The 144,179-nt window shown below is 36.6% G+C and overlaps 2 protein-coding genes across 2 annotated transcripts; one reads left to right on the top strand and one right to left on the bottom strand.

Moving 5' to 3' along the window:
- Positions 1-40,267: 40,267 nt before the first annotated feature.
- On the bottom strand, positions 40,268-93,907 carry ADGRA3 (adhesion G protein-coupled receptor A3). The gene is made up of 19 exons (XM_015624911.2): positions 93,648-93,907; positions 79,115-79,186; positions 72,197-72,268; positions 70,779-70,850; positions 69,830-69,901; positions 68,264-68,424; positions 67,164-67,377; positions 66,093-66,257; positions 59,145-59,346; positions 55,846-55,995; positions 53,278-53,439; positions 52,798-53,001; positions 51,503-51,716; positions 51,147-51,355; positions 46,563-46,687; positions 45,904-46,027; positions 44,197-44,342; positions 42,020-42,115; positions 40,268-41,832 (listed from the first exon to the last, which is right to left on the bottom strand). The coding sequence occupies exons 1-19, from the start codon at positions 93,905-93,907 to the stop codon at positions 40,590-40,592; spliced, it is 3,963 nt and encodes a 1,320-aa protein (XP_015480397.1). The 3' UTR covers positions 40,268-40,589.
- Positions 93,908-118,492: 24,585 nt separating this feature from the next.
- LOC107202747 (cytosolic beta-glucosidase-like) lies at positions 118,493-125,861 on the top strand. The gene is made up of 3 exons (XM_015623669.1): positions 118,493-118,513; positions 121,335-121,407; positions 125,539-125,861. The coding sequence occupies exons 1-3, from the start codon at positions 118,493-118,495 to the stop codon at positions 125,859-125,861; spliced, it is 417 nt and encodes a 138-aa protein (XP_015479155.1).
- The last annotated feature ends 18,318 nt before the right edge of the window (positions 125,862-144,179 follow it).

The raw sequence follows: 144,179 nt of genomic DNA, 5'->3' as shown, positions 1-144,179 counted from the left end.
AGAAAGGTGATTATGGAATTAAAAGGTAGACTTTTTTTTCCTTTTCCCCTTTCTTTTCAAATTGATGTAGCTTCTTAGAGTTTGAAATTGGTAGAAACTTTTACAACTATTTTTAGTGATCCCTGTATAACAGTCCATAGGAGGCTCCTGTGTTATCCAGTGGTATCTTGAAGGAAGAAAGTAGTTTTCTTCCAATGGTTTTGGCTCAGTTTTCCTCGTTGCTAAAAAGGAGTCAGTTTGTGCAAATCTGTCCTGGGGGTAATATTCAGAAATATAATTAGTACATGATGCAAACAGCAGTAAATTGGATATATGGCCCTAAATGTTTGGCTATGAAAGCATGCTGATTGAAGCTAGAGCATATCCTGGAGTAAAAAATAATAAGAAATGGTAGAATTGGTTTTTATGATGAGAGTGCTGCTTCTTATGTTATAGATATTAATGTGATCCTCCTTCTTTTCTACATTTATAATTAGATAATAAAATCATCATTGCTATTTATATTCAGGATGTTTGGACTCATAACCAGGATTGAAATATCTGGTTTGATTTCTGCATCTCTAAAGTTTAACAATGAGTTAGAAACTGTATGTGATTATAGCTGCTTCTGTCATTTCTGTGCACAAAGTTGGAATTATTCTGATGATAACCTGAATGCATCTGATACATCTTTGACAAAGCATTCTCAATGAGTTCACCAGGATGTTTTTACGGGACAGATAATGACAAGCCTTTACTCTATTTTTAAAAAGGGCTTGATGAATGAGGTCTGTTCTTTGATGGATCATTAGATAGATCATTTGATAGATCATGAGGTTTCCCATTTTACAAACAGGACAACCCAAGCTAAGAAGCAGTATATTTACAAAATAACATAGACCTTACATTGCTCTTTTTTAAATGTTTTTGTCATAAAGCCAAGGTTTCCAGTTCCAGGTTCTTTCAAGCTTTTTATTTTGATTTGCCTTCAGAGTTTCCACTGATGATAGGATAGACCTGATTTGGAAGTTGTGACCCTGTGTTTGACAATTTGTCAGTTTGTCAACTTGGGACTAGTGAAAAGCAGAGCAACTAGATTCACAAATATGTGGAAAGAAATAATTATGAAATTGGTTTCTAAAATACCAAGAAAATATATTAGGGTACATAAGTATGCAGGTATAATTGTCATTTTTATACAAAATGTTTTATTTCCAAACAACTAGAAACTGCAGATGAAGCTCAGAGATCTACTGAAAGTCTACATGATTAACACCAGCAATGAACAAATGAGATTGATAAGATGTTTCTGCTAGAACCTATTGATTCAGCAGTCTTTTTGAAGCAGTCTAAATTTACAAAAAAAAAAAAACAACAAAAAACCAAAAAAACCCCAAAACAAAACAAAACAAAACAAAACAAAACAAAACAAAAAGGAATTTTTTGGCTGAGATTTTGCTGATGTATTTGATAACATCTCAGAAAGAAACCTGGAAGACAAAGGAATTCCTTTACACCCAGTTTGACAGCCTGCTATCTTTGGAAAAGCCAAGAATGAGAGGGGGTTTTTTTTTAAATGTACAGCAAACTAGTATGTGAAGCACATAGTAAAGAAGTAGGAAGCTTATATTTCCATCCTCTGCATGAGGAGATTGAAGCCCCTGTCTAAAGTTTCCTGGAGAAATACCCAGGCTTTCAAACCATAGGGGGTTTTTCTGTGCTCTTTACTGAGATTGTGCCAAAGGCAGGAAAGCAAAAGATTCATTAAGCACAGATGAGAACTTTCTTGTACCATTAAGCTGCAGCATTTTTCACCTTGAAGAATAGATCCTCCTGTTCTGGTTTCTGAATGAAAAGCAGTTTGTGTAATTTAAAGCAAGAACCTCTAACCACTAAACTGCTAAATGAAAGGCATTTGAGATTAGATGGCAGTTCTGGGTTTTTTGAGGACTTCAGGGTTGAATTGAGACAAAGTAGAAAATCTTCCTTCTTGTGTCTTCTAGCAGGTGATAGATACCAGCAGATCATCAGCAAATACCTTTGAGGGTTTGCCATAACACAAATCAGTAAATGACTACTGATTCTGAGATTGTCCTTATATTTTCTCATGCCACATGAATTTATTAGTCTACTAAAAGAGATCTATAGAGCTAGATTCTTAGCAGGTATATATTAATTTAAATCTGAGTTACTGATTGTCTTATTTCATACTTTTATAATGAAAACTGCAGTGATTTTCCCACTTATTAGCAACTTTAATGGATGTACCTAATTAAATTGCAGTGTGATTAATAGATATTTGAATATAGACATAAGATACTTATAAATATTGTCTGTTTTCTGCTCTATTAAAATATGGCAAGTTTTTGGCATCACTTCATTTCAATTTTAATGACAAAGGCTTTGGTCATTAAAGTACTCTGCTGAAAATGATGAAAGATGGAGGCTTGAGGCTTCATACTGAATTAAATTAGGAGAGTTTCAGTGTCTTGTTCAGTGTCCAGATTTCACTCCAAGATCAACTGTTCTACAATAAAATGACTTATACACTTCTACTTTTTGCAAATGTCCGAAGTTTCTCTTGGTCTTGTCTTTCAGTCTCAGAAAGTAAAACATCTTTCATTAATTCCTGAAAACCTCTTTATTAGCTTTATAAATAAATAACTCATACTTTAAAACAAAGAATTTATTAATGCTTTAAAAGAAAAAAAACAAAACAGCACAAAATAGACATAGTCCCTCAAGAAGAGACAAATCCTGACTGCTGAAAACCCAGCTTTAGCAGCAACTGGTTTTTGGATGTCTGACAGAGTGCAAGTTTTAAGCTAGATACCTAGAGATAGAAAAAGATTAAATTAGATATGCCCCCTTCCAGCAGCTGTGGGATTTAGAGTGCCACTATACTTTGGTTGATTTAGATCCTAAAATTGCTGTCTTTCGGAGATTTTCTTCTCAGAATAGTGTCTAATCCCCACTTTACCCTAATCCCTCCTACAGCTCCTTTGTATCCTCTAAGGAATTTCCATGTGCTTAGGTCCATGATTTTTAGTAAGATCTTTCCAAAGCACAAGGGGAGTTTTGAATGCAAACCAAATTTACAATGTTTGTGTTCAGCTGCATGGAAATTCACCTAAGACAGCCAGCAGGAAAAACTGGAATGGAAGATTCCGGTAGCTTTCATTATTTTCATTAATCTTACTGAAGAAATATATGTCAATATGGTTTCTTTACCTCTTAATGTTTTTGACAACTGTGAAATACTCTGCAAGGGACTAAATGATGCTCAAGTTGCTACAAATCAACCACACACCACTGAATAATTCAATTCAGCTGCATGGTCATATGCATCTACCGAGGTTCTTACTCCTGTACAATGGTTTTCTCATACCCAAGGTTAACAGCTTTGCACTAAGAGGCACCCAAAATGCAGAATAAATGAACATCTCAGTTGGGACTGTGGGGTTTTGTAGTGTGTAAACTGTTTCTTGTTTGAGCTTTCAAAGAAATTTTCCTTCTTGGTTTATATCACTAATGCTGAATGGGTCAGCTGCCTGTTGAGCAGATAAAATTTTGACAGACAGATAAAGTTAGGAGTTTGTCATGGTGAAAATTGATTGCAAATTTTAGCTTGATAAAGTAAATGTCTCAGACAGAAAAAATGAGTATCTGTTACCTTTTCTATTCTGTTGTGTAACGAAAGCCCCAGTTCCCACAAACATAAATCATTGTCTGAGTCAACAGGATTCCCAGGAGAAGAGCTGACAAACAGTTCACTCACTCTGCCATGTGGCAGATTCCCTGCACATATGCATTGTCTGATACATGTGACAAAAGCAGACATTTCTGGTCCTTCTTGTTGTAGCTCAGGGCAGAAGAGGCCTTTGAATGGTCCCATCCCTAAACTCTCCAGTTTTCTCTGCTAAGGAACCCTCTGTACTGGTTGTCTCTGTTTCAAGTGGTGATTTGCTGCTGAGCTGCAGGCAGCACAGTACGTCCCCCTTGCTCCACCTCTTCCCATGGGATGGTTGGAAAAATGCTCTTCCAGTCATCACAGTTCTGCTATTATCTGTTGGCAAGAGCACACACCCAGGAACTCACTTGGCAACCCAGGAAAGCTCCCTCTTACCTCCATGTGTGGATGCAGTGAAATGCCTGCTGACATCCTGAGGTGTGATCACCTGGAGTGATTTACAGACAAGTATGCTCTGGGAGGAACATTTTAGCCTCCTATCCAGATATATCCTGACTTCCCCTTTAGCAATTAAACACAGATAAACCTATTATTCTTCACGTAATTTCCAAGCACTAAGGGAAGTATGTGATCTTTACTCTTGCTAGATTTTATTAGAGTAGGTGCTCCTGCAAAACATGCCATTTGCTTTTTTTTAATTAAATAATTAAACTAGCAGGGAAAAAAATACTTAATGTGGTAGCTACTGCAGAAACTGTTCTATCACCCTGCTACTCAGATTTCACATTTTAAAAATCTTGACGCGTCTGTAAATCAATGAGCTATTTTTGTTTGTTTACCTGATCGTAAGCTGGTGAAACTGAATATATTTATAAATGCTGATATCTCCTGTATTAGGAACAGCAAATTCAGTACAAAGCACACCTGAGCCCTCTGAATTTTGTCAGATATTTATGCCATTTAATTATCTAAGTTTTCAGATTATTTCACCTTAGTTTCAGTTTTTTAATGAAAAACAGTCATTTCTCCTGCTCTTTTGATTTAGTATTGTACTGAATTTCAGACTCATTTATTTGTAAGATAAGGTCCCTTTTCTGTTACATCTCCTCTCAACTCTTCAGAGAATGTTTTTCCAAAGGTTATGCCAATTCTGCTGTCTATATAACTGAAGAATTTAACAACTGATGAACCTGAACTAAGACATCAAGTTGTTGATTCTGTATGTTTTGTCCATGGAGATGCAGTGCATATTTTCATCAAAACTATGCAGAATTAAACATAGGTTTGTGCAACAATCACTTCATCTTATGTTATTCTTTTCTTTAGATATAAGTGTAAGGAAAGTTAAAAGAAAAGTTATTCCTGGGAAATCAGCACAATTCATATATTCTATCTTTATTTTCAAGAAATAAATGGGTGGTTTTGGACAATTCTACATGAGTAGCCTACTGTTCATTCCAGTGAAGATTTAAATCTGGGAGAATGACAAACTGAACAGCTTCCCCTTGGCACAGCCAAACTATTTGAGTTATTCAGTGGAGCAGGAAGGTGCTGATTTGCTTCAGTTGCTGGTGGAAGATCACTTGGATACAAAGCAGGGTGTGTAGCTGGTGCAGAGACTCCCTGTCAGTTTGGAGTGAAATCCCTGTCTCAGTACAGGTTAAAGACATTTTGGAAGAAGAGCCTGACAGCTCCTTTTAAAGATCTGGTTTCTAGGATTAGCTTTTTTGTTTTGTTGGAGGCACACGTACCTGTACTATCCTCAAACACTGACACGCACACACTGAAGCATATGAACATATGTTCATGTGGCAGAACTTCCTAAAGACAATGTTGAACTGCAGCACATCTGACTGCAATGATTTGTATGAGGGAAACTTCATCTCTTGATCTGGGTTAACTCCCTGCCCAAAGCATTAGTTTTATTATTTCTTTAACAGCCTGGGCTAGCTCCGAGCCCTGTGTCCCACAAGCTTTGAGGCTTTCTTTATTTCACCTTAGTTTCTTTCCATAAAAAGGGGAATGTGCCAGCATCCAGCTACAGCATGTTGTAAGCAATTCTCAATTCCTCCTTCTGCAAGGTTCTTGCAGCTGACAGCTTCTCTACATCCTGCTTTGAACTCTATTCCAGCCAGCCCACGCTGCACCCAGCATGACATAAGATATTGCAGCAGTCCTCTTGCTTCTCTACTGTAAAAATTCTTCACCTTCTCTGTTTCTGAGAGTTTGCCCTTGCTCTGACTCCTGCCTTCTCACAGTACAATGTCACAGCCTGCCAATAATGGTGTGCCAGGAAAGGGGAGCACATCTGCTTTCACATCCTTGCTAGGTCAGCACAAAGAGAATTGATTTAATAACGTTTATTTTTGGAGATTCTACCTTTCCTGATCCAATATAATCAAATCAACTAGTGAAATAGTCCCTAAACTGGCTATTTTTCCTTTGATGCTTGAAACCATAACACAGCTTAGTTCTCAGTTCTTCCTGATATGGATTAAAAACATTAACTAAACTAACTAAAAGCATCTAAGGCACTTTGGAATTGAATTAATATTATCTCTAACTGGTTAAAAAAGTCCAGCTGGATTTTGAAGCTGGTACGACTTAACAAGTCTATAGTCAGGAGCAAGACTCAATATTTGAGTCTTGGGTGAAACAGATTTCACCCAAGCAGTCTTTTATTTCCATCAACAGAGTTAGACCAAGTCCTAATACTCTAGAAAATGCTACCCTTTGTACACTAATAAAGTCTTGATTTTTTTTTATATGGAATTTATATCAGCTGAATAAGAGGCAGCTGGGGTTTATATGGTAATACGAGTTAGAATTCATTGCCACAGGTAAGCAAATGAACACAATAAATTATAAAGCCAAATAAAATTGTCAAGATGCATTTTTGAAAACTCAGTGATTTTTCAAAAAAGTTTTCTGTACCTGCTACAGTGATTAGATGTGACCAGTACACAAAAAAACAACTGGCAGATAACAAAGGTATTAACTGTGAGTGCCTGGGCAGCTACACAAATTAGCAATAAATTTGTGTTCACTGAATAGGAAAGAAATACAGACTGGTCTGAGGGGAGGACGAAGTCTTGCTGCACATTCCAAAGCTGCAGGTTAGGGACATTGTTCCAAAAGTTAGAGGAGGAAGCTTGCTGGAGCACTAGTAAAGACAAACCATGGAAAACCACTGGCAAAGTTCATGTTTGAGCTTTATATTTTAGCTAGTTTTTATTTTGATTATTTATTAGTTTGAGTGATCACATTGAGTTGGAAGACACAGTGCCACTGTTAATTTATTTCTCCTGCACCTCTGCTCTTACAGCTTCTCAGCAAGTCTGGTATCCTTGAGTTTTGAGTCATGTTCACCTGCAAAGGCTCTAAGATGAGGTAAGCAGGGAGTGATCATGAAACTGGTGTTCAGGCACAAGAAAACATCAATTCAAAGGAAGCATCCTCTGTTGCCTGTATTCTGCCTGCATTGCAGGATGGGGTTGTGTTACTGAAATGTGTGGCCCAGCTTTGCATGCAGCAGTGTCACGGGACTTAACTTGAAATGAAACCATTTCATAGCACACAAGTTAATCTGATAGAGTACAAAGATTTTTGCCACTACATTAGTTTTGTAATTTAATGACTACTGCAACTCCATTCACCTGATACCCTGTACCTTGACTGCTGATAGCAGTGAGATCAGCGCCGTCTCTCAGAATACAGCTCCAGGATAGTGAAGACTCATGTAAAATTTCTTAGGAACTGTTTTCCACTGAGCTCTCACAGAGGGGCTGTGTAAGGCAGGGACTAACGAGGGTTTTGACACAGTCCTTCTTGCAGACATTCCTAATTACCTACCAAAAATCTTTAATTCCACTGACTGAAGCAGTTAATGATTTCTGAATATGTGATACTCGATCACGTGGCCTTGCTGCATCTCTTCCCATTGACTGTGTGACCAATCCCTCACCAAACAATTTTCAGAGGCAGAAACAATTTGGCAGTGGAACTACTTCCATGGAGCAATGTTGCTTTGGGCATATTTTTGAGGATGAATTTTGAAGTGCATCCATTCCTTTGGATGAAAGATTTCTGCCAGTGAGGTACAAGATGGCATTAAGGTGGCCTCCAAGAAAGCAAGAATATAGATAGTTGAAATGGGTAGGATATATTGTGTATGGAAGAGCAAGTTGTATAACAAAGTGACCTAGGCCTAAGGTGTTTATTCTAGGGCCCACAGACAAGTGATTGTTTACTTCATGTGCATTTCCCTGTTGTTTTATACACATATGTTATATACATATAGAATCATTAAAATAGCCCTTCATGACTAATAAAGGGAAAAGGATCATAGGAAAATTCATATAACACAGACCACAATTTTTCTAGTTATTTCTAGGAACTTAAATATATTCCCTAAATTCAGATCTTCATTGATGGAGTCTCTTTTTCTAGTCAGTAGAAAACACCTGAGAAAGATTTGGTCCATAGAAGGGTCAAATGATCTTCTGGAGAAACTTGATCCACTTTTCACTGAAAATGTCTTATTCTGTCAATTATAAGGAGTCCAGAGCAACTATGCTCTTGGAAACTTCAATTAAATACTTAAAATTTGTCAGAGTAAAATGGCCCCAGGAAAATGGTTCCAAAAACTTCAAATGCACCAGGCTGTGTTGTAATTCAGTTAACAGACTTTCAAATTAGTCAGGAAATGTGATCAAAGCGTCACATTAAGGCACTATTAAGAGAAATACACTTTGATCATGACTAATGAGGTGAAAAAGCAGAAAAAAAAAAAAGTAAAAGTTTCTGTGGAATAAAAAGATAATTAAATGTAAGAAGAATCTGCCTCCATACTGTCTTATTGACAGGGCAGAGGTTAATATCAGTGCATATTTATGCAGACATTATTATCTAATTCTCTAATCAGTTCTTTTCATGAGAGCTGAGGCTACTTGTGCTGAGAGTAAAAAGGATTAAACATAAAAATATTAGGTTATAAATGGCTGGGTCTAATGTATTTTTTCCATACCATTTCAGGACTCAAGTATGAATTCTAAATTCCAGTACGTGGAAAAATTAGTGAGGCTGTGCTGATGTATGGAAAGACTAGAGCTAACCAAATATTGACTAGATTTATTAAGCTTTGTATATCTCTCTGTTTGAGATCAAGTGAAAGATCCATTTATTGACAGAAAACCAGATAAACATGAGTTAGTTGTTCTTCTCTACTAAAATAAAGGATATTTTTAATTTTGGGATTTATCATTCCTTTGCCAGATTGATAAGGAATCTGAGATTGGTGTGGTTTGTACTGCAGAAAAGTATAGCCATGCTACTGCACATGATGGAGGCCTCTATGCTCCATGCTCTGCTGATCTAGCACAATAAATATGTGTGATAATAAAGTTAGATTTAAAATTAATTTAAAAACTGTGAATTTAACATCATTTATCTTAAGCTTTTATTGATCTAAAAAAGGCTGCACTATCAAAAAAGGAAAAATAAAATTTCTTATGAATAATGGGAATCAATACTTCTGATTTATTGTCACAGCTGTTGTAGTATGAAAAAATAATAAATGTAACACAAACAGTAATCAGGAGCTTAGATGAAATTTCAACCAAGCTGCAGCAGCTGGTGGGGATACACATTTTTGTTAACAATGCAGCAAGCTTTATACCCTGTTTCCCTGCCAATAGCTACATCTAGCAGCAAAAAGGTTGTATAAATAATATATTATCAAATAGCATATAATTATGTTGCATAAATGTGCTGTGCTATCTTGAGTAGGTGTGGTATAATACACCTAAGTATATGGGATAAAGTATGAATATATTATTATCCTATGAGTAAATTATATAGTTATATAGTACATACATTATTACACGAGAATAATAAAATTTTATTATAACATGCACTATAAAAGCCAGATTCACTAAGGTTTATGTCACTTTTTAGTAATATGCATATGGTAATCTAAAATACTTTGTGGAGTCTATAACCTGAATATGATACACTGATCATTTCTTTATTGAATTAGTACATTTATATTTTTAAAATCCAAAGATCTGAGTAAGAACTATGCCTTTTATATTGTACCCACTTAAGCTAGGGAAATTATTCATTTTGTTACATAGTTAGAAATCAATTTATACCACCTATGAATATCATCCATGGCATTATGCTTTTCTGTCTTTTCTCATTGATGAATGATGTGCCTTATATTGAAATAAAAGATAACAAAACCAAATGTGATTGTAAGCGTGGTAAATGGAGATGCTTTTAAAGTATGGAGTAGAATTACCCTGTAGAACATATTGCCAAAATGGAAGAGCTGATAGCTAGATAGTCCTGTAGGTAACTAGGGAATCAATAGTGCCCCTCCCAGTACTAAGAATTAGGAGAGGCACATCACATCTTCTGCTTTCCTCCTCTCCTGCACCTCAGAAAGAAAGGGTGATAAAACCAGTCTGGTGGTGCTTTCTGGCTTTTGTTAACAAAAAGGTTCTTCAGACTGGAGGCATTATCCTTATATTTGTATTTACTCTCTTTGAAGGGTCTCTGTGTGAACAGTTGCTCTCACTTTCAACTAGATATTGGAATCTTTCTGAAATCTCAGACTAAAAAAATCTATCTTCTTAATTGCAACTATATTATAGGAGTTATATTAGCTTCTCATCACTGCTCAGTGTTCTCTCTGGTTACCCTTTGGTAGTACACTGTTCTCATCCTTTTACATGGGCTCCAGCAGCTAAAATGTACACCTTTAATCTTGAAACTGTCTCTGTTTTAAGCTGCTTTAATTATCAAATGGAAAAGAAAGATTATTTACTGAAACACTGGGCTTTTTGGTAAGGCAGTAAATAAAACATTGAAATTACTGAATTAATTGACTAAAGCAGGAGCTGGTTCCTATGCCAAGTTATCAATGAATTCCTCACTTCTGATTAAAATGTATTGTGGAACAGATTTTTTTTAAAAAGCAAACAAGTAAAAAAACAATTGATATTTGTTTATAATGCTGATAAACATGTCTAATAACTGTTTGTAGCATTTCCATGAGCAATTTTGTTTTTCAGTATTTCTAAATTAACAAATTTCTCTTTGGCTACATAGTTTATGATTGACAGATGGTAGCTCTGCAATGTATTTTGGAACAAATGCATCTGACAGACTGTAGGTGGGTAGTATATTGAGCTGGCCAATCTCAGCATTCTGTCCACATGTAAATAGCACAGTTTATAAGGTCATTATTTTGTTTCTGTCCTGTCATTGAAAATACAATTAAATACTCTGAGTACAGAAATTTCTTTGAAAAATAAAGACTTCAGATAAACTGTGTCCACTTGCCTGACCAAGCGTGGAGCTAACAGAAACATGTTGATTTAGATAAATGAGGATGTGACCACTACTGCATGTATCAGGAGTCACATAAAGATATAAAGAAACTCTACTACATTTGTAAAGATTGAGCATTTTGTCTTCCCCATACAGAATGAATGGGATGTTCCCTTGGTTTTATCAATCAGCTTCAGAAAAATGGTATCCTGTGGCTAGACTCTGCAAGATGCTCTCATAACATGAATAAATAACCTGGATTTTTATTACAAGAGCACCAACAGGCTATCAGAAAGTAAAAAATGTTCTGTAGAGCATTTAAAGAAGAAAATGTTATCTCAAGTTCTACTTCTGATCAGGAGCCAAAATCAAGACATTCTTTCACATACCCCAACAGAAGGTTTCATTGTACTCAAAGATGAGTAAAGTTTTAGAAAAAACAGGGACAGATTTTAAAGTGATTCTAATTTTTACTAATTTGATTTCTTAGATACATACAAAAAAATGTGCATATTTGCTGATAGTTCTCATCCTAATGAAACTACAATCTATCTGTCCGTAACAGGGCTGTCTGCCTCATAAGATCCAAACGCTCCATCAGTCCTTTCAGCTGCCCCATCTAAGCAATGCATGTTGTAAGAGGAAGAGGGCAAGTTCTGTAAGAACCTGGGTGAAATAAGGGCTGCCAGAACATGATCTGGAGATAGAGCTGAGCCAGTTGGTGTTGAATGCAATGATCAGATGAGTTCTAAGCTACTGAAGATGGTTTTGGTCTTGACTTCTTCCAAAAGCCTTGGCTTTCCTGATATGCTGAGAGGTCAGGAAAAGGTGCAGTTATGAATAGAATCTTTGTGAGGATAAGAAGGAGAAGTGCTGTTTGAAAGCTGGAAATAGGAAATGGCTGTCAAAAGGAATGTGGTCACCAAGATACAATGGAAAAAAATGTGGCAAGTGGATAAAGAGAATGTCCAGGCAGGAACTGTGCTGAATGCAGAAGACATAAAGCCGGTTGTAAGATCTGTGAGTTCCATGCTGGGAAAGTGCTAAAAGCTGCTGGCAGAAGCGCAAAATGCAAGAGAAACAAACATTTTCTAACACTCAGAGCGAACTGGGAAACAAAACTAGGAAGGGGTCTGAATAGTTCTGAATCAGTAGGTGGAGAAAATGAAGCAAGCATAGAAGAGAAGGATAGCAAATTTTCCCCTTCATTTAAGTTAATTTTGAAAGCAGACTGTTGTGCAGGGTAACAGAAAACTTTGCTGAACAGCAAAGGAGGAAATACAGAAAAATTTAAGTCAGGAATTGGCAAGGAAAATGCCCCCCTGAATTTCTAGAGACACCTTCAATGGGTCATTTAACTACAAAAAGAACATGGGAAATGTGCTTTGTAATTAAGAGGCATGAGGTAGCATTGCCTGCCGTAGATGAAAACTGATGGGAGATTTTAAAGGTGTGACCTGGAATCAGTTTTACTGTTGCAGGTGGGAGAATGGATTGTAAAAGAATAGACACAGCCTGCAGGAAATCTCACCCCTGATAAGCTGCAGCTGTGTAAGACAGGTGACCAGCACTGAAGGAAAAGGAAGCATGGAATGTTGATGTGCATTGACCAATTACAAAAGGGTAAAAGGGGCACACATGTGTTATGCATGTGAGAAGGGTGTAAAAGCTTGTACTGGGGAGTAATGAAATGGTGATGCTTGAAACCACTCTTGTCTTGTGTGTCCTCTGTCAGGTGGGTACATTAATAGATGACTCTTATTAAATTCTGTCCCTGGTAAGCTCTTGTGTGAGATGAACTCTGGGAGACAGAGGCCAAATAAAGGAGCAGCTGAGGGGCTGAGAACCATCTGGCAGGGAAGGAAGAAAGAAATGTGTTGTATTGCAGAAGTTGGCCTGTATCTGAAAAAGACTTTAAGAGCTATGTGTACAATAGCTAGCTAGAGTCTCTGTGGGTTGTGAAGTCTCGAGCAACCTATTTGTGCTACATCAATAATGATCCTCAGAGATGAAACCAGGCAGTAAATGGCTTGTGGGTAATTGGAGGATAATGAAAATCTCTAGACATTTTGCATATAGTCTGTCTGGAACTCATCATATACCATGCTGTTCTGAGGTATACTACTGCCATATGGTATTCTGAAAGATGTGGCTGCCATCCACAATGACACAATTGAAAAATGTTCCCATTTGATGTTGTTTGCAGTGAACCATGTCCCAGCATGCATCTCTACAACTGGAGCACAATCTAACAGCAATAAGCAATGGCTACAATGATGATGATTAATATCAGTGTTTAAACTTTTTTTATTCCAGATAAAAGCTTATGATTCACTTCTCCTCTTCTACAGTTAGATAAAGGCTATAATACAATTTACTGAGTTTGTCAAGTTCACTATGTACATAAAGAAATTGATATGGTTCTTCCTTCTTTCAGCCAAATACAAAATATTGAGGAAATATGGCTGAAAACAGTTACATTAATGGCAAAAATATGTTTCACAATTGCTTAGTTTTTCTGATTTTAAAGATTTAGCTTTTTCTAAAAAGCACTGAAACTTTAGTGGATTAAATAATCTGTGACAGATATCTCTTGAATTTTGATTTAACTACCTGCAATGACCCCAGCATGCATTTGAAAGAGTCCTTGTGATGTAGCTGCAAAATACCAAGGTTGATCCTTTCCTTTGGAGATGTATTGAATAGACACTTATGCCTAGAGAACAAGGAGGGCACAGCTTGTTTTTGTATTGATCTTAACACTGAAATTACCATGGCAGTTCTCCAGGGCAGGTAGATAGGTGTGACTTGCTATGTTTACAGATATCTGAGCTTAGTTCTTGAGATGTCTCTGTAAAGAGTATCATGGATGTATCCATCTCAGTGAATTGGTATTATGCAAATATTAAGTAACTTCAGTCATATTTTTTTGTCTCTAAATATCATGATCTTAGGAAGAGAAAAATATTTATTGGGGCACTGAATAAGAAAGCTTTTATTTGAACAGTACTTGTCTGAAAATTGATAAAGCTATGAAAGGGAGAAAAAAATATTTGTGTATCGCTGTCACATACGTAGACAATGAAGGGGAATGAAACCACAAGTTAGAGATGATATCTGCAAAAGGATGGCTGAGTAGAAATCAGAAGGATGAGATTGGGACTAATTGCAAGCTCAATGATTAAGCTTTTTAAGCACAAATGGGGCAGGGACACACTTTCAGAAAAGCAAACTACAATGTTATAACTGTACATGGGGGAATGAGACTGTTCTTGTCAGGACACTGATATATTTTAATTTCTTTTTTTCCCTTAAAGCGAAGTCATAATGTTTTTAGATAGTTAGGCAAAGAAAGACTGATAGTTTCATATTTGTTTTAGCAATGTGTTTCTGATGTGTTTGTGAAGAGCTTAATAGACAACAATAGGGGAACTGAATTGTTTGTGAGATTTTATTAATAATATGCTTCATGTTGAGAAGGAGAGAGACAATACAAAGGTTTGGAAGCATGTGGGAAGTCATAAAGGTTCACTTTTTTGTTAAAGAAAAAAGATATTAAAATCTGTATCTAAAATGAATGGCTTTTCAGAGCCAAATCTTTGGGAGAGATCTAGTGGTAGTTACACAGACATTAAATAGCTGACATTTCCCTCAAGTGCAGACGATGACCACTGGTATTTTGGGAGTGGTAATTACCCTGAGTCCTGCTGGATGAAAGTGCTGTGGAATAACCTCTTCTAATGAGTTGAAGTCATCCATTTTACTTGATTAGTTCTTTTATCTAATTTTATGTCTTGTTTAGAAGTGTGCCCCTTCCCTGGTGTACCTCACTATATCCAATATCTATCTAATATTTAATTTGTACTACTGTACCTTGGTGTCATCTATGCTGTCATCAGTGAGTGAATAAATAGCTGGAATTTGGAGTAAGGTCAGTTATTTATTCTGATCAAATGAGTTGTGTGAGCTCCATGCTCATTGTAGCTCTTTGAATCCCAGACCACATGTAAGCTCTTCTGTGACTGCCAATCTGCAGACTCAGCCTGGGATATGGCAATTATGCCATGATTTTCTTTCCCTTCTCTGTTTCTTTATCAGCTGGCACAGAGTCTGCAAGGCAAGCTGATCTTATGATCCATGCTTGTGGATAACTAGAAAAATATCTCTGAAATGTGTTTCAAGAAATTGCTCAGTATGAGAGAACTTGCCCTCAACTTACCCTTCTTTGACCATAATGGCTTAAAAAAATGGTTGTTTAAAATGGTTGAGAAAAATGGTTGTTTAAAATGTCAAATTAAAAAAAATCACTCCACATAAAGAAAAGGGTTTTTTTGTGTACAAAAGTGCTACTTCAGACAGTTCTGTTCAAAATCAATTTGAATACTAAGGAATTCAAGGAAGATTATATAGAACAGAAGGACTTGACACTTTAAATTTAGTACTCAGTAGACAACTTCTAAAGTAAATCAACTTGACAGGCTTCTTAAAGAAAATAACTAATGCTTGCATATGATTGAGGCACATATTAGAATATTTTCTTTTAGAAAACAGAGTATTTCTACTAGAAAACAAACAGTTGAGAGATAACAGCTGGTATGGGAATTGGTAACATTCTCATCTCAAGTTACAGATGCTGGCTAATGACTCCTTGTGTAATGTGTGAGTAAGTATACCTAAAGGGTCATAAACCTCAGGAAATTCCCCAAATATTCAATAATGAAAGGGGAAATAATGTCTGTTTTTCCACAAAAGCTCTTTTGCTGTCCTCAAGGTTAGGAAAAGTTCTATTGTGGGCTAAACTACTTGGGTATTGATTGTATTCCTGCTTCTGATCCTGCCGGTTGACTGAAGCTCACCACAGTCTCTCAAAAAGACTTTGAGGTCAGGTCACTTAAATCTTTATATATGAATTTAACTGTTGGATTCAATAAACAAATATTAAGGATAAGGTTATAATGATCATCAGAACAATCAATGATGCAAATAATTATGTAGTAGTGCAACTACACTACTTGTCTATCTAAGTACAAGGAAAGGTTGCTTGTTACTCACCTGTTGTAATTGAATTAATATGACCCATGTGGTGTTTTTATTGTTATAGAATGTATCCAGATGTGAAAACCTCTACTTTTCTTTACACCCTTTGGGAAGTATTGGAATAAGTATTGAAAAGGACTTAATGCTCTTGACAGTTACATTAACAATCAGTTATTCACTGAAATGGACTGTGGAAAGATTTCATTAATTCTATGCTGTTTTGAACCAGCCCTGAGACTTTTTTTTTGGCAGACTTCTCAAAATGGGAGTCAAGCAAGGAATTTGATCTACTGGTACCAACATACTAACATGAGTGTCTGAAGGAAATGCCTCCAGCATCACACAACTAAACATTTAGTTTTGATGATCATCTTCTGCTCTTGTGGCAGCTCAGCTACCTAGTCCCTCAGGTGACAGAGAAGACACCCTGTATCTAAACTGGCATGCTTAGGAAGTGCTCAAGTGCTTTCTGTGCTTTATTTCTCTTTGATCGTGGATATCCTTTCCTTAGACATCTTACTCAGATTGTGAATTGAGCAAGAAATCTTAGTACCAAACTTGACACTGATGCATGACCCTGGACACTGCAAAAGGCTGATTACTTGTGAGAATTATCCCAAGTGCCTTGTACAGTAATCAAACAGGAATACTGTGCTAATACTGTAAATGGAGCAAAGGCCTCCTGAGTCTTGAGTCTAACTGCAAGAATTTTTCTGTTGATAGAGGGAACATTCTGCACTTGAACATATAACTGATGGCTTTATGATGTTTTTCACTTAATCAAAACCAATCTGTCTTTGGAGTTTTTTAATAATAAAGGTCAAAAGCTTTTCATATGCTTTCTGTCATTATTTTAGTCTCTAACAGAATTTGTTACTGGGTATGTGTCTCTTACAGAATTAAATATGCACCACAAATTATATTTGACAGTTCTTTGTATATTTCTGAATAAAACAGCAAATTTGAGATATGATACAGGAGTAGTACAGGGCAGACCTAAACAAAAAGGCTGCTAGAAGAAGACAAGTTAGACAGAGAGAAAGGGAAGACAGACAAATGCCCTGAAAATATAACTTATTTACTCCATTATTTAAATGTTTTCATGTAATTACAGGATCTACTGTACATGTGTTTTTAGACATCATCAGCCAAAGCGGATGGCAGGTACTGAAAATATTGCAAATTAGACATGAGGCCCTGTTCTCTCTCTTTGTGATGACAATGTGTTGACAGAAGTCTAAATTACAGTCTCTGTTTCAAGGTTGCTAAATTTGAACATCATACTGGTTTATAAATCTGAAATTGCAGTGACCCAAAGTATCAGTACCTGTCTTCTTACTCTGTTTCAATTACTTTTTCTTGCATATTTAGGACTGGAAACAAACCAAAAAAATTACCTTCATTATCCATCATATGTAGCTGATTTGGTATTTGTGAAAATATGGTAACCTGCTTTTTGGAAAATATAATGAACATGGTATGTAACAGATCACATAACCTGAAAGGTTATTTTTCATTACTTTGTGCATCAATGTGTTTGTTTTTTAAGACAGAAAATCACAGTACAAATTTTCATATGGGGATAAAAATTTTGCAGCAGGTTTGAAGGACAGTAAATCAGTGGTTTGCATGTTAGAGCACAGACTCTATAACATATTAGGAATGATCAAGACCCATACCTCTTAGTTGTGTCCTTCCATGATAGGGTTGGGGGTTTGGCTATCTTAATTCAGTGGGAGATGTTTCCCTTCTCTCTGGGTCTCGAGAGACTTTCATCAAGAACAAGTAATTTTCAGAAAAGCTTGATTATCTTTGGGAACATTGAGGAATGCTATCCCATCCCACCCACTCTGGTTCTGCTCACTGCTGCAGATTTCCTTGCATGTACTCACAGATACATTGACAGCAGTCTGCTCACAGGAGGAGAGGATAGCTACACCCCCAATTTCAGTCAATTCACCAAGGAATGAAAAACACAGAGATCACTCCAAAGAGAGAGCAGGTGTTTACCAATAGCATGGGAAAAGCTGGATAACAAGAGCCAGGACTACTTGGGGTACTGGAGCTGCAGAATGGAATTTGGGTGCAAAAACACAGGTTGGGAGAGGTACCTGCATGCCTTGGAAATGTGTCCAGTGTTAGTGGCAGTGTCTCTGCTAAGAGTCTTTTCATTGGAGAGCAGCATGTCCTTCCAGGTATATCAGGGAATAACCAAACAGACGGCAAATCAAAGACCTCTGTGAAGGGGCAGATAGAACTCTGGAGGGAACATGAGCATCACAGAGAACAAGAGGTGTGGGAATGAACTTGGAGAAACCAGGCAAGCAAGCTTTCTTTTTGTTAATGGAGCTCCAGATTTTGGAGCACAGTGGAATAGCTGATTTGGTATAATCAAATGATTTATGTGCTTGGAGATGTTTTGGCAGATCTGGTTGCTTCCTGAGAACTCTTTAATTCTCTTTGTAAGAGCTGTGTGCTCTGGGTTGTGTTTACTAACATTGTTTTTGTATCTTTGACAGTCTTTATGTACCATGTTACTGTCGATGTCTCATTGAGCAAGAGGAGGGACAGGGAGGCTGGAAAGGTTTGCTGGGGTGTTATGTGCCTTAGATCAAGCAGAACAGAACTTGCTCCTTTGGCAAGCAGTTCTTCCGCAGAAGTGCAGATAAATACCATATGGGGGCTTACTTTTTTGGCTCACATTTTTTGTTTTGAAATGTGTTGCAACATTTTATGAGATGGACATGGTGCCATCCAGAATTTCTGTCAACCTTGCCTCATTTGTTTGACTGGATATGTGTCAGCTATAGATTTACCCAGGAAATTTTGTGAGTTTAACAGCCATTTCTCAGCTTTAGTACATAAACTGGAGAACACAGTGTTGTTTCTTGCTCTTGATGTAATCACTGTTCTGCAGAGTGATAGATATGTACATACAGAAAATTGATACATGATCTATTGTCTAAATATGAAAACATCCCTTAGGGCTGGGGACACTGGTATTAATTTAGGAAACTCTGAGCTTTCTGGTCCTTCATTACTGCAGTTATCTGAACCATTCTGTGGTGACTTGTTACAGAATATTTGATCAGCTTCATGGTATTCTTCCTATATATTATCACAAATATTCAAATTTTGGCTACCTCTGACTATCCAAATCCTAAATTAAAACATAGAAAATGGATAAAGGCACCTGAGTTGAGCCATTGTGTTGCTGATGTACAGTGTTTTCCAGACAAACTTAATGTGCAATAGGGATGACTTTTGAGGTAATGGAACTCACATGGGAGTAAACTACTGAAATAAAAAATCCTTATCAGCCTTCTTAAAGCTATAATAACTGGCTTTTCTCTTGAATATTACTCCTGACCTTCCCAACCTTCCCTTCAGTTCTACACTGAACATACTAAGGGAATTCTGTGGCTAGACTCATTGACATTTCCTTAAAAAATTAGCAAAATAGATAAATAATTTTTTAAAATAATAAATAAATATTTTTATATTTATATAGATATATAAAATGCCCAGCCAAGAGCACTCACCTACTGCTTGCTGTATATTTTACAGTCCATCCTGATCCCTTAATCAGTGTTTGCTTGTTTGCAGATCTGGTGACCCTCTTCACTTGTTCATAAATGAATTGCATTGTTTTCTGGGTGTAGAGGAGAGAAAAAGTGAGAGATTTTGGAGAAAATGGGGAAGAGAGGTAATTAACAAAAACTCTATTTTGTTTCTAATTTTTTTTCTGTTTACTTAAGCTTTGTGGGTATTTTTTGGACTTTAGTGCTGCTTTTTTTTCTCCCCCCCTGCTAAAGAATTTGGTAACTAAAAAAAAAGAAACAAACCAGCTTGAGAAAGGCCCACTGATGAGGACTTATTTTGGTCGCTACAGCAACAGCAGATCTCTCTGCACAGAAAATTCTTCTCAAAATCCAAAGAGCTTGCAATGAGAACAAAACAACACATAATTGGTGCAGAGGTGGCCAGGAAAGATCACCTCTAAAAAAAAAAATAAAGCTCTAAAAGAGCACCTTTGAATTTCAAGAAGAAATTCAAAACATTTGTGGCAATTTTGAGGGATGGAGCCTGGAATGTAAGCGTGTCTGTGGCTTGGCTCATCTGTGGTTTTGACAGAAACTTGCCTGCAAGGTTTTAGGATGTATTTGTTTGGTCCTCAGCTTTGCTACTTGTGCCTTACGGGGCTGGAGCTGGGTACTCCAGCAAGAATCAGCTTAAGGCAGAATGTGTTTGTCTCTTTCCCTTTCTCCCACCTTGTAAAATTTAGTCTTTCGAGCTCAGAATAGGACACCTTGATGTAACATCACTTGTGTTCAGAGGTCACATGTTCCTGAGCTGGAGCTCCTCCAGTGCTTTGCTCCTGCCTTCATCACGGGAAGCCACATCAGATGCTTCCTGTGACTTCCTCCAGCACAGCTACTGATACTGCAGACAGTTTAACAAATGTCCACTGCTGTCCATTGATGCATAAATTTGGGTGGTGTTGCACTCTTATAACATGCCATCACTTTCATCTTGTGAACCTTTCTTTTCAAAAGATTGACATCTTTTGCCTTTGTTTTGTTGAATATCTGTATTAACTAGGTAGTGTAAATAGTATTTGGAATCCATAGAAATGATATGTTTAATCAGATTACAGTATAAAAATATGTTGACTCTCCTTAGAGATTTTTTTTTAAATTACAGCACATGGTCTGTTAATCAAGCTCCTTGTTGCTGAGAAAGGAATCACTGTCCCTTCAGGAATGGATTTCTGTGCCCATTTAATGCAGGAAATGACCGTGTGCACTAATCTTACTCTATTGGTAGAGAATATGTGACTTAATGCTTTTACTTTCTAAAACTCAAATTTTCCTAAAGAAATTAACTGTGTTATTCAGTCTGGTACAAGGGATGCAACTAAATGTGCAAATGAAATCAATGGATGTTCAAAGCTCTACAAGACACCAGCCTTGATGAAACTATTTCATACCCAGCTCATTACATATAATTTAGAGCATGTCTCGAAGTACAGTAACAGAGAGTGACATCTAATACCCCTTGGAAAAAAGAGTTTGAAAGAGTTTCCCAATCTAGACACAACAGAGTGTTCAGTTTTCCTTGTGATATTCCACAAAATGTATTAAACAGCAAAGACACGTTTTTTGGCCAGGTTAGGACTGCCAGAGAGTGTCACACACCCTAAAGCTGTCATCACTTAAATACACCAGATGAAACATCTGTAGGATGTGCCTGCTTATATGCTATTTCCTTTTACCCATTCCTCAAAATCCCATCAATCCTATTCATCTTGTCAGTTTTGTATGCTAATTGTGTTGTATATTCAGATGGAAAAATGATATTCAAGAATAATTGGTAAAAAGCTGATTTTAATCTTTGAATGAAACAGCCAATAGAATTTAAGTTGTAACAGAAGAAACAATTACTGAATAAGGGTTTCCTAATATTCCTCTCATTATATCACATTAATAACAATGATGATTATCAGATTAATAGCTGGTTCTTTTTGTAGAAAAAATATAACAGCAGCAGGAAATTGGTTCTTTGAAATAAACATGGAGTTCTGCCTGACAGCAAAAAAAGATGTGTTTCTCTTCAGTACAGATGACTTTAAGAATTATATCTGTGCTCCACCCGTCCCACATTAGTATTAACACCTAGCTATAAGCACCACACACATAAATACTTGATACATTTCAGCCCATAAGAATACACCATAAATTTTTTAAAGCATATCTTAAGTCATGTTGTATGTATTTGGAGCTGGGATAATAATAGTCAGCCAGCAGGAAAGAAAGATTTAATAAGTTTTGGAATTAAAACTGAAGAATATAGTATAGATTCAGCATTCAGTTCAAGAAAACATTAACATTTTATAGGTCTTTGGTCTTGTTTTCCATTTTCTCAATTTAGGCTCCAGGCAGTTCAGAATGTTTGATTTATACCAATTACATGTGATTGCCTTGTGTACTCTGTAATGCTTGGAACAATAAGGGGATGTAAACATCTCTGTTTCTGAAGCAATAATAGGTTTCATTTCAGATATGTTCATTATACAGCACATATTTTGAAAGATAGATAAATCTGTTTACATTTTTGTTTACATCCAACTTACAAGGTAGGACATTGCTTGCCTCTTAGCACTCGTTGTCAATTCTCAGCAAGGGAAAAAATCAAAGGAAAATAAAGCTCTGACAGGTTTTTTCTCTTTTAAAATATCAGAGACATAACACAGTCAATAAAATACTTCATTTGTCTGGGAGTGAATGCGTTCATCTAACAAAAATCCCACATTAATAATATTGTAGGAATGGGCTACACACCAGGCTAATGCTGCTTCAATGACTTCTTCGATTCAGTCTGTTCCTCTATTAACTAATAATGAGGTCCATATTATTTAGACAAAATCTACCTTTTTTTTCAGTCTTCTTATTTTAAATGAAGGATTTGTATTTTGCTTTTTTAACACCAAATCCCCTCTTGCCTGGGTGTCCTGGAACTGATTTTTTTCTGCTCTGTGAAAAAGCAGAGGGTTTTGAGCTGACTTAGGGAGATCAGACTGTTCTTGTTGGTATCTCTGCTAGTCTTGTTCCCAAATGCGGTCTTGGTGCCTCCCCAGCTCAATTATATTCCTTAAACTATTTCCCTTTCTTCACACTCCCTGCCCATGCACACACTTCCCTTGCTTTTTGTAAAAGAAATAAAAAAAAATGCCTCAGCTCTGTGCTTCCCTCCCCTTGCAGCTGAAGGCTGGTGCCTGCCATGGCAGGGACACACACCCAGCCTGGCCCCAGCCTGCCCTGTGCAGCAAGGCTTCCTGAGGCACCTGCTGCAGTGCTTGAGCTTCAAATCTGGCCTTTGTGGTTGCCCAGAAGAAGTGAAAAGCACCTTAAAGTAACATCCAAAACAATGGATGAAACATGAATACAGCAATGTCTGAAGTTTCTTCCTTTCTCAAACTCTAGGTGCTCAATACAGCTTTCCTGTGAGAGATCCCTGTCCTTAGAAATAATTGCTCCTGGAAATAAGTGATACTTGCTTATCTCAAAACCTTTCTGGGTTATGGAGGCAGGGAAAGGACAGCAAGTCTTTCGTTATTTCTGAATGAAGTTTCTCAAGTGCTTCACCTGGTAGGGAGACACAGTTTAATTTTCCTGGAACTAGACTCTTGTCCTTCTCCTTGAGCAGTGCTGGAAGTGCCAGGCTTTGAGTGTGAGCCATTATCTGCCTCTGTTAGATCACTGTGGATTCCCACCCTGGCAGTGTGTCAGAATGTGCAAGATGAAGCAGAGATGCTGCTCTCACTGCTCAGAGCATGCTCATGCAGCAGGGAGCACCAGGAACCACGTTTCACCTGAGCTGTACAGAGGTTCTGGAAGCAGAGCTCACAGCAGAGCCACGCAGGTCTCCTCCTCTGCCCAGAATTGCACTTAAAAATGCTTTTAATCATATTGCACTCTCTTGTATATCTGCTTCTCTGCTTTCTTGGTTGATCTTGGGTTCCTTTTTCTTCAGCCACAGCGAGGGATGGTTCCCTCTCTGAATGCAGAAGCTTTCTCCTGCCAAGGGGTGTTGATTTGAACTCCTCAGCCTGGGGGTAGGGACTGAACACAGCTTTCCTGGTTCTTTACACTCTGCTGTAACAAAGGACATTGCTGCTTCTGTCCAAAATACAGCAGCCAGAAGTGTTTTCTGTGTGTAGAGTGTCTTCTCTGTAAATGTTATGCATGCTCTGACAGCACACAGTATTTGACACCCCACCACAAAACCAGCGACTAGCTTGTATGAATATGGACTGTACAACAGCAAGGAATTCCAGAAGCTTTTAAATACTGCAACATTGCCATTGAAGCAGTAGCTGGAAAGAAGAGGATCAGAAAAGCAGAAGGAGTGAGACCATGTACATGCCAAGCCCTTCAGATTTTTACAAGGGTACACCGTGGACTGAGGAGGGGGGCAAGGGCTGGTGAACTTAAGAGAACAGATCAGCCATATGGCAACCTCTTGACTTCCTAATAGCTTGAGGACTTGCTTTTGCACAAGTCTTATCAATAAATAAAATCCCCTTTTATCATGCATAACTCCAGGCTATTTGATTTCAAAATACATATTTTAACATTAATTTTCTTTTCAGTACCAGAGGTATAAGGCCTTTGGGACATACCCCCTTGTATATGACTACAGAGATTGTTCTTTGAAGGAACAAAGATGTTCTGTACAGAGATAACATTAGGAATTATTAATAGTGACTCATATTATCTCAGAGTCACAAAGAAAATGAAATTGATTGAGTGAATAAATAATCAGCATAAGGGTTTATAAGAGCAGGCACTAGGACACTGCCTTTGTTCATTTTATTTCAGATAGTTACTTAGCAAAAAGTGCATTGAGACTCTAGCTTGTTTTTCAGAGATTAAGTTAAAATACTTTTATGCAATTCATCAAGAGGAATTTTCAAAGGTCAGATGGCCAGCTGGGAAAAAAGTAGATCTTTTCTCTGAGTAGAAAAATAGTCCTGTCTAGTAATCCATTAGTGATTTAAATTCTTCTTTTTGTGCCCCACAGCACTTAGGCTGATTTTATTCAGCCTGTGTTTCTAAATGTCTGTAAATATGAAAACAAATGGTATAGTTTTTTACAAGGGAAACTTAGTGTTATAACCATTCACATTTACCAAAGTGCATGGTTCATGATATTCCCTTTTCCTCTCATTTCTCGCTGTTCCACAAGCCTACTCAACTACTTAATTTAAATAATCACTAGTTTCATATTAATAATGCACAATTTCCCAAACACTGAATTGTCCTTGTTGAAAATATTAGAAACATGTGAATATCAAAATTTGAAGTCCTTAAAAGTCAAGTGCCCCAAGTGTTGCCTCAGGTGTTGGTGACTGTCACCAGCTTCCTCACAATGCAGACTGCAAGTGCCTGCAGCTCCTTCTCTCCTTGGTATCAGCTTCTGGTTTGTTTGAATTTTTTGTAACCAATTTCCACTGGCCATTCTCTGTACTGACTGCACTGCAGGGACTGGCAGTGGCAGGAAGGAAGTCTTCATACTTCCTGCAGGATTCATGTGGGGTGAGATCAGTAGTGCTCTGTTGCTGGTCCTCAACAATTAATTGTGGCTAGTGAGGCTGGTCTGGTCCTCTCTGGTTCCTCTGAACACAGAAGTTAATCCCATCGTAAGTCAGGCTGTTTGCTAAATAGATGGCGTTAGCTTTCAATTTCTACATTTCCTGATTATCAGGCAATTCTTAAAGGCTACTGAATGACATATGCTAAAGATGACTTCTTCACACATACCAAGAATTTATTGTGTAGGAGTCTTGTGAAAGTAATGAGCAGAACAAGTACTCATTCCAGATCCTTTTCTGTATTTTTGACATTATAGTTTCTACTTTTCTTTTCTGAAAATAACATCTGGAGACTGCAGATTTAACTGTTACTTAGTGGTTCATCATCATGACAAGTGTCTAAATTAAACAAAATTGACTTAAGGAGAAGCACTGAAGTGAGTTGCATGACAGAACTTAGCTTAGAAGCCTGACTGTCTAGTGCTTAAATTGTGAGAGATTTCAGTACTGAAAAATCTCTTGTGTCTAGAAGTGTACCTTGAATGTTTAAACTTGGAGGACTGCACACTGAAATCAGGTCTAGGAAAAGACAGGAAAAATGCACTGAATATGGGAACAGGATATTTTACTTTACTGTATCTGTGAGAATGAAGTCGAAATCATTGCAGGGAGTAAGTTAACACCTCTGAGGCAAACCAGGAAAATGCCTGTGACCTGGTTTAGAGGCTCAGTGGAAGGGCAAGAGCAGTCACTGGGTTCTGCGACTGCTCTCTGCAGTTTCAAGTCTGACAGCCCAGTGGCACATCTGCTTCAGTGGGCCTCAGCCCAGCTGCTCTGACTAAAGTGACAATTTGTGACTCCTTTCCCTTCCTCCATTTCTTACATAACCTTAGATGTGATCATCTTTTCTTCCTTGTGGTTTCATATTCATTTAAATTAGATAAAGGTGGGTGGTTCATATCCCACTGGACTACGCAGAAACACTTTCTGGCACAGTTGGTAAACTGGGACTTTTTAAGGATATTTGTGGGAGGCCAAGTTTTTGGGTTTTGTTTAACTTTGTGTGGAACAGAATTTTTTCTCTCAGTTGATGTGACTTGATGTGTCTGCAGTGTCTTCAACACTACTGCCCACAATCAGCCTCAGAGGTCTCAATGGATGTTTGCCAGCTCATAAAAAACAAGTGTAGGATACTACAGAGGTTTTGCTGTAATCTTGGAAAAAAAAAAGAAAAAAATGGTTTTCTCAACAGCAAAGCTTACATTTTATAAAAAACTTCTACTTCAGAGGCTTTGTGTCTCATTGGACAATACCAGTTCAACAACAATATGGAAACTCTGAACAGTTTTTCAGGTTGTTGGGATATGTCTAGGTTTATCTGGAAGGATAGTCCATCCTCAGTATCTACATTGTTATTTCATTTCATTTGTACTCACACAATGCAAAAATCTCCTGAGACATTCATCCCTTTTTAAATAGAGTAAGTCAGAGTGTTCCATAAAAATTGATACAGGTTAAGGTAGATACTTACCTTAAAGTAATGTGTCCCAAATGAATCTTTTTACCTTCTTCTTTTCTAAAAAATAAGGGAAGTTTATAATATAGAAAATTGTTAGAGGAGTTTAATAGACAGAGAGTATGAAGACTGAATTTCTTTCTCTCTCTCAAGTAAAAAATTGCTTTGGATGCTAGCATTCAATTTTCCTGATATGAAAGACTACAGAATATCCACGGGTCATCTCCTTCAAACATCTTCCCCACCTCCAGAAAGGGAGAGTGGTTTCCCTGATGCTACCTGCTAATTGCAGGCAGCATGCTTAGTTAGATGCATTATGGCCCTTCTGCAGGCTTGTCAGGCACCTTTAGCAGGAAAGGTAGTAAGACAGAGACATTTTACCATATCCACAACTGAGATTCTGTGGTTCCACTTGTTGCAAACACTTCTTGTGCCTGCTGGGACTTGGCAACCTCTCTGAACCTACTACACTTGATCCTTTGTCACTCATTTTGAAGTGCTGCATTAATTTCAGATAGCTTAGTAAATCATTAAGTTTTTAAAATCTTTAAAAAAGATCTTTAAGTTAGTTTCAAAGCATATTAACTCACTCTTTAGTAAGAGCCAGCCTTGAAAAGTGCCTGCCAGAGTGGAAAAGTGTGGCATTGAATGGGGCATTGCTGCAGGGCAGAGCACTGGCAATCCTGGTGAAACAGTGCTGAGTTGGCATTGCTTGGGCTTGCTGAGAGTCAGGACTAGCCAACTCAAGCCCAGCATCATGCTGATGTAGTCCTGCTGTGTTGTTGTCCCAGACAGCATCTCTGAACAGTACTGCCCAGAACATACTATGTGTGTACACCTTTGTAGCTAAAACTATCTCAGAAGTCTGACCACTATATCCTATATACCTCATTTTGTGGTGTGGATGTGCCCCATAAGAGTAACTCCCAGTGCTGTCCTTCAAACTACTATCCTTAAAGCAGCTGTCTTCTGAGGCAAATTCTAGTGGACAGAACCCATTTGATCTACATTTTCTTCTTCATAGGTTATCATTTACAGTTTGCCTGTTGCATAAAAATATACTTTTTTTTTTGGACATTGAAAAAACTCTATAAAACTGTTTGGTATTGCTGTTTTTATTACCCTGTCCAGTTTTATGAGAACATTGCTATGTCATGTGTTTACATTTATTTTCCAGATTTCTTCATGTTCCAGTAATTAAAAGATTATATATCCAGCTGGCTTTATAAAAAAAAAAACCAATTTCTTTTTAGCAAAGTAGTTAAAATACTGTGCAAGTATGACAGACTAAAAAATATTTTGTTTAAATTATTAGTGAGTGTTCATTCTGTGCATTTAGTCCCATGATTCATCATTACCCTCACAGTGTTTTGAAAGGGTCATGAAGACAAATTTCAGCAATTCAAGCCACATACCAAACACTGTCTTCATATTTTAAGTCATATCTAATTCACAATCTTTCTAAGAACAGTTTTGGCTAACATTCCAGAGACTGGATTTGCAACTGGCGTATCTGGTTCTATGTCAGTCTGCTGAGCCTCCTCAGGAAACCAATAATCCATGGTCATGTGACTTACAGATAACAAAGAGGGTGTAACTTGGTCAGCTTGCCTGTGATGAGTTCTGAGAACTCCTTTTTCAAACAAAATGAGAATGATATTAATTTTCTTGGAGAATAGCCTCATCATTCACCTGGGTGAAAAAAAATAATAATAATAATAATAATAATAACAATAATAATAATAATAATAATAACAATAATAATAATAATAATAATAATAATAATAATAATAATAATAATAATAATAATAATAATATTTATTTTTTATATTTTTGTGAGGTAAAAACTCATATATTCATCTATAAAGAAAACCATCTGCACCCTGACTTCCGCAACACAAAATAAACCTGTAGCAGTTCTAATGAATGAATTCACCACACAGTTTCTTTCAAAACAATTTTTGTAATGATAGTAAATCCTAGAATTGCCATTGTTGTTCTTAGGAAAATTAAAACGAGAACCCGACCCATTAAGTAACCAACAAATTTTAGGAAGATTTTAACTGTTGCTGATTTACTTTAATTCATGTATTCTCTGACCTATTATTTCAGTTCAGCTTGCTCTTTTCTTGGGGTAATTCAATTTTAGACACTAGAGCATGATCGTATTTTTGTCTTCATGGGCATGGGCTGGATTTAGAGAAAATTCAGTTTTGTCAAAGCACATTGTTCCTCTTCTCATTGCTTGGCTTTTTTTATAGGCAAGTAATAGGGTTTACATTTTGGTAATTTCTTATGGGTGAGAGGTATAAAAATATTTTAATTAAACAACAAATCGAATTTTGGATGGCAGCCCTTCTCTCATCAAGATTGATACGAGACTTTAGTGTTTTCAAGGATTAGTGCTGACTTGAGAGAGGGAAGTTCTCTTGATACCACGTTACAGAGAGAGGAACACAAGCTCAGGCAGTGATTCTGGGGAGAGCAGAGCTGCCCTTGCCACAGGTTACCCAGACATTATGCAAAGATTCACTGACTGTGGTTTTTGCAGTAAGGCTACTGGGACAAAACAAAACAACTGTGATCTAGGAAATATTTGCATATTGGCTGCATATTCCTCTAGCTCAGCTGCCTGCAATATATCACATGTGAAAGGATTTTATGCTGCAATATAGAAAAAGTACGCTTTGCAACATAGCATTCAGAGCCATCTTCTGGGGAAAAAATGGACATCTGCCAATGTAATAAATTTTATTTTAGAAACAAAGAAAAAAAACCAGCAGCAGCAAATAATACTTTAATGATTTAAAAAAAAAATCAAAATACAAGAATGCAAGATGGGATTTTACAGTGTGCATTTTAGTTCAGAAGCAAAGATCTCCATGATCATAGTGGAAGTAATTTATTAGCTCATAAATCATCTGGGATCTTCTGAAAATATCCATAGGAAATTTTACATTCTTTAATTAACTACCAGGGGATATTTGAAAGAGGGTGAAGCTGATACATTTTGTACACACACCCACACACATACTTGCATGCACACAACCCCTCTTTTAACTTGCAACAAATCCTAAAAAATTAGCAAAAAATATAGAATGAGTAGAATTACCCAGAGAATTTGGATTCAGTTCTAAAATCAACAAACACAGGCTTTTGCTAGTCTGGACCTGAATTTCTGTTCTTTATTCTTAGCCCAAATAAGCCTAAATTCTGTTTGGTTAACAACAAAACCAGCAACATTTCCTTGATATAGATGCCTGGTTTATTTTTTGTTCTTAGCTCTGTGCTTCACTGCTTATTTTTTATCTTAAATTTCAGTGGCTTTCAGGAACACCTGCATATGTTTTCATCACTACTGTCAGACCTGGAGAACCACTGGAGCCTATCACATGTACATCTTGGTCATAACTTACCTGAGAAGGGTATGGCAAACATAAATGTAATTTTGGCTTTAATGGGCAATTGTTGCAAAACTGTTATTAGATATTATTCATGCGATGAATACTTGAAATGTCTGGTTTCATGCTTTAGGTGACTTAACATCAGTTGACAGTGTATTTCATTTATCTTGAAAGAAATTTATGTGGTTAAAATTGCAGTAATTGTCTGACTGCATAGGCTTCAAGATGGCATTACCTGGCTCAGCTGGTGCCTTCACCAGCAAATAATCCCATGAAATTGGCAGGACAACTCAAGACACAGGATACTCTGAAACACAAAATTTACTCTTCTAGCTCGTGCAAAATATGTGTACATAGATTAAATTCCATTGTTTCCTGGGATAGTCTAAGGGAAGTTATGATTTCCTGGTGTTTCTTGATACCTTTATGATCATTTCACCATTTTAGACAGAGTTTTATAGAATGCTACACTTAGGTAAAAATGACCAGGAAAAGCCCAGAAGAACAAATTTGTTACGGCATGGATTTTATAACAACGGTTTTGTTATGGTTGCATCTCTTCTGAGATTGAAAGGTATTTCAGTACTGTGCTCCTTCAGGGATGCAGGGTTTCACTGAGACAGGCATATTCCTGTCCCTAGCTTTGAAATTATTTCAGAATCACTGTCATTATGTTACAGTTAATAACATAAAAGAACGTCTTTCATCTCCAGAAGCAATTTACAGCTTACAATAAACTGGCACATAAACTCTTCAGAAAGATCACTTTGGGCATTAACTTCTGCTGCACCTTAGAAATCTACTTAATCATGAGTCAAAATGTTTTCCTGAGCGGACATTAGAGCCTGCAGTTCTTTGATTAAACTTATCACATGTTAGAGTGAATGTTAGAATAGCTCCTTAACACAGGTGCAGCCTACCAAAAATACAGGTTATGCACACTGTGATTTTGAGGGAAAGCTTTGATTTTTGTTAATCTGATAATACAAGAATAGCATATGAGGGGTTATTCTGCTTTTTGCTGGTATTAACATTGGAACCAAAGTTAAGCTTTAATACCAAGGCCAGCTGTTACCTCTCTCCTTACAGCTTTAACTGCAGTGTTTTCATAGATTTTAGGGAATGCTGGCTTTTATTGATTATGGATTGCTTTAATTTATTTATTCTCTGTCTCAATTCTTGAGAGAAGATGCACATGCAAGATACAGATGTCGCTTACCATCAATCAAGTTCCTTAATGCAATTATTATCTTGAGTAGGGCTGGACAGCAAGGCTGTTTTCTGTGTCTGGGATTCATAAGTAGACCTTTTGAGTATTTGGGGTTTATTGTTCACTTGCTTCATAGGAGATCAGTGAAGGCATCAAAGTAATTGAATAGATTACGTAAAACATAATACAATTATTGATTTGGGAATATGTGTATGTTGTTGTTCTAAGAGGATTTCTGTAAGAACCCAAAAGCTAAGATTTTGGGAGTTTGGGTAGGGGTCACTGAGGTTTTTTTGAACTTTGTCTTCCATTGCATCGGGTTCAGAATAGGTTTTCAGAGGGTGGTACTGCAGAGCTAATAACAATATAAGGACCAGAAAACAATTACTTTGAAGTCACAACATTAAAAGTAAAAATAACAAAAGGATTCATTTATAAATGCAGTATTACTCGCCAGTTTTCTCCCTTTTCTGTTTCTAATCACAGCTGCACTACACTCCTTTTTTGCTCTGCCACCTCTTTTATTGAAGTAGGCTTTAATTTCTAGAGATGATCTTGAGTGCGCTCACATTTGGGAACTTCTTCCATTTTAATGTGACTGCAGGCAACTTTGAAAGGCTGTTCCCAGTTGAAATCTATGGCAACACTCTCTCCACGACTGAAACTATCTGACAGGCTTGCACAGCCTCCTTACCAGTCTGTTATTACTCACATTGTTACTTCATATCACTTATTTATTATTATATCCTGTCCATGTTTGTGATGAGTTTCCAATAATTTATTTTGCCTATGACTGACACAAGTGCCATGTCACTAGCAACATAACAATATATTTATAACTTTCTCTTAATACATTTCCTCCTCTATTCTTTCTTCTCAAATCCCCCTGGGATCTCTCTGGCCCTTGCAGTTATTTCTGCAGCTGTGGCCTTTAAGAGGCATAGGAGGACTGTGGCAGAAGCAGCAGTGGGCAGTGGAGTCTGGTCCTATTAACCACAGAGCCCTGTCATAAATGTGAAATCTTTCTATAAAGCACATTTTCCTTCACACGTTCTTCTTCCATTCCCACTTCATCTATCCTTTTATGTTTCTTTGCTTCCTGCTCTTTTTTGCATTAGTAAGTGGAGCACAGTTCTAGGAAGTTTTTCTCTCTCCGCTATCAAATAAACTTGGTTGTAACACTGCTGAAAAGCATAAGCATTATTTAAGCCTGAACAAAGGAAATGTCACACAACCTGTAACTTGAAGCACACTAACTTTAATTTTGTCCTTGAAAGGAAGAACAGAATCTTTGCATTATTAAAGACTGGATCTTTCAATTTTAACTTTTTTTTAATAGCAAGTTTCCTTAAAACAAAGGCTGTACATAGAGAACTAAACATTTCCCAGTCCTCTAGCTTCAAATCTTTACTCTTTGAAAGGACAAAGCCAGTGGAGCTTATTCTTCTGGAGGAAAATAGGGGAGGTGAGACAGATGGAATACTGTACTCTTCCCCTCACTGAATGGAAAGGAGCATGAATTTTCTTCCTGCTGAACTTTTAGTGTGCTATTCTGGGTGAGCAATACCTTACGGTTAGTGGGCAAGTCTGACTGCCAAGGCTGGATTTGATCATGGCCAGCGTGAGGCACTGGCTCACCGAGGCTCCACATGTGTGAAACAAGGAGCTGGGGCCTCATTATCACAAGGCACATGGTGCCAGCAGCTCCCCTTTAAAATGCCAGCCTCACAGCACCCTGACTTCATCTGTACAGGACATGCAGTGGAAATGGCAGTGCACAGGAAGCAAGATGGGAGCATTAAAGAGCATTCTCTACAGCTTTGTAGTTCTGGACATCTATTCTGTAATAAATTGAAAAACTCACCTTTATGCAAAAATACACTACAACAGTAACTTCAATCTTTTCAGCAGTTTGAAATGAAGAACCAATTTCCTTAAGGAGGTTTGTACCTTTATTTTTATTTATTAATTTTTTTAATAGAGCAATATAAACAGCCTATTTTAAGTTATGTTGTCAAGTAGGCACATATTTAGAATTTCTGTCATGTGCTTTCAGAAATAAAAAATAAATAAAAGGGTTGGGCTTTTTATTTTCTCTAGGTGTTCTGTGAATTAAGATTGATGATTTAGTATTCACTCAAGAAGACAAGGCCAAGGTGATACTTGTTAAAAAGCAGAAACACCTAAGAAAATTAACAGGAATAATATAGGAGGTCTTAGAATCACCTTCACATTTCTAGTCCAGACTCACAATGATACCATGCTACCATAGAGCCCATCATCTTTACACAGGTGAGCAGTTGTCTCACAGGAGAAATACTGTGGCCTTGCAGAAATTTATCATATATGCTTCAATTTCTATAGTACTGAATAATCTTATTGAAGCTTTATAAAATGCTTCCCAGTTACATAAAGGCACCTTGCAGCAGAAGCCAGGATTCCAAGTGGAAAGGTGTGCAGGGCACTTGGGCTGGCCTTCTTGGGTTTTGCTCATTAGCACACACATCTTTAAGAAAAAGATGCATATTGGGAAATCAGAAAATTTCCTGTTAGGAAGGATACACGACATACGTATTTGACAAACTGAGCTACCAACTTGCTGAGTTAACAGCTGTTACCTGTTAACTTCATGGGGTTGGGGAAGAAAATGAGCAAATTTAAATGGCACATAAGCTGTTCAACAACAGGGAAGAAGTAATTTTACCCTACTCCTAGGATGGTGGCAATTATGCTGTTCTAAAACACGGTGTTTTGGGAACACAGATCACCCCTTGGATGGCTTTGGCCATCAAGTGCTGTGGTATTTCTGGCACATAACCTTATTCCAAGTAATTTTTTTATGACACTCCTGGGTCTGTCTGCATGTTTGCAGACAAAAGCTTCAAAAAGAGGCTGGTAGGGGCTGAATTAGAACCATCAGATGTTAGCAATTAAACTCCAGCATTATCACCATGTCTAGACACTAGGCACTCCTAGGGCACCTCAGAGCAGCTTCATCTCTTGATCTTTACCACAGTGAAGACATTTTTACCTATTAAGCAGTATTAAGATTTTGCTCTTGTTCCCCAAGCTTTCCTTTATACATGAGGATACTTAGGAGTTCTTAACAAGACTTTAACTGGCTTTTGTTCCTGTTCTTGAGTTCAAAAGCACTGAATATAAGGTGGTAAACGTAACAGGTGAGAGAAATTGAGTTGAGCTGGTATCTTTAATGAACTAAACTCGCCAGGCAGCTAACTTACATAAAAGAAAGATGAGAAAAATCTCTAAGTATGAACCAGTTTTAACAAAAAGATGGCTGTTGAAGATGACAGGAAAGCTGAGCCATGGACTGAACAGCTGACACTACTCTATAATGCTAATACAGAGTATTTTAGTAATACACTCTAACATAGAGTATATAATGCTAATATATATATATATATAGCATTATATATAATGAGATATATATATAATATATATAATGATAATGCTGTTATCATTGTGCAGCTGCCTCCATTTTACATGGAAAGATGCAATTCTTGGAAACCAGTAAGATACAACTGTTCTAAGTGAGGCTTTTTCTCCAAGCTCTTTTGTGTTGTTCAGACAGTTCAGCTATGGGATAAACAGATGACATTACAGGATAGGACACTGTAAGTCGTCATCAGGGATGTGTCCATTTACTGATAATGGTTCCCACATCCAGGTTATCTTTCAGCTGAGAAGTAGTGATTTTTAATGAACTAAACTGGCCAGGCAGCTAACTTACATAAAAAAAAGATGAGAAAAATCTCTGTGTATAAATCAGTTTTATCAAAAATATGGCTGTTCAGAAGATGCCAACTGCGTATGTCACTCCAAAATGGCAGGGTTTTAGGCAATCTTTTGGATTGTTCATTATCCATATGTGGAAGGAGCAAAGTACTGGTGATTGCAATCAAATCTTGAGACTGTACTGGCCTGAGAAGGTATTTTTACATCTGCAACTGTATATAATAAAGGTGTCCTTTCAACTATCATCTTCTACTTCTTATCAAAATCTTCCCCTCAAACACTATGTGCCTTATAGTTCTCAAGCCATGATTAAATTCAAGTACAGTTTTACTTGAAATTTGCAGTACAGCTTCAGCCCTAAGAGCTTAAGATTAAACTGTGGCCTGATCCAGTTAAGTGCTATGTGTCAACAGAATTGACAAGTTCATGTATCACAGCTCCTGTAAGAGCCTGTCAAAGCTGTGTGTCTGGCACCTTTAGAGATAAGCCTCTTAATGATTAGATTCACACTACATCCAAGTATTTATTTTAAATATCTTGCTCAGCAGCTCCAGATATTAACAAGGATGCCTCCTTCCCTAAGAAGGACAGTGTCCTTTCTGCATGTTTCTATTTCACCAGTTGCATCCAATACAAACACCCTCAGCTAACAGATGAAACAGAATCCCTGCACCCTGCAGATTTTTGCTGTTTAGATTTGGATTCTGCCTTACAGGAACAATTTACTCATTTGTGAACTAAAGGGAAATTGCTGCAAACAATTCAGAAAGCTGTTCCAGTGTCACAATGTAGAAGGCTGTTGGGGAGGGCAGAACACAGAATCTGTGTTAACTTGTAGCTGGCAACAGATTTTGGGAAAAAGGCTGCAGGAGAAATATTTGATGCCGAAACAGAATGGCCATAGACAGCAAATAGAACTTTAGGTGGATAAAGTGAAAATGTCAGGTATGTATTATAAAAAAGGGTTCATCCTATCAAAAATTACATAGTGATTCATACAAAAGACTCTAGGCTTTCCAAGTGAGCTGAAGCCCTCCTTCTCCAGGTGAAAGCTGAAATTTACTCTTAGAAGATAAAACATTTATATCAAAGAAAAAAACACAATATTATGTCTTTATAGTCATTTTACCAACAGTATGTTTCTGAAACAATCTCTAAAATCAAGTTCTAAAAATTAATCTATGCTAACATTTAGCAATTTCTTTAATTCACACAAATACTGGATGTGAGGCTATTCAATGATGATCCACTCAAAGAGGTATAACCAACTCTTACTATATGCAGCAATTAAGTATCAAATGCAAAATATAAAGAATCTTCATCTAATAGAAACAAAAAAATTCTCATTTTTATCCCACTAATATCTTTAGTCTTGCCTCACCTATTTCATTACAAAGCTTAAAGAATGTAAGATTTATAGGTATTATTCTACTGAGTAAATGCTGACTTCAGAGAAAATGCCATGTTCAGCTAAGCACTTAATTTGTATACTCAAATTGTTTACTTTGGGATTATAGGTGATTAAAGGTTGTTTGGCTTTTTTAAGATAAAGTCACATCAGACACGAAATCAGCTGGCTGTGAGTCATGCTTTGAGAATGTCAGCAAGACCATTTCTGCACTGACCTTTTAATTTCTGTCTTTCAGCCCTCTAGAGCCATCCTCCAGAATTCCGTATTTTGTCTACAGTGCATGGGAGAGGCACAACCTCAGCCAGCAGAGCAGCTGCTGTGAGCTCTGAGGGCTTTTCAGAAGTGGCCAGGTGAGTGGAGCAGGCAGATGGCTGCTTTCCTCACCTCTAGCCAAGGACTGCCAATTCCTACCTGCTTACAATGGAGGCAAGTTTCAGCTGTGATGTTGATGGGCTTGACATACAATCTTACTAATTTACCGGTTTTCAAAACTCTTCTATAGAAAATAAATTGTACATCTGCATTCATAGATACCACCACATAACTTCCTCCTACATCTCCCCAAATGTCCATATTCAGCAAGTCTGGGAAGCAAAGGTATATAAACCTCACTTAAACTAAAACCAAACTCCTACAACAGGTTCCCCTTTTTTGAAAGCAAGTATTAAAAATTCAGTGTGTTCATTTAAATTAGATGTTTTTTTCATGTTTTATATGTTAATCTTGAATTCCAAGGAGAACAGTACTTCTCACAGATATGTATGCTATTAATCTTTGTAAGACCTGGATACTGTGATCAAATAAAACCAATGCAAACTGATCCTTCACTTTGCTCAGGGATGTGAAAAGGCAGCAACACAAGACAACAGCTTCAGCAAGCAGCCCAGTGCTAACACAGAAGTGGTCAAAACATAATTAAGTAAAAATGAAAGAACTTAATAAATAAGTCATTGCTTCTTCCAACATCTGAAATATTTCTTAACCTACACAAAGCTTAAATTATTAGCATTTAAGGTGTTCTGATAATGGGTAAGATCCAATTAACAAAAGATGCATCTGCCCAAATTAAGGTGCAAATGAGACCATATGCAAAGTCAATAGCATGCATTTAGCAATGATCATGAGGAAGAAAGGTAGAAGATTCTGTGTAGACTTCATAGCTCCTTCCAGTATCTGAAGGGGCTTACAGGGAAGTCAGAGAAGGATTCTTTATCAGGAACTGTAGTGACAAGACAAGGAATAAGGGGCACAAACTGGAAGAGGGGAAATTCAGGTTATATATTAGGAAGAAATTATTTTATCTGAGGGTGGTGAGATACTGAAACAGATTACCCAGGGAAGTTGTGGATGCTGACATCCCTGGCAGTGTTCAAGGCCAGGCTGGACATGTTGGTGAGTAACCTGGTCTTAGTGGGAGGTGTCCCTGCTCATGGCAGGGGCACTTGAAACTAGATTATATTTAAGGACTCTTCCAACCCTTAACATTCTATAACAAAACCACCAGAACTTTTCTAGCCATAAACCAGGGTGTGTTTATACCCTTTTCCTCTATACCCTTGACACTTGTTTTTAAAAGTCTGCTTCTACTACTAGTATGACTGCACAAATATACTCACTTTTATCATGGATACAACCAGCCCTAACTATTGCTGTTTCTAGTCTCTCCATTTTTTTTTTGTAGATAACACAAACTGCCCCCACTTTTTGTTATCTACTTTCCTTTATATATCTGATTCATGATTGTTGCTACTCTCTCATTGATCCACAGAAGGCCAAAATAAGCTTTTTGTGGTTTTGCTTTAGGGGTTTTCTTGGAGTGATTTAAGTAGTTTTTCATGAAGTTTAATTACAATTCTGAAAATAAGCTTGCTTTACGCTATTAGGAAGGAAAATATGAAAAAGCCTGAAGACTTTCTGTTTCTAACTTTCTTAATAAGATACTTTATTGAATATCACCCCTTTTACAGAGTCTAATAACCTGCCTTCCACGGTTCAGTTACAGAAATTCTTTCAATTTAAGATTCTTCATGAAAAATGCAGCAGATGAGAGTATCATTGTGTTTGTCAAGACTGTATCAGAACACAATGTCTTTATTTATCATCTGAGCCAAAGCACTTGTTGGCCAAAAAGCAAATGTAGCTATATATATAGCAGTGAGTGAACTAAGCATGTTTATTAGAGTTTATTAAAGCAATGATTTAAGAAATATTTTACATTAAGGACCCTGTCTGTACTAAGGCTAGTCAGAGTTTATTAGGTGCTACAAGAAAAGCTTATTTTTTATCACATCAAAACAGGGAAAGCAATCAAGCTATGCAGAAGTATTACACATAGAATTAATTTTAAAGGTGGGTTTCAAGATATACTAAACTGATGTTTGGATCCAAGCAAACCTTAGAAAAGGGGGCAAGTGCTAAAAGCAATGGGCAAGCAGGCTCTAAAGGATAACTGATCCTACCCCAAGTCCCTATCATACCTTGTTCAGATAATAAATAATCTATGGACTGTTTTGACATTTTTCCATATTCTACTCAGACTACATTTTTCCAGCACTATAATTTTAAAGATAAAAAGTAGGCTTAAATTATTTGCATGAGTACATACATTTGTTACTATAAAAAAAGAACAGTATCAACACCTGATTAAATATGAGTAACTCAGTTGGAGTTACAGACTATGTATGAATTGCTCCTAGCTGTGTAATATACAAATTTGTCTCAAGAGATGATTGTTTCTCCTGACACATGCCCTTACTGTCTGCAGTTCACTTTTCATGACTTGCAGCATTTGGAATGCAATAGGATCAAGTTGCTGGTTTTGACTTCTAGATCCAAAACTGCATTTTGGCCACCAAAAGAAACCCTCCTGCACTGAATAAAAACTCACAAAGAGCCATTACAAAGCAGTCAGTTGTCTAAGATGTGCAGCTATGTTATCAAATAGATTTAAAACAGGTATTTGATATATACTTGTATATTTAGTTTAAATTGTTTTCTTTGGTAATACCCATAAGCTCCTTTTTTCTGAGTGTCTATCCATATAGCTCTTAGGCTAGATACGAGCTAAAAGCTACCTCTCCTGAAACCAGGAAAATAGAATAGCAATCAAAACTGAGTCATACACTTGTCAAAATGTTCCTGAAAGAATTCTTAAATGGTAACAACCCACAAGAAGTAAAAATAGAACCCAAACTGTAACAACACTGTCCTATTGCAGAGGTTTGTAAAATCCATCCAAGATTAGTTCACACTATCAAACAGACTACTAGATGCTGCAGTAAATCTGGCAATCAGTAATTAAACATATCTGAACAAGTTTATAAGTTATTTAACACAATATTTGAGTATGGGAAATGTTAGATCTGTATTGTAACGCAAATACGTTTAACTAAAAGACCCAGAAGTGGAAAGTCTGAAGTGGGTAACCAACTAACCAAGCATATACAATCCAATTCCATTTGTTGCTTAAAGGCTGAGTTATGGTATCATAACTAGATTATACAGAAGCACTTTTTCCTATTTAATGCACACAACTTTAGCAAAATTGGTATAAGCACTGGAAACAGGTCCAACCTTGAGGTTGTACTTCTGTTTGCATCAGAGTGGTTGCATCACTCTGCAACTACAACTTCAAATTGGTCACAGAAGCAGGATGATACAAAATATGATCTTGTTTACACTGAGGTGTCAACAATTTAAGTGTAGAAATCTATAACTTCAGTATCTTCTTTAGTAATGGAAGCTCCTAAGTTCCAGATAATGAAACAGAAAAATCAATACAACATTCAGCGCAGTATTATTTTAAAAACCCAACAAATAAGTACAACTTTGAGCTGCTGGGGAAAATACTATTTATTATACATTTAAATACAAATTTGAAATGTGTTGTGGACACATCTGCAGGGTTACAGATAAAAAAATGTACAAAGTTGTGTTCTGCATCTCTCAAGACTGACACTTCAAAAAAAATTTCACAAAATACCAAGCAATCTTTGTAAGAACAGCAAAGGTAATAATGCATAGAATTTTTTGCTTGGCATATTATCTTTGTTCCCTCCCTGCATAAAGTACCTACAGTTTGTAAACAGTCTTGAAGTGTTAATAGCTTTAAGGAATGTGTAATCACAGTTTATATGGATTCATCCCACAAAGAATGCTACACAGTAGTTTCGTGTTTCCATAGCCCAGTTCTAATATTACCAGTACTGTCTGCAGTGAGCAAAGGTCCATCCTGTCCACTGCTTTTAATCGGTCCATTCTGGATGGCTAAATTTAAGCCATAAGATTTTTGTTGGTTTTCAAGTTCGGTCGCTATTGGCTTCCTTAGAATATCTTTTTTGTTGTTGGTAGCTATTGTTTTCTCTATATTTCTGCTAGTTTTTGGAAGTGTACTGCAAGCATCACTGCTGTCTTGCTGGGACTGGTTATACTGACGTTCTCTGTATGCCAGATAGGCTCTTCGGCTCCTCGAGTGCCCCTCGCTGTTGCTCTGGCGAGTTTTGGGTAAGCCATTTTGCACACTTCCTTCCACGCTCGTGGGAACGTCATAAGCATATTCCCTGAGCACAGCAAGCCTGCTGGCACGATGGCCCTTGCTCCTGTTCTTATGGTGCCGGCTTGGGTGTCCGTTTGTCCGAAACTGCACCTCTAACGGAGCTACGTGCATTTTGATATCATTATCTACTGAATGTTCTGTCAGGCTGTTATCAAGTTGAGGACCTGTGTTCAATGGCAGAGGAGTAGGGTGGCACTGAGCTGCTGCAGCTTGTAAGTTAGTTAGTTTACAACCTTGAGATGAATTTTTTAGGCTTGAGGCACTTTTATTTGTGCATGAGGATTCTGCACTACTGTTGGTGCATTTTGGGGCCTCTCCGTTGGTTCCACTGGAAGTGGAGGGTGGCACGTTTACCTGCACTGAATACGTACTCCTTCCTGGGCAGCAAGTTGTTATCCAAGCGTGCCTGACATCTTCCCTGTTAACACAGTGGTGCACCATGAGAAAGGCACTGAGGCTTAAACATGTTGCCCCAAAAAAACAGCTGAAGATCAGGTCCATAGGATAATACAGGGAGATGGACAGAGCTCCAAAGATCCACAGCGTAACATACAAAACCAAAGTAAGGCCCACTCCCAGAAGCTGTGCTGGAAAACTGTGCTCGTTCTCCAAAGCAGACGTGGACACCAGGGACACTGACAGTGAATCCTGATGGGCCAGCTCCCCGTGTTCGTTGGTGGCCAGACGCTGCTGCTCCTCCATGGGCTCCTTCAGCTCATATCTGCGTTCCGGGTGACGCTTTAGTTGTATGAATATGCTAAGAAAATACATGCAGTTTATGAAAATTATAAAACTAGCAGGTCCATAAAATGCTCCTAAGCTAGGTTCCCAAGCCATCCAGCAACTGCAAAAGAAACAAACCGAAGAATAAATTAACATCTCGCACAAGTCATTTATGCTTTTTCAATTCACTGAAATGATCTTGTCTGTGCTGCATTTCCTGGAAGAACCAGAATTAATTGCAACAAGTATTCAGAGAAAAGCAAGCCTAAGAAATCCTATGACAGAGCTCTCACTTATAGGGAACTTACTAAGGTGCATTAGGTCTGCTGCCATAATTTCGGATGTTTGCTGCAGCTGTTATTCCACAAACGATGATAGGGATCCCTCCACCAATAAGGTAGAACCTAAAAAATAAAACCAATTTATCAGCAGCAGCTTAAGTGCAATGGATTTTTTTCAGTCACCATGAGGGAAATCATTGCTTTCCAGGATTCGGCAAACACAAATTCTTTATGAAACTAAACAGGGTGAATCAGGTTTGGGCTTTAGCAGTATCAATTATTTTCTAAGTCTTCTTGTAAGTTGCCTCTCTCTCAAAGCTGCTCACTTGAACCTCCCACTCACAGACAATGAACAAAAGGATACAGTGTTAGAAGGAAGAAGCAAAAGCTCTCAGTCAGAAGTTGTAAACTGCTGGAAAAGAATAAGGGATTAGAATGAAAACACTAAGTGGTATGTCCCACATTCCAGAGATCAACTTGCCTAATATTACATACAGTGTTACTTGAAAATTTTTTGGGTGCAGGGGTTCAGCAGATGGCATGTTAGTTTATTTTGTCATTTTTAATAGACTGTTATTTTATAGTATATAATTCCTGCTTCCCTGTGGTGGTATTAATGAAAACAGTACACTTTCAAGAAGAAAAAGGGCCTACATTGTTGGAGCATCTCACTTTTCATTCCGATTTCTATGAATTCACATTGAATTCATTAGTGGCAGATAAATAATTATGATAATAATTCAAATTAACAGCACTCAGTCCTGCAGCTTATATGAATCCAGTCCAAATTCAGATCAGAACACAAAAGTGAAAACTCTTACTGTGACATGCAGGTGAGCTTTTGTTTTTTCTTAACAGGCAACATCTATTATGGTGGTCCTGGACTTTTCCACTACATTTCTGATTCTACAATTCACCAGAAATTACTCTTGTCTCACTTGAGACCCATAATTTGAAACAAATTATGACTTTCTTGGAAATCAAGATACACTGAATTTATTATTTAGTTGCTGAATTCTACAAAGATCATATTCTGACATTAGTTTATTCTGTATCTTGATGCAGCAATCAGGAGCTGGCCAGACAAAACAAATCTTTGTACAGTTACTACATTATGGGTAGTTTTATTTTGAATCTAAGTTTAAAAGACAACTGAAAAAAAAAAAATCCTTCTATGGCCTTTCCATACAAAAACATCACACATCTATCTAACTGAGGAAATTCCTGAGCCATAGGAAGATGGACACTGAGAAAGTCTGAAAAATATAAAGCATGTTTGCTTCATTCTTGTCTTGGATACTTGTCTCCAGAACTACTGCCACTGTCAGAGATGAGGTGTTCAGACCTGAAATGTCATGCTCATGTCTTCAGAACTGAATCTGTGAGGCTGGTACTTCTACTGCACTGTTTTCCAAAGCAGAAACTTCAGAATTAATAACAAAGGATAAAAAAATGCTTGTATATAGAACTGAAATTGTTACTTGAAGATAATCGGAAAAGCATTTCTGTTTTTATGTAGTGTCTGTACTTTCAAAATCAAGCGCTTTAAATATTTGCCTGAATCTAATCAAAGTTAATCAACTTCTGCCACCTTGTGGAGAATTTCAGCGTAGCAGTTTCTAATTAATTCCCAGAAGCTGAGGAGGCAACATGAACAAGGTACGTCAGTATTTTCTAGTAAGAACATTTCACATGTGTGAATTTAATAGACAATTAGTTTGTCTCATTTACAGAATTTCAGAAATGAAACTTCTAGGAGGAACACCTCACAAAGAACACTATTTTCATCAGATAATGAATGACACCCCTATTTTTCAAGTAATTTGTAAACAATCTTTGTAAAATACATTTAACTTTATTTATTTAAATTGCAGTGTTTGTTAATTGTGTTAGTAGTTCTTCAAATTCTTTCTTCTGACAATTTAATGGGTTGTGTTGCTATCTAAAGTCCTAATCAAACCTTCAGTGGTGATGTTGAAACACTACCAATTTTTTAATTTACAAATCAGCAACCCAGAATTACATCTGTAAAACACTAAGACCAACAGTCTTTCAGCTCATTGTCCTTAACATAACACGGAGGAACAGCAAAATCTGAAAGGAACTTCACAGATCTGGAGAGAACACAAGGGTAGGGACTTGTTACATTTTCTTGTCAGAATATAAACCTGGGCAATAAGAACCCACAGAAAGAAACAACTCACCTCAACATTGGCCTGGGTGGAGGCGGTGGCTCATCAGGATCTTGACACCTTTTTGCTTTTTTGGTAACCTGCTTGTAAATATTACGAGATGTCACTCCCAGCCACAGTACTGTTGCAAGAGTGGAATAATGGAGAATTATCCCAACCTTTAAACAAAAACAGACAAAAAAGGAATTAACTCCCAAATATTTCCCTTCTACTGAGTTAATACAGTAATCATAAACTCGCAACTCATCACAAAGCTGAAATTTTCAAAAGCTCAATTCAAGAGAAAAAAACCCTCTTATTTTATATGACCACTCTAAGTGTCAAGTCATAATAGTTTAAAACAAACAAAAAAATATGTAATGCAAACCCATGCATGGAAAACTTAGTAACAGGAAAAATTTCAGAAGTGTACATATCAATCATACACTTTAGGAAACTGTATTTTATTTAAGACTTAATTTAAAATGTCCTGTGTTACAGACAATATTCAAATTGAAACAAGAAAGGGAACAGCAAACTCTTGATACTGTGACAAGTGTGGGGCAGATGGCAATATAAAGACAGCCAACACTCATCAGCAATTTTACCCTAATGCAAAGATAAAGAAACTGTATCAGATGTTTAACATGCCCAGACATCAATGCAAAGTCTGCATCACACTGGAATCCCCTTACCTGTACTGCCTTACTCACAAGCCAACACTGCCATGGCAGCACATGCATGCAGAAGTGGCAACACTTTAGTTCCTATCAAGCTGACTACAAGTGGGATTTTTGCCAGTTTCAGTGACCAGTAAAAACACTCGACTCTCAAACAGCCTATCTGTATCACAAGGCTTCTTCTAGAGGATTTCTGCCTCCAGGAAGGTAAGAAAAAAGGTCTTGTGTATGTGTGTGCACATGTAGGAGAAAGATCAGGGATGTATTTTATTGCAACACTTTGACACGTCAGCCTAATAACTCCAGTAAATTCAAACTAAAAGCATTATGGAATATTATGGTGAGGAACTTGAAAATTTTTTTAATCACTGGATCTAAAAAAAAATTTACAAAATTTCACTGACATTTTTTGAAAGCAGTAACTGTTGTTATACTGAAACACTGCAACTGAATTGAGGTGGTCAAATCCTAGAAGGGCAAATCATTAAAAGGAAGGAGTCTCAATAAAGCATGAGGGGTTGAAACACTTCTCTCCCGTCCCCTTTGTTTATAATGAGCAAATGGATATAGGTATTTTAATACCTGTGAAAATCAGATTTCTCATGGCCTGTGAAGGCCACAAAGAGGCCTATAAAATTATTTCATAGTAATAAATTTTTCTGTGATAGAACTTCAGAAAAAAAAACTTGCACATTTTACAAGGGCATGTAGTGATAGGAGAAATGACATTAAAATGAAAGACTGTTGATTTATATTAGATGTAAGAAAGTTACTTTTTTACAATGAGGGTGGCAAAACAGAGGAACAGAGAGGTAGTAGATCTCTGGAAATATTGTAGGTCAATATTTGGAAATACTGGATGGGGCTCTGAGCAATCTGATCTAGTTGAAGATGTCTGTCTTTATTGCAGGGGTGCTGGACTAGACGACTTAAAAGCAAAACTTTTTTTTCTAAATTTTGTATTTTGATGAATGCCTATGCAGCATTAGAGTTCTGTACGAAGCAAGGGGGGGCATACTCATATATAAGACTACAGAACCAGTAACTCAGTTTTACTTACTGCTTGGCAAATACTGGCATTCCTGGTCTGCGTTATGCCTCCAATAAACACCACACACGTCAGGAAAATATGAAAGCTCAAGTTGACTAACATATGCCAGCTTTTAACACTGATCCTGATCACACTGTTAAAAGAAACAAATCAGAAAATTTAAAACATATCTACATTACTGTTTTCAGAAACTAGCAAGATAAGCTTGTGATAAGTGACATATAATTCCTGTTAATGATGGTTTGACTACCACACACTTTGTAATCAAATACGATCTCTAGACTTTATCACAAGAATTTAAAACACCTGCCCATTACCAACTTGATACATCTATTTGGGGCCTGATTTAAAAATTTTAGGATTCAAGCTTTCACATCAACAGAAATGTAAAAGACTCAACAGTTTGTTAAGTTCTACCATTTTTCTAGAGTGGCCTCTTCCTTCATCATGAAGCAAAATGAAGAATTAAAGGAGAGACACAGTTATGAGAGCTAAATATCACACCCAAGAAAGATGAAATAGCTACTTGTGTAACTTAGTTTGCATCAACAAATTTTATAGGGACAGAACACTGAAAGCATATTATTATATCATGCTCTAATAAAATAGAAAAGGTAGTCCTAAACATGATCAAACTCATTTTCTTAGTCTGTAATTTTGACTCCTACCTGTGATGGTATATGTAACTGACCATGATCATCAACAGGCACATCAGCAAAACCATGGCAGTGGCATAAATTACTGGATGCAGAAGATCAGCTGGCTGTGTATATAATTCAGCTCCAGTCAAGTCCTGATACCAAAACCAAAAATAACATTAATCCACTGTATCTATTTTTTGAGAGTGAGGGAATGACAAAGGGAACACAAGAAATAATAAACACCTAGATGAAACGCCTTCCTTCTCTTCCCACCTTTCCCGAAAAAACTCGCCAACTATTTATTTGTTGTTTTTGGGTTTCTTCTGCAATTATCTGCTCTTCTGGCTGACCTCTATAAATGCAGTCACAATTCTTATAGAACAGTTCAACTTCATATATTCTTGAAGATACAGAGAGGTCAGAAGCCTATAGAAACACACCATTTTCTTCATCTTAAAATATCTGTATATACAGATGTGGAATAACTGTGTGTTTCAGTTGTGATTATCTTCTTTAACAGCCCAAAGAACATCACAGAACATGCCCTCAGCAAGTCTAGATGACATTACAGACTGGGGGGACTTATTAATGGATTGGAGGACAATCAGAGGGATACGGTGAGACAGAGAAATGGGTTGATAAAATATCATGAAATTTAGGGAAGGAAAATGTTAAAGGATCTGCATCTGGAATGCAATAACCCTATGTACATAGAGTCTGGGTACTGGACTGATGACAAAACAACCTGAGTTAGTGGTAGACAAAAGCCAACCACAAGTCAGCAATGTCACCTGCAGCCCAGGCCACGCTTTGGTATGTGAGCACTGATACAAGTGGGTGAGCTGACCCTTCCCTGCTGCTGAGCACTGAAGATCACCCTGCAGAACTTGAAATTTGAGGCTCTCCAGCATAAGAAGGACACTGACACACTGGGTGGAGCAAGTCTAACAGATCACCAGGATGATTAACAGGATGAAGCATACAGTGTCTGAGGCTGAAGAAGATGTCTTTTATCTTTAAGAAGAAAAGGAAAAGAGGAGAATCTCATTATTATATTAGACTACCTACTAGGATGGTATAAAGAAGACCAAGTAAAACTCTCTCAAACTCTTCTTGGGCCTAAACCATCCACTAATGAACGGAAACCGGAATTATCAGCAACACAGAAAATTCTGATTAGATACAGGAGAAGAATTCTGAAGTGGTCACATACTGCCCAGAGAGACTGTGTCCCTGGAGATACTCAAAGCTTGAATGAATATGCCTGAAGCAGTAAGATTTGACTTTAAAGGCAGTCAAACTTTAAGCAGGTTAACTGGACCAAATGGAGCTAGATGTTCCTACCAGACTGTTATTCTATGATTACTATTTGACCAGAATAGATAGTTGATAACTCTAAGAAAATTCAACAGCTCTATAGCATCAATTAAATTTTCTCAGTCCACTCCAGAATGGATTTTCATTTACTCAAAAGAAGAAATAATTCTGTTTGGAAGCATTTACAATTTACTAGAGTTCTAGGAGTGGGGAGGAGACACAGACATGACATGACAACTCAAAAGAAACTGTAGTCCCCAGCACAAAATACATTAAATTTACTTAACTGTGATTAGTGAAAATAATATATTAAAAATATTTTTTTTGAATGGAGAGGATACAGAAAAGTCTCTCCCCTATAATTCTCAGTGAGTCACTCTTAAACATCTGGAGTTGGCAAAGTTCAAAAGTGTCCTGAGAAAAAGGAGAAAAAACTTAGCATTAAGAAAGAACAGTAAAAGACTGGGAGGAAGTTTCAGTCTGTTTTGAGAAAAAGCAGTGATATTTTTAAGCTTAAAATCAGTAATCTGATTTCATGGACAGGAAAAGAGTTTTTGAATTGAGGCTTACAATTAAATTAGTGTCAACAGTCTCTTCACCATACCTTCAATTGTTCTTTCATCAGCATATAAATTTGTTATTCCTAACTAACTCAACAACCTCATTTCATACTAATATAATCAGATTGTCAGTTTGATTCTTATCTATTTGGTTTTCTTTGGCACCTGTAAAAGGATCATAAGAATTTATGCCTCAGGCAGCCAGTGTCATCTGATTTCAACACTACCCATGGCCTGGTTGTTATGCAGCTGGGGATCCCTGAGAACTCACTGCTGCTACAAGCATGAGCAAATGTTTTGTCACACCTGGCCCATGAACACCAGCAACAGAAACAATAGGACAATTCTGGTTGCTGCTTCCAGACTGGTGTCAGGTAACAATATCTCATTTGTGTATCCGTGTGAATTTCAAAGAAGGAGAGCTACACAAACACAGGATTCACAATAGTCTTCTAAAACATCTATACATGTTACTACAACTCAGTATATATGCCTTGCCTAGATAGCCAGGGCCTTGACCCAATAACCAATGGAACAAATCAATGGGCTTCTTTATCCATTGCACTGACATTTTTCATCAGACCTAATAAAAAGATTAAGAGGAACTAATAATGTTATTTCTGAGCTAAACTGATCCTAAATATGAAGTAAAAAAAAAAAAGAATGACAGTACAGTAACAGTAAAGATGGTATTAAGAATACTGGGGAGTTTATAGTTAATTAGCAGAACTCTTGTTTCTTCTCAACCACTATTGCTGGGCTCTTTTCCCTCTGTTCAGCCTGTAATAATGAGTTTTCAGCTCAGCCTTCTTCTTATCTCTTCTATTATTAAACATTGGTGAAGATAATCTCCAAATAAATAGGAAGTTTTACAACTGCATCTGCCTAAATCACTAGATCACAAAACCAGGCACTCAGTGATGTGTTTCCTTATCAAAGGACTTTGCATTATGTTCTGAAATGTATGAAGAGGGTCAGTACACTACAATTTCCTTTCTTCTACACATATAGGTACTAAATAAAATAGAGTAAAATAGCTCTGGTTAAATCATTCACCATCCAGGCAGGATGATGATCCACCATGTTCAGGTCCCTCCTGCCACTGCAGTTTCATGTATTTGATGTTAATGACTGCTGGATTAAAGAGCAAGCTTCTAAAACAGAGCCAAAAAGAACTTCCTCTGAGCCTGAGACCAGAACCTGGACTTTCACAACATGATGGGAGTCCAGAAATGAAATAGGCTATTCAGTTTTTTTCTGGTTAATATATGGATAGGCATTATGAAAACCTAATTTAGCAGCACTTAGACATCCAGAGTTTCTGCAATGTATAATCTGTGTGCAAAGAATATTTGTCAGATGACGTTACTCTGTGCCCCTCCACCTAGCCCCTCCTCTCCAGTCTCTACAGCCTAACATTTTGGAAAGTGACTAAATATTTAAGGAATACCAGTTTTGAGGAAGCATACAACAAGAGCTACTGACAGAAAAGGAAGAAAACTGCCCCTTTTTCCAACTTGATTTCTGATTGTCAACAGTTCTCTCTATAATTCACAAGAGGCTATTCATACAATCTTACTATGCATTAATTCAGAAATAGTCTTTACAGAAGCAGATTGAACATGCTTTTCATTTTTCTTCCTCCAGGTGACAGAAATGTGACCAATTTAAAGCATAATCTCTCTTTACATACATATTATACATACAGATGAAGTTTAATTCTGTTTTAAAAAATGTTTTAAATTTTAGGAAAGGATTATATATTTTAAAAATATCAAAGAAAGAAACACTACTTGTAAAAGTTTACTTGATTGCAAAAGTTTACAGTAATTTAAAACAGTACCTTGAAAGGTAAAGTGAAAAGTTGCTTTCTTTGAGCTTTCTTAAAAAGCTTGACATGTAAATCAATTTTATGTGAAGTTTAGCTTAGTAATTACTATTTCATTCTCTCAGAGGAAGATTTTTGAAAATCTGAGTTGGTAAAGAAAAATATCAAGTTCCAATCCACTAATCATCATAAAGAAGTCCTCTTTCTTCCATGTAGGATTACTTAAAAATATATATTTAATTTCACACAGAACACATTAACTGCCACAAAACCCATACCAAATTTACATTTAACAGTATTTCCTAAATCTTGTAATATTTCACTCATCTTACTGCCAGCCCACCCTATTTATGTATCACATTTTATAATTTCGCATCTGTAGGGATTACTGACAAGCAGGGTAGCAGTTACCATCTACAAAAAGGGAAGCTTCCCTGGCCAGAATCTGAAATTAAAAGAGTTCTGAGAATAGACAAATTCAGTTTCCCAATTGAGGAGCACTAAAAAAAGTGTCTCTTCTATCACCATATTTCAGAACTGGTTAACCATTTTATTGATATCAATATGCTTAGACTAGACTTTAGATACTATTTTTCAGCAGTATTTAAAAAAAAATTTTTCGTAGTTACTAACTGTTTTGATATTTTCATATTTTTTCCTAGTTTATCTAGTTGTATATTAATTATTACCTAACTAATTATACTTTGATAGATTTCCACTTAAACCTCATCTTACCTCAACATTTACATCAACAAAAGAAAAAACTAAAGATATATTTATTAGTCTAGTTTTCTGTAAAATGGAGTGTGGGAGTGCTTGTTTTCCTTAATACAAGAAAAAAAACCAGAATTGTATCTTGAAACATTTTCAAGTTCCAGAAAGAAACTGAATTTGTAAGTGTCATACCATTAAAACAGCATAGTTGCTGAGGGAATAGCACTGAATGGTTGTAATATTTTCATCAGACAGAAGGATGCGACATCCATCAGATTTCCATCCCCCTTGTCCATTCAGGAGATCGAAGTCCCACTGAGCTGCAACAGCATCTGCTCCATGTGCAATCCGCCGCAGTGTCACATTGATAGGAACGTGGTGACTGGCTATGTTTAATCCATCTGTTACAAAGGAAATGCATTTGCACAGAAATTTCTCATCATGTAACACATTAGATGCTAAAACTTTCTACTGGATACACACTGATCAAAACAAGGGAGTCAAAACTGTTTACTAAAGACCATAAAAAAGTAATAATAAAAACAAACCTATCTTGGTAAGAATAACAGGAGTTACAACTGTACGACGTTTCCCATCGTCAGCCAGATTTGTTGAATTTCCTGTTGCTGGGAAAAGCTTTCCATTGCGAAATGCAATAAGCTGAAGCTTGTAGACAGATTCATCTGCTGGTCTGATTTCTCTTTTTTGTTTCTGGGTAAAAAGGGAAGCTGGCAACTGGATAGAGGCCTCTACAATTGTGTTCTAGAAACAAACAGATTTTTAAAGTTGCAAAGAGAAAATTATGCTCTTTACATAGATTAAATTAACAACTCCTCCATGTGTACAGGGTCAGAGATTAATGCATTTAGCAGACTATGTATTGCGAGCAACCTATTTGGCAGTGTTTCCAAGTAATCCAAGACAGAATAGCTTAATCTTAAGAAAATTTTCTAAAAGAAAAAAAAAAATGTGATTCTGCATTTACCTTACTTGTTACAGAGACTGAAGTTAAAGTTGGTATCAGTAAAGTATTACAAGAGTTTTTCCAGATTAGACTATTAGCAACTAGAAGCAGCAACCAACACAAGCAGAGAAAAATGCTGCAATTATGCAGTAGTACCATTCAGAACAAAATGCTGTGTGCAAACAGGGAGGTTTTACTTGTATATAAATAATACTTGAATGAGAAGCATGCATATAATTTCATGGAATTACAGAAGTATAAATTGTAATATACATCCTGTAGTAACATTTAAGCAAATTAAGTGCTGAAAACAAACTGGTAAATTGGGTAATATAACTGAAAAAATACTTTTATGGAATATGAGGAAGTGTTTCCATTGTGTACAGACCCGCATATGGATGTAATATATATATATGTGTGTGTGTGTGTATGCACAAGCACACACAAAATTAACCTCTCAGGTCCATCTTCTATTTGATGCTTAATTACAGTATTACTCTGAGCAGAGTATTTCACATTTTTAAGGAGACTGCTAATGTCTGGTTTAATACATAATGAAGGTGAAAATGCAGAAAAATAAAGATCTTACAAACTAGGAAGTGTCTCAATTTCCATACTTATGAAAAGGTCTGAAAGGATCTTTCAACTTAAAAAGTTACAATGAAGAAAACCATACCTACTTATTAGAAGTTGTGTCCATTAAAAGAACTACTTTATAATCAAGCTTTATTATCCTTTGTAACTTTAATTCCTCTCACAGTCATTTTGGATTACACAAAAATGCTACTTTAACTTTAGAAATTAATAACAATAAATTTGCTTGCCAAATTATTCATATATATTATTAGAAAGTTAGTAGGGAAATAAAGAGCATCCAACCTTTAAAGCCAGGCTTGACAGTGTATTTGAAACGTTGCACTTAAAGCTTAATTGTTTATCTAGATTTCCATCTGGGTCTCTTCTCCCATAATCACTGAGTCCTGTACGGTCTGATGTAGCCACTTTCTGAAACACTGTGCAAGTCATCCCAGTGAAACCAGCAGCCTTTATTACATAGGCCTCAAGAGCAATATTTGGAGAATACTGTGACAACAAAAATCAAACATGAAATCATTTTACACACCACAGACAGGATAATAAATAACCTTAAAGGGATTCTCTGCCTTCAGAGAACAACACATCCAGAAAACCATCTCTGTTTATCTGGCAGGTATAAATCTTTACAGAGTATTGCTCTACTCCCTTCAGAAATAGTAGGCATTTCAGATAATGCCAGCATCTATTAAGAAAAATAAAAAACTATTCAAATTAAAGAGTGAGCAAAATCTCTTCTACATAAATAAATAAATTCATACTTACAGTAGAATAAACTTGAGCTCCATTTGCAAGCCGATACATAGCAATTTTCTGTAGACACTGTACAATTCTGGTGCAAGCCTTGGCTTCCCTTTGTGCCATCCACAGAACACGTTCATCAGCCAACATAATATTACTTGCTATGTCCACCATGACATCGCCAAGCTAACACGGGAGAGAAGTAAGACTCTTTTATAGGTATGAAAGCATTCAGCAGGTAGGGTCATTATGAGAAAATATAAAGTGAGTTGGCAGAGCAAAAAGCACAAGGAAAATGGTTGCTCCTATTTTAATCACCTCTTCATGTTGAGATACTGAAATACTTGGACATTTACCCCCACTGAAGAAAACTGTCATGCCAATAGAATGTGCCTGTTTATTTTATTAGGAAAAAACCCATAATAAATATTTTATTAAAAGGAAAGTGTGCAATACTCCACTTTCTACTGTACTAACTACTTAATTATTTACAACCAACATGAAAACTCAAAGTATAAATCAATTATAATACAGTTTGCATATATGATAGAAGATAATAGGAAAAGACTTAAACAGGCAAAAAACCCCACAACCTTTCTGTTTTGCTTCCTTTTAGAAAGTCAAACTTTTTTTTATTGCTTTCTTGTCTACTTCAAATTTGCACAACCTTTTTTAGGTCATGGGTTTACAGGAGAGAGACTGCAAATATCCATAGGTATCAGCACTGCTTTCTAACCATCAATTACACTGTTTTAAGTTCACAGTCTTTATCCTGCCTTCAGTATGAAAAACAAATACAAACTATAAAGGCAGCTTAATTATTTAAACCAGTCTACCAAAAATAATGAGCACCTACATTGACAACATTGGCCTACACTGAATTTTCACAACATTTAAGGAACAGTGACAAATACTGGACCAAAAGCATAGGCAAGTATAATTTTTAGTTGAATTGACGAAAATGCAATTCACAGTACCTAAATTTAGGGATTGGAATTTTCTGCTTGAAGAGAGAAAGGGTAGGGTGAAGAAGGTATCTCCTTTATTTACTATACGAGCTTCAAAATTTTTTTCAGAATATTACTAATAAGGACAAAACATTTGCTCTTTTTTTTTTAAATCTTAAAATATAAAGGCAAGAATTTGAATATAAAAGTATCTATTCTTTTGATAACTGGCTCTCTTAGGAACAGAAGTTACAATCAGTAAAAATTCTTAACTAACACAAAGCCTTAAGTATCATTTGCAGGCTGTAGTCTTTTCATTAAATCTTCAACAACCAAGTTAAATTAATTGAAAGTGCTTATCATGACTTATTACTACTTGAGAAATGGCAACAAATTTCACAAATCAACAAATGGTTATTTTAGAATATACCAGCAGTGTTAATATCCTTAACTAGCAGAATTCAAGTTGCTTCATACTTTTAAAATGTATTACACATTATTCCTTCTCCTACTTTTTGAGGTATGAACAAGCTTTTCCAGCTGTATTCTAATTTACGACAATCTGCTAAGAACTTTCTGAGCATTTGTCTTGTTGCTTCTGATATGAAAGAGCTATGAAATGAACCTGTTTATTATTTATTGTACTAATCTTTCAGAATAGCCACTTTTGCACCAACTAGGGAATGAGTAAAAAGATTGTGTGAATGAATATGAGTAACAGCATCAAGAGTAAGTTTGCAGAGTAATAACCTGATAAGAAATCAAGGCTTATTAATAGATACTAAAATTTTTACATGAAATTATACTCATGTTCCTCAAATATACCAGCAAATCACAGGCTAGCTTCAAAACAAATCTACTGAGGAAAAATCTCATTGTCTAAGATGAAAATCCTCCAAGGAATTCTGCAAAAGATGTAGAACCAGCATTTATGGTTTTCTGAGGGTGGACAGGGAAAATTTGGCTTTTTGGTTTTTTGCACGAGTTTAAATTTGAGGCAGTGTGGTCTTCAACTTCCCAACATGCACTGTACAGTGAGATCAATATAACCTCTGTTCAGCAGTGAAACAGAGAGTTTCTACCCACTGGTGGGACTATTCAACTACTTGCATTTTTCTCCCCAGCAATGAGCATTCTCTAAGATTTTGTTTTAATGTCTTATGTTATATCCTGCAAGGCAGTGGAGTACTGAAAACCTTAGAGATATGGCTCAATATTGAATAAAGACAGTCTATCGTGGTGGAAGGGGAGAAGATAAGTCTTGTTTTATTCATTATTGAGAGGATCTCTGAGGCTTTCATTATTTGTGGTTTTAGGTAAGAACGTACCAATGAAAACCTGTGTGACCCACTCCATATTAAATAAAAACAGACTTACTGTACCTATCTCCCTGCTCCAGTGCTGACCAGAGGTGTTACTCACATTACAGGTCCAGTGAATGCTGGATCATCTCAGCGCGAATGCAAAGTCTGTGACCATGGGTCAGCAACTTCAGGGACCTACTAAACAAACAGAAACATGGAATAGAATCTGATAATCCACTAACTCAGTGCCTGCATCTAATGTTGGGAAGATTTCACTGCTCAGAATACTTAAGGACAAACACTTTGATTATCTTTAAAGTGACGGCAAATTATCCAGTTACCTCTTTATATTTCTCAGCAAATCTTCCAAATTTTTCTATCATTTCAGCCACAAAAATAACATCCATTTTATCAGAAAAATTTGCTGCTTCAACTGTGTAAGCCAAGAGCTGTCTTGCTGTTGCCACTGCATTAGTGAGGTTGAGCGGCATCTACATAGAGAACAAACATGAGCATTTGAAAAAGAACAAGACAGAGAGAACACTTCACCAATTAATTGCACTGATCCAAAGACAAGAGCAAATCCCATAGGGATCACAGTGTTTTGAGTAGCTAAGCACCACCACCACCTTATCTGTAAGCAAAAACATTTCCTACAAGCCAGAGAGCTACCATTTGTACTGGCAGCCAGCAACTTGGTTTTGTGCTGTTGTGCTAGAAGGGAGAGAGGTATTGCACCAAAAAAATAGGAACATTCCTCTCCCCCCCCCCCCCCCCCCAAAACAGTACTGTCAATTGCTTTTCATTTTCATCAAAGCCAAGGCATGGCAACACAAAGCTCTTTAAATATAGCATTTTACAGCAAGAGAAGCCAAAACCAATTCAAACACACCACTGCCACAGCATTCACTCTCAATTCTGTAATTACAGGAAACATTTGGAATGGCATACACACACAAAAAACCAAGACAGATCTCACTATGACAAAGATCACGATTTCACTCCTGAAACAAACCCCATGCTGGAAAATTCATCACAAATAATACACAACATCAATATGCCTGAGCCAGCAGGGACCAAAAATGGGAAATTTTACATAGTACAGTGGAAAGCTGTGCTAATGTTATCAGCTCGTGTTCAGATGCTGCTTATCCATGATAATCCAAACTAGAGAGGTTCTCTCTCTCTCTCTGGTTTTTGGTGTGGATATATCTAGCCTACTGAATTCGAAAAGTGCTACATAAGCACAACCATATATTTGTCCTTGCCAGTCTTAGCACTTGTTCCTAAATTTCAATGCAACTAATGGAATTTTTTGTCAATATGCTAAAAGTCATGCATTTAAAGTGCAAATAAAAGTTCAAAGTCATAACACATACTGAACAAAGTCAACTTTCAAATTCAGACACTCTATAATTTCTTTGAACTTTTTCTTTAATCATTAATTTATTTTCACCTAAAACTCTACCTGTTCAGTACACAAACAGTGTATCCAAGAACAGTGGAATATAAATGCTCCTGTAGAATGTTAAAAAGGTTTCATTTTATTTTACATGTGAACCTTTACTTGATGTAAAATGTTTGGCAAAGTTCTGATGTTTGAAACAGCTCAACTACTACTTTTGTTCAAAGGCTATAAACATGCTTGTAATATTACATTTAATATTAGTCTCAGAGACAAGAAACTTCTGTGCAGAATACTGCTAAAAATTCCAGACCTACTACACATAAAAAGAAGGCAACTTTCATAAGTAAAACAATTCCCACACCAAAAATGTTCCCCTTCTCCCTTAAAAAAAATTCAGCATGGAATACCTGTGTACATTTATTTTTGGGTAGATAATAGAAGTTATCTACCTCACACATGAAGACTATTCTTTTGTTTTTGTGAAGATACCAGTCTGATGCTTACATTTTAAACTTCCTAACACAAAGTTGGCAACATATTTCCACAACCTGAAAAATGTTGGCTAACCAAAAGCAGTTATAAGAAGCTTAATTCATCTAGGCTCTTGAGCAGCTGGGCTACAGTACATACACAGGAATGACATTTAGTTGTCACAGGCCTTGCAGAAAAATGTGAATTCCCAGGTGTGAAAAAAAGCAAACCAGGAGCATCAGAGCTGTGTTTAAACTAATACTCAACCTTTCTGTGTCCCAGAAAAGGAAGAAGTCATCCCCAGCATGATTTTTCTCCTGTTAACCAGTCATTAAGAAAGAACACTCTTCATTTGAGCTCTGAGACCTGTTTCATGTGACCAAGCCATGGAATGCACCCCTAGTGCTAGGAATATAAAGCAGTAAAGCAGAATAGTTATGTCACCCTCTAAGTTTATCTTGGGCCAAAACAGGCATTCCCTTCCTTTCCTTCTCACCCCTGCCATCTTTGGTGGCCAGAGCTCAGGGATCCTCAGGGACCAGAGCAGGAGAACCAAAGTTATGTCAGCATTAGGAAGCCCCTGAACACAGGGAGCAAGTCAGCCCAGCTTACATAACAGCCAGTACAAATCTTTTGCCTTAAACTGGAATTAGTCCAATCAACTGAACATCAAGATTTCACTGTGTGTATAAATCTATGATATCCCAAGGGGAAAATACCAGTTTAGATCTGATTGTCCCAGTTGGGGGCTGAGGTGCTTTCAGACAGGTACTGTGAATTTTTCCCTAAAAGAAAGTGACATGAACTGGAACACTCTAAACCCACACAACAAGTAGAAATCCTACACTGGGCTCAGACAAGCACCACATGGCCCCATGTTAAATGTAAGTGGTGCTACCAACATCATCAACTCCAGTGACCAAGAATTATTAAAAAACAAACGAAAAACCAACCACCAAACAAACTCCAAAACACCACACCGTAACAATCTCATATTTCCATGGTTTCATCTGTTGCATCCATACTACTGATCTGACTGCACAAGTTGGAAAACAAGCTTAAACCAGGAGTTCAAAGCTTTATGGAGTAATTTCCAGCACAGCACCTATACAGACAAGGTTGGGTACATCCCTTCACAACAGCATTTGTGGAAGTGTGTACTAACTAGTCATAAACCTCAAAAGGAACTTCGAGCTGAAAAATTTTGCTTCATACCTACAATTTAAATTCTAGAATACTCTCTTGGATCCTGGTAAGTGCTACTAGATAAAGAAGCCTAGTTAATACTATTTTCACTAGTTAACTCTTATCAATCACACCAAATCTATCAAAAGTTTACAGCAATAAAGGCAGACCAGAGTTTGACTATTCTCTACTACTATAACAAAAAGAGCTGGTCACCATTATAGATTAAACCTACCTTGATTCTTTATAGCATGTGGGCAGAACAGGGCACTCAATTGACAAAAATAATCATGACAAGCCATTCTCTTATGCTTTAGATAAGTACAAAGAATAAAATTTTCCTTGTACTTTCAATCTATGGGCACTCAAAACAGATACTAAACCAAGCTTTTAACCTAAACCTGCAAGTTTCAGTATTGTACTCAGAGGCATGCGTCCATCACAACCTATCTAGACCATCATTATTTCCCACTTGAAGAAGATGAAGGGTTTTCTGAGTTTTTAGATTTTCATAATTTGAATAGATTAGATTTTCATCTAATTTGAATTCTGGTTTTACAGAAATACACAAATTACCTGATTGAACATATAAAGAACTCGAGTCACATCATTTGCATACTGGCACCTGGAGTAGTCCTCGTCTGCCCAGTACCCTCCCCTGTCACATCTGCGCCAGGCTCTTCTCTCATCTTGTGAGTTGCCAGGATATATCCCACTGCCAGCAGAATAACGTGTACACAGCAGGTATGCTGTGATGCCTGCCAATGTTCTGGGCCACCTGGGGAGTCAAAAGGAAAAGAAACCCCTCACATTTAGACAAATTTACATGACAAGTAAATAAAAGGATTAAGCACTACAACATGAAATAAAGAGACACTCAAAACTAAGCATCTCTAAACTACTTAAAAGGCCACCTTGGCTCATCTTCAGTATTTTCAAGCTGTTCATATTTGTGTCTATTAACAAAATGAGTTCTAACGCTAGCATGCTTTTTTTGAATTCCTTCATGAGGTTTCAGGTGGAGGGAAGAAGGTGCTTAGAAAACAACTAAAAATAGAGCACAATTTTTTGATAAAAAATCTTGGCTGCTTCATGAAAAATTCCTGGTTAACACTATAAAAACAACTTGATATTCGCTTTCTACTTGTCCTCTACACATGCATAAATACAACTTTCAAACTGCATTCATACTTCCTACCAAACTGCAGATATGAACACAAGACTACATCTGCAGTATTCAAGGAACAGTAGTAGCAGTAGTACAACCACTCTGACTGGTTTTGTAAACAAAATACCAAACAGAAATTAATGGGAAAAAATTTGTTCATAATGCCAAGAAAGGAGGAAATAATTCCTTTCACTCACGGTATGTGAAACTATGCTCTTAAGAAAACTCCTTACGTTCTCTCCACTTTGTCCTCTAATTTTACCGCATATTTTATCTGTACAAACAAACTTAGATAACAACAAAAAACCCACAGAAAATAAACTGCAATACATGTGTAAAGCACTGATCATTCATTAGAGCAGAAGTGACCCAAAGAAAAAAATAAGAATAGAAGGAAACCATGCCTGAATTAAGATGCAATGCTGAGCAGACAGAAGAGACAAAGACAAGGAATGGCACCCAGTCAGCCTGCTCCTGCTTCTGGCTCTCTACCCTGTTATATGCATAAGCTTGTATGCATAAGCACTGTTTTATCATTCAGACACTAATTCTTAAATTTTAGAAATAAAAAACATACATACCTAAATTGCAGAATGCTCAGTATCAAAAATTTTACAATCCAGCATGTAAGGTTTAACTAAAACTGAGAGAAAATGAGCTTCACTGGATCATCCCAGGCTTTCTGTAGCCTCATTATGTCAAGCTTCTTTAGAAGTCTTAATAGGTAACAGTTTTTCTAAATTTTCAGTATTTCAAAGAGCCTTGTACAGAGCAGTTGAGCCCAAAAACTGGAACTGGTCAAACAAAACATTTTGGTGGATTACACTGTGATTGAAAGTTTGCTTTTATAACTGGACTGCATTTTGTTAAATGGATATTTAGTCACTACTAAATTAAGAAATGTTAAGAATATATCGATATTTCGAAAAAAAATTTCTCTGTTTGCAGGAGGATGAAATAAACACCTTGAAGATGTTCCATTTCCAGGAAATTAAATTTTTAAGTAATATTGCCAACACAAAGAAACAGAAGAAGTTGACACCATTTTCCCTCCTTACTCATCAGTTAAGTAACTCCTCTTACTGAAGATGCTAAAATTTATCACATTTCTTCCTGAGAGAAGATAATTAACTCTAGGGATGGACTAAGGCAAAAGTCTACAATTCTCAATTGTATTAAGTGATAAAAGGTACCTTTCAGGGTATAATGAAAATCTTCTTTATCTTAAATTCCCATTTATTCTTAATTAGTTCCAACAGAACAATTGTAACATGTTCAGTAATGGAAGACAGACACTTAGTTCAGGCCATTTTGACCATTACTTAAGTTTGGGGGGTAAGGACTAACAAAAAGATAACTGCTGGTGGCATACCAGTATTGAGACAACCATAAAAGAATTCTAAGTCAGTACGAGAACTAATGGAAAAGACTAGATGATAAATACAACAAACTAAACTAGGAAACAAGGACTTAACTACCTTTTGTAACAGCTTTGACATTACAAATCTGTTCTCCAGATCTGTAATGACACAATTTCATTAAGAAATGGAGACTTACTATTATGACGATCACTAGAGTATTTGATTACTAGAAGAGACAGAAAATTATTTGGGTATCCAAATAAAATAATAATAAATATATATCCATATAAATAAATATCCAAAGCTTCATTCAGCCCAGCAATTACTCATTCACATACTCAGAGCCTCAGCAGCCACTTCAAGTAATTAAGAGAAGTGTCACCATCAACCAATACCAGAAGGGAAAACTTATACCAGATTTGGTGACAATGGAGGTAGTTAAAAGAAAGAGGAAAAAAATTTAAAATAATTAGCACAGATTTTAAATGCCTGAAATCATATTGAGGTATTTTAGAGTATATAAATTAATTAAAATAACAGGCACAGATCCTGCAATGGTAGCAAGGATTTTAACATCTTTTTAAATGTAGAGAAGAAGGCAAAAGAAAGGACAAAAATCTTCCTCAGAAAGAATTACAACAGTATTGTGAATGGCCACAATTCCAGTAGTAACCTTAATACAATGTTACATGTACCTCAGCAAACTAACAAAACATCAGAGTGGATCATGTCTGACCAACTCTGATCATGAAGAAAGCAAGACATGCATCTGCTGGGAAGGGAGGGAGGGACAGCAGGATACAATATATGTACACTTATCCAGCTCTCTGAAATGTCAGTAAGGACAAATTGAAATAAACTGATTCAACACAGACTGGAAAAACAATTACAAAGATGAAATACTTCTGTGCTCCCAATTCTTATGTATTTATAATAAGCCTTCAGAGAACAAAGCCAAAAAGAAAACAGGCAGATGAGGACAACTAATACATCAGTTGGCACAGCTGTTAGAAGACATGCAGGCCCACAAATACCTTGCATAATACACTCAAACCTCCACATCTAGAATGCAGTCAGGTTGCCAGAAACACTGCCACTGGAGTACCAAAACATAACTTCCAAAACCCTTTATCAATACTGTAATTTTTATATTAAGTTTCCACATCAAAGATGCCACTTCAAAAGGGGCATTTGTCTCTGTCGTTACAGTTTTCTAAAAGTTGTATTTTTCCAAAGCATTTTCAGTAAAAGTGTGGTCAGCTCGGTTTTCACTGAATGTATCACCTTACAGACTGACTGTCACATGGCCTAGGAATAATTTAAATTCTGTGGTCCTGACAGAGGTTTTATGATACAACCTCCAAGACAAATATTTTTACTGAAATACGGCACATGCTGTTCTTTTTCTCACTATTCACATCTAGTGCTAAAGAAGTAGAAAAAGAGAAAACAGAGTTTTTTCCTGGTTTCTCAGCCTAGGACTCAAATGTAAAACAAGTTTTTCAGGACAGCTTTAATTACTATGCTTCTAAACAAGTGTTACTTCTAAGCTATATATATGTTTATCTTCTAGAACTTCTGTAGCCATCCAACAGAGAAAAGTGAGAGTTGCAATGTGTAACATTACTTCAAAGACTACCAGATTATCACAAGGTTATTTGCCTTTTCTCCCTCTTCTTATTTTCACTTTCCCTACTTTTATTACCCTGTCTTTCATTATTGTCCTTTCATTCTCCCCGAGTTTACTTCGCATTCATCTCCCTACAGAGCATTTTATCACCTTTTGCCATGATCTTCTCAAAAGAATACAAGCAATGCCAGGTAGTCTTCTAATCTGTGCTACCTTTAGAACAAATTTAAATTATGTACAGAAGCGTTTTACTGTTAAAACTAATGTATTATTTGTATAATGATTTAAAAAGATTTCTACAAAACTGCACATAAAAGGTGGGCAATTTAAAACTCGAACAGCTTTGTGCCATAATCTCACAGCACAAAAAAAAACAAATGCACAGCGCCACGAAGAGAAACGCTTTCAAGCAATAGCATCCCTTATCCACTTTCCTCTCCCACACACAAAACCCCTTTTGTAGGTACAAGTTTCTTTGCAGCCCAGTGGTGAATGAGATAGGGGAACTGATTTTAGCTTTCACTACATTTCCCTTATTCCCTAGTTTTGCTAAATGAACGTTAACCTGCACCACTCTCAGTCATGAACTGTTTCCTCCCAATACCTGCATTACATGAGCTAAAGAGGCATTTTCCAGTTAGCATGAAGCCAGAGAGGACATCCTTCCAGCAGAGCTCAAAAGGTGATTAATGGCATGAAATTCTTACCATGCAAACAAAGGTTATGTAAGTTTGACTGTATTCTTAATTTCTTGTGAGTCTAAGCTTGAATATCTTTCACAGTTTACCCAACTGTTAGCAGAAGTGCAAATTTGGGCTGTATTAACACTCTTATTTCATTACTCTGTATAATTAGGTGCTCAAAATTTATCACATATACATGGAGTGTAGACAGCTGTGGGGGAAAAGATGGTTCATTTACGTTTAAGCACTTTAATTTCATTTCAGGGGAAAAGAAAAAGGCAAACCATGAGATAATAAAACAATCCTTTCTTTCAGACATTAATTCTGTTTTGAAAGCACTCATTTCTTTAAACAAACAGTAACTTTCAGTTACAATGAGTTTTTATATCATAATTTAATTATCTTACAGATAGTCCAGTCTCTTTTTATTACATCTTAGTACTTCTCTGAATTTAGCATGATAATTACAGCTTTAAAATATATTACACCCAATGAGTAACACTTTTCAAAAGTAACACTTAAAAAAGGCAATTCTTATATTTAAAAAAGAATTCTATCAACTACCAGCATAAAATTATGCTAAATACAACAGGTAAAGAATTTTCTGAAGTGGGAGTATTTTAACATGTAAACTGTATTTCCAATTTAATCATTGATTGTAAAATTCTCAGGGATATTATCTGCGTAATACTTAGAATATTTAAATTAAAGAAAATAAATTCCATGATGAAGTTTTTACCTAACCTTTACAAACTATGCTGAACTAATACTGAGCCAAAGACACTGAAGACAAACACCCTCCTTTGTTACTCTTTGCTATCCCATCTCTGCAGGGATAAAAATCTAGATGCCAGTTTTGAAACACCATCCAACCTAAAATGACTAACCAGTTCCAACTAAAAAAACTATAAAATCAAATTCACCTAGGATCATTTACAGCCATCTGTTCAGAACCATTTTCTCACTAGTCAAAGCCTTATTTCCATATGCTCTCAAAGGTGAAAAATTATTCTTTATTATTACTCTACCCTAGCTACAAGTGGAAGTCTGTTATAGTAAACCCAGACACAGTGAACTTTTTGATAAGCTGAACATTTCCTGAACTCTTATTTCTTTCTACTGAATTCCAGAGGGGGTAAATCCTATTACACTGAACAGTCACTGAACAGCACAGGTTAATTTAATGGAAAACACTTTGAAATAAGCCTTTACCATCTGTTTTCACCTCTAATGGCAAATCAAAGAAGAACAATTCACACTTGTATCATAAAAAAAATGCATAAGTGATTTAAATAGATGTGTTCTTTGATGAATACAACCTGCATCTGTTTGACTTTCTTCGCCTTTTATCTAAAGCAGGAAGTTCTCCTTTTCTAATGTAATGCTTATCCCTGCAGTTGAAACCACCACAGTGTAAAAAGAGGACATGCACGAAGTTACTTAAATAATTCCTTCCAATGTGGAAGTGAAGTTCTTCAGTAATTCTAAATTGCCTCTGTGCAGCTACTGATCTTAACACTAATTCCCTTACTAATAGTTCCTCATACTCACCCTTCTCAAATTGTCCAAGTGATGAACATAAAGGAGATCAGCTCGGAAATAATGCTCTCAGCCAAGACTTTAAGTGAATTTTTGCTACAACTTGGAGTCTTCTGCAATTGAAAGCTTGTTTTTCCCTTCCCCCAAAAACTATGTCCCTGTAGCGTGGTTGAACTTACTTTTAATTTCTTAATAGAAAAGATACATGGTCTTAGATTAGCTATATACAAAGAAGATAACTTTAAAAACTCTAATGCACACAGACAGGGAAAGGAAGTTTCTAACTGTAAACAAAAGACCAAGCAGTAGATCAGTACAGCCAAGCAGCATAAGAAAAGTGAAATGAGTGGATAAAAGCAGTTTATACAACATTAAGAAACCCTATGCACCATAGTGAGCACAATGCTATTGCAGACACTAATTCTCAGTAGGAACTACTGCAGGGAGGTAAAACACAGAGTAGTCATAAAGGGAATTACCTTACATATAGAGAATCTATACAGAAGCTATCTGTTACAGCTGGCACCTCCAGGAGTAACGTGTTGTTAGTGACCAGCAGCAGAAAGATCAGAAAAGGGAAAACAGGTGAAGAGGTAAGAACAAAAGATAAAATACTCTGTAACACTCAACACAATGGAATATCAGAGCTACCACTACAGTCCCAACAATCATCAAAAGAAAACAGCACCATTCTTATCGTTTACTCTAATACTCACAGGGGGGGAAAAGATCCAAATTATGTTGCATATTTCTTATATAGTGATTTTGTCATATAGGAGCAGAAGGTTTTCAAAAAGAGAACGATAAACTGGCAGAAATCCTGGTCAGTATGTTGTCTAACTTTACCTCACATGTAATCTACAGAAGTTTAACTACTCCAATAATTTTACTGATGTATTTCAAATATCATAGGTTAATTTCAGTATCTTTCAAGGATGTATTACCAGGCTCAAAGTTTAACATTTCACAGTTTAATTTCATGCACTTCTGTCAACACATAGTAATTTAGAACAGTTAAAAATCTATTACACACCATTTACAAGCAAACATCCACATAGGTGCCTCTAAAGCATAAAATCTTAGTTAGAAGCAAAATTAAATGGACTTTTTTTTACTCTGAAAAAAAAAACTGAGGTAACTAACCTGAAATCCCCTTTATTGTTCACAACCCTCTCTGGAGGGCAGTATTGTGCAGAACTTTCTAACACCACAATGTCTACTGTCCTTGTGTTATTCCCACGTCTGGTTTGTACATGGCAACCCCAGTTTCCTGTGGAACCAGCCTGAATGTTTGAGATTGTCAGTGCACTGGAAAAATAAAATAAACAAATAAAAGCAAACAGTCTTGCAATAACATTTATATAAGATTTTACCAAAAGATGAAGTACAGAAAGACAATAGAAGAAACATCAAATTACATATAACCGTGAGTGATCTTATAAAACCAGACATATTTACATCTCAATATACTGCAATTAACAGAGAAGTAGTTACTATACTTCAGATTCTCAATTTTGCCAAGGTAGAAAACAAAAAGAACAGCCATAGGAAAAAATCCCTAGACTTCAGAAAGAAGAGATGAGAAGTCCAAATTCCCCAAGTGTTATCACTGCTATTCAAGGCAAAATTTTTAGTTGTTTAGAAAGGCCAAACTAAAATAAATTCCCAAATGTGTAATTTGTTATAAATATTGAAGCTCTAATTTACTAATACAATTACAGGATATATAACCACTCTGTAGATGCTGAATAAGTCAACAATCTGCTGCAGACAGAATAAATTACACTTACAGATCTCTGCTGGAGAACAATATTAACAACTGTGGTGTGCTCAAATGGAAGAGTAAAGAATCCATGAGCAATTCAGTGAAATGCTTTGTTTTCAACATTTTCATCACTTTAACATTCCATGAAAACAAATTTATCCTACCACAAACATTTTAAATGAATGCACTGAGTGAAACTTACAAAAATTAAAACTCAACTGCAACTTCCTCTAGCTAATCCTATTTTAAGCGCATAGGTTTGACCTACCAAATCTCTAGACCTCCTTCCTCCAAGTTTATCATTAATAGATGTGTGAAGATTATTTCCCTACTAGGTATGTTTCTGTGTACATGTTTACTCTATAAGGATATGAGAGGTTATGGAAATAGACACTAAATCAGAGCAGAAAGTAAGAAGCAGGAAATACATTTTTGCACTCTGGATTCACCTTGCAATTAGTGAGCAGTTATGAATCATGTTTTTTTCAACAAAAATACCCTGGGACTCATCAGTTTCCACTATCTTCCCATCCTGATACCACAAGACTTGCATGTCTTGATCAATATATGAAGCCATACATTGGAAGGGTAGACTGTCTCCTTCAAAAACCACCTGACGATGAGATGGAGTCATATAGAAAGATGGTAATTCAAGCGGCGGCTCTAGAATTCAAGACATAAAACCACAATTAATAGCAAGAATCTCTTATATACCTAATTTGCAAAAGAGGAGAATAAGACGCTAAATGAGTATCTGTTATTTATACATCAATATAAAGCTGCACCTGGCAAGATGCATATAAAAACCACATTTAATGCATTGGATATTGAAAAATACAAATAATCATCATATTCTTTTCCAAAGTGTGTTTTCCTTTAATGCAATATATTTAAATACTCTTTTGCTAGCCCGCATCTAGAAAAAGTGGAAAATAAAAATTTGAAGAAAAAATGTAATTATGCATTTTACTTCCTCCCAATTTTTCACTCAAAATCACAGTAACATGTGAGTTTTTATTTTTACAGTTGGAATAACTCTAATATAAAAAAAGAAGTTAAGCAAGTTAGTCATGGTTTTGTCACAAAAAAAAGGCTAAACAAGAATAGAGTCACCACGCAGGAAAGTAACTCACAAAATGAAGATCTTTTAGCTTCAGAAATTTGGGGGTAAAGTAATTCACATATCTGAAGTCAGATAGCTAAACCTAGGAATGACATTATCAGTTTCTGATTCTTCCTGTAGCATTTACATAAAGATCTCTTAAAAATAGAGATAAGCAGGAAAAAGGAGTTTATCAAGAGAGTTACTCATTCTTTGTTTCTACAAACTAATATCCACCATCATCAATTTATTTATTAGTTATTTCCAAAAGGAAGAAATAATGAATCACAACTATAGATCAGTCTTTGAAAAGGAGTCACTATTATCACACCACCTAAGTGCTGAATTTTAGGGAAATGAAATAAAGCAAAAAAAAATATGCTTGCTAATATTAACAGAACATAAGAATGCATTAGAAAACAAGTATCAGTTGTCTAGAGTGCTTACCACAGGTGAGAAGCTCCTGTTTAACACCAGTCACCATCTGTGACTGAAGTGACTTGGGATAGGCACATTTAGTCTCACGTACAGTTATATTTCTTTCCTTTAACCACTGATGCATCCACAGTATGTTGCAATCACAAAGAAGATAATCAGTCTGAAATTCTCTGCAACAAAACACAGGCATTTACAGTGACAAACTGCAATATTACAAGGTCTGAAAGCTTGACAATAGCAGTTGTGCAATGCCTCTCATTGTCACAGACACAAAGGCAACAAGTGAAGTCTAGACTACAGGGGAGTTACTTACTTCTACCTACTGGAAGCTACTCTAATCCTCTGTAAATTGTAGTCTGAGAACAAAAAGACATACTCCCTGAGAAAAGGAATCCTCTCCATAAATATGAGGAATATCTAATACCAGTACATGAAAAAAATTCTAGTAACTTCTTTCATGGAGAGCATTCATGCTACTTCAGGTGAGCAATAACAAAGACTTGCTTGATTATGCACCATCATAACCTAAGAAGATACTTCATTGCTTCACTGTAGCCATCAAATGCTTTAGTAGTAAAATCAACAGAAATAACAGTCCAACTATTTCTCTTTTCAGCACTATTCACACAACTTTATTGTTTTACATGAGAATCATAAGGCTTTTAATTGACTCACAGTCTTCTCTATATCATTCAGTATTTTCTAGTAAAAAGGCATACCAAATCCCCCATAGATGTTTATTGAAGTCAGTTAAATTAAGGGATTAATTAATTATCTGTTCAGAAATTAATATTTTATCTGTTTAGAAACAGGTAGAAATGTAGCAAAACATATGGGTATGTCTACACTGGTTTTTACCTCTAGTTAAAATGTTTTCTTTTTTTTTTTTTTTTACAGATGTCTAGAGGATAACACATCAAAGGGAAAACACTACAAATACTAAGTCAACATTCCTATGAATCCCCATTTGGTGTTTGTTCACATGAATTCCTCCAAATCACCATTATTTTAATGGCAACCGTTATATCCAGATTCTTTTGTCACACCTGTGGTGTTGGACAGCCACCTTTATGCAGTCAATTAAAATATCAGGAATAACACCTTATGAACAATTAAAGGGATAGAGAAGGGAAAGAAACATCCTCCTTTATAAATAAATATAAACAAGAAATTAACTCAGTGTCAAACCCAGAAACCACAGCTTTTGATAAAGTCCCAGTACCGTGAGCCAACTGTCATGACTACCAGGGAAAAGCATAAGCTAATCATCAGCACTCATTTCAATTTACTTTCTTTCTTACCCAAGATTACAACTCATGAAACCAAGAGAGAGCAAAATAACATGAGGTTGAGATTTACCCACTGTTATGTGTAACATAACTATATCATTCACAAAGGACTAAGATTTTGCTTAAAAGTATTTGCTCCCTTTGCTATAAAGATGTAAAATGCTATTTATTTACTATAAATTAATAAATGATACATATAGAATAAAACTTTTGTAAGCCCAGAGGAGAAAATAGCTTTGGTATTTTTTTTCTGAATAATGTAGGACTAGATTCAGCAAGTACTCACAGAGACTTTAGTGAGCCAAGATGATCAAATGTTCCCTGTGTAAGTGTAGAAAACAGGTTTCCAGAAAGATTCCTGAGAAATAAAAGTATCATGATTTGAACTCGTCCTCAGATAAGTGACATGTGAAATAGAAAAAAAACCTCTCTCCAATATAACTCTATGTTTAAAAGTTACAAGATACTATTATGACACTGTCATAGTTCACAGGACTGTAAGAATAACATTCAGGTCGCAAGAGCCTAGCAAAAATCTCCAAATGAATTGTTCTCTAATACTCCTGATTTAGGTAAAGAATTTTAAGATTGGGAAAAAAACGGTAAATGGAAAAAAAAAGGCAACAACTGACAGATGTTGAGCATAGATTTCAAGAAGTGTAAAATCAATTTTGTTGTTCACAGTGATGTCTTCCCATTAACATGCTCTAAGAAGCACGTTCAATCTATCAGAATTTTTTTTTAAATACTATCCATACCATTTTCTATATATCAGCGAAAGCACTGTGTGTAAACTAAAAACCAGGGCAAAGAAATATTTCATAATCTTACATGTTATCCTCTTCAAGTAAATGAAGGACTTCAAAACATGCAAGACAGCCAACAAAACAGACTGACAACAATGCCACTGTAGAAGGCATGGATACTGAAAGAGCCTGTAAGGCTGAATAATTTTTTAAAAGAAAATACTTTGTACCGTCTCCTAGTCTCCCTCCCAGCTATGCATTTTAAGAAACTGAAAAACTATTGCAAGGCCAACAGATCACTGAATAGTGTGGTTTGGGTTGGCCCCAACAATTGTTTTTAACCTTGCTACTGAGTAACAAACCACAACCATAGGCACCAGCTGTCTTTCAAGAGCACACTTATATAAACTACTCCTCTTGCAACAAAGAATGTCAACTTACACAAGGCTAAAACTTAAAGAGTATTTATACAGGACAAATTATACTTACAATCTAATAAGGTTAACAAGTCCTCTAAATATATCTGCATTCAGGCAGCCTAGTCGGTTATTAGTTAAGTCTCTATAAATAGAAAAAAAGGAGGAATTGGAACAAACTGGTTCATTTCCAAATGACATACAGTCTGCTAACAGAAGCGTTTGAACAAAAAATCATGAGTAACAGATTGCACCACATTTATATTTGGTCTTTTTCAGGAAAGCCCACAAGGTACTGCTATATTGGTGTATACACATGCACACAGTCTCCTTAATCCATCTCTCGAGTAATTATGGTTTATCCATATGCAATTCAACAAGTCTAGACTTAGCAGTAAATTCCCTTAAACAGGCTTGGCTAACATAGCAACTAACTAGTAAATAACTAGTAAATTTTCATATTTGTGCAGTATTTATATACGTGTGTGTATAAATATATACACACACACACACGTAGAGTACATCACTTAATTTTTTAACATGTCACAGACCTATACTAGTGCATTTATAATATGTAAGACTACTTCTATAATTATACTTCAATAAATACTTAAAAATACTTAAAAATATTTTTCAGTATAGGTCTTGAATCAAATTGCCAAAAATTCTTAAAGTAATAAAAATTAAGCTTGCAAGTAATAATGATCCAGAATTGGTCCTTCAGTATTATTTTTAAGGTTTTCAGAAGTTCAATTACCAACATACTTTCCTTTTAAGTCAGCCAGAACATCTGATCAGTTACAAATGAACATATATATTCTAAAGGTTTAAGAAACTAACAGGGTGGGGGAGGTAGTAGCACAATCACTAAGACTTAAAAACTGTAACAATAATACAAAAACTTGAAGAGTGTTTTAAAAAAATAAAAAAAGAAAAAGAAAAGCAATAATACTGAGGAATTTTTTTTTCCCCAAGTTTCATCTGTACAGAACTTATACAGCCAAGGCATAAATCCCCCAAAAATATGTTAATGGGAATGCTGGCAAAACCTTCAATAAAGCAGCATTAACAGTGCTGTAGTTTCCGTGTAGTATTAATAGCAAGGGACTCTATGTTCCACTGTGACCTTTGGAAAATAAAAATCAGGAGTTTAACATTCAACAAAACATGACTTGATGGAATCAAAGCTGTGAAGACATGTCTGCCCAGCAATGTTTCAAGCCACTCAAATACAAATAGAAAGGAATAATATAAGCGACTGTCAGAACAAGGGAGGCTGCCAAGCCACAAGCAGCGGATGTTCTTCAGTCATAAGACTGAAAGCAGACTGTTTTATACATGTCTGTGTGTGTGTGTATATTTAGACAGCATATATATATTCAACTTTTATTATATAATAACTTTGCTGTCTGAACTTCCAGAAGCAAAGTTCTCCCTGAGAAGTTTTTTTGTTTGTTTTGTTTAAACTGACTAGCTAGATATATTACTTACAGTCTTTTCAAAGACGAAAGCCCCAGAAAAGCTCCTGGATCTATGGTACTAATAAGATTGTTTTTAAGATCCCTGTGGAGAAAAATTAAGACACAGCATTTACCATAAATTACGCTTTAAAACAGAGATATTCATAAAGATACATGTAACTTGTCTCAATTGGCTTGAGAACCTCAAATAAAACCCCACCCAAACCCAAGCCCCCACCAAAACAACCCAAAACAAAATACCAAACAAAAAAGTCAACACCACATTTTTACTTCCTGTAACACAGCATCTTTCAAAATTGAAAAAAATCTGTATTTTAACTACAAGGAGGAACAGAAACAGCTCGTGTATTCCATTACACATTCTATCACTTCATATCACATGAAATGGTATAAAGTCAACAATGCTCTGCCACAGTGTGAATAGGTTACAGGGTGAGACAGCTGCTTATTACACAGTATGATACTGTCTAGCACATGTTGTCTTCTGTAGCCTATCCAATTTTCAATACTTCAGTAGTGCTCAACATCTACCAAAAAAAGCAAAATACGATCTTAAAAATACACAGAAGACCCAACACTTAAAATTTCCACTTATGTTGCTGGCACAAAAGCAAAGCCCTAGCTAAAAATCCCAAATACAGCTGGTGAAAAAATTTCAGAGCAAACTTTTAAATCTTAAGTTTGTAGAGACTGTAAGGAGAAATGTAAAGTAAGCATTAAACTGCTTTAATTGTACAAATGATATAGGAGTTTTAACTCCGAACTTGAGATATTCTGCAGATACAGCTTAATTTCAAAGGTCACAGAAAGCAGCTGACAGAACCTATACAGTTTTGAACAAATTTTAGCACTGCACAAATGCTGAAATTACTTCCACCTCCTTTGTCACCCTAGATTTTTACTTTACTACTATCTGAAACTTCACAGGCAATTCTTACTACATGTAAAGTTTCTCACTCATTGGTAATATCCAAACATTCTACATTTGAAAAGAAAAATAGTACTTTCATTCAAAAGCAGTGTTTGAATTTGCAAGAGTAGAAAAAAGATCTCCCACATCGACCACAACATGAATAATTCTGCTTGAAAGAGAACTGTACAGGAGGATTACATCTACCATCACAGAGATATACATGAGTAAAAATATAATTCATCCCAGGATTTCACAACAGTATATCCTGCAGACAGATTAACAAATCATGGTACAACAGACATTGTCATGGCACACGAATCACGCTTGAATGCTCTACCTAAACATTTTAAATACTTGAAATAGGTTAAATTCACCCTGCAGTAATTTTCATATACAAACTTCTCTTATCTCAACTTTATTTTCTTCCCTTGAAGAAAGGCAGGAACTGAAGGCAGGAACTGCCAAGTACTTCCAGTGCAGTAGCATCAGGAGCCTGAAGAACTGGCTCTTCCAGCAGGCATATAAACACCCTGGTATACCAGACCATGACAAATCTGAGGCTAATTAAAGGTATTCATCACTCATTTACCATCACTCTTTCAAAGAGGGAAGAAAAATTATACTTACTATTCGTATTTCAGATTTTGATTTTAAATCATGTAACTCCCACTTAAAAACTCACTGTTGAAACCACTGAGGGATAAAAACCTTGACAACATGCCTTGGAAATCCACTCGTCTAGACTAGCAGGGATCTTTAATTTCACTCTATAAATTCAAAGAGTATTCCCCGATACAGCTGTTTCATAAATCCACTGCAAATGGATTCATATCAATGAATGTCCAAAGTGTTAAGACTTTTCTCAACCTGCAACTTCAACAGCTGAGGAGTCTCGGTTTGGTTGGGGTTTTTAGCCTTCCCAGTGGCAGTTCTTGGGTAGGCACTAGCTGTATATTAATCTACCAAAAAGTATTTCCAGAGGAAAACTGAAAAACAAAAGAGATACCAAAAGATCTCAAAATAAACAGTGTTGACACGTTTAGCAGCTCTTCAGAAACAGTGAAAGATGTTAATACAACATAGGCTGGTACAACTACCAAGATTGCAGCATGTAGCACAGTCTTTAAAGGAAGAAATTACAGTGGTAGTTAAATTAACAGACTTGTATTTCTTACATAAAAAGGAGGTGGTGGAGACAATCTCACCAGAAAGTTACATTTGGCTTTGAAGTTTTTGTTGTTTTTAACACCTATGAATACACAGGTGTTATACATTTATATATATTTATATAAACTATATTCTAGTTTCAGCAACAGGAAATTAATCTTTACAGATGTTGCTTCTTCTCTGGCAAAGCTCAACCACAAAGATATCTATAAATACCTATTTGTCCAAATGGAAGAAAATCTCTCCATAATAAATGCAAAAAATATTTGAGTTAGGGGAACATCTTTTATATTGTAGTAACTTTATCTTCCACCTATCAAGAATCCTTCTAAAAAAAAAAACAAGGAAAACAAACAAGGAAAACAAACAAAAAACCTACTCCTCCCCAAAAAAACCAACCAAAAAAAAAACCCAGAAAAAGAAGCAAAAACCCCACCCCACAACAAAACCAATCACAAGCCAGGCAGTAGAGCAATCTTACACTGAGAATCTATTAGAAGATACTTAATTTTCTCCTAAATCTAAATAACACTGTAAATACAGGTACCACATATTCATCAGTCCACTAACAGATGTTAGAGTAGTGGAAAAACTTGGGTTTCGATGGATGTGTTGAGGTCAGTCATGTACTCCAAATTCTGGTTCAAATTACAACTAAATCAGATCAACTGCCCCACTGTTGCATCCAATAAGGGACTGAAAACCTCACAGGATGCAGATTTCATCATCACACAACTCTGTTTAACCATTCTCATGACAGAATATACTGTCAAATTGGAATAGCCCTTCATCAAAGCCATAAGTAAGTGGACAAATAGCAACTCACCAACAAAATTTTTTGTGCCATCTTGCTAAGATGTGAAAACTATCTTTATGAAAGATGACTTATATTTAAATATAGTTTGCTATGTAAAAATAGAAAACAAATCCTTTAATTTTATTACACTTAGTAATGAAACACTTCAGTAGACAGTTATCTATGATTTAAAAGTGCATGTATATGTAAAAATTTACTGCTTTCTGTCTCAGCACAATGATGACTGTCTTCATTATTAATAAAGCATCCTGCAGGTACAAATAAACTATGCCTATATATACATACTAGCATGTATACATTATTATATTTTCATAACTACCACTGGATAAATTATCTTTTCTTCCTTAACACTATTTGAAAATAAATGTCAGGTGGGAAACATACTAGCTACCATGGACTCTTCCTATATGAAATACTTTTTCAAGAGGGAAATGAAGGAAGAGCTCAAGGTAAGAAATTAAAGAAATAAGTTATGTATTACACACATTACAAATTCAGCCTATCCTTTCATTGGCTCTCTGGGGTGTAGATTTTATGTGGGAAAATCAAACAAATACTTCTTACATTTCCCAGTATCACCCAATGGTCAGGTTGGAAGGGACTACAGTGGGTCATCTGATCCAACCTCCCTGCCATATGCACAGAGCACATGGCAAAGGATTCCATGCAGATGGTTCTTGCTTATCTCCAGTGTGGGAGACACTTGGGCAACCTGTTCCATCTGCGGGCACCTGCACAGTAAAGAAGTTATTCCTCATGTTCAGGTGGAATTTCTGTGCATCAATTTCTGCCTGTTGTCTTCTTGTCCTGTTGTTTGGAACATCTGAGCAGAGCCTGGCTCCATCCTCCTGGCACCCTCCCTGCAGATACTGACAGACATTGGTGAGCTCCCCTTTCATTTGTGTCTTCTTGAGGCTCAGCTCCCTCAGCCTGTCCTTGTAACAGAGATGCTCCAGTCCCTTCATCATCTTTGTCACCCTCCACTGCACCTGCTCCAGGAGCTCCATGTCTCTTTACTGAGGAGCCCAGAACTGGACACAGCACTCCAGATGCCCCTCACCAGGGCTGAGTAGAGGGGCAGGACCACCTCCCTTGACCTGCTGTCAGTGCTCTCCCTAATGCAGCCCAGGGTACCATTGGCCCTCTTGGCCACAAGGGCACTGGGGGCTCATGGACACTTGGTGTCCACCAGGACTCCCAGGTCCTTCTCCACAGAGCTGCTCCGCAGCCTGTGGAGTTACTCTTCCCCTGGTGCAGGATCCTTTGCACTTGCCTTTCTTGAATTTCAAATGAATATGAATACATAATGTAGACTAAAATACTTAGCATCTTTTTGTACAGACATTTTTATTACCACTTAACACAGTTAAAAATCTTTGACCTGATTACTCTTATTTGCATACTTTATTTCCGTGCAAGAGTAGATGTAGACATAGCATAGTCATTTTCTACTCTAATTAACCTACATTTCACTTTCCAGTAAAATTAAACTTTTATTTTGGTAAATTTATCACCCTCTTTACAAAATAATTCATTAGCAAAATCACATTATCATAAATTAACATATATGTAAATATTATTACTTATTAAAATGATGACTTATTATGGCTATCTTGGGCCACCATTTTTAATGCACTTCCTTATTGTACTGTATGCCCCAAAACTATACCCCTTTCAATAGTAACAGAAAAGAATTATCATATGTAGATGAGATGAAGTGATAACATGTTTGAGTAAAATGATAACCTGAAGTACAACAAGTTGCTAGCTGAAGATGCAATGTCCCCAAATTTACCCAAAAAATTAATAAAATGACAGAAACCATTTAAAAATATTTACATTTTCATTAAAATTTTCAAGAATTAAACAGGAGAAAAAAATTTTAGTTTGTCAACAGATGAATTATAAAGCTGTCAGTATTGATTAAAAGTCAATCAATTATTATGCGGATACATGTTCCTGACATATTCCTCTGATTTATTGTTCTAAAGGCTTTAATTTAAATATATCAACACATACATAATCTCTACCTGAAAACCACTAAGATGAAATGGCAAATGTTTTTCTTGTCAAGTGTAACATCACAAGGAATGAACAAACAAACATGAAATGCATACACGATCTTTCCTATAGTAAGCAGTAGTGACAATCATACTGTCTGAATTAACTATTTAAATACTAAGAATTTATTTCTGTTATCTCCATTTAATCTCTTAAATGTGGGGAAATGAACTTATCTACAAAGCAAAAAACACTCATAAGGAAACAAGGGGAAGCATGAGTAGTAAGACAAAAAAAATTTAAAAATGTCAGAAAAATGCAATTTTCAAGGCATGAGATATCATAATGAACATCAGGAAAATAATTTGAATCTACTTAACATAATGTGAATGTTTAAAATAGTTACTGTGACTTTCAACTGTTTTTCCTTTTACTACTGATTAAATATTTAAGTCTGAAAAACTATTTTCATTACAATAGTAGTTTCTGTCCACAGTCATAAAACATTTGAAGAGGAAAAATTTACTTTTACTATGGTTAAGTATCTATGGCTTTCAAACAAATCTTGCATGTACAAAAGGGGAAAAAAAAAAAAAAATATCATTAAGAATTAGTGTAGCATACTAGGTATCCCTCCATTTCTAATGAAGACACCTGGCCATTATTAATCTTTTGTTGATGCACTAACTCCTGCAACAGTGCACAATGGAGAGTGTTCTCATTCTGATGAGACTACCATACCCTCTAAAATACTGCTACCCCAGCTCATTTAAAATGCTCAAAACATGATGCCAGCCTTGCTGCTTTCTTTCCCTTTTCATGAAAGAATATATTAAAACAACCTATAAAACCCTCACAAATGACAGTAGTTAAATGGAAGAAAGATGCATTCTTATGATTTTAAAGAAACTTAGGATTTGGATTCATGAAGAAAACTTAAATCATTATCTCAAACTAACTAAAGTTTCAAGTATTTCCTGTCTGAAAATTGTAATGAGTTCCAACAAATAACAACCATCAGCAGATGCCTTTATTACCTAAGCAAATGCCATCACTGCTGATAACCTTGCTTCTTTGGCACAGCAACTTACTTCTACAATAAAGCTCACTGCCAGTGAAAAGATGCTTTCTTCTGGTATGTGGGAGAGGGAATGGTAGAAGTGTTTGAATTTATTTAGGTCAGGTGACTGGGATTGGAGCCTTTGAGTTTTAGAGGGAGAATAAAATACTTTTAATCCCCTGAAGCCAGAAGTCGTTTGGAACTCTTCCTAGATGCTGTGAGATGATTATGAAACTGGCTGCTTTCCCAGTCAAATGGCCTAGAAAAATCCTTATCTCTAAAGTTTATGCTTCCTCCCAGGTAGAGCAACCTGCCAATCCTGACCTTCTACCAGATGGAAAAAAAGCTGACTGTAAGAGAAGCTACAATGCTGCTTCTTATCTCACAGGCAATGCATCATCTGTAAGGGAAAGCGAAAATGGGAAGCAAAAGTTATCCAAGAAGTTACTCCCATCAGACTCACTCCCACCCCCTGTACATTCAGCATATACCAAAGCTGTGAAGTAAGCAGTAACACTCTTAAAGTAAATGTCAACAACACATCTTTAATAAATCCACTCTCTCTTAGGGGCTCTAATATATCTACTTCACCTGCAAATACACTTGCAACTGTTCAACAAATGGTTTGACACTTAAGAAATTAAAGAAGTCATTTTCTTTACAACAGTGTCTGCATAATGAAACAACCAAGGAAGTAAATTCAGCCATCACAGCATTCTAGTAAACCTTCCACTGAAACTGCCCTCTCACCTGCAGGTGAGATTATTCCTTATTTGTTGTTACATGCCATTGAATAATTCATTCATTCATATTAAGAGAACACCTAGCTACGTTAACTCTTCAATCCCAAAAAAATACATTGAAATAAAGAACAGATCCTTTATTTAAGATATTCTGTACTCAGAATTATTAATGAAACAGTGTATCACTTAGTCTTTAAAATGAAAATAGATTTTCAAGAAGTACTTACAATCTTTCTAGAAGGTGTAATCCAGAGAAGGAACCATTCTTCAACTCTGTTATTTTATTGTTACTCAAAATCCTGTAAACAAAACCAATCAAGAACAACGTATTATAAGGCTGGTAACAAAATATTTTTCTGCAGCTTACACTTCTTTTGTAACTCTTTTTAACAGCCTGTGTATCAAACTACAGTGCCTAGCTCAATGTCTTGAGGTGCATGCAGCAGCACTACTTAACTATTATGAAGGAGAAAAAGAAGGTTTTGTATGTCATCTGTTTTAAGTACCATAGAAGCTTACATATATGACATCTGAAAGGAAGTCCACCCACCTAGGACTACCCCAATAAGACCCCAGAAGTGGTGTAGTAGAAATGAAGTATTAAAGAACCAGTTAGTACATTAAACATTCTTCTGTAGCCACTTTGGTTTGCCAAACCAAGCAGCATCTTTTGCCTGCTTCCCATTTCCTGTGCTCTTCTTTTTAGCCACACACACTTCTCCCAGACTGTACTACCTCTCCCAGCCATCCTCCACACATTCATCCTATTCCTCAATGCAATCCTTTTAAAACATTTGCCAATATGCTGAGCAAGCACTTATCTATCCTCCCTTCTCTTAAAGGACAACAAAACCACGAATTCCTTCTTCTACTGAAATAACTGGATCAGGCCTATCTTGCCAAGCACCCTATCCTCTAATCACAGCCATCTGCACAGATCACAGCAGATGCCAATTATTCTCGAGGTAGGAAATTCTACGTAGACCTGATATTTGCTTACTTAGAAGGACCTGCTTTCTATACAACCACATAGTTCTCTGTTGGACTAAAAAGAAAAGAAAAGAAAATCAATTTTCCTTTTGAATTTTGGCATCTGCAATACTCCTTTTTGCAAGTGTTCACAGTATAACGCTCCATTCCATAAAAAATGGAGCGTTATACTTCATTTCACTTGATTTGAAAACACCTCCTGCCAGCTTTATTTAATGTTCCCCACTTCTAAACAGTGAAACACGCAGTAATCAATCACTTACCATCTTTTTACAATGTGCAATTACATACAAAACTGTCATGTTTTGTACCTAATGTCTCTTTTCATATGTAAAATCCTTGTTTTACTAAATTATTCTTTACACAAAAGCCATTTGTGCCACCTTAATAATTTCTGAGTTCTTTCCAGCTTTATTACACTAAACAAATTGTGAGGTAAGACCACCAGAACTGAAATACACACAGGCAAGTCACAAGTCTACATACTGGAATAATGATGTTCTGTTTCCCACAATTTCCCTAGCAATTCCTATCATATAATCTGCCCTGATCAACTGTTGTAAGAATCTAAGATTTCTGGTCAGCTCAGTGCTCATCATCTTACATAAGACAGAAGCTGTTTTGTCCCCAGTACACTGTTCATTTTTTTACTCTTTTTTTTTTTTTGCAATGCTGCTGCTGCTGCCATTTTATTGCCCAATTACTTTTACAAACTTCTTCCAAATTTTTTCACTTTATCCTTATTACATCAATCCACTCACTCAACAATGTCAACCCCTTACTCACGCTGTTTTACAGGTCATTAGGAAATAAGTTGCGCATTACAGGTCTCTATGACTCCACTCCACCGAGAAGGATTTACTTCCACACCTGCTTCTTATCCTTTAGCAAGTCAGCTGCTGATCTGATGATCTTCCATTTAAGGCTGACATACTTTTTTCATCAAATGCCTTTGGCAAGGGACAGACACACCTTTTAGAAAAGCATGTTTCATTCAAACACCTGGACCAACCTTGTAAATATTTTGCTGATTCTGAAGAACTCCAAACGACTGTGGGGAAGAGCTTCTCATTACAGAAGATGTAAATTTTCCACGGTACCTTTATCCAGGTATCCACTATATTTATTATAAATTCTATTGATTTTTCAACACAAACATCAGACTTGGAACCATGCAGATGGTGCTGCACTTACAAAAATGAGCATGTGCTATCCTCCAGTCCCCAAGAATCATGTTCATTCTAAGCAAGATTTCAGAAATTTCATCCCCAAGTTTTTCTAAAAGCTCTTCAGTCACACCATCTTAGCCTTGAAATTTATTCACTCTGTCAGATTGTTCTACAACTTCAGCTATAGTCACTTCAATTTCAGACAGATCCTCCATCAAATGCATCCTTCATTTCCAATATGTCCCCACACTTCTTCACTTACACCAATTACATCTTCAGGCTGGATAACTACTTCTGCCTCTATGAGATTTTTTTCCAGTCCACTACATCTTTTAAATGTCCTTTACAACAGCCATAAACCAAACACAAACACACACACACATCCTCCTCTTTCCTCCAGTGCATAATATTTACTATGTTATGACAAGAATTAATACTTCAAAACACACAGTGAATAAGATAAAACTAAAATACAGATACAGCAATCTATGAAAACAATATCATTTTGACACAACCATATATTACACTATGTAGTTTTCTTCTCCACGTTTCTCAAAGATTACCTCAAGTCTCTGTAGTTTAGACAAATACAGAGCAGGCATTTTTTATCTAAAAGTTCTGGCTCTGACTCAATCTCTCTTATTTCACATACACAAAGACAGCTGAACAAAATGTTTGAAAATCCTTTCATTTCCAACCTGGTGGTAGGAAGGTTTGAAAATTATTGAAGTTAACCTTAAATCATTCAACAAAGGTAGCAAGTTCTGATGCTAAATTGAGGAGATTCCACTCCTTCTTCTCATCTTCCAATCATACAATGTATTTCTACAGCTCATCTCAAGTCATCCCTGGTACCCACTGCTCCACAAGCTGCAAAAGTTAAACTACACATTTGCCCAGGGCATCTCCCAGGAGATTTATTTCTAAGTCAACCACACAAGTGTGATCAACCTAGTATCCTACACAGTCAGATAATACCAGGTGAAGACTGATCACAGGAACCGTGGAAAAGGAGAAAAATACTTAAAAGTATACTGAGAAATTGCTACTGTATTGCTATAATGCCTGCAACATCTACTTGAGTACAGTGAAGAGCATTTCCTCTTGTGAAAATACAGTTCTCTAGTCCAATACATTAAGCTATCTCAAGGGAAGAAAATAAGGAAAAATTTCCCTTGGCTGCAGCTGTGATAACCTAAACAAACAAATTAAACAGTGTGGTTTTTTAAAAACATATGTAGAAACCAAGGAATCCCAGGTACTCTTAAAAAATGTACGTGTACAACAATGAATCTTTTCATCAAGAATGGCACAACATTTAACACAAAACCAGTATACACATTTGCAAGAGTGCAAGTTTGGTGGTAATAATGAAAAGCATCATCTACAAATTGGAATGCCCATAAAAATTGTAAAAATTAACCTGAAGCTTTAAAATTACACATCCTAAAGTCTTTGAAACTACCTCCCCTTCTATTCAAAGAGAAAAGTGTTTCAACCTAAATAGTATTATTTGCAAAAAATGGTAGGTACTGGATACATTCAGTAAACCAAATAAAGCACATCTTTACTTCAACATCCTCCCATACAATTCAGAAATGTATGCATGAAGAAAAATAGTAATAATATATATGGAAGTAAATGAAGTAGCTTATAAAAAATCATTAATAGTTAATGCAAACTGAACATAAGGTGCAAAAGCAACAACAACAAAAAATTCCTACCAATTCCAGACTTCTGTAGAAATTATGGAAAAAAAACCCATGACGTTCACAAGTCAACACAAGCAAGCAAATTACAATCCTTGGCAGCACAGAAATTAACTTGCATCTTAGTTACAATTTACTTTATCTTAAGATTTATTGATATACCCATATTTTTTCCAAAAAAAAAAAGTTATTCAAAATGGAGCTGGAAACACTTCAAAAGTAGCTATAACTGACTGAACTAAATTTAAACTAAATAAAAATAACAGTTCTGTAAGAAAAAAAAAAAGTTTCTGACATTGCCTATAAAGTAACAGGCCTAACGTAGAGCCCTTTGAATATCTGGGTACAAGGTAAATTTCTCTCTTGAGTGTGATTTACAAATTACAGTCAGACTGATTTAGTATTTTCTCTGCAGAGCCTGTTAGTTGCTCAACCATAAAGGTTTAATACAATAAATGATAGATTTTACAACACTCCATATAACCTAAAACACTTCATCACCCAAAAATGTTGTGTAATCTTAAAAAAATGCAGTTTAAAACTTGCTATTAATATATAGTCCATACATTATTTGAAGTATTAAGAGATGTGGCACAAGAAGAAAAAACATAATAAAGCATTCACCTCAAAGTAGATGTTTTATTGTCACTTTCACAGTTTCTGTGCATTAATATACAATGAAATGATGGACTATTATGTACCACTTAGGCAGAGGATATTATTTGTGATCAATAATAATTTTAAGTTACTAGCTTAAGACTGTAATTTTTCCAAAGAGGCAAGTAATTCTGAAAATATGCTAACTTTTCTATTATTAAGGAGCTTAAAGACAAAACTGTAGAGCTACCATTGAGATGAAAACTGCACTTATCCCCATCTTATTCTACTCTAACAAATGACTTTGAAACATAAATGATGTCACTGAAGATTTCATGAAGGGGTTTCCACAGCCCAGTATCACCATTGCTCTTCTACTTCCTATGAGCTCCATGTGAGATTTTTATTTTCTTTTCTTTAAATAATCAACGCCTGATTGGAACAAAAGCATTTTGCATGTCCAATACTTATTTACCAGAAAATAAAACTGGAACTAACACAGGCAGTGATACTTCCTGTATTAAAAAATACGGCCATGGAAATTAACACAAAAAAATCCTGGAAGAACAAGCAGCTGAAAAGTAGGTTCTAGAAAGAATTACGGACATCTCAAGTCACCTTATAAGAAAGCATTTCCCTCTTCCTCCGAGCAGAATAGCTGTAGAGAGACCAAGAGATGATCTGAAACAATGTACCTCAAGAAAAGAAATGTACCAACCCCCTCAAACCCCCCCCAACTCTCCCCAGCTTTTCACCTATTCCAAGAACATTGCCGAAATGTTTCTTTGTTAAATATAGCTTGGATCAGAAAGCCCATTTTCCATTTTTCTCCATAAACTGGCAGATGACTTTGGCAAAACTGCGAAGAAATTCAGCTATGACTCTCAGCTTAATGGCGAGACCTTTAGCAGTAGATTCCCAGCATGCAAAACATAAATGCAGTCAAACCCAAAGTCTGTCCTTTGTACTATGAGAAGTCTTAGCAACAGATAATGTATTAACTTTTCCTTCTCATAAAAGAGGGGGGGAAAAATCATGGCTGGATTCATTTTTGCCATTAGAATAATAAGCACTATGTAGAAAAAGTTTTGTTCTGTGAAACAATTCTGGCTTGTCAGCTATAAAACAACTATCACTAGGACAGGATTCAACTAGACAGTAATTCAAAATGCATCTCCTAACATCACAAATGAATCCTGATCCAGAGGGTATTATTGAAAAACACACATATCCGTTAACACTATTATTGAATAGTCAAAATGGCCACCAAGAAGCCGGTATGAAGCCAGTGCACCAGTGTAACTGTTGGCTGAACGCTGAAGTAACTTCCACAAAACACATTTTAAAAGACTCAAAGGGAGTGCCAGGAAATATACAATAAATCAGAGCAATTCATGGTGACTGCATACTCTAAGAACTGGGAAAGTGGTCACCAGCGTAAGTCAGATTAAAATAACCATCTGCAAACAACCAAGAAAATGCTTTCTGCTGAAAGTCTTGAACATGGAATAAGAAATACATTTCTCGAAGTTTATTTTGTAGAAACTGTGATTTAACAAGTATATAAACCCAGTATTTTTCAACAGTAAGTATTTTGCCTTCTAGTGAGTTACTTGCCAAAGGGCAAGAAACCTAGAAACCTAGACTAAAAGGTCTACACAAGCAGTACTTGCTTAAAAGTAACTCTGAAATGGAAATACTCCTTAAGCTTTATACATAAAAAGAACTATGAATCCTTCCAAAACTCTAACAAAAGGAGAAAGTATTTTCCAATTCAACAAAAAAATTATAATTAAGGAAGCTTAGCAATGAAACATTTGCAAAATACGAGTTTGCAACAGATAAAAGATTTTCTGCGATATTTCATTTTTATGCATATTAAACAATATTAAAATTGTAAACTAAACCTCTCAGAAGTAATGAAATTACAGAATTAAAACTGTGTCTATTTATACTGCTCCATTTTTAACTTATAATGTGCTAAATTTATATAATCTAATGAGGAATCTTTATTTTTCCTATACAATCCCATGATCATTCAAGCAGCGATGCTCACTATGCAGTGCCATTAAAGAATATTTTTCTTGATATTCAGTACGTGGCAACATGCTTTATTTATTTCTTTTCATTAAAAAAAAACTGCTCTTAAAGACAGAAATTATTTCTAGTGAAATACAGTGCCAATCACTGGAGCAACACAGCAAGTTTTCTATGTAAAAATACTAAATAAAAATCACCTTAGAAAATAACAGAACTGAGGACAAAATAGAATGCTAGAATGAAAAGCAGTGTTGTTGAAAATCATACTAATTTCAAAATAAATTCTTGTGAATTTACAAAATTACCAACCAAACTTTTCTTTCTTTCTTATTCTTATCCCAGGTTCAAAAGCCTACCAAAGATAAAATTCAGGGGACATAGCTAGACCTGATTTCTTCCAACACTAACTCTGTGTTGCCATTTCTAAAGCAAATAAAAAGCACTGGAAGTCTAACCCCTGTGACAGTTCTAGGAAGCTTCCTCCAAGTTCTCTCCCCCCCAGTTACATCTGTAGCACCTGCGTTATTTTAAGATATCATGATTAACTTTTCCTGTAATAACTGTCTTTTTTACTATTTTCTGCTCCCTCCTGATTTTCCCACTTAGCCACCAGCTGTATACTTTTTAGGATTCCCACTGATTTGCACTTCAGTGCAAGTTGACCTGAAAAAACATGCATGCAAGAAAGTAACTTGCTTCACACAAACCACTGCACACGGATGCCTTACCAGCCACTCCTAACTTTAGCTGCTATGGCAAATAAAATAATAAATTTTCTGTGTCATATCATAGTAGTACTAATTAGAGCACAGACTATCACACCCAGTCTCACACGTATTCACACTTCCTATCAGGTGTAGCTGCTCTCTAGAAAGTGCTCTGTCTAGACATGTTAAAAAGCATTTCCTGTCAGCTGTTGGCACACAAAGATACATTTACAAAAATTTATATCCTAATCCTACAGAAGTAAACAGTTTTTGGATAGTTTAGCTCCCAGAACTGACTAGGCATGGAGCCAGACAAATGCTAGTACTGCAGCCAGGGAGGGGAGGGAAAAAACCCACAAACATCCACACAGCTATAGACTGGGAGGTGAAGGTATGAACACACCAGCTCCAGTTTAGGCTACAGTTTTACCAACAGCTGGATGCTGATGCAACATTCCCCACTCAGAGGGTGAAATCTTCTCTCCTCAGTCCTTGCATCTCATCATCCCTGCATGAGAAGCAGGAAGAGAGGGTTGAAGGGGAGCTCCAGCACACAGCCGTAAGTCAGGTCACCACAACCCACAGAAACATCAGTGAGCCCACAAAGCACATAGATCTGAGAATTGCTTTAAATTCCTGTTAACACCAGAGGCTGTTATCCTAAAACAACAATTCAAGTATTGGAATACTTGTCCGGAATGTCTGACACTTTTAAGAAACCTAAGCGTAACTTGCAAAAACTCTGCCTGATACTAAGTTTCAAAGTAAAACAACATGGAGGAACTAATAAGGAGTTCCTGTATCTGACAGGAACAGTTCAGATGGAAAACAGCATGTTATGTGGACACCAGAAGAACCTTCCTAGACTGTGTTTTACCACCACCATTCCTTATACGACCCATCTTTTCTTACTTGCATAAGACGTTAATCCTGCCTTTAGTGATGATTAATCCCCCCTACTCTGGGAATAGTTGCCAAATTTCCAAGAATCTTGCTCATATCACATCAAGCCTGATAACACTAAGCCTACAGTACCTTATTTGCTCTGCCTTCATTCCCTCTTAAGCCTTCTGGTTTCATACCTCCATAACTAACATATCTATTCAAAGAAACCCACACTTCCATCCGAACTCCCAGCAACAGCTTCTGCCTCTTAATCCAATCTTCCCGAGTTTACTCACCCTGTATCTAGACTGTAACTTCCCTCCTCCTACCTCAAAGCACCTTTCCTTATATTGAAGTAGCAGAGGGCACAGACTGTACTCTTAGACAAAACACCTGAAGAGAGCATAGCCCTCAGTCACCTGGAATCTGGATGAATCCTAGAACACACTGTCCAGTGTGAACAGAACTGTGGAATTAAGATGCCTATTTCTTAAACACCTTTACATCTTTAATCAGTCTGAATTCATTATGTTTGTGTTCCACCCCCCGCCAAAAGCTCTCGGTTTATCCTACCAAAAAGGTCAAGGTCCTACTCCAGAAGCAACAACTCTGCAGCCCAGCCAAAACTGGCTGCCAAGCTTGGATCACACACACAACCAAAGCAGGTGGTCTGCTCCCTGAGGAGCTAAAAGCACTGCACTGCATTGCCATCTGACTCGCTCCAGGGCAGCCTGGAGATGGGTAGGACAGCCCTGGACGGCACCACTGGACATGCCCTGTGGCAGTGCACAAGGAGAGGCCACAGCACAGTGAGCCACATAAACAGTAATTAATATGGATACACTCTCTAGCACTCTAGAGCAACAAGATACTGCAGTTTTCACTGCTAAACACCCAAACAGTGAATATAAGGGGAAAATAAAATTCTCAGCTATTTACTATGTAAAGACTAGAAACACAGATCTTTAATAGGTAATATAATTTTTAAAAATAAATTTAAAACTCATTATCTCACTACAAAAAACAAAACTCACAGAAACATACTTTATGTGACATTCTTAAACAGTTTATTATCACTGATGAAGAGAAATGCTCAACTGTTTTTAATCTTCATGGATTAACTAGTAGTATAAAAAATGCATTTAAACTGAATAGATTAAAAAACTATAGACTGTAATGGTGAAGATAGACTGTATAAGGCAGTAATGACAAATCCATGAACCTGCAACATATCTGGCCCATGTAAAGTACATATGGGAACCATTAAATTCTGAAAAATTTAAACTTGCAGCTCCATAGTTGTTTTAAATTACAAAAATAACCTCTGAAACATGAGCAAACTGCACGCAATGAGACATAAGAAGTTCTTCATCATTGCAACACAAATTCTAGTTCAATTCCTTCACTCTTGGCATTAAAAATAAAAATTTTAGTATTTTGCTATTCTGAAGCAAACCCAGGAATACTACTGATCAATAAAACACAACAATAAAATAAAAAAGTATTAATTGTGAAGATTAAAATCTGTCTTCCTGAGGGTAGAAACAGTATAACACATTCAACATTTAATAGTCACTTTAGGAGTACTTGAAGGGCTAATGAACACATGAAGAGCATTGCTTATATGGGTATCTTCTTAGGAACAAAGGTATTGGGCTATTTTACATTAATATGATAGCTCTTGGAATTAAAAAAAAAGTCCCACTACAAAAAACTTCAATTTGCTCTCCAGAATTTTGCAGCACATAGCTATGTCCTTCTTCCTTATTTTCAACTCAACAGTAAACAATACATAGCTCTGATGAAAACCTGAACCCCAGGCTTGTAACAACTGCTACAGTTGTATTTATGGTACAGAAAACATATTTCTAATTATCTCATCTATTTAATCAAAAGAACAATAATCTCATTTTGAAAGGCACATACAAGAATTTAGAAATGCTAATACAGAAAATTGGGGGTTTTTTTTAATTAAAAAGACATATGAATCAATACAATAATTGAATACAAGATTGCATTAAGACTATTGCCAGTTAAAAAACTACCATGTATGTTAAAATCATTACTGCAGCACTTCATGAAATAGGAAAACACTATTCAATCTCAACAGTGTGTCTCAGTGGACACATATAAACCACGGAACATGATGTCTTCCAAAGCTGAATAATTTTTCAGATAGAACTAAATACTGCAGTTTAGAAGAAAACACTGTTCTTTTAAGAAAAAAAACACTGTATTGTGACATCAATTTTCTTGCAATATTCAAATATATACATATATATATTTATACACACATATATATATTTTGTATATATATATATATACAAAAGCATACATAATAATATATTACTATGTATACATGCTGCATTCACTCCAGATCCTATCCGGATCCTATCCAAGCTCACAGAAATTAATTCATGTTGGAAAAGTACATACAGAAAAGCACAGAAGTGGTTATCTTCTCATAAAGGTAAAAACCACACAAAATCTGATGGAAGTATAGAACACAATCCTATCAGTAAACAACACTAATGATTTTTAGGAGTCAGATGTGACTGAAAAAAAGGCATGTACATGTACTTGCAAATTACTACATTGTGGCTACAGTTCTCAGGTATCATCTGTGTACTGCCTTGTGTTCATAAGATGCATTTTGCATAGCCTGTGTATCCACTGGTCAAAGAAAATTTTAAGTTCTAATTGGGATTATTAGCGCCTTGTAACTTCAAAAATGTTATTGCTTCCCAAATTATTAGTACTGAGCACTTTCACAGTCTAAAATTGACTATTCCAAAAAAACCAAGCAAACAACATAACCAAAAAAACCCTAAACCAATAGCTATAAAGAGTACCATGAAGTAAATAGAAATGTACTTTAAAAGAGGCTAACTTCCACACAGGACATTGACATTACACAACTCAGATAATTACAATGTAATCAAACATCGCAATACAAGTGGCTTCTAGCAATATCACTGACATTTTGCTTTGAAACTTTTGAAATTTAAATTTGTGTCATAAATGGAAAAATTGCACAGATTTTTTAAGTCCAAGTAAGTATGCATATGAGCTTCTTAATGGATTTCCTTTAGGAGCTGGAGGAAAACTGCAACATTTTAAGATATTTCCTAAATGCAATCCAGTTAAAAGTATCTTTGAAAAGCTCTGAACACTAACCCAGGCAAATGCTCCGGCTTGTAAATCCTAACACTTTTTTAAGTGCAAACACTGATACTCCTATGCTCCTATGAGGATATGTGCTTCAGCAAAGCTGTTTGCAGAGCAGTAAGCCTCCTGAGCCAGAAATGCTATTCTTTACTGAGTACATATGCTTTTCCTTTTTTTATTTAGATTCCTGTTCTAATAACATATGTAAGAGGTAAATAATATTCTCAACAAATAATAAGCTTCATGGGCTTGTCTTCAGTGGACTTACACATTCTCTTCCAAAAATCGAAGTAATGGCTAATAGCCAACAAGTTCAAACAAGTAACCACCATCATCACTTGAGTTTGCACAAAGAAAACACAACAGCAACAGACATTTTATGTCAGGCTTCTATTACAGGAGTATAGTGCATTCCTCACTTAAATGTGCAGCATCTCAATGGCTTCAATATCTACTGAAATAAAGACCATGGCAGACAAACCACAGTTACATTAACTCTGCTTTGGTATCTTCAAACCAAAAGCATCTCATCTGTCTGCTTAACCTACAAAGGACATAGCCATGGATGGTTTTCATGTAGATACACCCTTCATTTGCATCCAAATCAGCTGTTATTATATGATGCTAGGAAAAATGTCCCTTCCTTAGTTATAAATGAACTTGAATTCACCCTGGAATTTGACCTAAGCTTCCCATAAAGCAACAGATAATTCTACCTGGATAAAGGAAAACCAATTTACAGTGGTGCCAGAAATCCTACACATGGCTTACTCTCCCACAAACACATTTCCATACTTTAATACTCCTCTTCCCTTGTCTGTTCTTCCTCAGTCATGAAACAGCAATGTCTGCTTCTCTTCCTCAGTCATGAAACAAATTTACTTCATCTCTTATCAGTTGAAATTAAATTAGGATTTTTTTTTTTTAATTGTAACTGAAGATTCTCATCATACTGACCTAAATTACTGGGACAATAACATGTTCTGTGGTGAACACAGCCCAAGGCATTTCGTAAATTAAGTGACCTTGCCCAAGTTGTACCATCATTAACCACTAACTACAATGGTGTGCAAGAATGAAGGAACCTGGCCATCATCCTCAGATGCTACTTGCTTATCCTAATTTACACTATTTCTATTATTTTCTCACTTTTTAGAGGCTATTGTCCTCAAAAGTATTTCACTGGGAAAAAATAAATGGAAAATGCTAAAGGCACAGCAGCTAATCTGCTGAAAATCTAAGAGCTTCATTTGCATCATTCCTAACTCATCTAAAAAACAAAAAGTTACATATAACTATATAGGTCATTGTATTTAAAACTGGCTTTTTCAAAATAGTCAACATAAAAGAAAATTAACTGAATTAAAATGTGGCTGATATACACAACCGTGATCTATTTTCAGCTACATATCTCTGCAGTGATCCAATAATCCAAAAAGATCTAAGAGAAGTAGTACTTATCTTAACAGATGAGTCCCACAAGAATCAAGATTCAAGATAATTCAGGGCAGTTAGACTCTAATCAGACAACTAATCACTAAGTGCTGCAATTTTAAGTATCAACTTGGGGGAAAAAACCATAATTTTTGGCAAAAGATTAGGTAACAAATAACCCCAGCACTACTAATCAAGAGGGTAGTCAAGTGGCATGTGGCAACAAACCCCACAGATGACCAACACTTTCTATGTTAGTGTGGATTTGGTAAAAATAATTTAAAAAAAAAAAAAAAAACACAACAAAACCTCTGAGAGAATAGAAAGCCATGCTCAATAGTCAAAAAACATGCAAGATGCTGAACCTGAGCAGAACAGTTAGGGTCCACTGTCTTGGAAAAAGGAGGTCATTGATTTAATAATCCTTGCCTTATATTGAAGCAAAATTTTAAATAAATTGTATCAATACAGTTATGATATTTCCTACAAATAACAAGGAAAAAATGGCATTGTTTCTTGCTATGTCTACTAAGAAGTTCAAATCAGAAAAATAAATGTTTAGGAAGTTGTTAGAAGTTGTTCAAAGAGTGGTCAGTTGAAAGCTACTAATTAGGGTATGTTGATATGCTCTAGACATTGAAGGAGTATGAAAATCAAGATGAAAGATGAACCATTCTTCCAAATTCTTCTGTCACTGCAAAGATCCACCACAGCAAGGCTGCTGTGTTTGGTATCTGGTTGTCTTTCACAGCAATCATAGCTGTGATTCAAGTTTTTTGAACTAATACAACCTCAGAGTGAACTTCAGCATATCAACCATATTAACATCTACTGATACCAAAAATGTTATGGATAATACCATACTCCTAACATTTAATCACTGCAAAGCATTTGAGGCTAACAAAGACTAGAAGAGATTCATTGATCTAACTACTGTCACTTCTACTTTTTGCCTTGTTTTCTACTTCAGAAACTCCACACAGGAACATCTATAATAACTTCTCACAAGTAATGAACCCTTGTCTGAACCCTTGCAGACTTCCAAGCAGAAACAACTACTGTAGTCTATTCAGCTGATATAATACTGTAGTATTCAGCTCCCATTTTTTTCTTTCCTTTTCTCATGGGTCCAGGTCCACGCATCTGCTGTTCACACCTCACTAAGACTTCTGGAAGAACACCCTTCCTTGGTGTTTCAGTGCTGTCAACGTTTACAAAAGCAGCAGATTGTTGTTCTCATGACATCACGTTCTGTATTTTTAAATGTTGGTATAGATCTTCCAAACCTGCTATTTCCAGTCAAGTAGATAAATATCTTAAACTAGACCCCATATTTCAGTTCTTTTTCATTGACTTTCTTGCACACTACTTGGTTGCACTTGAGTCCTCCCATGGTAGCACAGGCACAATAAGCCTCTCCAAAGAAAGGACAAGGGTTCCACTTTTGAACATCACATCCACTGATGAGATCCAGTGCTGAGCAGTCTTGCCCATGCCAGAGGGACTCGACCAGCTAATCTTGAGATCTCCAATCCAAACCATTCTGTGGACTTCTTTGCTAGAGTGATTACCTAGACATTGCTAGGTAATGTCTCAGGAAGGAAAAGGTCTCTTTGCACACTTATGTCTAAGTAAGTGGCGGTATATTTTTACTTTGGATTAAGTTGCATATCCCGTTTGAAACTTGTTATTCAAATGGGTAAGCAGGGATTGCCTCGGCACAAAAACAGCCCGCCTACTGAGGGATGGAAGGAGAGCTTGGGATGCTGCTCCATGGGCTGAGCGGAGGCGCGGGGGCAGCTCCATGGGACGGTGCCTCCCCACCGGTGAGTTACGGGACACTTCGCCCCCTTCGAAAATGACCATCCCGGGAAACTACCGGAAAACATGAAAAGTACATCCGCTCCCCGGACTTTCTCCAGTAGTAGAGGGGAGTCACCTACACTCTCCACTTCCCCCCCACCTCACCCTACTTTACCTCAGACTGGCGCTCCCGCTCCCCCTCCGCCCTGTCCACGTCGCACCGAGGCTGCCCACCCCCCACGCGGGGACGGTACTCACAAGGTGACCGTCCGGTTGGGCAGCGCCTCGGGAGGCAGGACCTGAGCGAGCTCCAGGTTGCTACAAACTACCTTCACCTCCGCCGGTCCGCCGGCCGCTGCTTTGCCGGCGCTCTTGGGACGCCCGTCGTACTTACAGCCCGGAGGCAGCGCGGCACCGCCGCCGCCCAGCACCGCCAGCAGCAGCAGCGCGGGCAGGAGCCGCGCCGGGCGGCGGCGGCGGGGCGGGCGGCAGCGAGCGCGGCGGCCCGGGGGCAGCATGGCGGGGCCGGGCAGGACCCTGCTCCGCTCCTCCCGGCGGCGGACGGGCCGGGCGGGAGAGGCCGGAGCAAAGGAGGGAAGAAGGGGGCTCCGGTCCGCCCTGGCCTAGCCCCGCGGGGGCGGTGCCGCCGCCATGCGGTGCCGCGGGAGCTGCGGGCGGGCGGGAGCCGTGGCGGCCGCGGCCGCCTTTGTGTGGCGCGGGTCGGGCCGAGCGCGGCGGCAGCAGCGCCGCCTCCCGCCGGGGCCGGACCCGCGGCACCGAGCGCGCCCGCCGGGCCGCGGCCCCACTGCGCAAGCGCCGTGGTGGCGGCCGTGCACCCGCGCATGCGCGGCCCCGGGCGGGGGCCGCGGCCGGGAGTGGCGGGCCGGGGGAGCTTCCGTGCCGCTCCTTCCCTCATGGGCAGAGCCTGCGTGTTATCTACAGCTGGGGGTCCTATGACTGTCTCTGAGCCCTGTCCTCCTCGATAAAGAGCTTTGGTTTCCTTCTCCTCTGCTTCCATGAGGGGCTCTTGCCCTCCTGCTCCAGTTCCTTAGTCTTGCAATGGGGACTGTTGCTGTTCTTGCTTCATGGAGGAAAGATAACCCCCTGCCTAGGTGCTGAATAGCTTCAGAATTCATCATGCCAAGTAAATAGTACTTATAAAACATTTTTCCTCAAAGTGTCCTCGTAAAATGAGGTAACCAATTATTTCCACTTGATAGCCAAAAGTTGTTTGAGTATCATTCATTGCAACTATAAAAAAAACCCACACATGCACACAAAAACTCCATCTACCTACAATGTGTGTTTTCATGGCACACTTGAAACTACTTTTTGGAGTGGAATTAGGTCATGTTCTCACATTTCTCTGCAGCCAGGACAGCCAGGCACAAACACTTTTGTGCCAATGATAGCTGACATTCTCAATATGTTCTTTGCCTCTGGTAGGTGTGAGGATAATAAAATAACTGTTACCTAACTCTCAATCAAATTACAAGAAGCGGCAGGACTTTAAAAATTTTAAGACAGGTTTTCCAGAACCCAAAGGAAGTTCTTGTAACTAACCAAGTACTCACAGTGCCCTATCCTTTGAGAAGAGAACTGGCAAATGGCACCCTGCAAACTACTTTCTGTGACACAGAAATGCCATTTTAGATATTGGCAGTAACGGCTGCCAAAATGAGTCTTATAAAATCTCTAACCTAACATGTCCTTGAATAATGCTGAACACTCAGACCGTGACTCAGTTTTAAATGTGGCCTAACAAAAGATACTGGCAAACCATTGGAATTGTGGATTGGAGAAAAAGGAACAAGATTGCAGTAAAAACTTCACTATCACCCTTTACTTCTAGTAGACTCTGAGTCCTCTTAAAAATGAAGTTGAAACATCTAAGTACTGAAATTGTTGACCAGAGTGCAGAAAAGACATTGGTCCCTGAACTTTAATATGATGTTTGTGTGCTACTGAGTCACTCAACAGGACCAACCTGATCTGGGTGAGATGTGAGGCCACTGTTTCACTTGAACTAAATTAGGTCAGACACAAAATGCAAAATTGACAATGCCTTTTTGCTCCTGTGCTGCAGTTACACTAACTGTAAGAGAAGAGAGGTCTAATTAGTATAAAATTCACCAGTGTACAGGTAATTCTTCAGTTTTGGGCTCTGATTTAAACAAATTCAAAATGCACTGTTGATTTGTGTTGGATAAGTGCTTTGTGTCAAAGAAGCTTATAATTTTTGATCTGGCACCAGGAACTGTATAGCTGGATTAACTGTATCAAACCGTGGCCCAAGATACATTTTCCCTCAAAAGTAATGCTGGGTTAAACTACCTTAAAACTACTGGTTTGCCACCTTCTTCCCAGAACCTTTACCTACATCAATAACATGACCCAATTCTCTGCATAACCACATAAAAAGTCTGGGTGATGGATCAGCATGGAGATAGGACATAAAGCTGCCTCTTCTGACAGTGGGGGCAGTATATACCTGTTCAGACTATTGATCCAACCAGAATTTTGGTTTGGCATCACCACAGTTTCAGCATGGCTAATTAAGATTGCACTTCAGTGATACTGAAAGAAACATTCTCACAGTTTTCTTAAGCTACTTGCTTCTCAACCTTGTCTTTGTTTGTGGCAATGCATAGTTGGATCAGCTGGATCAGTGAGATGATCCATGTGGTCACATAATCTAAATATGATGATGATGGAAGTGGTGAACTGTTGCTTCTGGTGTCTGTGATCACAGCCTGTCATAATTTTCTATTTGCCTAAAGTCCTGGAGAGACAAATTTCTTGTTACTGCTTTTCATCTTAATGTCATGTCCATTCCTTTCTTTCTAATGTACAGATTTGTGTGTTATTTGCCCTTGATGTTTTTGAGCTATTTGCTCTGTTATTTCATCTCTGCAGAAACCATTTCTACTAAGATATCTAACTGGATGCCACGTGCAAAACTACAATTTTAAATCATGCTTCTGTTTAAACTGCTACTATGGAAACCTACAAGTCTTGCTCTCTGTTGATTTTTCTTCTTAGTTTTACTGCTTCTGAGGTGAGTCTAATTCCACTGTTCCTTACCTATTTTCATAAAGCTTGAAGGCCTCAAGCACAAGTCTCTTCTTGAAGGCTTACGCTTGTCCCTTCATCTTTCCTCTTTCATGCAAATTACTGCAACTTCTGTTCTGTGCCAAATATTTGAAAATATGTTTTCTTACAGTGACTCAGGAAAGCCCTTAATCCAAAACACATGTCCCACAGGAGTCACTTAACAAATTTCATGCGTGGGCTTGGGGTTTTTTTGAACTGCAGTATACCTATGTTGAGTTTATTAGGTCACTACTTTTATTGTAGTTCTAGTGGTCTAAGGATATAAGAACAAAGCTACATAGTATAGCTGCTTCAAAAACCAGAAAGTCCTGTTGCTTTTACCTTTCCAACAGCCCCTTTACCTTTAGGATGTATGCCCTCACTCTTGCTCCACCTGCTGTAATTACCTGATTGTTCAACAAACCAATTTAACAACAAAATATTTTTGTGTTTATTTTTCTGCCAGGTTATTGAGTTGAGTCAAGGCAGGAAAATGTTAAATTAATGTCAGTATTGAAGAAGGGGGTGGGCACAAGGAAGGAGAGTGAAACCTCCCACCTGGGTAACAAAGTAAGCCATCCCATGTAACTTCAAGAAAGACAAGGTTTGTATGGGGAGGAAACACCTTTTATTATAATAGCTGATATAAAGACAAAAAAGAAAGCAAGTTTTTCCCCGAAGGTCAATGTCTATAGCTGGGGTAGCAGCTACTTTAAAATATCACTTCTTTCTGCAGTTGTTTCTTTTTCTGCACTGAAAAATCTCCAGACCTTCTTTCCCTCCATCCCCTCATTCTCCACCATTGTTGGTAATGTTGTTGGTGCTGGTGATGCTTTCTTTGCAGTGAACCATGTAACTTGAACATTTTTGAATGTGCCTTGCTTCTGGATTGCCAACAAACAAATTTTGTCCAGTTCTGTGGTTTCCCTTCCCTTCATAAAATTTGCTGCTAGTACATTCACTTTAAATTGCTTTTCAAAATGGAATGTACTAATGGCAGATTTTATGAAAGAAGTGAAACCACAAAAATCTTTCCATTTTTCTTCCATTTTTTCTAGTCTACTAATTAGTAACTTTCTGTATCCAGTATATATCAGAAGAAGGGTGTGGGAAAGAGGGCAAGGCAACTGAATTCATATCAGTGTTTAGGTGTAAACAAAGGTAGCTTTGGCAGCATTTCAAGTTCCTTATCTGTCCTGAGGTCAGAGAGATAAATAGGAACTTTTACATTATGTTTGTCTTTCATTCTGACTCTTTTCTTTGCTTTCTCCTCTTCTTTTCTTTTGTCATCCATTATTTTACATCCCTGCCCATTTTCCTGGGCTAGCATCACCTTCACTGGAATGGCTGCTCCTTAGTTCTCCTCTCAAGGGACTCCCAGGCTACCTCTACCTTCATATTTTATGGGTTTTTTTTCTCACTGGCAGAGTTTTTTTACCAACCGCATTTCATGGATTGGGACATCATCAGTTACATTTCATTTGCTAGAGCAATTGTAAAGAAAGAGGAAGCATTTGGTTGCCCTCAGCTACGTCTGCAATACTGTGGTTATTTGATATTCCAAGAACAGGGAGGTGATGATAAGTGCTGACACATTCTGGCTTGCCATTGGTAATCACAAATCTAAGCAGGCACAGAGTCACCTTTGTACAACTACTTACACAGCTGCAGGTTGTAGTACTGCACCCCTGCCTCTGTCAGGCAGTTCAGTGAGTTACCCCAAGCTCTGCTGTGTGAAATACGCAGGTATTCCCAAACGCTTGGCTAATGTTTTTCATGCTGGACATTTTCCATATGTTCTCAGAAACAGAGATATTCTCTGCAAGCCAGAGAATATCTCCACAGTTTGCAGCAGCCAAGGGTCAGAGACCTTCAGCTTTAGTAGTATAATGGGAGAAATGGAGTTTTTAGCCTCCATTGGGAGTCTGAGGAGAAACATTATTTCCCTTTACCTGGTCGTTCTTTGAGCAGACATATTTCATGAATACTTTGGCAGAATACCAAACATTCATTGACTTAGTTTGTATACTTCTATGGAAAACTTTTTGGAAATGCTTGAAAGGAAAATGCTGTCCAAGCTGTTTATTTAGAGATCTCTGGGTTTGGTTATCAATAAATCCCAAATTAAGCTAGAATTAGACACCGAAATTTTGTGTATTAAAACTTGAAATACCACCAGATTCACTTCTGTAGAAAGGACAGTCAGTCCTTGAATATTTTCATGCTTCATTTTCATTTTTTTTTGCCATGACTGAAGGAAAAAAAACATTCTGTGTTGATTCAGCAGACTCATACAGGGATATTACTCCTCTTCTGCTGTTTTAGCCTATAATTGTAGATGGAGTACTGACTTTGAAATACAGTTCCATCATTAAATTTTAGAAAGCAATGTGAACAGCTCAAAAATATGTAAAATATGTTGTACAAGATTTCTTTTTAACATAGAAATTCATTACCAATTTTTGTGTATTTAGACTTCAAATAATTGTTTCATATAATTTTGAAACATTTTGACTTTCTATATATCATACATGATTTCTCAAAAAAAAAAGATAAAGCTATAAAAATATATATATTTGCATGGAAGAGGAAGAGATAAATATAGTTTTCATATGGCCTAGCATTAAAATTTTTCTAAAATGTATAACTTATTTCATCCCCTTTTGAAAATATTTTCATCTGTTAGGCACATTACTCAGCATTAATATACTTACAGACTTCTAAGCAATAGTCTACTAATAAAAATGGAAATAAAATAGTTTTCCCTCTACTCCTTGTCATACTTTGTTATATACTTCAATAGATGTTATGATGTAGGTAGGTTTCAAACACTCAGAATTATGGGGAAAAATTATATTGGAAAACAGAACCTGGACTACTTCATTGCTAACATAGCAGTGCTTATGGCTTAAAAGAAGGTGATGATGTTCTAAGGTGGTGGTGATTGTGTCTAGGCAGATAGATGGGGATTTGCATTGTTGTGTGAACAATGCATATGAAAGGAAAGCTCTCTGATGCTTAAGCAGTTCAAACGGTTCAGAAGTTAAGCTTCCTTAAGAGGAATAGTTTGAAGTATTTCCTTCATTCCCAAATCTTTTCACCTTATATTTTACAGAACATTAACTCTAGAAAAGTCCCAAATTTATTGGCTGTATAATGTTGCCTAAAGCAAAAGATTCTGTTTTTCTTCCCTGCACGATATCTCAAACTCAGGCAGAAAATTTAGATGGAAAAACAGGAGGGAAAAGGCTAATGTGATAACAAAAATAAAAAAGACTACACTGGCCAGAGGCAGTTGATAACTGAGTCCCACACTGATACTGACTGTAGCTCAGACAATATCCTGCAGAACTGAGCCAGGCCTGGGCAATTGTCAGGAAAGCAGAAAGGGAGGATAACAAGCTCCCCTGGACTCACAGGTGTACCCAAAATGATGGAGCAGGAGTTATGTGTACACTGATGACAATAAAGAAGACATTGCCTTTGAAACAGGGGTTGGGGTCCTTGCCGTCGAGTACCCGAGATGCATGTACACTGTGTATGGCACACAGACACGTGGCACAGCCGTACCATGCAGAGATGAAAAAAGAAGCAGCCAGTGGATGGGAGAAGTGCCGTGCCTTACTGTGGCACTCCTTCAGAACTCAAACCCGTACCTTTCAGCAGGTGGAGCCACAGCAGTAGGTTAGAGCTGCCTGTTTGGCTGCAGAGCTGTATCATTAAAGAAGTGATCTCTGTGGCACCCTCAATTTCTAAATAAAACTACAGTCTAAACAATCTGCAATGAGACTTGTACTCATCTTTTCTCCCAGTACATTTTATCCATAGGACTATATATAGTTCTGGTAAACAATCACAAGGCATAAGAAGTAGAACAATAGGAAGCATAATATTAAATAGCAATTAATACATCATTAATTTTTTTTCTTCCCAAGACAGAAGGAAATGGAGAAAACAATGCATTTTGATGTCAACATCAGCAAAATTTCTGGATCCTGCTCTTTGAGTACTTAATCATCCTGACATATAGGCACTTCCATGGGAGTTTTGGCAGTGAAACTACCTAGGGAAAACTTTGTTCAAGCAGGCTCCTCAAACTGCTCATCTTTTTTTTTTTTTTTTTTCCAGAACAGTGTGATTTTATCATGATAATACAGCAGAGAAAACATATTCCAAACTGTCTTTGGTACTTCCCAGGCAAATGACATTCAAGTATTTAATTTAGACTTCATTAAACAGTTATTATATATTAAACAAATAGCAGCTATATACTAAAACATATTTGCTGAGTATTATAGCAATGCAATAGGTTCATATCAATTTCACTGTTATGAATCTATTACATAACTTTTAATCCTTGGTGAGTATTTAATAATCAGTATTCATGTAACATACACTAACTGTCCTATTAAATCTAAATTAATTGTGGCTCAGAGAACATTAATTTAAAAGGTTGCCTATTTTCCCAGCAGATCTGATCTTTGTTTCATATTTTTCCATTACAATTAGTGTTAAAGGCTGAGTTTGTTTCATTTAGAATCTAGTTACTAGGTGCTCTGAATACCTGTGAATCACATTCTGCAAAGCTTCTCTGCTAACAGCAATATTAAAGATTCTCACCCTTTTCTTCCAGTGTAATTAGCATTATCTGGAGATACTAATGATAATAAAATATCACACATTTGTGTAGGAAAAGCAATCCCTATTGGCTGAAGGAACTGACATTCAGCAGTTCGTTAAAACCAGTGGGTCAAAATTTGTCAGTGGGATTTGTATATTTCTTGTTTGCAAAATGACCAACTCTCAGGAATGGATGTTACATTGAAAAATTTGAGATAGTTTCCTTGTTTAAATGAATCATGGTCTCCACTATGATGATGTAAAAGTGACTCTATCCTTTGTCATCCTCTGCAACAAATGTGAGAAGCTGCAATAACACTGCCTGTAGACCTTGATGGAGATGGCATTGCTATGAGCAATAATTTGCATCAGAGAGTTTTGGTAAGAGAACTAAGTTATTTCACTGGAGAAAGGGTCAAGAATCCTTGAAATTAATGTCAGAAGAAACTGTTCAATCATACAGTCTAACATATAAGAAGCCATCACAAGTCCATAGTGAATTCAGTAGATTGTAACTGATTCAAGCTCTCTAGAAGGATATTTCTGAGAACATCCAGAGCTAGAGAATTCATTTTTAGTAATCTATTTCCAGTGATTGTTCACCTTTAGTTTTAAAAATCAGTTTACTATTTTTTTAAAAAACTAGTATAAAGGCATTATTCAGCAATGTACAGGAGTGGTATCAATACACTGAAATCATATCACCTCTCAGTCTTTTTAAAGCCAAACCATCTCTGTCATATAAAAATATTCCCTTCTGTGGATCTCTTCTTTGCTCCCTCCAGTTTTTCAAACCCTATCACCCCCAAAAACAGTTGCCAAAACTGTGTATAGTATTCCAATCCTAGCCTCATCAATGCCATCTAACTTCTTTGTTCCTATTTACCATTACTTCCATTTACTCTGTTTTGTTTTTCTGCAAGTGCAGATTGAGAATCAGAAGCCCACTGAACTCTGTTAGTTTATAGATCTACCTTCAGTTTTTTGTGCTGTCTAGATACCATGCCCAGATATACCTGTACTGAAAACACAGGGCTGTTTTAGCAATTGCTGAGCTATCCTTACACAGCATCAAGGCCTTTTCTTCTCACTCCACCCCATCAGTGGAGAGGCTGGGGGTGCACAAGGAACATGGTGCACAGGGGACATGGCCAGGACAACTGACCCAAGGGATATTCCATATCCTGTGGCATCATGCTCAGCATACACTGCTGGAGGGAGGAGAAGGACACTTGCTATCGCTTTTGGAGTGATAGCCAGTGTTTGATGGATGGAGCCCTGCTCTCCTGGAGATGTCTAAACATCTGCCTGCCCACGGGAATTGGTGAATCAATTCCTTGAGAAGTGGTGAATTATTTTCTTTTTTTTGGGGTGGGCAGCTTTTCCATTAAACTGTTTTTATCTTAACCCATGAGGTTTCTCTTTTACCTTTCCAGTTTTTTCCCCTGTCTTCCACCAGGGCAGTGAGCAAGCAGCTGTGTGGGCCTTAGGTGGCGAGTGGGGTTAAACCATGACACTCACATAAAGTCAGAGATTTCTGTAACTTTTGGCCCTTGCCATCTATTTCTTGCTATACAGCCTTAGCACTGGTGTTGTAGTCCTAGTTCTAGTTTGGCTGAAGCAGTGAACTTTAATCTCAGCTGATTCATATCTCAAAATACTAAACAAACAACTGACAACATTTTACTTCACTGTCCCTCACACCTTGGAGAAATACACACTCACAGAAAACAAGAAGTTCAGGAATTAAGAGAGGATATGGTCTTGTGAACCAAGGGTGGAAGGCACTTTGCTAGTCCTGTTTATGCAGATCTTTCTCCTTTGCTCATTAAGTCATTGGTTAATTGAGCTAGATTTTATTAGTTGTTCTATTGCTTACTGCTCAGTTTAATATCCACCTCTGTTTCTTTGCCTCTGGAAACCAAGAGGAGGCTAAAATTATATTGCAATTTAAAAGAAGAGAATAAGTGAGGTTTGAGGAAAAATGAAGAAGAATTATAGGCCACTAAATTTAACTTCAATATCTGACAAATAACTAGAACAATTAGTAAAGCAAGAGCAATCAGTATGTAAACAGGTTGAAGAAAACGCAGTGATAAATTGGTAACACATTTGTAAAAAGCATAAATCAAGTGAAACCAAACTAATTGGTTTCTTCAATGAAGTAATGAATGCACAAAGCAAAAGTGGTAGACAGTATTTCTTAATATTTGTAAAACACTAATCTTGGTTGCGCATGGCATTCTCAAAAAGAAGTTTAGTTGGATTAAATAGAACCAGCACAAAATGAACACACAGGTAAATAAATCAAACCCTGAAAAAACTTTTCCAGTTGAGCTGATAGCTGGGAGTAGATCAAAACCACTTTGCACGATCAAACATCTTACACAGCTCAATTTAAACATGAAGAGATTTTTTCTCTTAAGTCAAAAAAACCCCATAAAACAGCATCTCATGTTAGAAACACCTAAATAAAGAAACTGAGCAGACCAGCAAAAATGACAGCCATTTTGGTTCTATGCCAGCACCAGAATAGCTTACATCAGCATCAGTTTTCTGCTACACAGCTGAGTTGCTTTATTTAGATATATTAAATATTCCAAAGCATATCTAAATAGAGCTTTGGTTGCTGCAGGATTATCTCAAATTTATTTATTGACGTTTCTTCTGTTGACTGGTATTTCTGTCCATTCATCTAAAATCGCAGGATTCATGAAATGTTTATGCCTTTTTGTTTTGACTGAGTGAAAAAAGATGTCTACTGGCACGGCCTGTCTTTGGGATCTTTTGCTCTATTTTCTTTATAAAAGCTAATAAAAATTCATATGATTATTTATTTGTTTTTACCACAGCAAATAGTCATGCTGTTGGCAGGTGTGGCCACCTATGTTTTTTTGATAACTAAGATAAAGTTTTGGCTTTTAAGAATACAGAAATTTGTTCTTGCCCCAAAAATCTGGTGTGCTAAGAAGCAATAGGTGATAGAGATATGAGATCTCAAGATATCAATGAGAGGCTCTTTATAAGACACAGGCAGCAATTGTAGCAGGAACATCAGCTGTCTCATCATTGTCAAGACTTTTTATTGCAATTAGAGGAAAGGAACATTTTTAGAAGTTTTAAAGGATGATTATCAAGTTAGTTTTGCAGATTCTTATGAGACAATGCACAGACCTGAACAGCAGGTGAGCTAATCAAACCTGACAATAAAACACAACAAATGTATTTTAGTGTTAGAATAAAAATATAATGGTGAAAGAAGACATCAGTTGTAAGAAAAAAAAAAAAAGAAAAAAAAAAAAGAAAAAAAGACTGAAATCCAGAGCACAGAGAACAGGCAGATGCAATGAACAAATGAACAAAGTGTTTAATACAAGAAAAAGCAAATACTATTAATTGTTAAAGAGTTGATTTGTCTGCACATAGACTTCAGTGGTGTTTATTTTAAAGTATAATGGATGTATTTGTATGCCACAAATAAAAATCTAGTCAGTAAAACTTCTGCCACAGTCATTTCTACACCCTTAGTGTAATCTAGAATCCAGATTGCCTTAAAGTTGAAATAAATGCAAAGTTGCTTCTGACTTCTCCAGGAATGGCTTTGCACTCATAAGCATTGAGCCTTCTCATTTCAGTCAAGTACCACATGACTTGACTAGTTAATTTTAAAAAGGTCAATATCATTAGATAGATTTGGCTTAAAAAGTTATGATCTTATATTTTAAATAGTAAAAAATTACTTCTCTGGGTTTTTCTCAGGGAAAGGATAACATGTAAAGATGCAAAGATGAAGGTAACTTTGTTTTCCCTCATAATGAATGCTACCTCAAATGTGTGTACTAGTACAATCACAATATTGTCTTTGGGTAAATTCAAGAGTTTAAAATACATAATTAAAATGTATAGATTTAGGTTTTTTCCCACTTAGAGCTCAATTTCTCCTTAGACATGTTCATAGGAAAGAATGGCAGCAACTTTTAACAGCATACAAATACATAACGGATTGCAAGTACTACTTGCTGAGAAGAAAATAAGGGGTACATGCACTATACAGAGGGGAAATTTTGCTTATGATGGGTGGACTAGACAGTAAACAAGAGTGACTGAAGTTCCTGCTGTTGGAGGCCCACATGGCTGGAGTCGATGCAGTGTGGAAACAGAAGACACAAGATCTTTTAAGTTACTCTCAGCAGGCCATAAGGGCATTTTAAGAAGCCCACGCACCACTACCTCTTCTTTCAGAGGAAGTAATGTACCAGGCATGTTTTCAAAAGTTACTGGGAATTGTACACCCTATCTAATGTCCCAGTTTTGACATTGCAGGTAATTGAGAGCCCTTTTTTAGACACTGGTATTTTGAGGCAGCACAGTGAAGAGTACATATCCTACAAAGTTTACAGTTCCTTGTTGTGAGTTATAACGGATATAGATATTTCTACTCTAAAGCTAAAACCATTTGTTTTAGCATACCTAAACAAATTTATTCATAAGTGACAAGATTTTCACTTAAAAAACCCCTAACAGCCTCTGATATAGGAAGGTCTAATCTGAGCTTAAAATACATTTTAGGAAGGTTTCCTAGGATATAGGTAAGGGTAATATTTTAATATTTTCCTTTTTTAATTGAGAAGCTGTAATAGAAATATCTATGTAGAAACATTTACAGATAAATAGTTCGTAAAGTTTTAAAGTGTTTTTCAGATCTACCCCACAGAAATTCATTTGGTCACATAAATGTAAGTAAGAATGCAAAATAAGGTAACAAATGTTAAGATGTCAAGATACATATGCCCTTTCTGAATGCCTTCAGAAAAAAACAAACAAACAAAAAAAGCACAACTGCATAGGGAAACAGGGGCTGTGATTATCTGAAGCTGAAAAAATTTGAATTACAGCTGTATAGGAAATTCCAGGATCAGATTCTTATTGCTTATAGTTACTGTTTTCCAATTGCTAGTCTACAACGAAAAACAGAAAAGTTAATACTTTGAACATTCTTAATTGAACTATTAGCATAATTCATTTGCAAAGACATACCTCCTACAAATCTCTACCAACATTTTTTTTCAAATTAAAGATGTACAGCTTCTGAGGTGTAGCAAAGAGTACCATGCAGTGGTCTACCATGCAATTATCTAAACCAAGAATCAAAGACAATATCTGAGTAAGACTAGACGGTGGGAGCAGGAAGATATTAAAAAGGCAGAATTTTATTACTGGATGAAATTTAACCAGGGTAAATAGTACAGTAGGTAGTTTCATTGGCTCTAGTCAATCTAAGTGCCACTTGCAATCTGAAAGACAGCTTTTCTAACCTGGCCATGCAGGGGACATATGGCTTCTTGTGGGACATATACCCAAGACATGCAGAAACCCTGTAACAATAAAAAACCCTACAATACTAGCTCTTGCAGATATTGCCTGTAGGAGATACAATCCATAACACAGCTGGGTGTAGCTATGTGGCCATGGCAGCACCAAGATCGGCACAAGCTTGACACCTAAATATTTATGTCTTTAGTCAATTGCACAATTGCTATCAAAATAACAGTGCTATCAGCACATCAACTAGTTACCTGAAACTCAGTCTCTGTAAGTGTACAAAGCTAATCACAACCTTCATTACAGAGTAAATTTTCTACAGGAAGGAAAAGCTTCTGACAGGTTGAGATTCTGTTTCCCCAAAGAGCCTTTTGTTCAGTTACTCACTTTGCCTAATTTTAGACAGACTGAACTGACTTAATTTCATGCACTTGTCAGCTTTGGTACAAAGTGCCTAAGCCTTCTCCAGCCCTAAGCATAGGCTGAAAGTTAATTTGCTCACTGGGAGTTTGTGTGCTTCCTTCTGAAAATGCTGATCATTGCCACACACAGAATACTCACATAGTTGGATGCACTGAATCTATTCCAGTATATCATGCCTTTATAGCTGATAAACAAGTTCCACAGAAAAAGTATCATGAAAAAGCTAGGAGAAGGGGAAGGTGGGATGACCTTCTCAGGTCATGACAGCAGGTGTAGGGGAGCAAAGCTGCATGAATTTCAATTAATTAATTAATGATACTGATAAAAAAGTAATATTGAAAGTACCTAATGAAACTTCAATTTATGATAAATTATTCTATACTAGTATGCTAGGATCTTGCCGTATGTTTTAACATGACGTTACCTTGTTTGTGTGAATAATTGCAGTCTGCTAACATAGGTACACTTACCCACATTTCACAGAATTGTAAATCAATAGTCTAATTTTACTAGGTTTACCCACTTTTTCCACTAGGTAAAGCCCTTTATCATCCACTATGCAATTATGACCATGGCTTTTAATTTTTGCAATATAAAGGGTAGCTCCTCCCACAAGATTTTTGACAGCCTTGTGAAGTTGGCTTCAGCAAATACCCAGCCCTTGCTTTCTCAACACCTTACCCCACCAGTTTAAGATTCAGTCAGATTTTATCTGAGGCTCACAGAACAGGCTCACTCTATGCTCAGAGTTTGTATTCATACAGTTTGGTTTAAGCTGAGAACATAACCACATCTAATCCACTTCATGTTGAATGATCTAATCCTTTGTGATTTTAGAGCCAGGTAATAGTGCTGTAAGTATTAGCAAGTTTATATATATGGTTGAAAATGCCTGGGCTACTTGAGCTGACACTGTGCATGTGCCTTGCTTAGGTAGCATTTGTCAATGGAAGACTCTCATTCTCAGCATTTGTACCCTAGCTAGTTTGGCAAGTCATGTTATTTGTACCTTCAGAGTATGCTATAGTTTTCCTAGGCTCTTTTCTGAATAGAGTAAGTACTATCAGGAGAATAATTATTTCTTCATAAACAATGCCCATGTTGATGACTGTATTGTTTATAAAATTCATCTGTTTTATAGTCAAGCAGTATATTATATAAATGTGAAAATAAAATGCTTATTTTAAGGTCTTAAAGATGCACAGCTGAAGATCTTCTTCCTCTCCGAAATGCAAATGCCATTAAAATCACTTTTTCAGCAATTAAAGAGCATTAGGTAGACTTTCAGTTAAGATAAATTTACCTCAAAAATATATTCATCACTCTTTTCAAAAGTAAAGCCCCAAAGCAAAATACACATAGTTGCCAGCAGCTTTAGTCAAAGCTAAAATTAGCCATGCTGATTAAGTGGATTTTGCATAACCTTAACTATTAATCCCTCATATTGGTCTTCCTTTCTTTGAAAAATCTTTAAGTACCAATAACCTAAAGGTTTATAGAGTCACTTTTTAATACTTCTTAGTTAAGATTTAATCCTTTGTATAATAGTTAACATTGGCACCATCTTTTAATAGCACAAGATTTCTAACATGCACTTGCTGAACAAAACAGACATTTTCAATTCCAGGGAAATAATGGCAATACACATAGAGCAGAAGAACTTTGATTTAAAGAATTAAAAAATGTACTTACAAGAGATAAAATGGAACTAACAGTAAATTAATCTCTCAGTTTTCTCCCTTTCCTTAAATAGTAGTCTTTTCATTCTTAATTCTTTCCCCTTCCATTTTCTTTAACTCAGCTCCTTATTTTCTAACAGCCAGATTGCCTCCCATCTTACCTGGCTAAGCAGGACATAAATTACATTTTCCAGAAGACCAATAATGAATTTGACTCCAAGTCTCTTTTTGAAAGCAACCCCTGTTTTATAGACACTTCTTCTGAAAAGGCAAGATAGTACTGAGTCCTGGATCATTCTGTTGCTGTCAGAAGGAAATTAAATTACTGCCTTTAAAAGTTGAAATTGTTCCTATTTTCAGAGTAGGTCAAGGAGGAGTGAAGTGAAGGAAGTTGTTCTTCATAAAGTGGTGTGCCTTTGCAAACTTTGACTCTTGTTCAGGGCTGGTCCTGCTAACAGAGGGTGCTTTCTCTGAAGATTTATCCAACACCTTTTGTTTCAGATTTGCTCCAGACTAAGAATGCAAATATTACTGGCTACCCAAGCTCAGCCAACACCTGGAAGCTCATTAGTTTACCATAACTCCTTTGTGTTCCCCAGCCCTGCCTCAGCATTTCATAGCATTTGCTCATCTGCCTGTTTTTTTACAAAAAGCAATCGACCTTCACATTTTGTAATAATTTGCATTTTCTGATATTTACTTTTTTAGCACCAATAATTTGAAAAGGGTTAGGCAACACCAGCAATCCTGTTTCCTTCACTTTAGAAATAATTAATAGAAATTAAAAAAGAAAAAAAAAAAGCTATTATAGGTAGCTGGTAATTATAGCTCACATTTCTATTTTGCCAGTCAAACAATTAAAAAAATCAATTAAAAAGCAAATTAATTGAGTAGTAAACATTTTTCCTCTTTTATATCAGCTAAGGTTTTTTTCATCTGTGTTTGAGCATTAATTCATTAATTGTTTTAAACATCACTTCATCAGCAGTAAACTCAAAGCAGCTGACAGTTGTGTTTTGTTTATATATTTGATCAATACAACCAGCTGAAAACTTTCAGATCATTGATCATGTCATGTTCTGCTGAGTAATTGGCAAGTAAAACAGTTTGGAAACTGATGACTTGGTGGTTCAAAGGTCAGTCCAGCGAGAAACTGAAGCTGGCTAAAACAGACTTTCTTTTCTTCTTTGTCTTAGTCTTTTGCAGGTGGTCTTCTGGATGATCCATGATCTCATCTCTAATCTTCATGATATTTGTCCTCTTTTTTAAGACAGATTTTAAGACATATTGTTGTTCCATTGATCACCTTAGTCTGCTGTCTGTACTGCATTGTAAAAGTACAAGCAATGGTATTCCGGATGGAGAGCAGAGTGACATTTATAGGGTTTTTAAATGTTTCCTTTCTGTCCTTTTCAGCTATTTATGACTTTGTCAAACTTTCACCTTCACAGCTGAAATTTCCCAGATATAATCATTGACCAAAGGTCAATTTTATCCTAGTTCACTTACTAAGTTTGAAGGGAAAAAAAAATCATCCGGTTTTGTGATCTTAAGTCATGTAACAGTTTGCTTTTCCTTACATGAAGGGTTATGGATTTTTTTTCTTACAGAGATTTAAGCAAGACTCATACCTGAAAACTTTGAAATTTATCTCAGAGAACACTTAGTATAGATATGCTCTTTTCAGTGCATTTTACCAATGTGTTCCTATTTGATAGACTTATACAGATTATCCAAGCTGTCTTTCTTTTTAAATTGTATGGACCTTGTGTTGAAAGAAACAGAGCTTAAAGAAACAAATTAAATTTCCAATGTTTGGAAAACTGAATTATTTCCTCCCCTCTTGATGTGGTTCCTGTCTCAGGATAAGTACATGTAAGCATTTATCTCACTAAATGATGCAGTGGCATTGCATGGGAGACAAGCACCCAGGAGAGATTGCACCATGGTCAAGGAATCATAAAGAGACACAGTGCCTGCAGAAGTGCCTGCCTGAGCAGAATGACTGAACTCATGGGAGGTTACAAGCATTAGATGCTGTGTGATAATGGCATTACGCCATAGAATTCCCTGAATTATTATCAAATAACAAAACAATTTTTTTTTTTTTTCTTTTTCCAACCTGAAACAAAAATTTCCTTAATTTATCTTAGTGATGAATAACTATGCAAACATATTATTCAAGCTTTAATGATTGTTAAGAGGACACATTTTAAAGTGCTGCAACAGAGCACTTTTTTTGGTGGGCAGCAACAGAGATAAGCCACAATGGAAAACCATAGCAGTTTTTTGATGCTGTCCAATGAAAAAGTTATTGTTTTCCGATAGGTTTGTCACTTCTGTTGAAATTCTTGTCCCACAGTCAAATACTTATCCATCCTCTTAGTAGACTGTGATCACAATTATCTTCAAAAGCAGCTATAATTATGTCTTTTTATAAAATCACCTCTTTCCCTTACAGATTCTCAGGAAAAATTTGAATAATAAAAAGGTAATCTCTAATATCCTTACAGTGTTAGTATTTTAGTTGGTTGTGTCTGAACACGTGCCTTTAATATTTCCTTCTCCATAGAAGCTGAGATTCTATAGTATTGGCTTTAATAGGCAATCATCCAACTTTTAAACTTTTAAGATACAAAATAAATTTAGTACAGGAAACTTGCTATTGCAAAGTGATGGATGAGAAGATATATTTCAGCATCCACTCAGCAGTACATGCAGGCTACTGCAGAACTGAGATACGTGATTTTGGTCTTGCTTCTGACATTTTAACATTTAAGTTACAAAGCTTCATTAACATCAGTTTTTGAAGGAATATACAAAGTTCCAAATTCTGTTGCACTTTCCAACACACATGCTTGCTAGAACAAAACAGAACTGTATATTTGATTCAGTGTATACTCAATATATATATATGAGGTATACTTTGTACCTCAATATGAAAGACAATTAAAGCTAACAGAAAACTTCTAGTTTTCATTTTTATCATTGTAAATTGTAAACATCTATCTGCATGTTTCCTTAGCTTTTCAGAAATGTGCTCTGTGCCAGGTAATTTTGCAATAGATGTGAGAATATACAGATAGATATTGTCCTCTGTAAATGACATGTACCTGATGAAATATCTAAATGTTTTCCTAATCCTGATATTGATCTTTTGTGTTGCTTCTGAGAAATCATTTCTCTTTTCTCTTGTGTAGTGTCTTTCCAGGGACAAAGATCTGTGCATAACAGCATTATAATCCTTTTGCACTGAATTCTTCCAGTATTGTGGCAGGAAACAATTGGTATGACCACACTTTTTTTGGTTTTTTTTTTAAGGATTCTTTGTCTTTTGGCAAAGATATTCCCTATGTATTGTGTTCTCTTTCCATTGTTTCATCTGTGAATGCCTTTCATTTGAAAACTCAGCACATTCAAGGGAAGAAAACTGAAAAAGTTTCAAATTACTATCACCTTATTTTTAAATAGAGAGGAAACCAGTACCTAGTGAAATTAATGGCTATAAAGTATTCCAGGATAATAAACAGGTACAGCGATAACACAGAAGTTATAATAATCACCAGAGCTTCTCTTAAGTGTTCCCATCTTGCTCTGTTATGCTGACATTCTCACTGAACTATTGTAGGAGAGCAAAGACACTGTTCATTTTAAACCTTCTCTTTGAATAGCAAAGGCATGGTTAAGGCACTAATCCAGCTGGATAACAATTGCAAACTCTATAACCAATAGCAGGTGACACAAAGCATGATGAAAGATACATATCTTGGATCTGTTCTAGGCATCAATCCAGGGCTGTGGTCTGTAACTGCAGGAAAAACGCCAAACCTTCAGCTTTTAGGAAACCCTTAGAAATTTTATATACAGCATGAGGACTTGGCTAATCTTTAATAGGAGAAGGAGAGTGAAATAAAAAATCCAAATCCCTTTTGCAATACCTATTAACTTTCTATGACATAGTGGAAGTTCAGCCATGTTGAAAGAAGACTGCAAAAGTAGCTTTAAAAGTATCAGTTACAGTTAAAAAAATATTTTGATGGACAAAAAATTTAGATGACATTCATACGTTATTTTCTCCTCTTTTTATTTTATTCCCATTCATCAAATTTTTTGTTTTGGTGAAAGCCAAGACTTGATCCAACTGTCAATGTCTAATGGAAAGCCTTTGTTGACTCTGTCTGTAGAGCCTGTGTCCATACAGAGTCCAAAATGGAAACCTTCGGGTATTCTACTTGTGGAAATATGACAGAATTTGCATTTTTTCCACTTTACTCTGGGAAACTCTGAACGGAGATGTTTAAAAGGAGAAAAACAGTAAGCATGGAAAGGTGAGGTTTAAAAAGAAATTACTGTGACTTTTAGTATTTTTTTCTTACTGTTAAAAACTGAGATTTACAACCAAGATATTTTGTCAGAATGCAGAATTATGGTACATTTTTTATCAAAAGGATACCCAGGATGCCAAGAAAAAGAAGAGGAATTTTTGGGTTCTGCATTGGATAACCAATACATGCTGCTTTAGACACCCATCTGGTTATTGAGAAATGCATATTCTAACCTGTCTGAGGCTAAACAAGAGCTGGGCCCTTGCAAATAATTCATTTAAGACGTCTAATAACCATTGCATCTATTCTTCATTGTTTCAGGCCACAAGTCTGGCTGCCTTTTTCTGTTCAGTCTCAAAATTATATGGGTGATATGGATCTGAGGTGTCTAAAGCATGAGATTTCTGCAGAAAGGAAACAAGATAGCTTTAGCACTCTAGGCACTGGCTGAGGAGTGAATCATAATTGGGATACCAATGACACATGTTTGTCAGCTTACCTCCCTTGCCCCATCTATTAAGCTTCCATACATTTGGACCCAGTGTAAGCCTTGGAGAAGAAATACACATTACATAAGCTCAGCAGAGAACTTGTTACTATTTGCTTGTATAATCTGCCAAGGATACTGTTTGCTTTGAGAGTGCTTCAGCCCCCATCATCTTTTCATTAACTGGGTTGGACTGCTCCTACAGAGCTGGAGCAGGCTCCATGCTAAAATTTGGAGGCCAAACAAAAGTTCCCCTGTCATTCTCCTGCTACTGCCAAAGGATGTAAAAAGGCTGTTTTTTTAAAAAAAAAAAAGCAAAAGCCAAACCAAAACAAAACTGAGGCTAAGATCATGAAAACAGGCCAGAAACAGAGTATAAAATAATTGGTAATCAGTAGAGCACAGTCTGCTGGACAACTTGGAACTCAATGTAAAGTTGCTCACTCTTTGGCAAGGAAACAACTGCAACCAATGGCAAGGTCCACATAAAAGGTAACAGCTTTCTATTGCTACAACTTCTTGCCTTGGCTCAGATTGAGAAGAGAGTGATGTGAGTAGTAGCACCACCATTGGACAGATTTTAAATACATTTAATAAGCTGCTACATGTATTCTTCCAAATAGTGGTAATTTGCAAAATCTGCTTTTCAAAGGCTAGAAAATAAAAGGTTGCCTTTGTTCCCCTACCTCAATCTATGCCTCAGATCATGATGTCGTTTTTTAATTACATAAACATATTTTTATCTACAGACCTCCATGGGAATGTGGGGAAGTGAAAACATTTCTAAGAGCTCAGTGTGGATGTGTGCCAAATGTCCACATCGTCAGCACTCTGACTGTTGCCTCCTATGGGATATTGATCACTGAGCAGCCAAAAGCTTTCATACAATGACCATTACTAGGTGTATTCACCAGTTTAGCCTGAAGGGCAATTAAGAGAGAATCAAAGGAGCTTGATCTAAAAACAGACTTGCTTACCCATAAACTCCACTTTTTTGTGTGTGATTATAAAATTCAGAAGTATTTTGTCAGAAGGGGAAAAATGTGTATGATTTCATCTACACTGTGTCATTGTTCAGTTTACTCTATGCCAAGCTAAAATATGAGGGACGATATAAAGAGCTTAAATTGAATGAGAGACAGTATTTATCTGTGTGACTTCTTTATTAAGGAAACAGCCTCTCTGATGGTAAAAAGGTCAGTGCTGCCTCATTATGCCTACTGTATCCTTTAATCTTTTTTATTTTATGTGTTGAAATCAAGAAATAGAAAGCTATGTTAAACAGCTAAATTGATTTTTTTTTCCTTTTATTCTATTAGATTAGCTTCAGGGTCACATGTTTTGTGATATTTCCAGAATAACATTGTCCTGAGATTTCACTGCACATCTGTAATACTGTTTGGAAGACTATATATATGTGTGTGTGTGTGTATATATATATATATATATGTGCGTAGGTATGCATAAAACTCAAGTTGTTTGAAAAACAGCCCATGTTTACTGAATTTCAAAGAGGTATTTGAATTACTTTGTCAAATTAAAGTACTGTTGTACATCTCCTTTTCCAGGTGCAAGCAACAGTGCTCATTGCTATTTTGCTGGATGAAAGGGAGTACCATGGATAGTATTTATTGCAAAAGGAAAAAAATATTTACAGGATAATAGTGTAGCACAAATCTTTTGAAAAGTAATATCAACTACTGTCTCTCATAGTGTGCTGCCATTTTATAGTAGATGGTTCTATATTGCTGATACAGGGAAGTGAATTTTATGTAAATGCACTAATATAATGGGATTTTTTAATCCTGACTGGTGGAAGAATTTTCAAGCATATTTGCTAAAGTCATAGTCAATGTCATTAGTCATAGTCAGTGACTTGAGAAACAGCATTTCTGGAAGAAAAAGAAAATGAAAGATACAGTTTCAGCACTGTATAAACTAGTTGCACTATTTCAACTAATTCTGAAAACAATTAGTGGGACTCAGCAGGACTTTATACATGTTAAAAATATTGAAATAATTTTGTTTTGTCGATATATCCCCAATATAAAATTGGTCTGGGCAGAATCCTTTTTTGGTTTATTCTATGCCTGTGTTAAAATAAATAAAAACTATTAAAAACACCCCAAAACCAAACAAACGACATACCCCACCACAATCCAAACCTTGAAAGAAAAAAAAATCAAAAGGCACCAAAAATTGTTAATAAATTTTGGGTATTAATGTTTTGGTGAGAAAACCTGCATATAAATGAAAAAAAAAAAAAACCACCAAAAGCGTTTCTGGTGCCTGGTGCTTGCACCAGCTTTTCAGGCTTTCCATCATGTTGCAGCCCCAATATTTATTTAGCTATGTATTCTCATAAATGTCAGTTTTCTTTCAAATTTGTTTGGCTCTGGTTAGTGATTTCAATGGATATTGTGCCTGTAAGCATTCAAACATCTCAGCAATGTTTTCACCTCAGCCCCCCACCCCTGCCATGTGATGTGATGTCAGCACACATCTTGTTGATGGCATGTGGAGTCAGAAGAAAGAAAAGATATTCCTGTGCTAGGAAGTATGTAAGCTGGAAATGCTAGAATGGGAGAATAATGTTAGAATGGGAGAATAAGACATCATAATCTTACAGCAATAAAAACCAAGTACTATGACAAGTTTCTAAGGGTAAATATGATTTACCTGTTAAGATGGGAGAAGTTTCAGAAAAAGCAAAACAAACAGATACTTGACCTACATTTTCAAGTGAGCCAAATTTGACTTCTTGTTGTGGGGACTTAAATTATGTTCCAGAGGTAATAAGTTGCTGGGATTTTGAAGTGCACCTAGTGTAAAAAATGAGACATACTGAGTTTGAAGCAAAACTAAGTATGTATATATAATATGTGTATATATTCACTTAGTATACTAAGTGAAGATTCTGTACACATGATTTTGAAGAATTAACTGTGTTGAAAAATAGCCTACAAATCTGTAGGCATAAATAGGGAGATTTTGCCACTTGCAAACATGTGTAGCACTTTGCCTTCTATTTAAAAAATGTTAGCAAGTTCAGCTGAAATCATTCAGATGTGTCTCTATAACTGGTTGTAGCCAAACTGGTAAGTTGCAGCAGATATTTGCCTGCAAAATCATATTAAACATGTTTGCCAGTAGGTAGTTCTGCATGCATCTTGAAACTCTGTTTCTGGAAAATTTAGAGAGCTCTCCCTGAAACACCAGTGAAAGGGTGCTGTCTCAGCAAACAGAGACCAGATGGCCTGCCTATACTGGTATTTTTTGTGTTGTTTTATATATATATATATCTTCCCTGTTTTATCCTGATATTTTTGCCTGATGACTCATTGTTTTTAAGCTTGTTCACCTAAAAGATGAGTGATCCAGAAGTATGGAACAGCCCGACATGCCAAGATAGAAATAAACAGAGCATGGTTTTACATGAAAGGTTTTGCCAGGTTTTCTACTGAAGTGTGCAAATTTAAAGCTGTGGATCAACACCCTGCTCTGAGCACTCAGTGTTGTGTCACAATGCAGTGACAGTGACAAACTCCTGAGCAGACAAGCCCACTTAAAAATACTATGGAGGCACTCAGCAATAAAGGACAATTGCCTGCAACATCCAAGAACTATCAAGGACTTCTGAAGACTGATGGCCAATATGGAGTATCACTTTACAAACTCATTATACATCCTAATGCTGTTGCCTTACTGAATTGCTGAGACTTTTTCTGGTTCAGGGAGTGATGTAACACTAGTTTGGCCCTCCACTATAGTTTGTGTAAGTTAGTTCGAGCAAGATTAATTTGTGTGAGCTCCCCAAGTGCAGCTAACTTGCTCACAACTAGCTTTAGGTCTCCAAGATATTGTGCACATATATCTGGTATTGGAAAGCTCATAGCAGCTGGCAATCCATCGGCAGTTTCCTCAGGAATATCAAAAAATTCAAGCTGCATGATGCAATTACCAGAAGCAGTGGGAGAATATTTTATTTTTTCAGTCTTGGGCTTTTTTATGTTTTTTTAGCCAGTGGCTCACTCTTATGACATTCACTTTATGAAGGACAACACTGTTACATGAATGGCTTACTTTTAAGTTTTCTTCCAGGAAAAAGTACCATAGCTGTAAAATCTCTAACCATCTGACTGATAGTCTGTTTTTCCAATGCCCATGCTATAAACAGAAAAGAACTGATGATTGTAGACCTGCTTTAAGATGAGTCATTACTTGTTTACTTATTCTTTAATAGTTTTGCCCAAATTTCACAATTTCTATCTACTGCTCAGTTACAGATTCCTGCCTAGTTTTCCTGATGTTCTTAATTTTAAATCTCTTCCAGCATTACAGCTCTCCAGATTTTTACCTGTTACCATCTGTTGATTTTTTACCAAAATATTATTCATCTGTTTTCGAAATGGAATCCCATTGCAGTATTCTGCATGTGTTTCTAATCTTCCCAAGAACCCTTGAATTATTTCTCCATTTTCAGCAGCGTGCTCAGCTCCTCCTAGTTTAATAGATCTGCAGATTTCATTAATGTACCATTTACTCCCTCTTCTAGCTCATTATTGAAGCTATTAAATGAGATCCGAAGTAATACTAATCTTTGTGTACTGCACTAAATGCCTCCCTTCAAACTTATTGTTTATCATTACCCTTCATTGTTTGTCATCACCCTTCATTTCAGTCAACATGATAGTTCATTTCCAATTTGATTTAAGTTTGGGAACAGAATTTTGACAGAATTGGTGATGGGAGAAGAAAGGCTAATCAACAATCCAGGAGAGGCTTCTAATTAAGGCTTAATTTAGAGAATCAAAGTTATGAGTTCTCTATGAGTTCAGTCACGGTGTAAGTCAGTATGGTGTCTCCATAACTTAACTGAGAACACCTTAAGCCCAGTGCTAAAATATCTTAAAGAAAACAGTATATGGCAGAAGTCAGACATACCACAGTATATCCTCTGCTCCCTACTCATGAATTTTGTATTACTATTAAAAAAATCAAGTTTGTCTGGCAGACTTTAAAGTGTTTTAGTAAATTTGTTTCTCAATAGCTGCTCTATTATGTTGCCGCAGAGAGAAGCTAAATTTATGAGTAACAATTACAAAGAGAACTCACAGAAGTATATGAACTTCTATCTTTGGCTGTTTGAGAGACATGGTCTTGCTTCCAAAGAAGGTATGTCTTTCTACTGCTCCATGCATGGTTTAAAATTTCAAGAACAAGATTTTAATTTTCACCACCCTTTCAAAATTTAATTTCTAAACTCCATAGTAAATACTATTAATAATAGGAATAGGATATTTACAATAGGAAACATCAATTCAGTCAGGAAAATCTCCTTTTGACAGGATACAATTCCTCTGATAATAATTAGCCCCACATGACTGAAAGTCCAACACCAAAATCTATTCTTCTTTCACCTTAATAAAATATCTTGCATTTTGTAAAGTTAGTTACTAACATGTATTATCAGGGCCAATTACTCATGCTTTTTATTGACTTGACAAAAAAATCTTTGTCCAAGTGCATTTGGATACTGCTTGCTTTTTCCTTACAAATACTTGGCTTGAGCTCACTTGGTTACATATGTGCCAGTGCAGATGTAAAGGCCTTAAATGTAGGCTGGAAAAATAATGCCTCTAGATAGAGCTCTAGAGTTCTCCTAAAGAGAAACATATCTGTATGTGTTGGACAATAAAACAGTGGGACAGTGAAATACTAAAATTCACATTGCAGCCAGATTATTTGTTACATGTAGGGAAAATGATCAGAGTAAGAAGGTGGGTGCATCCTTGAAGCCATGGAGAGGGTCTAATGAAGATGTGATTTCCAGTCACACCACTGCAGTAAGGAGTGATTTATGAATCCAGAAATACAACCAGAAGTGGGATCACAAATGTAGAAACTGGGTTGCCAGAAAAGTTTGATCTTAGTTGCTTTTAGCACAGCTTCTCAGAATTCTGAAGTCCTGGTTCTTTCAGAATCTGCCTACTTACCTCACATAACCTGGGATCTCATTATTGTGAATCTGACTTAACCTCTGAGGAAGATTTTTTTCATGCTCCCCCAGACTGCTTATGGAATATTTTCTTCCTACTCAGTCTCTCTCAAAACCCATCTCTGTTGATTCCTGATAGGGAATCAACAGTGACACTTTTTAGCCTTGTTTTAATACTTAAGCATTTTTATAAAACTTTTTATTGGGCCTATCTGCCCCTCTCCCCCTATTATTGAGTTACATTTATATTATATCTCCTGTGAAACTGAGTTGTATTATTCTCAGGAAAATGATTCAATGTTATATTTTCAAAGGTGCCTACCAGTAACATTTAATGATGTAAAAAATGAGCATTATTACTCTGGTCCATTAATACTCATTAATCATGATTTAAGGTGGCCCTAGTGAGTTTTACTGTTAACTGTCCTTATCTTGCAGATGAAAGCCTGAGGATGGTGTACCAACAAGAGAACATTGACTAGTCCATTTCATTGATTTTTGATTATCTGTATAATACACATGAAGGATATGAATGTTTGCCTAGGCCACGTGTCAGCATGTGTTTTGGGAACAAATTAGTATGTTGTGCCTCATTTCCCTCTTTGTTCCTTTGTATTCAGGGGGCTTTTACCTTTCCTCTGAAAGACACTTGAGGAAATACATTCCTGCTGTGAAAGCCCGATTTATTTTGCATTGCATCTGCACTGTCTGGTTCTGCAATATTCGTTTTGGAATTAAATCAGCTTCCCTGTGTCTTTACAAAGGAATTCATTTTTTTCTAAGAGGTTGATTCTTTTATTGTGTGCATTCTTGGCAAAAGTATGTGCACTGACTGTATTAGTGGCTTTCCTATGTAGAGTAAGGTTTCTTACTTTTATTATCAAAGAAAATGTCAGTTACATGTATAATGCTTTGCAGAAGTAGGTCCTCACCCAGAAGGATTTTAAAATCAAGAGATTCTCTTACCTCAGATAGAGGTAAGTGGAGTAAAGAAGAATAGTGGTCATATATTACAGCAGTCCAATATGAGCTGATACTGACCTTGGCAAAAGCAGTGCACATGCAGTGTTATAATAAGTGAGGGAAAAGCACCAGTAAATAAAAAAAAATTAAAAAAAAATAAAAAAAATTTGCAGTAGTGCCATCTAGTGTGCCAGGTGTTGCAGTTTTCTGGAGAGGGACAATAAACTACTTTCAACCTATCCCACTTGTTACCTGACTCTCCTCCTGCTGCTGCTCCCTTTTCAGTCTGCTGACAGGAGAGCAGTAACAGCATTGACAGAAGGTAGAGGAAAAGACCTGAGGGCTGTTTTGCAGATGCCGATTCTGGCACACATGCCATAAGGTTGTCATTGCTGGTCTAGAAAAATGAGCATCTACGGGGTTTTAAAGAAGGAGAAAGATAGCTGTTGTGTCTGTACTCCCATACAAATCTTGCTCATCTATTAATTGGTTTCCACTGCAAAACGTAGTGGCTAAAATATCCTTTTTCAGCTACTGCAGGCAAGTTCTCCTGGTGTTGGAAGAGAAAGAAAAATTAATTTTGATATCAGGAAAGAAGAGGAGCTGGTTTTTGAAGCTTACTGGAAGAGGTGGAAATTATTTTATGTCTGGTGGCTAAAGGAATTACGTTGAACAGAGGGTCCAGAAAGTTCTCTGTATGGGAGATGGGAGTTGAGATGCAAGTGAAGGGAAAGAGCGACCTGTTTTGTGCATTAATTCTTTGTACTAGGAGGAGCCCTTTTACTGTGACCACCCTAGTCTTTTCCACTGCTGCCTTTTCCACTTTCACTGGTAGCTGACTGAACCTCTCCGCTTTAATCCCGAGATATGCAAAGTGCATGGCTTACCCTTCAGTGTGTGAAGTTTATTTTTGTCTTCCATATAGAATCTGCTTGTAACAGGTGGAAGAGTGATCAAGCCAGGAAGTGTTGTCTGCAAATGAAACCAACATCTCCACAGCACACATAATGCTGTGTATTCACCTGTCCTCTGCAGCCAGTGCTGGAGGATATTGCTTTTCCAGTTGGATTTGCTTGGGCTGCAGCTACAGCAGCATATCAAATTGAAGGTGTCAATTTTTAGCTATCAAAGTGTTAAAGAAGTTTTCAGTGAACAAAGTCTGGATCCAGGAAGAAGAGTGTTTGATCTTTGCCTTGTTATGTAGATACTACTTCTGATGCAAAACCATGTAGCACTTCTGTTTAAAGACTTCTGACTTGAGGAGTGAAAGATGTTTCAAATCCCAGGAATACGGCTAGGTAATGAAAATGGAGCTAGTTATTGTGGGGGAGGAAGCAGTTATAAGTAATTTTTTCATCTACTTCTTGTGTATATCCTTTCTGTAGAGCTAGTTCAAGTAGATTGCTATTGGCTATTTTGAAACTGGATGGGAGAACTACCTCATCAGATATTGATACTCACATGAAGTCTTCAGTTAGGAACTCATCTCCAAAGATTATGAAGAAAAATGAACCAAGAGGTTAATAGACGGACTTGTAGAGGCTGTCCCCTAGGGACATGTGTCATATTCCCAGCTGAATAGAGGGACTGATGAAGGGATTTTCCCAGCACAATATGAAAATATGTTGCAGATTAGGGAATGTAAACATATAAACACAGGGACACCTAAAGCCATAACCCGTCCAAACTTTATCCTTTCATAAATGTGTCTCTATAAACCTTCAAAATACATATAGACCTGATTTTCTCCTATTATACCCTGAAGCATACAGGCACTTAACTCCCATTGATTTCAGTACCTAAATGGGAGTTGTAGATCCTAAATTGTCTTTGAGGATGTAGCCTTTAGTTCTTGGTTATTGCTGAAACTGAGAGTACTTGCCCATGCTCAGTATCTTTTAACGAGCTCAGTTCACTTCACCTAATAGACTGCACAGCTCGCAGTTCCCAGGGAATCAATATTCTGGACCAGATTCTAACTCGAGTCCTGCAATGCACAAAGCTCTTCTAAATAATTTTTAAAATGTGAATTGTGTGTGCATTATAATTTCCTGCTTTTTGAGTGGTTAGATGTGCAACTTTAATGTTCTCTTAATGTATTTTTAATGAACTTTCTTAAGGCTTCTGAGTGGGGAAAACATAAAAAAAAAAAATCTATAATATGGTCTAGACACTACTCAAATGACCCTTTTCCTGCAGAAGTAAGAAACTCAACAGGGAATTCCTTCTCCTGAAAGCTTCAGAGGCTGTGCAGCTTCCGACTTAGAGGCATCATGATTGAAGCAATAGTTCTTGCAGAGTCCAAACTCAGTTGCTGTGCATTTCACAAGATACACAGTGGAAGAGGCACGAGCTGACAGGCTACTTTATTTTTTACTGTCAGCTATGTATTTATGCACAGCACAACCTTCTCCACTCTGTATATTTCAAAGCGCTAAAAAATCATACCAATTGTACTCTGCATGCTCAAAGTGCAGATTTCAAAGGTTCATGACTCAGTCAAATCAAAATCAATTTGCACCAGAACATTCAAAAGCACTTCTTCTTACTGAGGGCCATTTCTATGCTAAATTTCAACTCTGTGCTTGATTTTTTTCCCTACTTTTTATGTTTTTTTTGGGAAAAGTTGCAAGAAAATTCTTCTAATGGTAAAAGTGGTTTTCTTCACTTCTTTCATATGCCAAATAATGGAAATGCGTTAATTCAAACAAAATTACACTTTTTGATCAGAGACCAGGTCAAGAAAATTTCATTCCCAAAGGTTAAAGGACAGCTGAATTAAAGAAAAAGTGTATTTGGAAAAGTACATGAAAACTTAAATACTCTGATCAGTAATATTCCTGCTTTAGGAGCTTCACTAGCTGGAAAAGCGTTACATTTCTTTCTCTTGTAATAATTGCAGAGTATGGGGAACATGTATCATCATAATTTATATTATTAATTTGATGGCATGTCACGTGCTGATTTGGTATCCAATTCACGCCTTAGTATTTTAAATGTAAAATCAGTTCCTCATCACTGTTCTTTCCTGGCCTCAAGGCTCACTCCAGTTATGCCTACACTATGGAGTGGTGTGTAGCATGGGAGATTCTGAGCAAGCTTAGAGGTGCAAGCTTGGTTCATTGAAGCAGAGCAGGGCTCTGCAGTCTAATTGTGGCTCAGCAGCATGTGTTAGTGTAGCTAGAGCTTTCTGTTGCCTCGGCTGGATTCCTTCCTTCACTCTGTCAGGTGGCTCAGATGCTCGGTGCTGTACAGAGAAGTCTCTTTGAACAGTGTCAGGAGTGCTTGAAAATGGGTCTGTTTGCTACAGCCCCACTCAGGGCTTTACAGTGGCTAATGACCACTGGAGTAGTACTGTTAGACTGATGAAAATCAAATGTTTCTCCTCCTCCCTCTCACTTCCTTTGCTGGAAGAAGGCAGACAAAAAAGAGGGAACATTCAGCCTCTGCTCTGGATGCCAATTCTTAACCAAAGGTGTGTTAACTGCCTGTTATGGCAGCTTTTGTGTCCCTTCACTCCAATGGTACTGAAAAGAGAGCTGTACCGAATCAATACGGTGCAGGAAGCCTGCTCTTAAAGGCTTCAAAATCCTAGGTGGCATCAAAGAATTACTGCTATTTGTTATTTTCTGCACTTCTCTCAGATGACTATTTATTTCAGCAGACATGTTTGAAATTTGAAGCAGGATTCAGAAAACTTGTAGTATTGTATTTTTCTGAGGAGCATACAGACAGACCACCAAGTCTATCATAAAATCTGAGATTAAGAAAAACTCAAACTGTCTTGTTCTAAAATTTGACCTACTTTGAAGGTTGTCCCATGTAAAATTTAATTTACTGACCAACCAAATGTAGATGTATGGGTGTTCGTGTGCTGCAATAAAATTCTGTAAAGACCATGAAATGTGACGATGATCTCTGAAAAGCTAGGTTATAGAAGTGATATTACAGATTTTAGTAATGCTTTAAATTAAGTGTCTTCAATATGCTTAACCTTGCATTAAACTTAGATTTAATAAGACAGATGTATATTAAGTACCGAATATACTTAAGGGAGCAATCTTGCATTGGCAGGGGATGGACTCAATGACCTCCTAATAGTTCTCCTCCATCTCTAATTTCTATGATACTAATTGATTATTAAAACACTTTTATTGAGGATTGATATGTAGCTATTATATAGTTATTAATCTTATAATCCAACTGATATTTAATTCATACATAATTTTAACACACAATGTCATTTTAGTTTTTAAAGAATAACGCTGGAACAGTGTGTTCACTAGGACTCTGAAAAATCGTGGTGGTAAATGAGGTTGGCCATTTTGAGGTTAATTGCAATTTTATGATTAAATCACACTTTACAGGGGTTTACAGAGGGAAGTAAGTTTACAGAGCTCTCCACAGAAAAAAAATGTAATGTTTGCCTCAGCTATAGCATGGCTCAGGAAAGACAAAGAAACTTGTAATGAAGAGAGGTGCATTTATTAAAATCAAATATTATATGTTGTTAGGTCTCAGACAACAGCTAAATTTTGAATATTTTAATGGTAATCTGTGTACCTCAATTTTAGAATTGTGAAGAACTATTCTAGAACTCTGAAAGTTTGGGGGAAATTGTGCAGTGCTTTTGAACATTCAAAATTAATTTCTGTGAATGTCTGGCTAAACAAAAAGCAGAAGTTTTGTAGAGCTGTGTTATTAATTCAGTTTGTATATGCCTAGGGCCATGGCTCATAATGGCATTCCTTTCTTTTTAACAAACTGTCAAGATTTTCAAAGGGTATCCTGAAAGCCATAAGTGCCTATTTGCTGGATGTATTTCTCATACCCTAAAGGCTTTCTTTGATATGGACTGATCTTTTACATTTATGGATGGAAGCTGCATTAGAAAATGCCCTTTGTGAAAACCTGTAGTATCTCAAGAGTGGCAAACATCTGATTTTTTGGCTAAGGAAGTATGAAGAGTGTTAGAAGTCTGAATGCTTTTTTAAAACAGAATTTTCAAATAATTAGCAGCAAGTAAAAATGTGAATAAATGCGAAAACTAATGCAAATGTATACTAATGCTTAAAAGTTCCTAGTTACTTAAAATAATATAAGGACTGGGTAGAGAATACTTCTCAATTTGCCCATGGGATTTTCAGGGATTTGCACCTACTTTGTGATAAATTATTTATTTGCAACATATGTCTTTTGATGTCAAAAGTGTAATGACCAAGTTTTGTTTTTCAGGCAGAAGGCTGGAATGCAGATGGAAAGGGCCCTAATGTCTGGGACATATTCACCCATCAGGGAGGAGATCGAGTTTTCAAGAACCAGACTGGTGATGTAGCTTGTGGCAGCTACACTCTGTGGGAGGAAGATTTGAAATGTATCAAACAGCTTGGATTGACTCATTATTGCTTTTCTCTTTCCTGGTCACGTCTGTTACCTGATGGGACGACAGGTTTCATCAACCAGAAACGCAATTGTTTCTTAAAAATAGAAGGTTGCAGCTTTAATTCAAGGTTATTGCTGCAGTCTGGCATAATTAATCCAGTATGCTATTCTGCAGTGTAGCTTTGAAATTGCAACTTTTTTCAGAGTAATTATGGGATGATTTTTTATAGGTTTTCAACAACTTACTAATTAATATTCTAGATCCCCTCGGATAGCACAATCTTCTGGGATAGGATTATTATTATGTTTCCTATGTATCTTTTTGCTTACTCCAGTTTTTTTAATTGTAACTCTAAATCATTTTGCTTCATCAGAATGTTTATACTTACAGGGATCCTAGCCATGAGAATATTTTTGGATGGCTTACAATAGACAAGTTATCTTATTTGGCAAGTGCATTTAGATAGTTTATCAGTATACTCCAATGTGCTGAACTTCACATTGACTAGTTTGCACTGAGGGACATACTTTTCCCAGACATTTTTCTTCAGCAAATTAGAGAGGATTCTTCACACTGATAGGAGCTATGCTTAGTTCTCTGGCAAACAGAAACTGAAAAGAAGAGTTTTCACAGTCTCAGCAGGCAGTGTGTATGTGTAAAGGGATACAGCACATAAATAAACTAGTCAGATTGCTAGAAGTCAGATACAAAATTTGTTTAACTTCTGATTAATTTATTTTAATTCCATTGGTGTGGACTGGGGAAGAGCTTAAGGTCACCCACTAGGAAAAAACAGGAAAGGGCAGTTGTGCCTACAGAACAGAGGAAATGGAAGAAAGAAGAAATTAAGAGAATTATAAAGAATAAAAGCAACTGAAGCTGAAATGATGGGAGAATCAAAGAAGCTGGCTGAGATCTCTTGTACACTGTGAGGATAATGTTCCAAGGAGAAAGAAAGAAAAGTATATTTGAATGAACTTCTGAATCTCAATTCTGCTTCCTACTCTTCTGCATCTCCAAGATGATATATATATATATATATATATATATCTATATCTTTATACTTCTAAGACAGTGTTTGCCTTGGCAATTCCTTTTTTCTCCTGGTTTGAAGATTGCAATGATGGAAGGTTACAAAGGATAGGATTTCTTAGAAAATACTCTTCAGGTTAGCCTTATCTGTACTAGGATAGTACCAGCAGAAGCAATCTCTTTCTGCGAATTTTGGTCATGTAGAGCTTGGCTGTTCAGTAGACAGCAGCCTATCCTCTGCATCCTGCAGATTAAGGTTTTCACCAGAGAGTGGAGGAGCCTTTGTTGCAAGATTTCAGAAAAGGGGGGCTGGTAAATCTGCTGCAAACAGACCAACCAGGCATTTTTCCCTGCAGAGTATGCCAGATACATGAGCCAGTATCCCAGAGAGGCTTGAATTGAAGCTTTTTCTTTGCCACCAAAATTTACAATACGTGGCCCACTTTCACTGGCACAGCTTGTCTTTCCCTCGGAATGCTTTTTGTGGTGTGTTGAATTTAAATTTGGCTGAGTCGTTGTGGTTTTCTTTCTTGTACCGATATTCCTTCAGCTGGGGCTGCAGGCACTGTAAAACCTCAGCAAGCTGCCTGCTGAATGGGCTTTTTTATTTAGTTGTCAGAGTGGGAGATAGCAAGCAGACATTCTGAATGCACTTGGTAAGGAAAGCTAACATTTTGACAAAACTCAGCTGTAATTTCAGAATCCCCAGTATAAGCAGTTGCCTGATTAATATTATGAACTTTACATTTAACGAAAGGGCATTGGCAGAACTCCAAGTAGGCCAGCTTTCATTAGGCAGGAGTTCACTTCTCCTGTGCAGTGATCTGTTGAAGCAATTGTAACTGCATAGCATGGAAAGGCCATCATCTTCTGTATAAACATTTTTGCAAAGAGCATGTGAAGAATTAGAAAGCTTAAAGCAATGTCCTTTCAAATAAAATCATTCACACCAACTGATTCACTACCAATTTCACACCTAAGATGTAGGACATTTGAAAACCTTTAAAACCATTCTGTTTCTATCTTGGTGGAGGTAGGGTCTTTTCAAGCAGTGATGTTGTAGATGTATTGTTCCTAAGATGTGTCAGGTTTTAGCTTAAAGCTTACACCAAGTTTTAAAAGTATTTTTGTACAATTGTTTTTACCCTAGAAGGTGCCCTGAGCAGAATAAATGAGCTGCTAAACATTAGGTGTGAGTGCAGAAGAAGTCAGAAGTTGTAGACAGGGGGATATTGAGTCTGTGAGAATCTGATGTTATACCTCACTTCAGCATGAAGGGGAAGAGATGATAGAAAGGAGAAAAGGACCATCCTTCACTTTCTACTGAAAAACTGCTCCTTAATATCTGCAATCCCAAAGTTTGGGGTTATGAAAACTTTGTTATTTGTTTGTTATTTGGTAACAAAATCCTTATATACTTCCTCAGAAGGATGTCTTCTTCTGTATTTCTGCTTCTACCAGACTTACAGATACACCCAGAGAAACTAAGTCAGCCTACTCTGGAAGGCATGAGACAACCTGGAATTTTCACTAGACATTCACATTTTTCAGGCATGAAGTTCTATTTCTCTTCATTTTCCAACAAAAGGCATAAATCTTTTCCAATATAGGTGTTTAATTGAGATGTAAAAAATAAATGATAGCTGGTTGCACTAAAATGTTATAAATTGTACTATATAATTTATAATCTGAGAATTAGGATGAGAAATGCTAGTGTCTTCTTGGTAGGGGTTGAATATGGGAGGACAGGATCCCATAGCAGCAAAGGATCTCTTTTTTCCCAGTTTAATCTTATGTAGCAAACCTTGTAGTCTCATCAGCAAAGAGTTAACACACACACCTAATCCCACTGAAGACAAATAGAACCCCATTCAAAAGCTGGAGTAACACAGTGTATTTGCTGCTAATTGTGATTGCAAATTGCAAGAATTCGTTTTTCAAAATTTAAGTTCCAGTATATTCCTTTCTCTTTTGCATGGGTGCATTCTCAGGCACAGGCACACATCTCCTCAGAATTAAATGTGTTTTTCTGGTGCTGCATTCAGAAGGAAAAGCAAACTACATGTGAGATTTACTGTGAATTACTTTGTAAACAATCTTATTGAGTCTTGCTGTGCTAAGGGATGTGTATGCACCTGTTTGTTTAGGAGAAGGCACTGTCTAAATCCGGGGTTCATAATTGATTGCTGCAGTAAATGTTGTCTTAAAAAAGCTATTTGGCAGGAATCCCTAAGATCAGTCATTTGAAGTTGGGTTAAATTGAAGTCTAATAGTGTCCTTTTAAGAAGAAGGTAGTATGGCATTCTGTGTTGGCATTTTCAAACATCAATACACAGTAACCTGAACCTGAAAATACCAAGGAATATATAATAGAAAAACAGAACAAATTTCCCGCTTTGGATTAAACAAAACCTCTGGTTCAGAAACTGTTAAGAATAATGATCTAAGCCATACATAACCTCCTAAGCATACATTTTATTAACTTTTGCAATTTAGTCTTCCTCCTACTACTTTTTGCTGTGTTTTTTAGTTGTGTAGACATTTCTCAGTTCTGTGTTTCAATACAGCAAGGCCTTGAGATAGGTATTTCACAAGCACCTATGTCTTAAAAGCATGTGTGGTAGTCTAATGACCCACAAAAATTTTATTCAGGTTTCTGAGGTTGTTAAACACTTTGGTATATTTAGCCAAAGTCTCTGAAGCAAAGACTGACTGATTTCTACATTCCACCAGCGTGAGAGAGACCTATTCCTGTCTGGAGCCTCTTAGCTTAACAAATAATAATTCAAGGCCACTGTTGGCCTTTTCCAATTACTGCACTAAACCAGATAGTTCAAGTAAAAGAGCAAGCTAATTGATACTCTCCGAACCAGAGCTTATGATGTGTATTTCAATATCTAGTGTTTTCTGAAGGTTTAAAAGCAATACAGTTTTGTTTGGATATAAGCAAAATTAAAAATTCCTATTTAAGAGCTTAAAGGATCCTGATATTTAAACTTACAGTGACCTCTCAGCAGCATAAAAATAGTCCTTTAGGAAATATATTCATGTCAGCCACTGCTAAATCTGTACAGAAGGTGAATTCCTTTTTAGCCTCTAGAAATACATCCCCAGTACTGGCCAGCTTTAACAATACATCCAGGAAATTAAAGTTGATCTCTGTCTTAGCAAAGAGGGGACAAGAAAGGTTAGAAGTCATGAGCTTTTAGAGAGGTGAGCTAATCCTTCTTGCAGTTAGAAGGACTGAGCAGACTGCAGTAGCGGCTGTGTAAAAGTGTAAGAGATGGTTTCTTGGATAGACTATTGTCAAACCATTCAGGTTAGTGGCTAAAGAGAACACTGCCTCTGACTTCATCTAAAATCTAGTACAACCCTTTGAAAAGCCTTAAATATCATATAGATCTAATGAGTGAAATGTTGAATTCACACCATTGCAAAATGTTGAATACACTGACAGTGTCTTTGTCCTGATGCTGGCACAGTGATGAAGAGTGGAACATTCTAGAGGAAACTGCTAATCCAGCTAACCAAGCTCAAAACATAAAAGATCTGTTTAGTTACCTTGCTGAGTGTAGCACTGAAGTTTTTAAAAGACACAGTTCTCAAGGAGAAAAACACTTTCATTAGAACAAATCTACCTGTAAGGCTCTCCAGCGTCAGGCTTTTTCCAACACACTTGTATCTTGCACACTCAGTCAGGCTGCCATTCAGGCATTTAAATGAAAGGATTATATTTTCATGTGACCAGCACCAATCAGAATTATGTTTTTCCTGGGGAGTTGCTGTCCACTGATCTATTCTGAAAATTTGCATCCTCATTTCATTTTATGTGCCTGGTTGGAAGATTTTGTGTGCTGAGCATTTTTGCCAACTCTGGGGTCTTGTAACCGTAGTCAGCATGCACTTGAGAGAAAATATTTGCATCTCATAACAGAGAAAATGTGCAGTGAGGTTGCTTCAAGTGTTAAAATGTAACAGACTTATTATTAACCCTTTTTTTCTTTAATATCTTCAGGAGTCAATTCTTATTGCAAAACCATTATTAACATGGGAAATGGCATCCTGCTCCCTGTATCACTTTGGTTTGCCTTAATCCTTAAAGAATAGGTTACTGGAGATCTGAAAGATCTGATCATTGAGACCATCAATATTCATGTAAATTATTGCTTCAGAACATTTGGAGACCGAGTGATCATTACTAATGTGCCTTAAGTTATTGCTTTAGGTGGTTGTTGAAGAAGTACAGCCCCAGTATTGGTACCAGAGCTTACAAGGCAGTTTTAATGTGTAAAAACTCCTGCTAAGCCCTGATGAAATGGTGATAACATTTGGAGAAAACAGTGTGGACTTGTGTCTATAGCTTAGATTGATAGAACCTCTATGAAATCTGCATAAGATTTCTGAGGAGCCCATCTGGATGGCATAAGATATTGTACAAGATATAAATAAACAAGTCACCTTGGCATTTGTAATTTAATTTTTTCATGCTGGCTGTAAAGAGTAGGAGCCTTAGTGCATTCCTATTACCTTTGTACTTGATATCTGTTTTACTATTTGAAATTACATACCAGTGTTATATCATCTTTTGAACCCCAGAAATTATCTTTCTGATGCCAGCAGTAAGGCTTTCCTGGCATACATCTACTCCTGGCAAGGAGACGTGTGGTGACTGCCAGTACCAAGGGGTTAAGGAGCAGTGACAATAAGCAGATGCTAATGCAGGAAAGATATTTTAGTCTTCTCATTAAAATAAGTCATTTCACTGTCTTCATGGATATTTGCACAGTTTTGCTTTTCCATTGTTAGTCATAAAAGGTCACTTCATGGAAAATTAAGTTAATAGGGTCAGTGCAATTTGATGAAAACTAGTTTTAGTTTGTAGCTTAGAAAAGACAGAGGGTAATGCATCTGATTTTATGGGCTTTCTTACATCTGTTCTGAATAAAACTTCTGCTCTCTCTTGTTCTAGGATACATATAATAACCCTATAATTTACATCACCAAGAATGGGTTTTCCCAAAGTGACCCTGCTCTACTTGATGCCAGCCAATGATGGGAGTATTTCAAACTGATTTTACAGGAAATTTTAAAAGTCAACATTTAAAATTATCAAAGATCAGTTGTGCAAACCTAATATAATTTTATTCTGTGCTTATTTGCATTCAGCAATAACCAGTGATTCTTAAAGCTAAAACTTACGTAAATCAGAATAAAGTGATGTGATTAGGGAAAAAATGTTTAGCTGAAAGGAAAACGAGTAGTTTTTATCTTGGTGTGGAAGCAAAAGAAAAGGTACTCCATACATACATTGTTCCTAATCTTGTTTTGTAAGGTTCTTAACTGAGCAGAGCAACCACGTTAAAAAGTGCTTATCATTGATACTTCTTATTGTGCAGGATGTGAAGTTGAGTGCACCTAAAAATCTGACCATTGCATCTCATCCTTACAGAAGACAACCTCCCTCACACAGTGAGCTCTGTGTAACAACTCATTCCTGTACACAGCCATTAAGTCATTATAACTCAGCTTCTACCTTTGCGTCAATGTGGTCAAAACTGTTCAGCACTGGCAAAGCTCTATTTTTATGCTTTACCTATAGTTTTTGTATTTTGTATTTCCAACATTCTGGAAATTCCTTCCTTACCTTCTTTCTGTTGGTAGTATTCTCTGTAGGAATTTACTGGAAGTAGAACTTCTCACAATGTAGCAAGTGAAAAGCATTTTAAGATATCAGTTCATTTAGATAACAGCTAGTGTCCCAGTTGTATTTCTCCTAAGTGATCACAATCATGAAACTCATATCATAGTTCAATATTTTTTTGTGGCCATTTTTACATTTTCATGCTTATTTTTTACTTTCACTGTTTATATTCCTTATTTTATCCTTACTTTTGTTGAAGTGTTCACTTACAAGCTTTCTTCTTCCTTTTCGTTTAGAGTTGCAACTATGCAACAATCCATGCCAATTACCCATTTTTCCACAACTAAGTAGAAGATGCCCAGGACTTTTTTCCAGTGCTGAAACCAATTGATGAGTCCTCTTTCTTGCTGAAGCAGACAGGTCATCTACCAGCTGTCTTTGGAGAGTACTTCCTGGCATGTTCCATCTCTGACCCCAAGCCACATCTGGAAACTAATACTTGGCACTGGACAGCCGATTTATCAAGGAATTTTGTTTTGTAGACAAGATGTCTGAATTTGGCTTTCTCGGAAGATGCAAAGAAATTAACAAACACAGAATTCTCACTGTTTCATGAAATGAAATTCATTTACCAAATCTAGTTGTTTGAGAATCTTTTAGAATGTAGAACAGCTTATCCTGAAGTAAATATATAGGGTAAGTCTGATGAATCCCACTTTAATGCATTTGTTGACACAGTTCTCTTTATGCATAGTAACAAATGAATGAGACTAGCTTGGAGGTAGATGCTTATTGGAAGACATCAAGAGTTGAGTAAAATTTGCCCTTACCATTCGTTCAGTCCAAAAATACTTTAAAATCTGTATGTGGTCTGAGTGTAATTAGTGCAACCTTACACGTTTAGTTATATATGCAGCTTGACATTAAATTCATCATTTTATCAAGGAAAATAGCATGGTGAATGCTGGCTGAAATGGGTCCTGTATAAAGATAACATAAACTCTGTACAAAGATAATACAGCTATTAAACCCATCAGCTGTAGGCACTCTATGAAGAAATGTCAGTAATGTTATCCCCATGTGACTTTGTGCCCACTACTCTGAGTAAACAGTTTGTCAAGGCCACTCTGCATGTAATGACCCACGAATGAACAGCCCATTTCAAGTTTTCAGCTCAGATTGATGCAAAGCAGGATATTCAAATATGTTCACTTTATTCAGTGCTTAAATGCTTAACCATTTATTAAGTGTTACATGAAGCATAACGGTTTAATTGCTTTGCATACAGTGTCTAGTCTACGATAATTCCTTATCTTTTGAGCCAACTTTTGAAATTATTAGTACAGACTCATTCATGCAAGTGGCTCTGAGTCATGACAGGAGACTGCGAGGATTCTGCTGTGGGATTTAAACATCTACTTACTTTCTTGACTAACTAAGAAATAAACATGCTTGGCTACACAGAAGAGTATACCTACAGTTCGTTACTGCACCTGTTATTAGAAATGTTTTAGTATGTTGTAATTAGATTGATAGTATCACCACTTAATCTTTTTTTAATTACAAACCTTCCTAGCTTTTAAGATACATATTCACACTAGTCATGTTAATTTTGTCATCCAAAATTTTCAAAATAATAAGCATTTTCCATTTTGAAGATCTTGTGTTTTAGAAAGAGTTATGCTCTAGTACTCTGAAAATCAGAGTACTTCACTGCCTCTCAAGCTACATGCCCAAAATTCCAAAAATTTTTACTGTCATCAGGACTTTTTAAATTACAAGAGTTTGGAGGGCAGGAGCAGTCCTGAATTGGTACATCAACACTGTCAGACAAAATTGAGATTTTTATTTTTTAGTTAGTTAAAAAGACCAGAAAGAGCAATGTAAATACAAACTAGGAAATAGAGAGCAGCATGCAGCTACTATAAATCATATCATTGCTATTATAAATGTGTACAACTGCTGCCATGTTGCTTCTGCAATATATGAATAGATAAAAACATCAATATTTTAAGAAATGTGGATATACATATTTAGCACCTCAGCAGAGCCATAAGCATGCATGGTGCTTTACAGATAAATGAAAGTGATGTCTTCTTACCCCAAGGAACTGAAAATCTAATTTAGATACAATGCATGAAGAGACGATGAGCAAAAAGCTGGATGAGAGGTAAAAAGAGAACATGGGTCAGAGCAGTCAAATGCTTTTTACGAAAGTTGCTCTTTCTTAATTTTATGTAATGTATGTTAAGAATGACATCTAGGCCAAAGATCAAGGCTGCCAAAAAGAAGAAAAAAAAAATCTTTGAAAGTATTTAGTTTTGAGAAGTGGAGCCTTCTAAAAAAGATAATATAGTTCTATGAAGTCTGTGGAGAACAGCATTGCAAATATGGGTAAACTATTTCCAGCTGATGGAGAAGAGAAATGAAGGTATTCCATAATCTGGCTAGTAGAAAATTATTAATAATGCTGATGGGGAGGAAAAAAAATTAATTAAATGAATTTAAAGTTGCAGAGTGCTGCAAAAAGTAGGTCCTGGGAGTCAGTAGAAATAGAAAGTAAAGAAATTGAGGGTGATGTGATGTGATATGAGCAGAGGCAAATAAGAGGGAGATGAGCAAGAATAAATGTGAACAAGCAGGACTAGATTTGGAAGTAAATAAGAAACATACGAACATTTAATTTGGGGTCAGCTAGAAGGTCAGCAGTAAAAGATGCAGGGCAAATAGAAGAAATGATTGTGAGGAGGAGAGGCTGGGTGAAGCTTAAGATTCAGATGGTGTTAATTTTCTCCTTAAATATGCTTGAATGAAGCAGAAGAGAAAATGAGATACAGAGAATGCTGACTGCAATGGGAAGTGCAGAGCAGAACTAGAATTGACAGTAAGCAAGGTGCTGCAGTTAAGCTTTTAAAAATTGGACTTTAAGTTAAATGCCGTCCCTTCTGGATAGCTTTTTGTGTCCTTTTTCCCTCAGACTTCTAAGAATTATTATAAAACCTTTTATTTATGGTTGTCACTGCACACTCCAACCTTGCTCTTATGAACTAACCATTTAGTCTGTGTTGCAGATACGTACAAACCTGCTTTTGCTGCATTCCCATGCACATAAAACAGTGAGGTTATACTCTAGTCCATGAAAATATGATTTATTGTTAAATTAAATATGGATGTCATAATGTGAGCCCCTTGGGTCAACTATAAGCTTGAATGTTATTGAAAGAGCTGCAGCAGCAGCTCTGTTTCTTCATTGCCGCTGACAAAAATGCCTCTACAAATAGAATACAACAATGCAGACATATTAAGGAGTCTCTGAGATGTGCTGTCCCTGGCATAACATTGCCATGTGACATTTTCAAGAACTATAAATACATTGACTGCATTATAGTGTAAAAGTTAAGAAGCTTTGCAGTAGTCACTGCAGAAGCATTAAAATCAAGCTGAATTTGTTGTGAATATTATGAGGGATTCAAAGATTTAAAAACCCAAACAAAATAAACAACTGAGAAACTCTTAAAATCATAAAGATACAGCTGGGATATACAATATTTTTATCAGGTTTTAGTGTAATTTTTAAAAGGTCCAGAAGACACAACTAAGATTCCACAAAGTTCTAGTTAAATGCCAGCATTATAAGTCCCTGCTGTGTCAACAACAGATACATATGATTTCTTAGAAAAAGTATTTGAGACTGTTTAGACAATAGAAGGTACAGTTACCACTTTGTAGTAGTATTTGATTGTTAGTCAAAGTTTATACACATTTTTTCACATTAATCCCTTAATCTGAATGTTTTAACCTGCAAAAAATGAGCTTTTTTTATATTTTTAATTATTAACCAACAGTTTTGCAGTGCAAAATTATGAATTAGCATTTTCTTTCTCCAAAATGACCTGTAATCTGCCTTAAAAATTAACTTCAGTGAAAAAAAAACCCCACAATTGTGAGCCTGGGGAAACTTTCTACGGGAATTAGGGTAATAGAAGCCTGTCCAGTACAACAAGAGAAGAGGATCTCTGGAACAAAGATTAGTGAGTGAATTTCTTCATTGCCACTGTCTTGATTTTGATTGGAAAAAAATGAAATTAAAAGACAGATTTATGCATTAGCTACTAGATTGTCTCTGGATTGATCAGCTCGCCCTGGGGGAATGAACTCTAAGACACAGGAGCTTTGTGTGCAGTGTTAGAAAGAGGATAGCTAGACTGAGTGGTGCAGCAGTTTGTTCAAGGTTTTGGGAACTGGGATGTAGCCAGTATTTCTCATCCTCACACAGTACCTGGGATGTGCTTTGATTGAGAAGTAACCAGCCCCCCAGTGAACTGCTGGTGCTCAAAAGCATTAGCAACTGCAGCACAAGAATAGCTCCTGCTCTGTAGAGATACAGTGTGGGAGGCTTGAGTTACCTCAAAGAGAATAACCTAAGTAATTAGGCAGCATGGATGTTGTTCTACTGCTAGATAGTTCATGATTAAGTCCCTGCTAGAAACCTCTTTGGAGTATCAGTTTTGTTACAGACATGCTATTTTCTTTGCTTAGCAGCACTGCTACTGGATTGTAGAAGCAAAATTCAGGAGTTTTCAGTTTTGCTGCTGTTTGCCTTAGTTGTGCAAGCAAAAACTGGGGATTTCTACAACTAACCAGTTTCTAATCTCCAAATCATACCTATGTGGCCAGAAAGTTAGAGGCAATTATGGCTCACTTGCACTTTAGAGAGCTCCTCTAGGAAATTATTTTTACATGTACAGTGTAATCCCACATCAGAAGTAGCTACTGAAGTTTTTTGATTCTGTTTTTTTATTGTACAAGATGAAAGACAATGACAACTCTGCTGGAAAAAAATAAATCACAAATAAAAAGGAGGGATTTTGGCCTTTATGATGAACAAACAGTCTTTTATAAAAATTATGAATTTAAATTCATCAGATGTGGATAGCACATAACATCACTGAGTTTGATATCAGTTCTAAGCCACATGCTTCACATGGAGCTGCCTTTCAGAAGTAAATGTACTGTATCCACAGAGGCACATCATTAAAAATATACTGTGGTAGTGTTGTGTCTTTGAGACAGCTTTTAATTTATATATCCCCTTTTTTAAGATAATACAGGTTTAAATAACTCAGGCCTGTTGAGTACATTCTAAATGCTTTCTTAGGATTATATACAGGATCACTATTAGCAAAAACTAAGTTTATATGTAATACAGTTTGGCTAAGCTTTTCTACATAGGTGTATATATTTCCTGAAACTGAGACATAAGTTTAGTTTATTAGAATAAACATCTGTAATTAGATATCTATCACATCTTAGTCACAGATTTATAGTCCAGAAAAAAAGATTTTGCTTTTTAATATACAACAGGAAGAATATTTCTTCTTAGGGCAGAGCATATTACCAAAATTTTATGAAAAACTTTTCAAAGGGTATTACAAAATTTGAGGGAAAGCTATTAAATGTTGTAGTGATGGTACAACTTTTATCCCAAGATGTTCATGTGTTCCTGGGTATTTTCCATGGGATGTATTAATGCTCTGCTTCTCATCTGGCTAAGTGTCTGCTGTTGACCATTTAAGTAGATGGACCTGTGATATGATCATCTTTATGTTCATTTGACAATTACTGGCAAATGGATCTCTTCCAAAACACATTTTTAGAACTGCAAATAGAAGAACAAATAAGAAGATAAACTTATGGTTCTACCATATTAAAAAAAACCAAAACTGTGTTTTGAAGTGCTTGGGTTGGTAGCTAATATATTACTATCCAGCTTCCAAGCTAGTTACTTTTCATTATGTTTCTGTGATAATAATAGCTCATCATTTGATTTCATGGGAGTTATTGTCATTCTAAAGGGCTGCAAATGATATAAATGCAGCTGTACAGGGAATATTACAATGTCAAACAAAGTAGTGTCATTGCAGATCTATGTATATGCTGCCACAATGTCAATATAAAAAGGAAGAAAACATTGATCAATAGAGCATAGTATCAGAAGTGATTGGATATAATGCAAACAATGCATCATCTCTTAATACAGTCTTGTTAAATGAAAACTCAACTTTCAGGCTATAAAAACAGTGCATTGGATTTGAACTCATGTGTGCCTGGTTGTTGAAAGCCACTGCAATTTTTACTGAGCAAGTATATGCCCCTTCATGCATTAACACATACGTTCAATATGACCTACTTTATAATTGCTGAGGGAGTTTGCCTTTGCATTTTTTGAGAGTTCTCTGTTCAGATTCTCAACCATAGAATTGCATTAGCTTATTTGCATTGAATCAATTTTGCTAAGGGTTCTCACATTTTTATATAAAGAAGTACTTAGCTTTGTTACACAGGGAATGAAATATCTTGATATCAATGTTAAACTAGGGAAATTGAGGTAGCACAAGTTCAGTGTAATTTAGCTAAGGTCAAAAAGCAGATGGGATAATAATAGGAATAGTACCTGGATTTCTCTGCTCTCCTGTTCTGACTCTGTATGTGCCATGTCACATTCCTGCTGCTAACAGACATTTTGAAATAAACATTCATATCACAGAATATGAACATGTACCTGAATGCATGGTATACATCTTCCAAAAAATCTAATGGGAAAGTCATTTAGTGAACTTGTATAGTCACTGCAAATCAAATACAAAATGTTACTATTTCAAACATATTAAAGACACTTATCCCCATTGAAGCAAGTCTGATGTTTGAACAGAAGATTTTTGGAGTTAATAATTCTATTACATGGTGGAATAGATTGCCCAGAAAAAAAGATGGATGACTATATTTCCTGGAAATAAAAAAATCAAATGATCAAATAGTAAAGTTAGTGCAAAGCATTATACCTCTATAGGAATGCTGCATCTGTCTGGATATAACACAATTTAGAATATATAAATTGGAAAAAAACCCACAGCTTTTACTTTTTTATGCTAGAATAACTGAAGACCAGCTACATGAAGTTTTTAGAGTTCCCTAAAAATTTATTTTAAGTAAGAAGGAAATATAAGAAAATGAAGTTCTCTGAAGGAGAATCAATTTTATCATGTTCATGGTAAATGCTTAAAAATTTACTGTTACATTTCATTTTCCTACAGAAATGTAACAGTTAAGTGTATTTCCTTGTTATTCCCTGAAAGAAGGAACCCTCTGTTGGTGTCACTATTTTACTTTGTAAAAGTAACACCTGAAAGTAAAGACCTTCCTAATATTTATAGTAATTCTGTGTTCTATTTTCAAATTGTGCATCCTGGAACATTTACACAGTGTAACAGTGACTTGGAAGTATGAGAATGTAGGGCTTTTGTAACAATCTTGAATTACAGAGAAAATCTGGAGGGAATTGTGTGACAAGTATTTGCTAGTGTTAGGCTCAAGGGATTAATTGTCAAAGGGAAAAAAATTCCTCTGGAATGCCTGTTTGCAAACCAAGGAAAGAATGTCTGCAAAGGTTCCTTCTCTTGCATCTCACACCGTGTCTCCTCTGTTTCAGTATTTAAAAAGCCTTTAAGACACTTCCATGTTAGTCTTCCTTTTTCTTCCCTCAGTAACACCGTTGGGTTAGGCCTAGCAAGACTTCTGAATTCCTAGAAACCCTCCCTGTCTTCGCAGCTGAAGTGTAATTTTTATCGATGTTCTTTGTGTTGCCTAATTTGTTGGTATGGAATAATAAAGTTTATATGGACAGCTGCTATGGGATCTTTAGTAAAGGGCTTAAACAACAAAGAAAAGCTTTGATTTTTCAGAAAGAATCAACTTGTATGTGCCTTAGGTGTTTGAATGATTCTATAAATAAGTCAAAAACCAGCATTACAGTGTTACAGTAGTTTGCACTCTTCTTTCTTGGAAGTAAAAGAAATTATAAGAAGCATAATTTTACAAAGAGAGTTCAAATTCTCATTTTTATATACTGTGTACTCTTTATAATGGATTCTTACTGATTATTTGCAGGATTTTTTAAAAAGTAACAAACCAATGCTTGTGTTACTGCAGACACAAGGTCAGTAAAGAGCTCAGGCAGTATATTTTTGCTTAGACTAATACCTTCACTATAGTATGCAGGATCATGCTGTAACAACTGGAGTTGTCATGCACTTTTGAAGTTTATTCCTCAGTCACTATGCATTGTAAAAACCAAATCTACAGCTCCTCAAGGAATGAATAAGCATGGCTGAATGAAGAGCCAGAGACAAATGCTTTAGTCCTTGCAGAAGGGGAGAAGACAGTGCTTTTGGCTTCTGCAGCTTGAAAGTCATTTGAAAGCTCTCTCTTGGACTTGCATGCCTTTTATATCTGCAGCTCAGACTGTCGCCTCTGATCTCACCAACCAGCTTTATGCTTGTCTGGCAGTCTTTTTCTCATGAGCTACCCCAGCAGTTAGGAGCAGCTGGGTGCATAAGTAAACAGTCTCCAGGTTCTACATCCTGTTCTTTACTCAACATGTTTATAAGCTTCTAAAAAGGATCTTTCACTAAGAAATGCAATTTACAGAGCTGAGTGGGGTAAAATCATCAGTGCCCCCTCTCAGGTGTTGGCTTTGCAGGGTGGACATTAGCTTCAATACTGGACCTGCATTCTGAGACTTCAGGAACCCAGTGCTTTTCCTAATATAGGTTAAAACATCAATTAGAGCCAAGGAATCCCCTTCCCATTTATATTCTTTTGTGCATTTTTTTCTGTTCCTATATGACGATTATGGCATGTCTCTTTTTTTTTTCCCCCTCCTTGCCTTATCCCCATTAGTCCTGTGTTTTCCAGCTGGAAGATGCTGATTTTTCTCATCCATGTGTAATCCAAATGAAATTTACATTTTCCATTTTTTATAGTCTGCTGCTATTCACCTTTTTAAACACAGGCAATAGCAGTCCAAGGGAGAAGAATTCACTAACCTCCTGGGGAAACTAAAAATGATCATAGTCTAGCAAGTCAGTCTTTAAATGTCCTTTGCCCATTCCACCCTCCCCTCTGCTACTCTTTAAGTATTTAAATCTGCCCCCTACCAGTCAGACTTCCTCACCAGATGGTGCCTTCTGACTAGCTCTGCCTTTCTTCAGAGGATGAATAAGTACGGCAAAGAGCATAAGGAAGTGGTGAGACAGCTACTGGAATATTTCATCAGCGCTAGTGTCCACTTTTTTAAAAGGACAGTGAAAAATGGGAGAGAGCTCAGGAAGGAGCCGCAAAAATGATTTGAGGGCTGGAGAAAATGCTTTACTGGGGGACTCTAAAAGAGCTCAATCTGTCTACCTTATCAACAAGAAGATTGAGAGGTGACTTGATTACACTGTACAGGTACCTTCATGGGAAAAATATACTAGGTACTAAAAGAGCTCTTTAATCTGGTGAAGAAAAGCATAAAAAGAGCCAATGGCTGGACGCCAGACAAATTCAAATGAGAAATCAGACACATTTTTTTAATAGTGCACACAATTAGATATTGGCACAGATTACCAGGAGGACTGGATTCTGCACCTCCTGCCTTCACATCAGTGCTTAGTGTAGTTTGGAAGATACACCTTAGTCAAATATGAGTTTTGGATATTTACCAGGGAAACTAGTAAAATTTAAGAGCCTTTGATTCACTGAAGATAAACCTAGATGACCTTATGATCATTTGGTTTTTAATTCTATAAATATAGGAGTGCTTAGGAGTGCTGTCTGCAACGACTGTTCATGAATCATTAAAGAAATCTGGTATGAGTTGTACCCTGGCAGTATTAGACACTGGTTTTGTGGAAGTAGATTTGCATAAAAATTTATTTTATTAGCCCAAATACAAAGCTAAAACAAACAAACAAAAAGGAATGAAGTGATCCAGAGTATATTATTTCAATATTTAGATAATTTTAAGTTATTGTAATTTTTGAAGTCAGGAGAATTTGAAAATATATACCTCTTTTTATAAAGAAAAGTCAAACTGTTTCTTTGGGGATATTTTAAATTTGAATATTTATATTTTCCCAAAATCCTTAAATTTTTTATTTAAATTTTATTTACTGGCTGAAAGAATTCTGCCCTCCCTTAACCATAATTGCATTTACAGTATGCTTATTTTCAATGAGAAAACCACCTGAGGTTCTTATAGAGATAAAGGGAAACATATTCCAAACTATTAGCTCATTGGTTGTTCTTACTTCTTCTCCTCTCTGAGAATAATTCTCATTTATGCAGGCAGTGATAGGGTTTTAAATGATATAATCATATATTGGTGTGAAATGGTAATGGCTTTATCTTTAAAGATAAAGATTTTTTAAAAGGTTAATTATATTCCACAAATTGTTTTAAAAGTAGAATGTTAATATTATTGTAAGATTCCAACTTGGAAGGCAATTTCCCTATCTAATATATATCATTTAATCTCAATATACTTCCTTCTTTTCTTCCCTATTGCTACTGTTTCCAAGTGCTGTGATAGGTATTTTTTTTTTCTTTTGTGTTTATTCATACACCTGTGGGTATCTCATCTCCTCCAACAAGATATCACTTAGTCAGGCCATGTATATTTATCTTTTCTCTTGGTCTTAACTCATAATTTATTTTTCTCCATCTCTTGATACCTTTTGCTTTTCTTTCATCTTCATTCAATTTCTCACTTTCTCCCCAAACAGATCATACCCAGAACATGAGACTGTACTAATAACAAGTGTTACAGCTTGGTGGCTGATCTGACAGGTAATACGTTTTTCAGGTAAACTCTGATGCAATTTCAGCCAAGGAAAAGGCAAGGAGCACTTTCAGGTCTAAGACTGGAAAAGTGACAGAGGAAAAAATATCAATCCCATGCAGAAGGCAGATCTGTACATAGCATGGCTTAGTGGCTGAAGCAGGAAGACAGAGGGCCTCAAGAGTGTGGCCAAAGCAGGTGAGATGGAAAGGAGGACAGTGTGCCAGCAATAAGCCTTAGCTGGAACCTAAGCTAGAAAGTCTGCTCTAGCCATCCTGAGAGATTAGGTACAGAAACTTTATGAGGTTTTTCCCACCTGGCACTCAGGATATGTATTCTCACACTTCATGTTATGCTGGTATTGTCTCATGTCTTTTCACCCCCTGTGTAGTGGTAAGCAGCAGCCATCACCATCCACTCCACCTAATCAGCTAGAAATCTGCTCTCCTTGTTTTACAGTATTTGGATTACACTTATCTCTTCACATTGGCCAAAAAAAGCATCCCACATTGGTGCAGTCTTTCAGTCTGAAGCTCCACCTCTGTTGGGCACTCATGGGGACTCATGATTCAGCCTGGATGTTCCCCCCCCGCACATTTTCGCATGTCATAGGCTATTCCAAAGAATTTCAGAACTATTCAAGAAGTTAATCCTAGACAAGTAGAAAACAAGGACATAGGAAAACACAAAATTCCTTATACCCAATGTATGCTGAGCAGGGAAAGCTCTGAAGATCAGAATCCTCAAATGAAGGACTAAGTAATAAGAATAATATGAAGTAATAAGTATTTTTCTGACATGGCAACTTGATCATAATAGTATGTGGGGAGTGATGGTTTACTTCTTTCTGTGGTATCAGTTTTTTGGGTTTTAATAAAACAGTTGTGATCAAAGGCTCAAATGTGTGCGTACCTCTGCACTAGCAGTCAGCCTGAGCCTTTTGCCAGAGCTTATGCCTGTTTACCATTTATTCTGAGTAAGTGGCTGAACAATACACTCAGTATATTCTGTGTATGGTCTGTAACTGGAGGTGGCAGTGTTCTGCTACATCCTTTCCATAGTCAGTTTTAGTCATGCAAAGTCCATTTTAATTCTCTAAGTTTTAATTTATGCTTATACATAAGAGAGTATGAGGGTTGTAATAGAGAAGATTAATATGATGTG

Source organism: Parus major, chromosome 4 (assembly GCF_001522545.3).
Source record: "Parus major isolate Abel chromosome 4, Parus_major1.1, whole genome shotgun sequence".
NCBI classification, from domain to species: domain Eukaryota; kingdom Metazoa; phylum Chordata; class Aves; order Passeriformes; family Paridae; genus Parus; species Parus major.
The sequence above is the reverse complement of the archived record's forward strand: the minus strand, read 5'-3'. Positions and strand labels throughout refer to the sequence as shown.

Coding starts and splice junctions, on each gene's coding strand:
- ADGRA3 (XM_015624911.2), bottom strand. CDS start 93,907: ATGCTGCCCCCGGGCCGCCGCGCTCGCTGCCGCCCGCCCCGCCGCCGC. Junction 70,851..72,196: donor CTTTCGTCTTTGAAAAGACT/GTAAGTAATATA, acceptor TTCTATTTATAG/AGACTTAACTAATAACCGAC. Junction 53,440..55,845: donor TTGCTGAGAAATATAAAGAG/GTAACTGGATAA, acceptor CTCCCGTGTTAG/CTTGGCGATGTCATGGTGGA.
- LOC107202747 (XM_015623669.1), top strand. CDS start 118,493: ATGGTCTTGCTTCCAAAGAAG. Junction 118,514..121,334: donor TGGTCTTGCTTCCAAAGAAG/GTATGTCTTTCT, acceptor TGTCCTCTGCAG/CCAGTGCTGGAGGATATTGC. Junction 121,408..125,538: donor AGCAGCATATCAAATTGAAG/GTGTCAATTTTT, acceptor TTTTTCAGGCAG/AAGGCTGGAATGCAGATGGA.